This window comes from Drosophila serrata, unplaced genomic scaffold (assembly GCF_035046125.1).
Source record: "Drosophila serrata isolate PLE 108 unplaced genomic scaffold, ASM3504612v1 contig_347, whole genome shotgun sequence".
In the NCBI taxonomy this organism is placed as follows: domain Eukaryota; kingdom Metazoa; phylum Arthropoda; class Insecta; order Diptera; family Drosophilidae; genus Drosophila; species Drosophila serrata.
Window position 1 is genome coordinate 34,365 of NW_028257245.1, and position 144,179 is coordinate 178,543.

Sequence of the window (144,179 nt, forward strand, 5' to 3'; positions counted from 1 at the left end):
TTGTGAAAAATCTAAAAAATAATTGGATTTCTTAAAAAGGTAAATTTAGTATGCAGATTTGTTAGGCGCCAAACAACTAACTCAGGAGCGGTTTCCGAATTGAAATTAATGCAGTTTTGGCGAAGTTATGCGATTTTTAAACTTTGACTGTCCCAAAAAATACTACAAAATTAAAAAGTACAAATTTCGATTTTAAGAATCTTGCAGAGGAAAATATAATTTTTTTCAGTGAAGGAGCCATTTCCGACCCTATAAACTATATATATTCTTGATCAGCATTAGCAGGCGAATCTTTCTGGCCATCTCAGGTAGCAAAACAAGCATTTCCAATTTTTTGAAAAAAATGAAAGGGGTTACATCGTTAAAATTGTGAAAAATCTAAAAAATAATTGGATTTCTTAAAAAGGTAAATTTAGTATGCAGATTTGTTAGGCGCCAAACAACTAACTCAGGAGCGGTTTCCGAATTGAAATTAATGCAGTTTTGGCGAAGTTATGCGATTTTTAAACTTTGACTGTCCCAAAAAATACTACAAAATTAAAAAGTACAAATTTCGATTTTAAGAATCTTGCAGAGGAAAATATAATTTTTTTCAGTGAAGGAGCCATTTCCGACCCTATAAACTATATATATTCTTGATCAGCATTAACAGGCGAATCTTTCTGGCCATCTCAGGTAGCAAAACAAGCATTTCCAATTTTTTGAAAAAAATGAAAGGGGTTACATCGTTAAAATTGTGAAAAATCTAAAAAATAATTGGATTTCTTAAAAAGGTAAATTTAGTATGCAGATTTGTTAGGCGCCAAACAACTAACTCAGGAGCGGTTTCCGAATTGAAATTAATGCAGTTTTGGCGAAGTTATGCGATTTTTAAACTTTGACTGTCCCAAAAAATACTACAAAATTATAAAGTACAAATTTCGATTTTAAGAATCTTGCAGAGGAAAATATAATTTTTTTCAGTGAAGGAGCCATTTCCGACCCTATAAACTATATATATTCTTGATCAGCATTAACAGGCGAATCTTTCTGACCATCTCAGGTAGCAAAACAAGCATTTCCAATTTTTTGAAAAAAAAAATGAAAGGGGTTACATCGTTAAAATTGTGAAAAATCTAAAAAATAATTGGATTTCTTAAAAAGGTAAATTTAGAATGCAGATTTGTTAGGCGCCAAACAACTAACTCAGGAGCGGTTTCCGAATTGAAATTAATGCAGTTTTGGCGAAGTTATGCGATTTTTAATCTTTGACTGTCCCAAAAAATACTACAAAATTATAAAGTACAAATTTCGATTTTAAGAATCTTGCAGAGGAAAATATAATTTTTTTCAGTGAAGGAGCCATTTCCGACCCTATAAACTATATATATTCTTGATCAGCATTAACAGGCGAATCTTTCTGGCCATCTCAGGTAGCAAAACAAGCATTTCCAATTTTTTGAAAAAAATGAAAGGGGTTACATCGTTAAAATTGTGAAAAATCTAAAAAATAATTGGATTTCATAAAAAGGTAAATTTAGTATGCAGATTTGTTAGGCGCCAAACAACTAACTCAGGAGCGGTTTCCGAATTGAAATTAATGCAGTTTTGGCGAAGTTATGCGATTTTTAAACTTTGACTGTCCCAAAAAATACTACAAAATTAAAAAGTACAAATTTCGATTTTAAGAATCTTGCAGAGGAAAATATAATTTTTTTCAGTGAAGGAGCCATTTCCGACCCTATAAACTATATATATTCTTGATCAGCATTAACAGGCGAATCTTTCTGGCCATCTCAGGTAGCAAAACAAGCATTTCCAATTTTTTGAAAAAAATGAAAGGGGTTACATCGTTAAAATTGTGAAAAATCTAAAAAATAATTGGATTTCATAAAAAGGTAAATTTAGTATGCAGATTTGTTAGGCGCCAAACAACTAACTCAGGAGCGGTTTCCGAATTGAAATTAATGCAGTTTTGGCGAAGTTATGCGATTTTTAAACTTTGACTGTCCCAAAAAATACTACAAAATTAAAAAGTACAAATTTCGATTTTAAGAATCTTGCAGAGGAAAATATAATTTTTTTCAGTGAAGGAGCCATTTCCGACCCTATAAACTATATATATTCTTGATCAGCATTAGCAGGCGAATCTTTCTGGCCATCTCAGGTAGCAAAACAAGCATTTCCAATTTTTTGAAAAAAAATGAAAGGGGTTACATCGTTAAAATTGTGAAAAATCTAAAAAATAATTGGATTTCTTAAAAAGGTAAATTTAGAATGCAGATTTGTTAGGCGCCAAACAACTAACTCAGGAGCGGTTTCCGAATTGAAATTAATGCAGTTTTGGCGAAGTTATGCGATTTTTAATCTTTGACTGTCCCAAAAAATACTACAAAATTATAAAGTACAAATTTCGATTTTAAGAATCTTGCAGAGGAAAATATAATTTTTTTCAGTGAAGGAGCCATTTCCGACCCTATAAACTATATATATTCTTGATCAGCATTAACAGGCGAATCTTTCTGGCCATCTCAGGTAGCAAAACAAGCATTTCCAATTTTTTGAAAAAAATGAAAGGGGTTACATCGTTAAAATTGTGAAAAATCTAAAAAATAATTGGATTTCTTAAAAAGGTAAATTTAGTATGCAGATTTGTTAGGCGCCAAACAACTAACTCAGGAGCGGTTTCCGAATTGAAATTAATGCAGTTTTGGCGAAGTTATGCGATTTTTAAACTTTGACTGTCCCAAAAAATACTACAAAATTATAAAGTACAAATTTCGATTTTAAGAATCTTGCAGAGGAAAATATAATTTTTTTCAGTGAAGGAGCCATTTCCGACCCTATAAACTATATATATTCTTGATCAGCATTAGCAGGCGAATCTTTCTGGCCATCTCAGGTAGCAAAACAAGCATTTCCAATTTTTTGAAAAAAAATGAAAGGGGTTACATCGTTAAAATTGTGAAAAATCTAAAAAATAATTGGATTTCTTAAAAAGGTAAATTTAGTATGCAGATTTGTTAGGCGCCAAACAACTAACTCAGGAGCGGTTTCCGAATTGAAATTAATGCAGTTTTGGCGAAGTTATGCGATTTTTAAACTTTGACTGTCCCAAAAAATACTACAAAATTAAAAAGTACAAATTTCGATTTTAAGAATCTTGCAGAGGAAAATATAATTTTTTTCAGTGAAGGAGCCATTTCCGACCCTATAAACTATATATATTCTTGATCAGCATTAGCAGGCGAATCTTTCTGGCCATCTCAGGTAGCAAAACAAGCATTTCCAATTTTTTGAAAAAAATGAAAGGGGTTACATCGTTAAAATTGTGAAAAATCTAAAAAATAATTGGATTTCTTAAAAAGGTAAATTTAGTATGCAGATTTGTTAGGCGCCAAACAACTAACTCAGGAGCGGTTTCCGAATTGAAATTAATGCAGTTTTGGCGAAGTTATGCGATTTTTAAACTTTGACTGTCCCAAAAAATACTACAAAATTAAAAAGTACAAATTTCGATTTTAAGAATCTTGCAGAGGAAAATATAATTTTTTTCAGTGAAGGAGCCATTTCCGACCCTATAAACTATATATATTCTTGATCAGCATTAGCAGGCGAATCTTTCTGGCCATCTCAGGTAGCAAAACAAGCATTTCCAATTTTTTGAAAAAAAAATTTAAGGGGTTACATCGTTAAAATTGTGAAAAATCTAAAAAATAATTGGATTTCTTAAAAAGGTAAATTTAGAATGCAGATTTGTTAGGCGCCAAACAACTAACTCAGGAGCGGTTTCCGAATTGAAATTAATGCAGTTTTGGCGAAGTTATGCGATTTTTAAACTTTGACTGTCCCAAAAAATACTACAAAATTAAAAAGTACAAATTTCGATTTTAAGAATCTTGCAGAGGAAAATATAATTTTTTTCAGTGAAGGAGCCATTTCCGACCCTATAAACTATATATATTCTTGATCAGCATTAGCAGGCGAATCTTTCTGGCCATCTCAGGTAGCAAAACAAGCATTTCCAATTTTTTGAAAAAAAATGAAAGGGGTTATATCGTTAAAATTGTGAAAAATCTAAAAAATAATTGGATTTCATAAAAAGGTAAATTTAGTATGCAGATTTGTTAGGCGCCAAACAACTAACTCAGGAGCGGTTTCCGAATTGAAATTAATGCAGTTTTGGCGAAGTTATGCGATTTTTAAACTTTGACTGTCCCAAAAAATACTACAAAATTAAAAAGTACAAATTTCGATTTTAAGAATCTTGCAGAGGAAAATATAATTTTTTTCAGTGAAGGAGCCATTTCCGACCCTATAAACTATATATATTCTTGATCAGCATTAGCAGGCGAATCTTTCTGGCCATCTCAGGTAGCAAAACAAGCATTTCCAATTTTTTGAAAAAAAAATGTAAGGGGTTACATCGTTAAAATTGTGAAAAATCTAAAAAATAATTGGATTTCTTAAAAAGGTAAATTTAGTATGCAGATTTGTTAGGCGCCAAACAACTAACTCAGGAGCGGTTTCCGAATTGAAATTAATGCAGTTTTGGCGAAGTTATGCGATTTTTAAACTTTGACTGTCCCAAAAAATACTACAAAATTAAAAAGTACAAATTTCGATTTTAAGAATCTTGCAGAGGAAAATATAATTTTTTTCAGTGAAGGAGCCATTTCCGACCCTATAAACTATATATATTCTTGATCAGCATTAGCAGGCGAATCTTTCTGGCCATCTCAGGTAGCAAAACAAGCATTTCCAATTTTTTGAAAAAAATGAAAGGGGTTACATCGTTAAAATTGTGAAAAATCTAAAAAATAATTGGATTTCTTAAAAAGGTAAATTTAGTATGCAGATTTGTTAGGCGCCAAACAACTAACTCAGGAGCGGTTTCCGAATTGAAATTAATGCAGTTTTGGCGAAGTTATGCGATTTTTAAACTTTGACTGTCCCAAAAAATACTACAAAATTAAAAAGTACAAATTTCGATTTTAAGAATCTTGCAGAGGAAAATATAATTTTTTTCAGTGAAGGAGCCATTTCCGACCCTATAAACTATATATATTCTTGATCAGCATTAACAGGCGAATCTTTCTGGCCATCTCAGGTAGCAAAACAAGCATTTCCAATTTTTTGAAAAAAATGAAAGGGGTTACATCGTTAAAATTGTGAAAAATCTAAAAAATAATTGGACTTCATAAAAAGGTAAATTTAGAATGCAGATTTGTTTGGCGACAAACAACTAACTCAGGAGCGGTTTCCGAATTGAAATTAGTGCAGTTTTGGCGAAGTTATGCGATTTTTAAACTTTGACTGTCCCAAAATATACTACAAAATTATAAAGTACAAATTTCGATTTTAAGAATCTTGCAGAGGAAAATATAAAATTTTTCAGTAAAGGTGCCATTTCCGGCCCTATAAACTATATATATTCTTGATCAGCATTAACAGGCGAATCTTTCTGGCCATCTCAGGTAGCAAAACAAGCATTTCCAATTTTTTGAAAAAAAAAATGTAAGGGGTTACATCGTTAAAATTGTGAAAAATCTAAAAAATAATTGGATTTCTTAAAAAGGTAAAAATAAACTACATTTATATATTTTTGATCAGCATTGACTGAAATAATAATACCCAGGAAGGGTATAAAAAAAAAACTTCTTTTACTTTTCACAAATCCCATTTATTGTTAAATACCTTTAGCGGCGATTATTTTAGATATTTAAAATGTCTTGTAAATTCCTTATTGTCCGAATGTTTTCTTTTTTTGTCATGTTTTTTTCTAATAAACTGGGCATCGGCAAAGGGGCGCAGGGATAACTTGGCAAGTTTTTCCTTTAGCTTTGGATTTTCCTCAACTTTGCCCCCTTAGAGACTGCTGCATGTGCGTTGTGTTTACTTTACCGAGAGTCGCGACAAATGTTGTTGTTTTCTGGGTTGAAGGCAAAGGCCTCGGACAACCCTCGAGAATTTATTATTATTATTATTATTTCCCAGCACTTATGGCATTAGGCAGCCAAATTATTCGGAAAGTCAGGTCCGGAGTCTCTCCCCCTTAGGAAATTCAATTTAGAAAAGACAACCTTGACTTTTGGATTTGTTTGTTTCGCTTTCATATTTAATGTTGCCTTCGATATACAAATATTTAAAATATATATTTGCTTAGAATGTAATGCTTAAAATGGATGGAATGATGTAACATGGTTCAGTGTGTTTTTTATGTGTTTTTTATAATGTTTAAATAGTGTTAAGACTACAAAGAGTGAGAGTGAACATGAGTACAAGTAAAAAATATAATATATAATGCATGAACTAAACCAGTTCAAATTCATATATTATAAGCTTCTTCTTCTCTTTTTTTAATGTTTATTTTAGTTTATGTATATAGATCAGTCTGTGTGCATGCACGGCTAACGAAAGTCTCTCTTAAAAAAAAAATATATATCTCATATATAAATAATCGCAATTAAATAGTTATTCGCATTAATAAAAAAAATATATATATATATTAATATATATTATAATAAAGAATCGTGTTGATTTTCCTCAGGCCAGGCAAAAGAGTTTCCGCCAAAAGGAGGGCGTGGGCGGCAGGGTGGTGGGCACAAGTCCCTCCCAAATGGCTGTGTCGAACACATCCTTGACTTTGTCCTGCGAACAAAATAGAGAGAAAATAATACAATTAATAATCACTGGCTAATTAAATCAATAAGGCGAAAAACAAAAAATAAAAAATAGTTATACTGCCGCACTAATTACAAACTTCTGTGCGTCAGATTAAATATTTAGCCTATAATTAACACACCAATGTTTGTGCATTCATTAAAATTATAGAACAAAAAACTAATTCAGTTTCAAATTCCTTTGGCTAATAATATATGCATAATATGGGAAATCTATGCAGAACATTAAGCGTTTCTTTTGCATAATTTATTTACACAATTTAAAGCATACAAAACGTATTTATTTCGTAGAGTGAAAGTGAGCTGAAATTAAGCTCTTGTAATATTTAAATAAATTGAAAGACAATTAAATATATGTACATATATATAAATATAAATATATATAAATATAAATATACAAATATTTCAAATATACAGAAAGTTCTTTCCTTTTAATAAATCTTTTGTTCTTGAACAAATTCTGCTTTTAACTTTAGACTAATTATATGCTTCATATTCCTTTTTTTTTATATTTTTATTACTCATAAATTGCACACCAAACTTTCTTCTTTCTTTTCTCTTTATTTATATTTTTACTACAGTTTCCCTGACATAAATTATAAAAATTCTGTATTCCCCCTCTCTGTTTCTGAGTCGCTTTGGGAGATCAAAAGTCAGCTTATATATTCCCGGAAGTTTCTTTACCAAAAATCAGACATCTCCACTTGCCCAAAGGCATTGCAACTTAATCGGGGTATTATATATACATATATATAAATATATATTCATATAGTTCTTATTTCCACTCTCGCAACAAATTGTCATCATCATCATCATCATCATCTGCCAAGTGCTGTATAATTTGTTGCAATCGCTTCATCTTCTCGTTGTCGCCATCTTTTTCCGGACATGGGACATTTTCCACCTTCGGGGAAATCCACGCAGAGTGCAATGCACGGCGGCATTCATTCATTCGGAAGTGTTGGGGCAAACACAGGGTTTCCCCCATTTCCCAGGGAAAGCTCACAAAAAAAGAGGAGGGAAAAACCACACAATTATGATTATTGTGCGTCTGTCTGTGCGGGCACTGTGACAGGAGGACTCAAAAGGATGACGCCAAAGCAGCCAGGACAAGGAGCAGGAGCAGGGTAAAAAAGCAGGGAGCAGGAACAGGGAAAAGGAGCAGGAAAAAGGAGCAGGGAAAAGGAGCAGGGAAAGAGATAAAGGAGCAAGAGCAGGGAAAAGGGAGCAGGGAAAAGGAGCAGGGAACAGGGAACAGGAGCAGGGAACAGGAGCAGGGAACAGGAGCAGCAGCTCCCTTAGGACTAGTCCCTGGCTCTGACTCTGGACTGCGGAAATTCGCTGGGGTTTTTTTTTTTATTTTATCCAAGCCTGCATCTTGTGACTCTACCAAAAATACCCTTCATAAGGTTTCATTCAGAGGTTTTTAGGTTTCTGCCAAAGTTAACTACAATTTACCTTTAAAACTAGTAAAAGTTTTAAGTTATAAACCATAAATATTCCTTAAAGTTTCCCAAAAACTCATGTACTTAATTATTTATTCCCTAAAACTAAAGGGTATCTTTTGCTTCTCCAGCATCCTTTTTTTTTGTCAAGTGTTTACACACAGTCGCTGTGAAGTCAGAGCAATGACTTTGTCTGCCTTTTGGCTTTAATTAATATGAGGTAAGCCCCTTTCCCCTCTCCCTAGTTAGTTAGATAAACTACACTCACCTGTGTGGCTGACGAAGTCTCAATGTATTTTGCGCCAATTGTTGTTGCCAAATCCCAGGCGTCTGCATATGAAATTGCTTTCTCGCCATTTGTCTGCCGAAGAAAAAGAAAGAAATCAAATTTAGTTGGCCTTCAGGCAAATAAAATAAGAATTTCATAAATATTTCAATCACAATCAGATACAAATAACTAATGTAAGCAGCAGCATTCATAAATCAAATCAAATCAGGAACCAAAACCCACCTGCAGTTTATTAAGAACATTCGAATTGGAGCGAAGATCGGCCTGCGTTCCCACCAAAATCAAAGCGGCCTTGGTTTTGGCAAATTTGGGAGCCCATTTTGCTTTGATGGCTCGAAATGTTTCCGGTTTCACCACCGAAAAGCAAAGCAGAAAGACATCGCTATCGGGATAACAGAGTTCCCTCAAAGGATCCAGTGTGTCCTGGCCGGCGGTATCACAGAGCGTCAAATGCACAGGACTCTCGTTCACATTGACATCGGCTAAAAGGAAGAAAGGATTAAATAATAAGAGAGAAAATTCAAAACTTTGAAAGGAAAACCTTTCAATGGGTTATCAAGAAATTATTGAAATATATTAAAGAATATTTTAACATTTATAATTTAGAATATAAAATAATATAAAGAATAAAAGAATATTAAAATATTCTTGTCAAAGATGTATTGCCTTAAAAGATACATATTTTAAAATACTAAAAAATACTTTTCACCTATTTATTATCTTCATAAATACAGTTTCAACAATAATTAAATACATGATAATTCATTAAAAGTGCCCAAGAAAGTATATTCTTTTAATTTTAAAGGTATAAATTCTCAATTGCAGAAATCTGCCTTAAGCTTGCTTGCTTGAATTATATTAAAAAATATGACTTTTTAACAACATTACTCTGTATTTTTCTTTATAAATACAAAAATTATCTCAAATATTTAAAAAATAAGCCAGTCTTTTAAAAGATTGAAGGCAATTTCATATCATTATTACCACTTATTCGATCTGCGTTTATTTGCCAAATGAATCAATCAATCGGGATTGTGTATGTGTGTGTTTTTGTATGTGGCCTGGTTTAATTTAATTGCAAAATATGTAAATTACTCTTTTACTGAAACCCATCCCTCCCCCTTGCCCTTTAGCAATCCTTTTCTATTGGAATTTAATTTAATTTAATTTAAAATGCTTTACCAATCCTTTTGTCCCCTTCACGCAAAGTGCACATTTTTGGCATAACATTGAACAACACACACTCTCCACACACACACACACACACACACACGTTTTACGACAGGTAGTATCTCTGGTTGACCCACAGATACACAGATACACAGATACATATATACAGATACAATGGGTGGAAAATTGCAAATGCCAGAAATTTTGCCAATTCATTTGAGTTTCAGCCATTTTCCTCCCTTCTCACTCCCTTCCCTTCCTTCTTTTGCGGTTGAAATAAGTAAGCCATAATCTGAAATATGGCCTAGACCACTAACTAAATTAAAGTAAAACGAAATTGGTAAACATTGTTAAGTCAAGATTTAGAGACTACAATGTTCTGTCACAGAGATCTACATAAAATAAATGTGTCAAAAGTAAAGAAGATGATTTATTATATGAAAATATTAGCAAAGAAATAAAGTGTGGTTATATTCTAGTATTTAAAATCAAGTTCAAGCTGGAACTAAATCATAATTTGGGTTAATAAAGCATTAAAAAAATAAATATAAAATAATATTCTAGTCAGTTAATTTAATAAGAATGTGCTTAAGTACTTTAATTATTTTAGTTTTCCCTTTAATTAAACCTTTTACAGCTTAATTTTAAAGGATATTTTCCGCTGAGTTTGGGAGACTTTTGTCTTTGGTTAATGAATATTTACTTTTCCAGTTTTTTGTGCACAATGATAACATCCATTTAATTCTATCTAGCTTCTATATCTACATATGCACACACACCATTTTCCTCTCTACTCAAGACAAGAGGTAGGAAAACTCTCCCTCCCCCAGCAAGCACTAGCAATGGAAAATTCTAGCAAGTGAATTAGTAAAGGGAAATCCCCTCCCCTCTCTTTTTCCACTCTTTAAAAACAAAAAAAGGAAAAACACCCACTTTTCCCATGTGTTTTAAGCAAAGAACATTCATATTTAAACGCAGGTGAAAATGATTTGAATGATGGGTAAAAGAGGAGAAGCAGGACGAGTGCACACTTGGAAAACTTGAGGAAAGTTTGGACAATTTTGCACCTACAATTATAAACTTTATTTTGCAAATTGAGAATGTGACTTGAAATTAGAGAAATGGAAGAGATCCTTAACCTAGAACTGAATTTTAAACTTAAATCTGCAAATTGAAAACAATACTTAAAATTAATGAAAAAGAACTTGGTTTTAAAATTAAATTTGCATATTGAGAACTTAACTTTAAATTAAAGAAAAGAAAAAGATTACCTAGAACCTAAAACTTGGGTTTAAATTTAATTCAAAACATCACTTAAAATTTGTGAAAAGGAAAAGATAACTGACCTAGAATTTGGTTTTAAATTTACTTTGGAAATTGAGAACATGGTTTTTAATTAGAAAAAAAGTTTTCTTCAACTTGATTTTATACATAGGCGAATTGAGAACATGACTAGAAATTATAGAAAAAGAAAAGATAACTAAACCTAGAACTAGTTTTTAAACTTAACTCAAAACATGACTTAAAGTTAGTTAAAAATAATAGATAACTAAACTACAATTTGGTTTAAAACTTTATTTTGCTAATTGAGAAAACGGTTTTAAATTAGAGCAAAAGAAAAGATCAGTTTCTTTGAACTTGAACTTTTAAAATTAAATCGAAACCTGACTTGAAATTGGAAAAAAAAAAGATGAGATCATTGGACCTAGGACCTAGGACTTGGTTTTGAAATTAATTTTTCATATTGAGAACATGACTTGAAATTAGTGAAAAGGAAAAGATTACAAACCCACAATTTGGTTTTAAACTTAATTTTTCAAATTAAAAACATAAAACCAAGTTTTTTTTGAGAAAATAAAAAGATCAGTTTCCTTAATTCGGAACATGATTTGAAATTAAGGAAAAGATCACCTAGAACATAATTTGCAATTAGAGAAAGAGAAGAGATCACATTCCTTTAACTTGGTTTTTCACTTAATTTTACAAATTGAGAAAATGATTTCAAAAAATTAATGAGAGGGAAAAGATTAATTAGTACCTAGAACTTGTTTTTTAACTTAACTCAAAACATGACTTGAAAGATAACTATCCTACAATTTACTTTAAACTTTATTGTGAAAATAGGGATCATGGCTTGAAATATGATAAAATAAATAAAAAGAAAAGATCACGTAGAACCTAGAACTTGTTTTTAAACTTAATTCAAAACATGATTTGAAATTAGAGAAAAAGAAAAGCCCATTTTTCCACAACTTATATGTAAATTATATATTTAATACTTGAAATTTCCTTTAATTTTCCTCACTGTATCCTGGAAGGCCTATCTGATTTTTTTTGAGTCAAAATTGACCTCGCCGACTGGAATACAGCATGGCACACCCTCGAACACCTAGTCCTTCTCCTCCTCTGATGGGTGTGTGTGTGGGGTGTGTGGTGTGTGTGTCCTATCTAAAAGTTAATCATGGCTACCTTTCATTGAATGCAGCAGCAGCAGCAGCAAACAGCCTCCATTTTCCCTTCCACCTGTCCGACTGTGTTTGCCCAGCGTAAATAAAGTTGCCGCTGCACGGGGATTTTCCTTCATTTTCCTACATTTTCTTTTTGTATGAAACAAACCTGCAGGAGGCTGGGAAACTGCAACGCGAAGGTCGACCCATGGGTCCTGCACTGTGTGCAGGGCCTCATGTAAAATAAATTTAATTTTGTGCAGCGCATGAAATTCATGAACACATTTTTCGGGGGCAGAGAACCAAAAAAAAAAACAAGAAACCTGACATTGATGGAGGGAGGAGGAGTCACCTTAATAAAGTTTATTCATTCTAACAAAATTTGTCTTAGGTGAAAGTAAAAGCCAGGCCTTAAATAAATTAGTAAGGCTTTCCCAGTCATATAAGCAAGGTTTCAAGGTGTTTAATTAATATCTTCATTCAATAATTTCCCTTAAAACCTCTCTCTCTCTCTCTCTCTATTGTGGCCTTATCAGTGGCCACTGATTTCCTCTATTTTTCCTTATTTATCCCGCCAAAAAAAAAGGAAAAGTGGTATCAATGCCAACACACACACACACAAAGGCATTCAATGCTTTTAACCGCTTTTAACAAAAGGGAAATTGTTTGCCAGCTCAGCTGAAAATCGCTTTACGCCAAAAAGGAGAACAAAACACAACAGAAAAAAGAACTAAAGAAAGGAATAGAAAACTGAAACTGGAAAACTGTGGGAAAAAGAGGACAAAAGGCAAAGCATCGTTAGCGGTTGCCTCCTTTCTGTCAATCTCAGCTGGGGGGGGGGGAAACTCACGAGGAAAACTCCATTGAAAACACACACAAAGCAAGTGAGCAATTGTGTAATTGTGAGCTCAAAAGTCAGCTGTTGGGGCATTTTCCCCTCCTCACCTATTGACACCTAATTGAGGCTGCCATCTGTCAGCGATATATATAGAGTATATATAGTATATTTATATATATATATATATATATCCTTTTGTCTGTTCAACAACAACAGCAAAGACGGAATCCAGCGATTTCACGCACTTGGAGCAAGTCAATTAGCCAAGCAGATATCCTTTTACATCCTTGGCTCTCACTTAATTAGTTGGATAGACTAAGCAAAAAAAAAAAAAAAACAAAAGAAAACTTATGCTTAAAGGCAAAACTAGGCCAAAGAAAATATATATATATACCAAAAGGATAATAGAGTTCCTATTAGAATATAGAGCCTTTTATATACTCTCTCTTATTCAGTAAATTAATTTCTATGCTAATTTTATAATGTAAATCCTGAAATTTATCTATTACAATCTATATTGTAGGATTAGAAAGTTCGCTTAACTGATGTAGGATGTATTGTAGGATTAGAAAGTTCGCTTAACTGATGTATCCTGCCTTTAAGCAACTTCCTCGGCAGTTAAAGCCGCTCTTCAAGTACACAAAAAACGTTGTTCTCTTTAATAAAATATCTGCATTCCTTACATTTCTCTAAAGAAAAATAAGTAAAACAGAGGAAAAACAAAGTAAGCTGGTTATTAAATTAGCAGAAGAGCAGGTAAAAAGTTTGTATATATTTAAATTGTATATATTAAAAGGTTTCCTACATTTTTGTCTAACTTAAAGTAATTTGGAGAATATTTATATAATAATTTATCACTTTAAAGCTCAAATGTCGCAATTATTACCTAAAAAATTCCCACCTAGTGTAAAATATTAAATTATTCCTCTTTTACCTTAAGGCCAAACTTTATATAACTAAGTTTATCTCTTTTAGTAGCTGAATTTTTAGCCTCCAAAAACTCGAGTGTGCAAATTCATGCAAAATTTTATTTAAAATCAGCCCAAAGGCAGTCAGCCTGGGGTTACGATTTTCGGCAACCAAGGGTTAAGCATAATTCAATCAATTGCACATGAAACCTCATACCAAAAAAGGAAAACAAAGTCAAGTATCCACACACACACACACCCACACAAATTTTGTGTTGAATTACCACAACATTTTCAATTTTCCGTTCATTAAAATTCGTGAATAGCAGAAAAACTCACACTTCTCACACACTTGAAAAAAAAAGGAGTCAATGAGGATGCCAAGGCAATTCTATCCTCGTCTCAAGTAAATCTCCTCTCCCTTTCCCTTTATTCAACACCAATTTCCTTTTCTTTTTTTGCCTACTTCCGGCAACTGTGTTTCCTCGAAAACTCATCCCATCCCTCACGCGGAAAAACTCGGGGTAAAGATTTCACAAATTGGTTTTCAACAAAATGAAAAATTCATATACGTGCCAAGCCTCAGAGTCCCACTCGCTCCGCTTTCCCTCCCCTTAAATCGAAACGAAGGTCGAGGAAAAATGTGGGGAAAATGCGGGAAAAATCTTGGCATTTGAATGGAGGGATTGGAGGGGAAGAGAAGAGACGAGACCTGTTGAAAGAACGACGTCCACTCACCATTATAAATGTCTGAGGCCGTTGGTATGTGCTCGGGATTGAAGCGATTCTCCAGATACGAAAGGATCAAATTCGTCTTGCCCACGGCTCCATCGCCCACAAGGACGCACTTGATCGAGGGTTGAGATGGTGTGCTGCCAGCTATAAGGATAATAAAGTTAATAATATATTTAAAAAAAAATACAAAATAAGCTATGGGAATAATAACTAAATTATCCTCTTGCTTATGCGAATTTTTTCACCCTTTAAAACTCACTCTTTTTGCCACCTTTTTTGGTGTTTGTTGCCACTTCAGCTGCTGTTGAATTTGCTGCAGTTGTTTTCTTTGATTTACGTTTGCGCAATAAGAATTTAGATCCTTTGCCACTGCTGGCTGCACTTGTGTCACTCAGGGATTGTTGCTGTAAATTTAATACAATAAAAATTGATAAGTACATTAAAAAATAATACAAATTTAAAAAATAATGAGTATAAATTAATGTAATATAAATAATGATATAAATAATGAGTATAAATTGGGTTGATTCATTAACTAGATGTAACTAGATAAAAGCTTCATTTGAGCTGCATTTCAATATATCCTTGAATATAATATAAAACCAAACAAGACTTTATAACAGCATTGTATTATTTAATACATTTGTATATATCTTTCTATATACAACAAATTAATAATAAAGTTAAACCCTAAATTCTACATAAATTAAAGTAAAGTTCTGGCTTTTTAATATTGTTAAATAATATATTTAAAGTAACTGTCTCTAACAGTCAATTCTATATTAAATATAATCGAAAAATATAAATTTCCTTAACTTTTTATCACTTAATGGTCAGTAAGGTAACCAAGCTTAATAAAATAAATGAATTATCATTTAATTAATAGAAAAGTAAGCCCGTACATTAAATAATTCTTTACTTTATATAAAATCCCTTTATCATATATCGTTTAAATGCAGTTTTCAAGGCTAAGTACATTTTCTGCATTTAAACTTTCATCAAAATTAGATTATTTTGTTGCCGCATTTAATACCTTTCTATATTTTTTTCTATATACAACAAATTAATATACAATTTATTCTATAAATTATATATAAATTAAAGTTCAAATCAGGCTATTTAATATAATAAAATAATATATATGGAAAATTAAACTCTCACTAACTTTAAATTATATATTTAGAACATTCTCAAAATTTAATTTTCTTTCTCCTTTTCTGCTTAATTATTAGTAAGCAATATAAATAAAATATACGTTAACTTTTTATTATTAATCCCTATAAATGATGTCCTTAAAAAGCACTTTTCAAGATTCAATACATTAGCAACCATTGCTGCAGTTAGATTTCCATCAAAATTTGATTATTTTGCATTTAATACCTTTCTATATGTATATTTTTATATACAACAAATTAATATTTTATTTAAACTATAAATTTTATATAAATTAAAGTACAAATCAGGCTATTTAATATTATAAAATGGTATATATAAAACGTAAATTCTCCTTAATATATAAATATTAAGTATACTTGTAAAATTCCATTTCTTTTCTATTATTTTGCTTATAATTATCTAATGTATGTTACTTACTTTTAATATTAGTAAAGTAACTAATAAACTAAATAAAATAACCCTTAACTTTTTATCAAGTCCCTTTAAATAATGGCCTTAAAATGCACTTTTCGAGTCTCAACTAAATTTGCAACATTTGCTGCATTTAAATTTCCATCAAAATGTAATTATTAATACAATTCTGTATTTAATTCTATATACAACAAATATTCAATTTGAACTATAAATTTTATATAAATTAAAGTACAAAACAGGCTATTTAATATTATAAAATAATATATTGAAATGTTAACTCTCCTTAACTGTCTTTTATACATAAAATATACTTGTAAAATACAATGTACTTTTTCTTTTTACGCTTAATTATTAAAAAAAAAGTAAGCAACCTTAATAAAATAATTCTTTACTTCATGTAAAATCCCCTTAAATAATGTCCTTAAAATGCACTTTTCGAGTCTCAACTAAATTTGCAACATTTGCTGCATTTAGATTTCCATCAAAATTTGATTATTTTGTTGCCGCATTGCGTATACGCCCCATGAGTGTGTCTATGTGTGTGCTCCTTGCTCCTTGCCAAATGTTGCCAAGAAGAGTGGCAATTAAATAATGAAAGACAACAGATTGAGCCAGCTGTGTGTGTGTTAGTGTGTGTTGCATAGGTGTTGTTGTGGCTAAAGAGAGAGAGAGGGGGGGAAAGTGTGAACTAATGCCTAGCGCGACACTTTTGCCTCGCCCGACTAATTTAATATGCACATATAAATTAGTCAAGAAGACAGCAGATGGTCTGCGGGAAAAAGGAAAATGGAAGCGGATGTTCAAGAGACAGACAGATGAGAGAGAGAGAGAGAGAGAGAGAGAGAGAAAGAGAGTAAGAGAAAGAGACAGCGAGAGAGAGTCAGACTGACATATAAAAATCCTTGTAAGTGTTGCAACAACCGGAATTGAAGCCATTTTGTTTAATAAAATTGCGTATACGCCACTTTTCCCTTACTTTTCCTCTTAGTTTTGTTTCTATTTTTGCCTTAATTTTTTATGTTGAATTTTAATGTGATTACTTTAGTAAAATACACTCATTCCCCTATGGTTAAATATTTTGTTTTTTATTTGCAACGCTCAGTTAATAAATATTCTGCTTGTTTGATTTATTTCACTTGTTTTTTTAAACCAATTTAATTTATGAGCAACAGTTTGCAAATATTACTCTGCTGTTTGTTGATTAAATCAAAACGTTTAATGGCCAACGAAATGCTGCACTTGAATAAATCATTAAAAAAATTCAGGAAGATGGATAGAAGCAACTGATACCCAGGGATAAATATAGTATAATTTATATATACTTAAATTTAAATATTTACTAGTTCATTATACCCCACTTTACCATATATTTATACTCCGAAATTTCTCAATTTTTGTATATAAATTCCTTTAATTAATTATATATTCAACTGTAGCCATAAATAAATCACATTTAGAGTGAAAAACCAATGTTTTATTCATTTAAAATGGTTTTAGGATTAAAACCCATATACTATTTTGTATAAAGTTGCACATATTTCCCCCATATCAATCATTACATGTTACAATGGCCAATTACAGGGATACATATCGATCGGAAAAAGGCAGGGAAAAGTCCGGAAAACACAATCCAAGGGGGTGAAGAAACATATTTGCCAGACGCTATCTAAATCAATATCTAAATTGCTCTGCGTTTTGTCGTTGTCAACTTGAGAAGGTCGGTTGGTTGGTTTTCCGTTTCCACACCTTGCACACTTTTCCCTGCTACCCGCAGAGTTTTCCCAACGCTTTTGCCATTTTCCGCTTGTTAGGCGATAATATCGCATATACAAACACACACACGAAAAGAAAAACTTAAAGTTGAGTAAAAATATCCACACAATCGATAAGGCCAAAAGGGTTTGACCTTTTCAAAAATGAAATTGAAAAGAACTAGAGTCCAAAAATAAATAAATACAATCTGAAAAATCAGGCAATAGCTTGTAAACCAAATAAAAGCATTAACAAATTACTCAATGTTCTTGGTCATTCACATACACATTTTCATAGCCAGTTTTCCATTATTTTTATTCTCTCTTTAGGGAAAACTTTTTGGACTTTCGTTATGGACAGTTTGCGTCATAATTTCCTGCCCTGACTTTGATCCAACTTTTGCTTGAGAATTATTCACAGCTCTCAATCAACACACAGAAAACATGGAGATTTTGGTCTCTCTTTTAAATGAAATTAAATTAAAACGTCTGTCTCCATCTCGCTCTCTTTCACTTAACTTCCTCCTTAAGCTGACTAAAAAATAATTCCTATATTTTTTGTATGCTTTTTTTTTTTGTTCTTTGCCATTTTTGGTACATAAAACCGAAAGTCAAAGCCAAGTTTCTCTTCTTGACAGCGCAACTTTGCTGCAGACACACACAAAGAAAAAAGAAAAACGGGAGAAGGAAGAGGAAAATATGGAAAACCCCGAAGAGAAGGTTAATTTTATAAGACGAAACTTTAAACACCCTTTGAGGTTAATATCTTTACGTAAAAACTATACAGAATTTGACTACAATTGTATAAATTATGTTAATAACTTTTAATGCTGATCTTTAAGTTATTTAAAGCTTTGTAAATCTCTCAAAGGAAAATATGGAAAAAACCATGAAGAGAAGAATATTTTAATAATACGAAGCTGGAAATACTCTTTGAAGTTAATATCGATATGAGAGAACTTAGAGAAGAAGGATAGAATTGTATAAATTATATCTATATAATATGTTACATAAGCTTTGTGTATCGATCTTTAAGTTATTTAAATCTTTGTAAAACTCACAAAGGAAAATATGGAAAAATGGAAAATATAGAAGTTTGAAATACCTTTTAAAGTCAATACCCTTATGTGATAACTACATATACAAAATTAGAGTTATCGATAAAATCGATATTATCGATAAAAACCTTAGTTATTTATTTCTTTGCAAGTCTCATAAAAACCACATCCAAATACCCCTTGAAAGGGTATTAACAAAAAAAAAATACAAATAGGAGAAAGGAGAGGAAAATATTGAAAAATCATGAAAAGACTAATTTCATAAAACGATGCTTGAAATACTCTTTAAAGTTAATCTCTTTATGTAAAAATACGACAATTGTATAAATAGTATACATTTAAAGCCAATAACTTTTAAAGCTAATTTGTAAGTTATTGAATTCTTTTTAAATCTCACAAAAACCACATCCTTATACCCCTTGAAAGGGTATTACAAAAAAAGCGAAAACTTTCCCAGATATTTTGTGCGTGTGTTTTAAACTAAATAAGCGGCTGAACCTTAAGAGAACTGGCCGCCATGTCAAATGTTGCCAAACCCCGGGAGCTATTTTCTTTTGGGAAGTCGAAAAAAAGTTACCATTACTTCCTGAAACTCCAACTTACCCCCCAAAAGGACCTTTTGGTCATCCCAAATATGCAACTTTTTAATAATTTCATTGGACCAAGCCCACACTTTGCCAGCGCGACCAACATACTTATGTACTTATAATTTTATTTCGAATTTTCAACATTTTTTTGTGCACTTTGTTTGTTGGTTGAAAAGTTTGTCGCCTTAACCCTTGAACGAAATGTTTTCGCTTTTGTCCCTTGGGGAAGCCCCCAACTTGAGTCAAATAATCGAGGAGAAAATATTGCCTTTCCTTTATATATTTCATACCTAGAGTAAAAGTCTCAAAAACAAAGGAATAACTTTAGAAAAACTGCGTTTTCTTTGAACAGTCAAAATATGAATTAAATAAATCAAAGACAAACGAAGTGACTACCGAGACTTTATTCAAAAAGTTACTTCAACAGAAAGTTACCAAAGCTAAATTATAAGACAAAACTAAAGAAATAAAAATGTGTAAAGCTAACATTTGTTTTTTTAACACAAAAAGGAAAGAATATATAAATTAAACTTTCTCTCTTTACTTTTATGTTTCAAACAATCAATAAATATTATTAAGCAATGACAATCTAACTAACTTTTAACCTTTTCGTGCCATTAAATGTTTTTTGTATTTTTGTATTTTGCTTTGGGAAGCAAAGTAAATCATGCTTAAAGCACAGAACAAGGACAAGGACAAGGACGACATTCAGGCGGTAAACTTGAAAAATGGGTCAAAGTTTCTTGCCCAAAAAAAAAAAAAAGAAAGAAATATATTTTAGGAAAATAAATCAGCTGAAAGTCTTCCTCCATTTCCGACCAAAAAAAAAATATGAATGAATTGTAATTTGCATGTCTTGGCACAACAAAAATATCTATAAATTCTTGTTTGGGCAATTGAATCAAGCTGTTGAAATCCTCAACCAAAAAAATGGATCCCTAAAACCCAAAACCCACATGGGACACAACTTTTCGTCAAAAACCAAATCAAGCGGCCATAATTTTTGTTAAATATAATATATAAATGAATTTATGAATGCTGGAAAGCAACCTGACAGCTGTCACCAAAAAATAACACATTTAAATTGAAATTGATGGAATTATCATTTATGGATTATGTTGGCTCAAAAATTTGAATATATATAGCATAAATTTATATGCGTAACTCTCGGCCTAAATTGTTGTCGCACTCAATTGAATTGAAAATGGAATTATTGAAATATGTTTTGCCGGATTTAAGAGAGAAGCAAAAAATATACAGAAAAGCAGAAGCAAAATAAGTATACGCAGTGTTGACCTTTCATTGAATATTTCAACTGAAAAACTGGACAAAAATATCCATGATAAATGTAACCTAGTCATTGCTTTATATTTTTATAGAATAAAATACTAACTAGAAACTGTATTTACTAGCTTTTAACTAGTGCTAATAAGATTATTTTTGTTAGTTACAACATAATTATTATTTAACTTTAAGTGGCCTTTTGTTTGCCTTGTTTTGGATGTGGCAAGTTGATAGGTAACCTCGTTACATATATATATTTCACATTTTGTTGTTGTTCTACTTGCTGCCTTTGGTGCAACACAAGCAACATCAGCAGCAACTAATAAAATTGCGGTCTGTGTAATGGCATGCCACTTATTGCCTCAAAGGGGAAGGTTTTAATGCTGCTGTTGCTGCTTCTACTACTAAAAGCTCAACCGCAAAAACCGAAACTAAACAGCAGTAAAAGCAGCAACAATGCAATGCATTGGCTAGCGAAAATTGTTCAGCGCCAAAATGGACATGAAATTGGTTTCCATTTCAGGACAAAAACGAAACAAAAATACTCCCAAAAGTGGATGATTATATGATTACGCAAAAATAAATGGATAAAAATTAAGGCAAGGTAAAGTAATCAAAATAGAGAGTAAATTTAATTTTTATAGATGTATAAAATAGAAATTAAAAGACTGTTCAGTATTGAGATATGAAAAATAAGTTCCTTTAATATACTCATATTTTTTCAGAGATAAGAAAACAAATTTAGCAACCTTTCATTTTACACGCATCTATAATATTGCAATTAATTTTTATATTAATTTTGTAGGGTATAAAAACTCAACAACGAATTCCTGTTTGTAATTAAATTCTTTACTGCATCCAAATGACAACATTGAAAGTGAGTAAATCAAGTGGAATATAGATGTTAACGTGGCTCTAAATTAAATTCCTCAACTCTCAACAAATATACTTATGTATTTTTAGCGTTTAACAATCCAATTAAGTGCTTTAGAACACGTGAAAATTATGTTTAAATGAAAAACACACAAAAATGTAATATAAATTACATGCAATCTGTTATGGGGCAATCGTGGCGTATGAGTTATGTAAAATTACAATGAAAACGCTGAGCCAGGTTCATTCTTTTGCATTCTTCTGCACTCTCTCTCCTCTGATTTTTAATCACAGGTAAACTCTTTACATTTATCTTGTTCTTTGTTGCAGGTGGTTGTTGCTGTTGGTGTTGTTGTAGTTGTTGGTGTTGTTATAGTTTTTTATCCCTACGCCCCAGAGTATGCAACGAAAACTGGTTTGCAGGCAAGGTAATTGGCTCTGCGGACTTTTGCAATTAATAAATGCAAAAAATGTTGCCGTAAATATGCAATATGCATCTAGTATATACATGCATAAGGGTAGATGCACTAGGAAAAGCACATTTTGATGTATAAATATTTAGAATCTTGACTAAATGTATAAAGTAATCATAGCTATAGCTAATAATAACCTCGAATATTTTTGGCAACTCTTTTTGTTAACAAGAAAATAATTGAAAATTGTCTTTCTCTCTCTCTCTCACTGTATTGGCTGGTGTTGTTTTCGGGTTATTGTTTGCCGGCCGGCTGGTTGGTTTCCCTTTTTTTCTTCTTATTGTTACCTTTTTGTTTGTTGATTTTGTTGGCTTACTCGAGTCCACAGAACAGACTGTTGCAAAAAGCAGCAAAAAAGCTGTATAAAAAGCGCGACAATGGTAAAACATCGACTGTCGGCGGCTGGCTGACAATTTGAATTGCAATGACAGCGCAGAGACAACAATAACAACAGCAAAAATTGACATCACTTTCTTTGTTGCCATTGTCAACAAATTGGAAAAGCTTTTCTCACTCAACACACCTCCCGTGAAAATTGCGTTGGGGGAAAAATAAAAATCAGAAAAAACAACAACAAGTTTGTTGCTGTCGCCACAGCGAATTGGTCAATTTCAATCAATGGCCAAAATATGCAACTGCCAGACAACTGCAGTCGCAAAGTGCAATGTGCAACTGCAACTGCAACACTAATACAAAACAACAAAAAGCCACAGGAAGGGGGGCAACCGCATTGAAATGTCAATGGCAGACACTTGCAAAGGAAATGGTCTCTAAAAAAATCTATACAAAAATGTACATAGCAGGTATAGTAAAAAAAAAAAATACATTAAATAGCTGAAAAAATAAACTTAAAATAATACAAATGCCAGCGAATATAGACAATATGGTAAATGCATAGACACATTCATAAATATTCAATAATGTTGATATTGAACAACCTTTAAACTGCAGAATTCCTTTACAAAAAAATTATTTATTTATTTAAGTAGCAAGGAACAGGGAAGAGTTTTTTTAATATGGTTATTTGATGTGGAAAAATCAACATATTTATTTAGAAAAATGATAGACAAAGGTAGAGTTCTAATTGAATGCTAATGTAAGCTTTGGGAAGTCTCTTGTTTATGCTTTTAATTTAAATAAAGTTTTTTTTTTTAAATTAAAGAACTCGCATATTTAATAATATTTATATACGTAGCTATCTAGCAAGTAATTACTAAGCACTTCCCTGAGCTTTCTCTCTAGTGTAATGAATGCCATATCGCATTTAATCCGGCAAATATCTGCAGGTCTTAGCCCTCCCAAAAACAACCTGCAACTTGCAGCTCTGCCTGTAGTCTTAACCCATCTGTGCCAGCTACATTGATTTGGCATTTGGGAGCAGAAACGGCAACAACAACAGCAGCAACACCAACACCAACACCAACACCAACACCAACACCACACCAACACCAACAACAACAACAGCAGCAGCAGCACCCGGAGCACCCGGATCAGCGAGGGGCTTAAAGCAGCTTCAAGAGACCCGCTTGACAGTTAGATAAGTTGGCAACTGGCAAATGCAACATGGAACATGCAACACGGCAGATTAACCTGCAGATTCACCCCCCACTCCCCACCCCCCTTGAAGCTGCATCTGGCTTATGGATTTGGATCCGTATCTTTGCGTCTGTCTGCTTTCGTGCTGTGCTCTGTGTCATAATTAAAAATTCAGCAAATTACACATGCAACGACTGCGATGACAGCCGTATATGGTGTGTGTTTGTGTATATAGTGGGGCTATTTCTCCCTCTTAAAAACACACACCCGGGGGCAAGTTAATAGAAGCAGCATAATGTTTGCTTAACAGATATTAAGCCTCAACTTGTATCAAAGGAAATTTGCTAATAGAAACTCCTTAGGCATTGTTTAATTATAATACATTTTGGAATGTAATGATAATATTCATGTAAAATCTTTCCTTAACTGTTGTCTATATAAATATATATATATTTATGTATCTCTTTGGCTGTGCTACTCAAAAGATGACGACCCCAATTTCGCACTTAACCGGCAAACTGGCAACCGAATGCCACAGTCAGCCCACTCGTGTGGCAGAGATGTCTCGCCGCAGAAAGGGGAGAGAGAGAGAGATGTGTATCTGCAACTGCAACTGTATCTGCATTTATGCCAACCCATCAAGTTAATTAAACCCATATACCCAAAACACAGGCTGGCATTAAGACTGCCAGAGTATCGGAAACGGAATCGAAATCGGAGTCGAATCAATCCGGAAACTCGAGTTCCCAGAGACACCTCCAACTTTCCCAAAACGCAGAGTAAAGTCGAACTTTTTTTTAATCAAATAATGCGGGGTTACACAGAAATAAATAACAAATTGATTCAGATTGATATATTATTTATTTACCATTTCAAAACTCCTGCTTTTTCGCTGTGTAATGTTTGTGCCTGTCTCATGGTCGCTGAAACCGGCTAGATTGGTCAGCATTTTGGCCAAAGCTAGCCAGTTGGTCGCCCCAGACTTGGCTAAAAACACTTCAAGCTCTCTTACAAAAAATAAAAACACTCCACCTCCTGAAACTCCTCCACCGATTTTGTGGCTTTAACTCTGTCAGACAGTGCGACGACGCAAGCCAAAACAACTTAACTATACTTAAGTTAACTCAACTAAACTATGTGGCAACAACTATGCTAGTACACAGCAAAAAAAGGAATGTAAATCAACTAGTTAAGTTCTCTCGACCTTGCAAATGATGTGTGTTTTTAGGTCTCAGTTTGATTTATTTTCATTTAAAAAGTGACCTGTATTCAATTCAACAATTGGGGTCATCACAAGCTGGAAATTCAATACACTTAACCCAATATTTATTGTTTATATCAATTTTTGGTGCAGTGCACTTGGGCCACAGTGATTTCAATTACCCAACTTGCAGCTGCGACAGACAACAAATTTTTACTTGAATTTTATTGGCAGCAGTTTTTCTTTTGTTTTTTTTCTTAAAGCTGAAAGGTAAATTGATCTCAAGTGGCATAATTTTCAATGCAATGTTAAGTCAAAACAAAAAGCAAAAACAGCCATAAGTCAAAACAGCAACAAACAAAGAAATACTAAGGAAAAAACCAGGTAAGACAACAGTTGGCCAAGTCATATTATTTATACTCTAACTCTAAATTCTAGATACTAAAACATTTTTCACTCTCATTTTTTGTGTGACTCAGTGGCAAAAGTAATTGATATTGCACATTGAGCTTGCACTGCCAAAACAACATTTTTCGATATGATATATATACAAATATGGTCTGAGTCTGTTCTATGGCCGTGTAATCGAAGATGATTTTTCGCAATCCCAGACTTTGCATTGGATTTCATTTCGGTGGAGCTCTCCAGACAGACAGCGTCGAAAAAGTTACTCAAGTTTGCTTGGCAATTGTTCTCAATTGTTGCTGCTTCAATTGTCGATGTTGCCGATGATGATGTTGCTCATGTTTAGACCGCAACCTTGTCAGCCAGTTCAGATCCATATAAAGTATCTATATATATGTATATATATATATAAATGTGTATATAGCTTGAGGCAGACTCTGTTGTTGCACTCTATTTATTGCCTTGTTTATATGGCATTAAAGATGACCTGAAATTGGCCAACAAATCCGACAAAGAGAAAAGCAATTCTAACTTGCTTTCTCTAAAATACATTTACATACATATATATGTATCTTTTATGCTAATCCTCCTATTTACTTGCATATTCTGGCAATCTGGGAAAAGTATCGTAATTAACACAGAGATGTATCTTAGCTTTCTCCCTACTTTCCCCCCGCTCCACAGACTTTTCTAGTTGCATTTTCTAAGCCCGGAAAAGGATATTAAAGTGAGACTTTTTCTTTGTTAAAAATATCTTTAACCATAGTTCATGTTCAGTAATTACAGAAAAATCCATGGCAATTTACATATTATATTATGCTTATCTTGTAGCATAATATTCCAATTTAATTTATATAATTAGTATCAGCCTGATGGGTGTGGGGAAAAGTGGCGGAAAATGAAAGGAAATGTTGCAACGGAAGAAGCGGAATATCTGTCCGACAATTAACCAACTTAAGTGTAATTACGAAATTTTCCTTTTCCTTTATTTCAGTTTCTACTTTTGTGGTTTCCGTGTGGCCCCGGCCGCTGCTGCAGCACATTTGGCGACTTTTGCGGTTCTCGGAAAAGCGAGGAAAAGTGGCGAAAAAGTGGTGAAAATCTGTGTACAAGTGGGGGGGGGGTCATAAAAACTCGGTGGTGTGAAATGCATCCCCATCAGGGTTAAAGCATTTCATTAGCGTAATTTGTTTTTTAACCGGGCCCAGAGACACATTTCGACCAAGCCAATTTTTATTCATTATGGTAGAGAATATATATTTTCCGGTCACTTCCTCAGGGTTCTTTATAGAGAAAAGTCTTTAAATTACACAATATAATTCATAGTTTAAAGTATATTTCTATATAGATTTCCGTACTTTTCCCATTTTATCCTCTCATTAAGAGAGGAGAGATTTCTTTCCCTTCGAAAGTTCGCCCTCACAGACACTTGCTATTCATGAATTAATTTCATTATTAATTTACGAAATGTGTTTTAATCCCGTCGCCCATTGCATCCAAGGGATGCCTGCCTTCCAATTCGTCCTGACTGCTTGCGGAAGTAAAAGGAAAATGAAGGGAAAAACAAATGTGAAAGTGTTCTTACATTTTATTTGTGCAACATTTTAATTTCTCTGTCTGCCTTTAATGGGCGAAAACTTGCACACAAGACCGGGAGAGAATGTGAAAGTGGTGGAAATTGTGCCAATGATGGGGAAAGAGAGGTGAGTGGAAGAGATCCTAGAGGAAGTCTTGGATATTTTCCTGGTTGCCCGATGAAATGAAAAGCTCAAGTAGATACAGGCGCAGACATTGACGGGCTTTTGCGTTCGTCCATTTGAGTGAGTATGTTCTTACACAGAGAGAAACATATTATATAAAAAACCTGATTTAATTTTGGTGTAAGTGCAATTGGTTTTAATATAAATTATTTGCTTGACTTTAAGTATATTTCTTTCTTTTCCATTTTTATTATTGTTGGTGAATGCATCTCTCTACGCAACATTGTTGAAAATTACAACACACACCAACATCACCATTTAATAAAAATTAATTCACCAATGAACTTCAAAGAAGACTAGTTTGTTGAAAATTAAATAAATAATTAAAAAAAAATATTGTTGAAAATTTCAACAATACATTAATAAGAGAAATAGTTACACCAACAAATTTTAGCGTCAGTGAGTGCATTGAGAGGATTGTTCCTTCTTATGACCGTCCCCTTTTAACACTCCGTCTTAACCCTGCAATGGTCTGCACAGCCAGGTGAGGGAACCATTATCATAATAAACAGAAAATTCCAATGCGAAATGCTGAAGGTAGTTGAAATTCGAAAAAGGTTTCCCCCTAAAACAGCAAAAGCAGTAAATTCTCAAGCCAAATAATAATAAATACAAAAAAAAAGATTAAAACTTTAACAATCGATTGTTAAAGTTGCAAGTGTTTCTCATAGCCTTAACTTAAATGACTACTATAATCTTATAATATATTAAGAATAAAACCAATAACAATTTAATTTTCATTTTGGCAAGGTTTTTTCTCACAGATTTATCTTGGAGGAAAATTTGTTGACGTCTTTAAAAGAATTATTATTTTGCCTTGAATGTTTACAAACTCTAAAGGTGAAAAAGCCTGGGAAATTCGATATCTTTTTCAGTAATTGGTAAAGAAGTTGCAAATAAACAAATTAAGAAAGAAATAAAGCTTTTAATTACTTAGTTTTTGGCATTTATTTTTAGCCAGAAATTTTATTGCTACTTTGTGAAACTCTGAATTTGTTTAAAAAATAAAAAGGTATCCTTCAAATTTGGCTATGTAATAGTAAACCTTTTAATTAATTATCTTGTAGCGTTTATTTGCATTTACTTTTTATAGTTATTTGTATGAGACTTTTTACAACTTTGGAATTGTTTGAAACAATGTAAAATTCATCTTTAAAATTTGGCTATGTTACATTTATTCCTTGCAGTCTTCTTTTTTTAACTGAATTTTATATATATTATTTACCTTATTGTACATATTTATCTAATTACTAATTTGTAATTATTTATTGCCTTTCTGCAGTTTACTATCTAAATTTCTTCTCAACCATTTACGTACTTTAACTAAGACAGGCCATAAACATAATGAGATATATGTTGTTATCTTTAAATATACATCTTAAGCCCCATATATATTAACGTTATCTAAATTAACCATCACAAAAATTTGATTTATCTCGAAAGTGCTTACTAACTAGCTAGTCTGTTCTCTTTTTTTAAATTTGCAAATTTTAATCACTCGAATATGAAATGCATTTTGGTACATTTTGTTACTCACCAAAGGACTTCGGCTTATCACAGTTTGATGCTTTTGCTGCTGCGGTGGCGTTGGTGGCAACGGATTGCATCCATAATCCGTGGCCTGTTGCTCCGGTGCAATCCCGAAAATAAAGGGACCTCCATTACCGCCACATGCCTGAGGTGGCAACGATGGCGGCGGTGAATTACCCGCAGGACGACGCATACAAAAATCATCCTCGAAACGCGAATCTGGATAATATCTGGTGGGTGAGGATGTAGATGTGGTGTGAGAGCTGCTGCAATTGCTGGAACTGCTGCTCGAGATGATGCCTTGACCGGTACCCGTTGTCATCTGTCGATCGAAACAAAAGTCCCGGGACTGAGCTGTCGGCGATGGTGGACTTCCATAGGGATAACCAATGTGAGGACTCTGCAAATGCTGATTATATTGCTGCGACAAGGCATCAAAATCATTGAATCCATGCAATCCCTTGGCACTATCCCGCTTCTGTTGTTGCACATACGGTGAGATGTAGCTCCTGGCCGGTGGCAATGGTGGCAGGGGCAGGGATTGCTGGTGATGGATATTAGCTGCTCCATTGGATTTGTTCTTTTTGCCAACACTCATCACCGTGAGTTGGGGACGTCGATCTCCTAGCAGTGGTCTCTGTGAATTATTGTAGGGATGATTACGCTGCATGCAGGCCGAGCTCAACGACATGTTATCCTCGTAGTCATCGTGATCCTGATCCTGGCCAAGCATTAGATCATGACAGTCGTAAGTGTCCTGCAGATGTTCATAGTACTTTAGGGTTTTCATGTTTGCATTCGGCGGTGGCAAAGGCGGTGGCTGCTGCTGCTGCTGCTGCTGTGAGGCATGTTGCTGCTGTTGCTGCTGAAAGTTTTGGTGTTGTTGCAGGTGTTGCTGCTGCTGTTGCTGCTGCTGTTGCTGCTGCTGGTGACTGCCAACATTGTCCAGGGAATCCCCCATGGAACCAGTGCCATTGCCGGCTGCCATGCCGCCAAACAGCTTGGCCAATTTCACAGTCATCTCACTGCAAGTGTGTGCAAGCTGCTGGCAAAAACTTTTTCAATTAAAATGTTACCCAATGCCAAAGACAATGACAGTTTTGGGGGGAAGAGACAACTTGGCCGCAATTTTCTAACTGCGAAAGAAACAGAAAAGAGAGAGCATTAGGTAAGGTAATATATATAAAAAAATAAATATTTAAACACATTATATATTATATATATTAATAAACATTGCCTTTAAACATCTTGTATTCCCATTTCCTGTTTAACATTTAACCGATATATCTATATTGATATTATTTAACCATCTCTAATATATATATACACTTTGCATACAATATAAATATGGCCAATATGGCATTTTCAGACCCAACTCTTTGCAGCTGTTTGCTGCTGCTGCTGCTGTGTGTTCCTTTGAGCGCAAAACCAGTAACGGAAACTGTAATGGGATATGTCAGCCACAATTGCAGCTACAGTCGCCAGAGCAACATCAACAGGCAAAAACAATAACAGCAGCAACATCGGTTTGATGCAACTGTGGCATTTGCAACGGAAACAAAAAAATAGGAGCTTAGGCGGCAAACTTAAGGAGAAATAAGATCAACCACAGAAAAACAAAATCAGGAACTAACACAGGAAGAACATTGTCCAAAATACATGTAATTTCAATTAAATTAAAAATGTTTGATAAACAAGCACTTAAAACAACAAGGGAAACTACAAATTAATCGAGAATATTTTATAGCAAATTACAACACACATAAAAAACTTTGATTTCGAAAAAAAGCTACACCAACAACTTGTTGAGGGAGAATAAATACCAAGAAATACTTGGTAGTTCATGAAGAAAATAGAAAAACTTGCTGAAAATTACTTTAAAATGCATCTCGAACATTAAATACTATATGTGAATACACTAATATCTTCATAAGTGTTAATAAGTGCCATAACAACACCAAAAAACGTACATAACATCATTAAAAAAATAACTAAGTACACCAACAACATAATTTATAAGAATAAACACCAAAAAACACACAGACATACAAAAACAACATCGACAAACTTGTTTAAACTTCAAACAAAACACACCAAAATTGCAGGAACAACTTTTGAACTATTTCAACAACAACACCAAATCAATATGCAAAGGAACAACGTCACCAATGCCTTCACCAACCTACAACAACCAATTTACATGGAAAAATTTTTGAACCTATGAATCACTTGATAACTTTCCCATAAAAATAACAACCCAAACTTGTACTTTGGTAGTTGCTAAATCGGAAATGACAACATCCAGGAATAACTTTATCTTCAGTTCTCATCAGTGGAAGGAAGAAGTGCAGCATCAACTAGCAAAAGCCAAATGACATTGACGCGCGAATATTTTCCACATATCGAACGGCAATAAAACTGTCAATTCCTTATATAACTTGTGCGCAAATTCCCATTCTACCACCATGCTTTCCCCACCTCACCCCTTCCACTTTGGTCTAAAACAATTGCATAAAGTTGGAAATGAACGTCGAAAACAATAATAATAAAATAAGAGAAGCTGCAGTAGCAGCAGGAACTGCAGCAACAAGAAGAAGGAGCAACAGCAGCAGCAGCTGTCAATTAAATGCTTCCCCCATTGACGTCATAATAAAATGTCATAAAAAGCAAATAAGTGAAAAGAAAATGCGTTGCCCAAGAATATGCACAGTACAAAAGGGAACGTGAGGAGCAAAAACAAAAAATAATGCAGGTTGCACGAATCATCATCCTGAATTATTTTTCCACCTTTTTTTGGTCACAGGTACATATTTCTTTTTTTATACATTTTGTTCCTCATTCTGCAATGAGGTGCATTGATGAATTTTTTGTATATTTTAATGGCTACACAGATGACAAGGCCAAAACGAATAAACTTTAAGGCAGAAAGTAAGACTTTGCCTAAGGTAATCTAGAATGAATATTAAAAAAAAAAACTAATCATAAAGAAACAAAGAAAAGATCCTTTTGAAAAGGCTTCCAAGAAATTTATATTTTAATTTTAAAAGAAAACTTGTATTGCTTATCAGAATGTTTAAAGCATATGACACATTTATAAATTAAATCAACCATTTAGTACTTAAATTGTAAAGAATAAGTATTTAATATTCATTTTCACTTTGTAGTAAAAGGTTTTCAATTACATTTTACAACAAAGTGAAAATGTAAATTAAATATTTATGGATTTAAGAATTAATTAAATTGTGGTTCAAGCTGTTTGTTAAAACTAACTAACAAGTAAATGATTTACGATTTAACCTACTGTTTTATCTTGTCTAAAAATTATCTTATTTGATTATTCTATTCCATAATCAATTAAGTTTTTGATCCCTTTAATTGTTTTTACTTGTCTTGATAAGAAATATTTTTCGCTTCTGTCTCCTGACTCATTTCCCCCACAATTTTCCGGACAAGTTCTCCTGCTTTCAATTTTCCTCTTTTCTCTGTCTCTGCTACTGTTGTTGATTTCATATCATTTTTAATTTTGCTGCCAGCTCTGTCCAGCCAATTTTCTCTGGACAAACGAGCATGTTGTACGTGTTGCTTGTCAAACAAATGCAACAATAGCAGTTATAAAAGGAAAAAAACAAGCCACATAAGAAAGCTAAAACAAAAGACAAAACAACAACAACAACAACAACAACAACAACAACAACAACAAACAAACAAACAACAAATTTAAATCATAAAAACTATTCTTTAAAAATAAAATATTCTTTTAAAGTTTAAAAAGTTTAAGTTTCAAATAAATTAATAAATTAATAATAAAATAGACAGCATATAAAGGTAATAATAAAATCAAGTAAATCCATAAATCGTTTTTAAACAAATAAGAATTTCAAGTAAACATATTTTTTAGATCTAAATAAAAATAATAAAATAAAGTAAACTAAATCTAGATCTAAATAAAAATAATAAAATAAAGTAAACTAGAAAATCGGTTTTAAAACTAATAAGGATTTCTAATAAAGAATTGCCTAGTTCTAAATAAAAATTTACCACTATGTTTGCTGTTCAAAATTTTTGTTTTTGAAATATAAAGAAAACAAGAAAGGAAGCTAAATTCGGCACGCCGAAGTTTATATACCCTTGCAGATAGAACTTCGATGACTTCCTGGATTCCTTCCATACAATATAAAATATATATATTAATGTTAAAAGAAGCAATGAAGTAATACCTGCTCTCATTTCATTCACCTATACATATTATATTTTCAGTTTTACATTCACAGATTTGCATTTTTGCTCCACATCTAAAGATCGTTTGTATGGCACCTATGTGATATAGTCGTCCGATTTTCATATAATTTGCAACAAAATTTAAGACTGATATAAAATGGCTATATTTTAAATTTAATGAAAATCTGCTGAAAACTTAAAACGTTATAATTTTTATTTGTATTCATTTTTTGATCGTTCGTGATATAGTAGTCCGGTTTTTTTTACAACTTTACACAAAATTTAGATTAAAATTAAATGATATTTTATGAAAATCTGGTAAAAATTGAAGAAGTTATAATTGTTAATTTTATTAACTTCTTTTATTTCTTATAAAATGGCTGTGTATCAAATTTGATGAAAATCTGTTGAAAACTGAAAATGTTATACTTTTTAATTGAATTAATTTCTCGATCGTTCCTATGGGAGCTATATGATATAGTCGTCCGATTTTCATCAAATTTTACACAAAATTGAAGAATAATATGAAATGGCTATATCTCAAATTTGATCTGTTGAAAACTAAAAATGTTAAAATTGTTTTTGTAAAAATTTTCCGATCATTCCTATGGCAGCTATATGATATAGTCGTCCGATCCGACCCGTTCCGACATATATACGAGTGAGAGTATATAGAAGGCTAACTACAAAGTTTCATTTAGATAGCTTCAAAACTGAGAGACTAGTTTGCGTAGAAACGGACAGACTGACAGAAGGACAGACGGACAGACGGACAGACAGACATGGCTAGATCGACTCGGCTGTTGACCCTGAGCAAGAATATATATACTTTATATAGTCGGTCCTTCACTGCGTTGCAAACTTCTGACTGAAATTATAATACCCTGCAAGGGTATTAAAATACGTAGGAATCGGAAAGTACTTATGGAAGCAAAAGGTTCAAAACTTTCAAAATTTCTAACCCAATCTCTCCAAAAAAAAAGTGTAGAAAAAATCAAGAGCACTTTTTTTGAGAACAAAACCAAAGGGATAAAAGAAACTAACTAAGAAACCATTGAAACAGAAGCTTAAAATTTATAAAACTTTAATTAATTTAAATAATATGATTATAGAAATGAGTTCTAGTCTAAAGGCTTAACCACAATTTGTCATAAATTTGCTAACTTTGCAAACTTCCATTAACTAAAACTACGATGACTAAGCCAATAACCTTTCCCCTTCAAATAATATGCCAATTTTGTTGTATATATCTTTTTATATATATCCAAAGTACACTCTGGACTTTATCCAGGAAAAAGAGAGAGGGAAGAGAAGAAGCAGAGTGTCATCATGAAGGAGATACAATAGCAAAGAAAGCAAAAACAGAAACACGAACTTGGGTAAAAAAAAGCACTGTCCAGACTGTCGTTGATTGTGTGGCGCAAATGTTAATGAGACAAAAAAGATGTCAACGATAAAGGAGAATCAAGGGGAGAAATCAGCAGCAATGAGGAGGGGAAAGGGGTGAGGTTGTGATGAAGGCCAGTGTAAAAAAAAGGGAGCAAACAAAGGCAGAGTGCAAAAAAAGAGCGACTTTTCAACGGGTTGCCAGACCATTTGCGATGATCTCTTTGGCAAATAAGCCAAGTTTGTCCTCGACCTTCTTTTCTCTTCCCTTTCCTACTCCCCTCTCTTATTATTCATTATCTTCTTCTTCTGTCCGTCTGCTAATAATTGCATTAGTTCGCTTCAGCTAGTGATAACGGTTCCTTGCTCGCGTCAAAGGGGATTCACCAAAGGCGGCGGAAGCGGAAGTGACGCAAGAGGTGACACTTGGAGATGTGCATCAAGTTAGCAGGGCAACTTTGGAAAATCAAATTTTTGACTATACCATAATTTGCCGTTAATTATTCGTTAATTATTCGTGAAAGAAAAAAATTTGCCGTTCAATTTTTTAACTTAATTTTTTAATGTCCTGCTAAGTTGATATCAAGTTAGCAGGGCAACTTCTGAAAACTTTAATATTTCCAAAAACTTTTTTACTCAGAATTTGCCGTTAATTATTCGTTAATTATTCGTGAAAGAATCAAATTTGTCGCTCAATTTTTTATACATTTTTTTTTTAATTTTTTAAAAACTCAAAGTTGCCCTGCTAAGTTGATATCAAGTTAGCAGGACAACTCCTGAAATCCTTCACATTTCCAAAAACTTGTTACGCCAGAATTTGCCGTTAATTATTCGTTAATTATTCGTGAAAGAATCAAATTTGTCGCTAAATTTTTTATATTTTTTTTTATTTTTTAAAAACTCAAAGTTGCCCTGCTAAGTTGATATCAAGTTAGCAGGACAACTCCTGAAATCCTTCACATTTCCAAAAACTTTTTACGCCAGAATTTGCCGTTAATTATTCGTTAATTATTCGTGAAAGAATCAAATTTGTCGCTAAATTTTTTATATTTTTTTTTATTTTTTAAAAACTCAAAGTTGCCCTGCTAAGTTGATATCAAGTTAGCAGGACAACTCCTGAAATCCTTCACATTTCCAAAAACTTTTTACGCCAGAATTTGCCGTTAATTATTCGTTAATTATTCGTGAAAGAATCAAATTTGTCGCTAAATTTTTTATATTTTTTTTTATTTTTTAAAAACTCAAAGTTGCCCTGCTAAGTTGATATCAAGTTAGCAGGACAACTCCTGAAATCCTTCACATTTCCAAAAACTTGTTACGCCAGAATTTGCTGTTAATTATTCGTTAATTATTCGTGAAAGAATCAAATTTGTCGCTAAATTTTTTATATTTTTTTTTTATTTTTTAAAAACTCAAAGTTACCCTTCCATATGAAGTTAGCAGTGCCTCACCATGTACATCTACATGAAAGAAAGATGTATATGTGTAAAAATGTTATAGACGGGCGCCAGCAAGAATTCCAGAAAATTTTCACTGGCGTTCAGCGATCCGTGAAGATTTATAACAATTTTTTTTAGTTGGCGGCTAAACTTTTTAGTAAAATTATTAAGATTAAAAAATCTTGCTGACATAAATGGGAAATATACGTTTAAAAAAAGGATGGAGTAGATAGTAAATTCATTAAATCTTATGTGCAGATATTTATTTTTTTTTTATTGGCGTCGGTGTCAATATTAGAGCGTGCAACGTTGTCGACGTCGGCGTCGGCGTCGACGCCGCCAAAGCCGAATTTAAAAAAAAACTACTGCCGCAAACATGTTGCAGACAGAGTGGCGGTCATACGATATAAGTCGTTGTTGCAGAATTGTGATCCCGAAACTTTATGATTTCTACCGCCTATCTGACGCCAAAATTTCAATGGAATTGTTCTTACAAAGTTTCACGCATGAATGATCGCAACCGACAGTCGTCTGGGAAGACTTCATGTGGCGCCTCTGCCTGCGTATGCCAGACCATACAAAATGTGGGACTACCTGAGGCAAGGACTTGCTGGCGCCATGTATATAGATGGGAATATCTGCATATTAGAATACAGGGATCTATATATGTAAATACTACTAAATAATAGACGTAAAGGCGCCACATGAAGTCTTCCCAGACGACTCTCGGTTGTGATCATTGGTGCGTGAAACTTTGTAAGAAAAATTCCACTGAAATTTTGGTGTCAGATAGGCGGTAGAAATCATAAAGTTTCGGGATCACAATTCTGCAACAACGACTTATATCGTATGACCGCCACTCTGTCTGCAACATGTTTGCGGCAGTAGTTTTTTTTTAAATTCGGCTTTGGCGGCGTCGACGCCGACGCCGACGTCGACAACGTTGCACGCTCTAATATTGACACCGACGCCAATAAAAAAAAAATAAATATCTGCACATAAGATTTAATGAATTTACTATCTACTCCATCCTTTTTTTAAACGTATATTTCCCATTTATGTCAGCAAGATTTTTTAATCTTAATAATTTTACTAAAAAGTTTAGCCGCCAACTAAAAAAAATTGTTATAAATCTTCACGGATCGCTGAACGCCAGTGAAAATTTTCTGGAATTCTTGCTGGCGCCCGTCTATAACATTTTTACACATATACATCTTTCTTTCATGTAGATGTACATGGTGAGGCACTGCTAACTTCATATGGAAGGGTAACTTTGAGTTTTTAAAAAATAAAAAAAATATATAAAAAATTGAGCGACAAATTTGATTCTTTCACGAATAATTAACGAATAATTAACGGCAAATTCTGGCGTAACAAGTTTTTGGAAATGTGAAGGATTTCAGGAGTTGTCCTGCTAACTTGATATCAACTTAGCAGGGCAACTTTGAGTTTTTAAAAAATTAAAAAAAAAATGTATAAAAAATTGAGCGACAAATTTGATTCTTTCACGAATAATTAACGAATAATTAACGGCAAATTCTGAGTAAAAAAGTTTTTGGAAATATTAAAGTTTTCAGAAGTTGCCCTGCTAACTTGATATCAACTTAGCAGGACATTAAAAAATTAAGTTAAAAAATTGAACGGCAAATTTTTTTCTTTCACGAATAATTAACGAATAATTAACGGCAAATTATGGTATAGTCAAAAATTTGATTTTCCAAAGTTGCCCTGCTAACTTGATGCACATCACTTGGAGTACTGTTCGAGTTGAATTTGAATAACTAAAGTTATAACATGACTAAATCTTAAATTATGTACCATTTTAAATCGAAGTCCTAAAAAATCATAAAATCGAAAACATTTTTACTTAAAAAATATATCGATAACAATTTTGAAAGTGTTCTTTAACTTTATAGATAGATTATGAAGTGTAGTAATGTTGATATCGATATATTTATTCATAATTTCTTTAGTAAAAAAGAATTCCTTCTTAATTCTAACTAGTTTTTAATCATTTACTATAAATAATAAATAATTTTCCCAAACAAAATTACAGATTGTCTAAGCATTTCTTTTAGTTTCAGGTTTTTCATCACTTTGTTGCACATAATTCTATAAAATTTTCCCCCTTATGCAGCTCTATGGAAAACAAATAAAGAAAGAAGGGGGAAAAAATTGGCTACTGATGGCTTTTCCACAGCTTCTTGATTTTCTCGGGGTCCTGACCCTGACAGCAATCGGCATACTTTCCCCCCTCTGTTGTCTGATTTTTCCCCCTTGTTTAAAGCTTGCGAGAACTTTCCCTGAACAGTTCAAGTTGCTGTTGGATTTCCTTCGTTGTTTGCTGTGTCTATGTGGCAGAGACGTGACAGGAAATGGCCAAGAATACAAAAAGCTGGGAGGGGAAAAATAAAAAAAAAAAGGGGCGGGAAAGTGAGTGAGTCAAGTGCAGGGAAATTAAACCAACGAACCAATCAGAGACAAAGACAGAAAACCGTAATATAAAGTGTTCAATTTAATTAAAAAAGAGAACAAGAAATCCAAGTTCAATAGCATTATTAACTCCTATAATCAATCTCTTTATGAACATATATTCTCCTTGATGTATATTAAACCTTTTTCTCTCTCTCTCTCTCCATATTTTCAACCTTTCATATTGTCATTAAACCGCTTTCAATTCACTTGGTAATCGGCTGAATCAATCTACCAACATTATACACTCATCATAATGCAACCGATGGTCTTTAATTTGTATTCATTGTTATTATAAGCCCAATGCTGTTCGCCTCTTTTGTGTGTATCTCCTATCAAATGAGTGATGAATGTTTAATAAGGGCAATGCGCAAAAGTTGCATTGCAAAAATACTATTGGACCCTTTAATTTTCGATTTGTAATAATCCAAATATGATTTTCCGAATGTAATAATAATAATAAATTGAAAGGGCGCCAAAACTTGTGAACTCCCCTCCCATAAAGGTAAAAAAAATGCAATGCATAATGAATGATGGTCATTTAGGCAACAATTTTGTGGTAATTGCGGTCGATGGCATATGTATCTGTATCTATATATATCTAAAACTATGCATCTGCTGTGGAGTATCTGTATCTCTTCGGGCAGGTGTAAGGTTTTAACAAATAAAATCAAATCTGTGATGACCGAAACCGGTTTTGCCCATCACCCGGGGATCCTTTGAGATCATTTACCGCTTACCTGCCGAAGCGGCTTCTAACCCCATACAAATTATGAGATACAATTCGTATCCGAGGCCATGTATCTATTAGATACGAAACAATAGGCGAGCAACAGCTGTCTCTCCTCTATATACATTTGTTCCTTATATTTACTTTATTTTTTGTTTTCTGTTGTTAGTTTTCTGCTGGCTGGTTCTGCTTTGCTTTTGTGCCGGCAAATTGATTAGATTCTTCCGAAGCAGCTTCCTCAGCACAATAGATACAAAGATTCAAAGATACAGAGCAACTGGAACAGCAGTTTTTGCTCTGCTTTACATTTCTTCGTATTTGTACTTGTATTTGTTAAATTTTTTTTCTTGTTACTTGGCTTAGTTTCCTGAGCGTGTGAAACGTTTCCGTATTTTTTCAATTTTCTGCAGGTGCTATTGCAACAATTAAATGTCATTGCAGCAGCACAAAAAAATATATCTCACAGATGTATCTTTGCTGAAAAATCAAGTGGATAGAGAGGACAAGGTAGTAACTACAATGAAGCAACACATTTTACCATAACTTGTTTAAAGACAAAGTCTTCAAAATATCCGAGGGCATTTTCTTTTTTAAGTAAGTGTTGAAATGAATTTAATGGACTTAAGTTTTTTGCTTAAAATAACTATGTTTATGAAGAGAAAAAGCTCAATTTAATCTATAAAAACAAATATTGTACGCTGTAAAATATCGAAAATATTCTTAATATAGATATAGATTTTTGTAAAATATTAAAACATATATCCTTAATGTTAAAATATATATATTACTGATATTACTCTTTTTTTCCAATCGTATTGCTCGTATATATACAGGACATTAACGAAAATATTGAAAAATATCGGCTTTATGTTAAAATATTGGTATTACTGCTATTTCTCTCTTTTTTCTAATCTTATAAGGCCAAAAAGAATATCGAATATATCGAAAAATATCACTTTAAGTTTAAATTTCAATATAATCGATATTCCTCACCTTTCTTCTATTTGTCCGATATAACAAAGAGAATATCAGTTTAAGCAAATCTATAGATATATTAAAAGGTTGGGTTGGTTGGTTTGTCGATAAATATAGATACTTTATCAAATATCAATATTTTCCGTCATCCCTAGCTAAGTTTTGGATTAAGAAGTTTAATTTAAACGTTTCTTAATTAATCATTCACTATATAAATCCCCAAATTAGTTTTGCTTTAAACTTTTTAACAAGTTTCTAATATTATTGGTCAAAAAATCGATAGTATTATCTTTCTATCTTACCTCTTTAAAATACAAAAAGTTTCCTATAAATACCAGGTATAATTTGCACACTTAATCTTGTTCTTGTTATTATAAATTTAAGACAAAAGTTAAATTAAGTAAGGTAATAAACTATCGACTATATAAATTAGATTCCATCGATAATTCCGATAGAATTATAGACCTTATCCCTGCTATAAAGGCTACAAGGCAAGAGGCATAATAAAAACAAAAAGAAGGGAAAGAGTGTAGGCAATAATATCGCATCACGCGCATCTACAAAATGATTTCACACACAGCAACAACATTGGGGCATCAACATTAACTTGCTCTTTCATTATCGGCACATCATTATAGCCAAGAGTTTCTTTTGCGATGTCGGCGCTGTGATGTTGTTGTTGCTGTTGCTGTTGCTGCTGCTGCTGCTGATGTTGGTGTTGCTGTTGTTGTTGTTGCTGCTGCTGCTGTTGTTGCTGCTGATGTTGTTGTTGCTGCTGCCGAGATGCTGTTGTTGTCGTCACATTTGTCGAGCGACGTTTATTTATTTTGCCCTTTAACTATTTGGGCAGGCACAGCAACAGCAACAACAACAAACCCAACAACACTAGCAACAACACCAATAACTACACCAACTACGACAACAACTACCAGAGAGATAACAACTACGATGACGACAGCCACCAGCGGTCTTTGGTTTTTTTTTCTCCTTTTTTTCTTATTCTGTTTTTTCTGTTTTCTCGGCTTGGAGATGCACCTTGATTAAATTCCAGGAATTGAAAAAATCTTTTAGTCGCAGACATGGACGGACGCTTGTTGATATTTACCCAATGATCAAAGGGAGCTCAGCCTGAAGGTGGGGGGCTCGGCGGGGCTTGAGGCCCACTCCAGACTGGCTCCATTAATGATGCAGCAAATGGTCTTCCTTTTTTTTATAATATTTGGTGCCCGTCTCAGATTTTTTTGTTCGTTTCGTTTCGGGGTTAACAGCAGCAGTAACTTGCAACAACAGCAACATTGCTGCTGCTTCTGCCTATGTTGTTGGTGTTGCTGTTGTTGGTGTTGCTGTTGTTGGTGTTGCTGTTGTTGGTGTTGCTGTTGTTGGTGTTGCTGTTGTTGGTGTTGCTGTTGTTGGTGTTGCTGCTGCTGTTGTTGCTGTTGTTGGTGTTGCTGTTGCTGCTGCAGCTACTTCAAGTTGGTAAAATGTGAAGGGAATTTTCCTTTATTGTTTAGCCCCCCCCCCCCAAATAAAAAAAAAAGAAGAGCGAACGAGATAGAAAGAAATCAGCAAACAACCAAATAATAGGCCATGCATAGAAGATGCAGCCCAAATGAAAAAATATCTAAAGAATATCAGATACTCTTAACGATTCTCTAATTATAAAACATTTTTATAATTATGTTCAACGGATTTTTAGGACATTACACACTATATCTTTATAACATAACACAAACGTTTAATCCTTTAGATTTGGTCAGAAGATGGACAGTGAAATTATCTATTTGTTCTTTTTAAGAAATATAATAATTATTCTAAAGATTTCTTTTTAGTTAGTTATATATCCCTTATAGTTGATATTTCCTATTTTTCCCTACTTCATTTCCCGTCAAAATGCTTGGCAACTTGGCAACCTTTTCGGTCTAAAAAGACACACACACACAGAGAGAATACTACTATCTTGGCACAGCCAAAAGATACTCGTGTACATGTCTCAGCTTCTTGGGTCGTTTCTTCCCTCAGTCTTTTTTCCACTTTGCGGTTGGGTTTTTTCGATTTTCTATCTGGCATTTCTACACAATGGAGCAGCTGGAAGGAGGATGAGGAGAATGCTCAGCCAGAGTCCGGCCTCCATAGCCATCTCAAGTGTTTCCATCTCGAGTTGCTGCTGCTGCTGCTGCTGCTTCTGCTGCTGCTGCTTTGCTAAGCTTTAAAGATTCCCTTTGTTGTTGCTCGGGTTGTTTGGCATTTAACTGCAGTGCTTGTCAAACCGTGCACCCATAGACAATGCCGCAAAAAAAGTGAGGAGCAACTGGGAGAAGCATGACGAGGAGGAGTTCAAGAAGAGCCAGAAGTTGCTGCTGCTGCTTGCCTTAATGATTTTACATTTTTTACATAAACAAGCCGGTCGGAGTCCCCAAACCACCAGCTGTCTTTTCTTTTATTTTTTTATATTTTTTTTTTCCTTTTTCCCCATTTTTTCCCCCCTTTTTTTGCTGGCGGCAAATGCAACTCACGGAAAGCATTCAAAAGCAATTAAGCGCTTTCTTCGCAGCCACAAAGCGCAAAAGAGATGGCAACACGCAGTGGGACAGAGATAGCAGGTACACACGAGTTGAAAATGTAATATCATCAATCAAAAAAACAAAAAAAAAATATATATATATATTGTGGTGGAAAAGAGCCCAGGAAAAGCCCGGCCCAAGTTCAAAAACTGGAAATTCTCTCTCTGTGGCACGGCACAAAGTTTAATGATCTGAGAAATATTTTTAAAGTGAAACAAAGGTTGCTCTTGAGAGGTTAAAAAAAAAAATTAGAATAAGTTAGATTTAAATTAATAAATATTTAGGTATTAGAACTGAAACTTCATTAATGTTACTTAACACTCTTTCAAGAAATCTAATTTAAATCTAATAACTTAACGAGGTCTGAGAAATGTTTAAAGAGTGGAAGAAAGGTTGCTTTTAGAGTTCCTGAAAATGGTTTTAAGTAATTCGAATTATGCCTTTTTTAATTTATACATATTTAGATATTAAAACATAAGGCTGAGTTCTGTTCCTTAACACACTTTCAAGAACTGTAATTAAAATCTTATAACTATATAATAAGGTCTTACAAATATTTTCAGATTTCAAGAAAGTTTGCTTTTGGAGTTCTTGAAAATAGTATTAAATAATAACAATTAAATTAGCATTTGATTAATGACTATTGAGATATTATAAATGAGGCTTAAGATTTATTATTTAACACTCTTTTAAGATCTCTTATAAAAATCTAAGAACTTTAAGAGTTCTTAAATGAGTGTTAAATAATAACACTGGATTTAAAGGTATTCAAAATTATTTATATTATTAACATTAAGATGGTTATAGCTTAATACTAATAAATAATTTGTTTCATTTTTGGTGAAATATCATTACTATTTTTAAAATATATTTAAAAACACATGATAAAATATATTAAGAAATGTACAAAGAAGATAATGCTTAAATAATAAGTATAGCATAGAGCTTGCATCTAATTAAATGAAAAAATAATGTTTAAAAGAAAGTTAAGCGGGAAATAAGGGTCAAATTTAATCAGAGATTTGTTGAATATTTTCTAAAACTTATCTTCTTTAAATTTTAATTAATATTAAAGAAAAATCAAGAATTTTCTTTGACAGTACATTTGAATGAGGCACGAAGGCCGGCTTCACGAAACAACAGAATTTAGCTTCATTATAACAACAACAACATCAACAACATCAACAACATCAACAACAACACAGCCACAATGCATTTTTTCTTCTTTATTTTTTCTCAGTATTCTTTTTTTTTTTTTTTTTTTTGTTTATCGCATATATTGAAAAATGCTTGAAACTAAAAGCCAAGCGCTGTAATCATATTTAACTTTGCCTCTGCCTGCCGCCTGCCGCTTGCCGCCTGCCTCATCATCGGTGGCTGTGCAGCAGCCTCATCTCTCCTTCACCTGATTTTGGCTGCCGTGCCGCACCGTGCCGTGCCACTCGAAGCCATGCCATGCCGTGTTGTGGCATCCATGTGGCTGTGGAGCCGTAGTTGCCAAACCTCAGAGGCAACCGCAACAAGTAATTGATGCCGCTTGCGCGTTGCAAGAACTTTAATCAATTTTTCAGATATTTTTCTTTAGTTTTGTTGCCTTTATTTTTATGTGTGTGTGTGTGAGTTGTTCGTCCACCTTTCAACGTGTCTGTGTGTATGTTGCAAGTGGCCATAACAACCGAAAACGGCAACCGAAATGGCCAACACAAACGGAGGGGAGACCAAGAAGAAGGTGGGGGGGGGGAATCGGTGTGGACCCAAAATGACTGGGAATTTGGCCAGGTAAGCCAGGTAAGTGCAAAGACCAGCACAAGTGGCAGCCATTCCCCCATCATGACCATATACACATATATACAAATATATATATATATATATATATATCTTGGGGAACAAATTTCAGCAAATTACTGTGAGGTAACCAAAGATACAATATGGACAAGGGTTCGGAAGATCAGATATCTGAACAACACGAAGGTATAAATCTTTGAAAAGAAAGAGCCCTAAATGAACACAAGTTAATAACACTATAAAAAATATCCATAGTTTATCAATATAATAAGGGTAGAGATAAATATATAATATTTAAGATTGTGTTTAGATAATAATAATGTTAGATTTGGGATAATATCACAGCTTTTTCCCTTTGAAAAACCGCTGGCAATAAAATCACAATTTTTATTTCGAGCCACATTTTATCGCCGATAAAAACTCAAACATTGAAACATTGAATATTCATGGTTACTGCCTTTGATTGCCACTGAAATCACGCCCATCCTATATCCGATTTCCCTGATACTTATATAAGACCAGCGACAAGTTGCCGTCATTCACTTAACTTTCACAATTTTTTCGATTTTACACATTCCTCCCCCCTCCTTGGGGTCACAACAGCTCCTCTGGTATATATATGATCCCCTTAAGAAACATCCCCCCACATATGTGCCGCCCCTGTGGTCGCCTGTCTACTCAATCACAGCGTAAAGCACTTCTGAGTCATAAAAACCAAGCCAGACTGCGATTGTGTTGTAGTTGGCAATTTTATGCAGCGCCACTCACTCCCTGGACTCCATGGACTCCATGGACTCTGGACTCCGGACGACTCTGGAGCACCGTGAATGCGGCAAAGTCTGGAATGGATCCCAAAGGTGGAGGGGAGGACGAAAGGTTCACTATAGAGAGCCCAAGCGATAAAAATGACACATGGAGCTCAACTTCGCCACCACTCCAAAGGCAAATGGCAGCGAGAGAGACAGACAGATGGATGCAGAAAGAGAAAGAGAGAGCGAGAGAGTGAGTAAGAGTGAGTGAGTGCCCTGTGGCAAGTGACATTTCGTGGGGGCGCAGACAGGCCGAAAAAAAAAGCGGAGCAACTTGATCGAGTTCCTTTCGAGAGGGGGGTTTTCTATTTTCTTTGAATTCGGACAGAAAACTGCAGAAAAAGGGGGTTTAGTCTCTAGTCGCCCTCAAATCAAGGTAAATAAAAAATTAAGTTATACACATATTAAGTTAGTTTTAGTAGTTATTAATATTTGTTATTATTATTAGTTATTATTATTAGTTATTATTATTTGTTTTTATTACTTGATATTATTATTTGTTATTGTAATTTTTTATTATTATTAGTTTTTGTCAATGTTATTTGTTATTTTTATAAGTTATTATTATAAGTTAATTTTATTAGTTTTTATTATTAATTTTTATTACTTCTTATTGTTATTGTTATACGTTATTATTATTTGTTATTATTATTAGTTATTATTATTTGTTATCAATATTTGTTATTAATATTTGTGATTATTATTTGTTATTATTAGTTTTTATTATTAGGTATTATTATTAAGTTTTATTACTAGTTGTTATTATTATTAATTATTATTATTATTTATTATTATTACTTATTATTATTATTTATTATTATTACTTATTATTATTATTTATTATTATTACTTATTATTATTTATAATTACTATTTGTTATTATTATTTGTTATTATTTATTTATTATTATTATTACTTATTATTATTATTTATTATTATTATTTTTATTCCATATTTGCCCTGAGACATTTTAGCCTTTTCTCTATAAAGCTAAATAAAGTTGTTGCTAAGCTTGCATTTATAATTCTCAAGTACAAATTTGGGGACCCAGAATCTTTCAAATTTTTATAGATAGATTCTTCATTTTTGTATAAATATTAAGAACTTAAACATGTATGCTGTTTTTCAAACATAAAATTAATTTCTTGAAATTTGCGATGAAAGCGATGTTGCAACCTTAAAACAAATGGTTGCAAACTTAAGAGATTTGTTGTAAAGTTAATAAAATTATAGGAAGCCTTATAAAATGGTAGCAAACTTAGTAAAAATTATGCAAACTTAATAAAATTGTTGTGCGCTTAAAATTCCCAAGTAAAAATTTAGTTGACACAATGCAAAAATTACTCACACCTTCTTCTATTAAAATCCTTAACAAAAAAATTTCAGCTAAAATATAGATGTTGTTTTTCCTAACCTTAGGATTTTATTTTAGCTTATACAAATGATGATGTTGTATATTAATTTATTGCTAATAAAAATGATGTATATATTATTAATTAAAAAATTTAAATAACTTTATTATACGATTTTTTATACTAGTAGCATTGGGAGGAACTTTTCAAGTAAAATATAAATGTAAATACAAATACTATATAACCATTACAGACTTATTTATATTTGCTTGAAGACAAGCTTCTTATGACATTTAAATTCCAATTACAACAGACAATGCTTGAGCCCCCCTTTTTTTATTTCTTCTTATTTTAATTTTGTTAAGACAGCACACAATTGATATTGCACAACAGGGAAGTGCTTTTACTGGTCTCGTTTTGGGCCAAGTTTCCAAGTCTCTTGTTTATTCCGATAAAAATAAAAGCCACAAAAGCCACGACAAGTTGACACAATCATGGACAATCGTGGACAATCTTTTTTCGGTAAATAATTATTCCAAAAAAAGCTTTTATAATTTGCAATTGCACTCGCAGCAGCAGCAACAGTAACAATCGAGGAAAACAACCTTGACGTTGTTGTATATGCCCTTTAATGGGGATTTTTTTGTTTTTATTATTTTACCTTAAACGCTTTTGTGAGCTTCACCTTGAGGTATCTTTTTTCGGAGGTGGAGCCAATGGGCGATGGGCGAAACTTGATTTATAATACAGCTGGACGGTCCCCAAAAAAAATAAAAATTGTAATTGCGCCCTTTGATCGTGTCCATGCACAACCTTGGTATAAAATATACAAAAAAAAAATCTATAAAAATCTGTAATATCTGAAAAGTAGTACCAAAGAAAAGATTGCCTTATAAGCCAAGTAAACAGAGGCTAAGAAAAAAACTGAATTGAAAACCATTTAAGCAAACAGCTTCATTAATCATTGAACAAACAAACGATAAATAAACAAAGGTATAACTAAAAATGAATTTAAAAATATTAAAAAAAGGTTTATTGTCCCAATAATAAAGTTTAGCGGAAGTGTAAAAATCTGTAAATATTTAAAAACATAAATTTTCACACAGAATGCCATTAAAAAAAAGTGCTCCCCCCAAGAACCAATTCTGGTGGAAAGTTGTTTTTCCTTCTTCTCTTATGAATTTCATTGCGTGAACTTGGCGACACACAAAAAAACAAACAAAGAAAAACATCAAATGCAAATAAATAAAAAAAAGAGAGAAAAACAAGAAAACAAAAGAAGGAGATTGGGAAAACTGGGAAACAAGAGGAAGCTAACTCCTGGCGTCAGGCCATAAAAAATGGTAAGACAAACAAAGAAAAACAGGCTAACAAACAACATTAACAACAACGGGGAAAAGGGCATGATGGCATTCATATTGCACTTGGGCACAATAAGTTTTCCATTTAGCTAAACCAATAAATACATATAAAAATAAAATAAAAAAGCGGGAAGCTTTGCCTTCTACATTTTTCCAGGTTTATCGAAAGTCAATTGGGCGGAAACCGATAATGAACGAAGGGTGATAAATGGCTACTATATTCGATTACATTTCGCCAATCAATTGGAACCGTTTTATTTATTTTTTTTAATAATTATTATTGTTATTATGACCACACGAGATTTATTTCGTTTCGGATGAGTGATGAGTAAAATCACTACGGAAAGTCATTCGAATGGAAATGAATATATCTTGAATGTAGTTGAATATTAAATGTATTTGTATCTTAAAAAAATTTGTATAATAAATATATACATATGTATATTATATATATATATTCATTTATATTTAATATGCAACTGTTTTTTTATACAAATCAAGTTGTATATTAAATATATTTGTATTATCAAATGTATTTGTATACTAAATAAATTTGTATATTAAATATATTTGTAGATTACATATATTTGTAAATTACGTATATTTGTATTTAATGTAATGTATATTTAATATAAATATATACATAGTTGTATATAAAATATATTTGTATACTAATTATACTTGTGTATTATATATATATTGTTGTATATTTAATATATATTGTATATAAAATATATTTTTATATTAAATCAATCAAAAAGATTGAATATAAAATATATTTGTATATTGAATATATTTCTTAATTATAATCATCAAATATTAAATATGTAAGTCTTTTAAGGGGTCTTTTGTGATTAAAATATTTTTGAATGATTTTTATTAATTAATATCATTTTAGAAAATATTTAACACTTTCACTTGCTTCTGAATTATATTATCATTAACAAATAAATATAAACAGAAACAACATTTAGTTTAAATTCAATACCTTTTTGTTTTGTTTTTTAACTACAAGATTTTTCCTTTTTGGCCAAAAAATGTAACACCTTTTTCCCTAATTGGTTCTCCCTTCCACTTAAGTCACTTTCTTCAAATTGTCCTTTTTGAAATAATTTTTTTTCTGACAAAATTTAAGCCGCTTGGCAAACATTTTACTTAAATTTTGTCGCCACTTAATTTTGATTTATTTGCTTCTGTCATTTGTCGTTTTTCCTTTACCTCCCACTCTAAATTTTCCTGGCTTTCCTTTGCTTTTGTTTTTGATTTATTTTGAGACATTGGATTCTGTTTTTTTTTTTTTATTTGCTATTTCTTTCGGGCCTGATTTGATATTTAAATGTTACAACGAAAACTCTCGTCTGCTTTGAGAGTTTGTCTGACTGTTAACTTGGCTTTCATTTCCGTGTGACCCACATTTTCCGAGACGACAAATTGCCAAGAGAGAGATTTTCCATTTGGGCTTCTGTTTGTCGCCTTCAATTGCCATTCACCCACGGCAATTAAATGCTTTGCTACAAGTTAACCTTTCGCCGTCTGCGACGACAGCCGACAATAATATTAATTATAGTTTTTGATGCTCTCTGAATGGGCTTTCAATTAAAGACGCTTGACAATTAATTAATCAACCGAAGTCCCTGTGTAAGTTTTCATGTGTGTGTAAAAGTGCGCGCCTCGCCACTTGGTTTTCACTCCCTTTCTCTTTTCGGTGAAAATGCGCGGTTTAAGTTGACATTTAATTAAAGGACCAATAATTGAGTGTGTTAACTTTAAGGGGGGGGGTATTTTCCTTCTTTTTTTTGTATTATTTATTAAGTGCTTGCTTTCAATTTAACATTAATAAATATTTGAAGGCTTTAAATCTGCATTAATTATATAATATTAAAGATAAATATAGGTATTTTGTGATTATTTAAATTTTTGGAATATTTTAAACTAGATAACTGATAAATTTATTTTTTGTTCTTCGAATTAATATTTTAAGGCTTTAAATATGCCCTTAATAAATATTATATACAGAAAATGGAGGTGTTATATTATTATTTTAATATGTGGGAACATTTTTGATCAGATAACTGATGCATTTCTTTTATTTTAAATTTATTAATATGTTAAATATTTAAATACGCTATGCATTTTTATTAAGTATGAGAAATAAAGGTATTATTTGATTATTTAAATATCTGGGAAGATCATTCATCTCATTTCAAACATTTTTAGGCTATAAATCTGCATTTAATTCATTTTAAATATTTTTAGGCTTTAAATATGCTATAAACATATTTTATGAAAGAGAAATTGAGGTATTTTTTGATGTTTTAAATATATTGCAATATTTTAAATACGATTTTTTATATAACTCATTAATTTCAAATTTAATAATTATTACAAGGCCCTAAACACGTAATAAATATAAAATAAAAATATAATATAAATATATATTTTGTGAAGAATATTAAAGTATTTTTTGTTGTCTTGGAATAATATTAACTAGAAAACTAATAATGCTCTTCTTCTGTTCTTTTTATAAATATATTTTAAGGCTTTAAATACGTCTTAATAATAATAATAATGTAAACGATAAATTCTTTGAATATTTAAATGGTATATTTCTGGGTATTTTTTCAACTGGATAAAAGATAAATTTCTTTATTTATATTATTAAATATATAATATATAAATATATAATATATAAATAATATTTATATATTATATATTTATATATTATTAAATATGTAATATATAACTATATAATTAAATTTTTTTTTAATTTTTATAAATATTGCAATATTTTAAATGTGCTATAAATATATATATTATATAAGGGAAATGCAGGTACTTATTAGGTACTTAAATGTCTGAAAATATTTTTAACTACATAGCTAATAAACTCATTTTATTAATTTTAAATTTAATACATATTTCAAGGCTTTAAAGTCGGCTTAAACATATTTTATTTAAGCGAATGAAGGTATTCTTTGGTCAATTAAATATCTGAATATATTTTAAACTAGATGTATCTGTTATACATTATTCAGCAATCAATTCTCTTACTTAAATTTTTATTTTGCATATTTCTCATTATTTTCAGATTTATATTCCTCGATTTCTTATAGAAAGTTGGCCTTTTTCAATGGCTTAATGCCAGCGAACTCACGTATAAATATTTGAATATACATATATGTAAATATATATATATATATGTACCTGTAAGGCTTACATAATGCACTTGGTTTCTTTAAATCAAATTTAATTTGCCGACACACGAGTACTGTGCTGGGTTTGTTGGCCGAGCAATTAAATGCATGCAAAGTTAATTGAGAGAGCAGCAGCAACGACTCTGACTCTGGTTGATTGTTGCTGCTGCAGTGTTGCAGTTGCAGTTGCAGTTGTACTTGCAATTTCCATGGCTGATGGAGTAAAGTTTTGGTTTTTCCTTTGGCACGTATGCGAACAAACAAACGCAAATGAACAGGCGTTGCACATGCATAAAGATATATGTATATATTTATATATATATATATATTCATTTATATCTGTGTGTGTGTGCACCTGCATAAACAACAAATAATTTCCTGGGCATAATATATAGTATTTTTTGTGTGTGTTGGAAGGGGTTAACATGTTTGCACTTAATTGGAGTTCATACATAAATTTCTTTCACTGTACTAGGTAATTTTTTCCAAACGTCCGCGTTATTCTGTTTTTTCCCTTAGGAAAAAGAAACTCTTGAAAGAAATCACTGCAAGTTCTAAGACAAATTTCCCATAGGTCGTTGGCTTTGGAAAATGCAAAAAAAAAACAAGAACAATGTGGGAACGCAATTAAAAAATACAACAAAGAAACAAAAAAATAATAATAAAAAGACCCAAGAAATGTGAATTAAAATAATCAGAAAAGCAAACTTCAAGCTAAGCCAAAACGCAAACAAAAAGTCAGGCAAGAAAAAAACAAGTTAAGACTAAAACCAACGTAATTAAACAAATAATAATTAAGGAAAATTACCCAGATTCATGCTACATATTATTGAGATTTTATTAAAGGCAAACAAAGAGTTTGAGATATAAGCAGGGATTTCAGTACAAAAATGATTAAAATTACGAAGTTTACCCTTTGTTATTTTGGTAAATAATTCATCTTAAACAAAACCTGAAAAATAAACCAAAAAAATTACAACATTTTAAGGTAAATATTACCATAAAAATCATATCTCTGTCAGCATTGAAACAAATCTAATCTTATATTTTTCCCCCCGAGGCCTTTATTGAGCAACTCAGCAGCATCTTGCGGCAATATTAATACCATCAATCATCTTGAGAGCTTCACCAAACTAGTTAGCATGGATTAACTTTGGTTTCAGCCATTAACCAAATACAAAACAAAAACCTCTCTTCTTTCTATTTTACCTTTTTTTCTCCTATTAACAATAAACCTTAAGGCCCAACGGAGGCATCTTTGAGACAACGTCTTCTTTTTATTTCTCATTAGTGCGATGGCCTGGCACAAAGTTTCCATCACTTTTCAGACGCTTTTCCACTATTTTCTTGCCTTGGCTTTTTCACACGCTTCGTTGGCGAGCTTATAAAGAAACCATAGGAAAGAAAAATAATAAAAAAGAGCACATAAAATTGAAAGAAATAAAGAAAAGCGACTCGAAAATGCAAATAGAAAAGGTTAAGAAAACAACAAAATAAAATAAAGAAAATAAAAAACCTAAAAAGTGCACGTTTTGGTGTAGGAGGAAGCGAGATGCCGATAGTGTGCAACAGAGAGGCAGACAATAATCATAAAAAGTTGACAACTTGTTGACCCTTTTGTTTGAATATTGCATTTTGGAGGGGGGAAAAACACGTTCGTTTTGGATCATAAAAGTTTTGGAAAACACAAACCATCCATTTGGTAGTTATCAATGGAAATTTAAATATATTTTTCCATTTCTCTTTTTTTTAATTGTGTAACTCTCTCTATTTACATTGGAATTGTATTTTACAAGCTTACATAAATACAAAAGAATTATGGTATATTTATTATTAAATTATTAAGCTTTTATAAAGAATATATAAATCAAAACAACAAATTCCTTAAAGAATCTTGATTCTTCTTTCAGTTTAAAAACTATTTATTAATTTTAAGTTTTTAATTCTTAGTTATATTCCATTTTAATTGGCCTTTTCTTTTGCAGAGTATTTGCGTGTTTTTTTTTATTTCTACTTGTTGGCCAAAAAGGTGGCCTTAAATCTTCGATTCCCGTTGCTGACGTTTGTCGTTTTGCTGCCGCAGTTGTTGGTGTTGTTGTTGTTGTTGGCGTTGTTGTTGATGTTGTTGTAGTTCTTGTTGTTGTTGTTGTTGGTGTAATTTTTCGCATAAATTTACAATAATTTATGCAATGGCTTGCATTGTTATCGTGGTTGTTGTTGCCTGTGGTTGACTCTGAGTTTTACTCTGGACTTCAGAGAGTTCGAATTCGAATTGGAGTTCGAGTCTACCATTTTCCACCGCTTGTTTATCGAATTTTTTATTGTCATTTGTGTTTTTATTGAACAGTTTGTGACATTTTACGATTTTCAAAGTGAAAGGTACATATTTGGTAAATTGCTATGGCCAAAGAAATGCGACTCTCCTCGTCTGGTTTAGTTTCGGCTTAAGTTTTTGGGCACTTGCATTTGCTTTTAGCTCTCATATATATATATATTTTTCCTTTTTGGACTGGTTTTTCCCCCCTCCCTTGCCACTTTGCCAGCCCGTCTGCCCCCCTTTTTTTACCAGCGATGAGTTCAGTTTGGTTGCTTCGCTTTGGTTTGCGGCTTGTTGAAAATGGGGAAAAAATTGCACTTTATATATGGTCCATAAAAGTTAATAAGTAACCGCGCGCAGACGGGCTTAGCAAGTGCCTGTCACGAAAAATCGTCTTTTTCCCCATTAAATCGTATTGCAAGTTTTTAGTTCACTTTATTTGGAATTGTTTGGTAAGGTTTTAAAGAAGCCTAGAAGATCTTAAACAAAATCGAAGACTGCTTTTAATTCCTTTATTGTAGTGGGGTTTATGGAATAAAATACCACAAAAAAGACAAAGAATTTAAGAAAATTTTCGAGTCATATTTCCATACATTTGTTGAAGATATTAATGAACAAAAATATAATTTATAAAATAAGATTTTCTTTTTTGTTTGTTATTAAGCTTGTTTTAGATTATTTTCTTGAGTTTTTTATGGAGATTGTTGTTGAGTTTTTCCTGCAATTTGTAATTTGTAATTAATTAACAACAAACCTAATATCAAACTCAACATCAGTTTAGATTTGTTGTTGAGTTTCATATTGAGTTTTTTTTTAGAGAGTTTGTTGTAGAGATTGTTGCTGATTTTGAAAGTTTGTTGTTGAGTTTCTTGTTGCGTTTGTTGTTGAGTTTGTTTTTCAGTTTTTTTTTTTTTTTTAGATTATAGTTAAGTTTGTTATTGAGCATGATCATCTGCGTAATATATATATATATATTTTTTTTGGTAACTTCATTTTCCTTACTCTAATATAACATTTTTGTAAATATCACACTTTATTGTTTCTATTCTTGTATTTTATTTAATTTTTCATATTATGACCTCCAAGTTAAATAAAAAAAATTGATCTTTGATGTTTCCACAACAAATTCTTTGCAAATTCAGAAAAAAAGATGAAAGTTGTCGGTTCTTTTCACTCTCGCCGTGCCGAAACATTAAAGTCAATTATAGTGAAACCCCCGCCCAAAAGTTCAACGCTAATTTCGGTCACGTGTGGCAAAGAAAAAAAAAGAATTTTTCAACGTAATGTGTGTAAAAAAAAAACTAAAAAGAAAAAACCATTTTAGCAAGCGCGAAAATCAACACAATTAAATAAAAAAAAAGAGGGAAGAGAAGTGAATAAAAGAAAATAAATACCAAGGGAGAGCGCAAAGTTGCATCGAAAGGTAAATAAACTGAAGAAACGATTTGGCTCAAAGCCAAAAGCAGAAATTAACACAAAATATCTACAAAACGAAACAAAAAAACTAAGAAAAGATGACGGAAGGCGACACAAAATGCAATGGAATATTAAATGGAATACTACGACGGCGTTATATAGCCATAAGAGGAATGGCGAGAAAATGCGTAGGAAAAACAAATATTTGTTTTCAATAGACGAAATTGAAATTGATTTACGAGAACTTTAGCAATAAAATGGAGGGAATAAAGTTAAACCATGAAAAATCAGCAGTAAAATGTCTAAATTTAAGGGAAATCTATATATATAATAATGTACAAAAAGTATATTAAATTGAAATTTAAAAATAACTTACCCAGTAAATAGTTTTTTTCCTATTAAACAAATTAAGTAAGCTGGAAAGCTGGAAAAAATAAATACAAGAAATTAGCAAGCAAGTCTTTATAAATGTTTTTCAAGTATTTATAATATATATATACTTTTATAAATGTCCCCAAGAAACTATCTATTTTCCCCTTATCAAATTTGCATATTTAAAGGTTAAACAACAAATGAACTTTGCAAAATGCATGAAGTAAATCAAAACCGGAACCAAAAACCAACACAGAGGAAGGAAGAGGTAAACAACAAATAAATAAATCTAAAAGAATTCAAGGATGTGGATAAAGGGGAGAGGAACGAGGACTAAAAAAACATGATGTTGCAAGTGTTCAATAAGTTTTGGGGACGAGGACGAAGTAGATCCTAGAGTGGATAGGTTGGATTATGGTTGCAAAAACTAACAAACCATAAAAATCCGCACATAAATTACATGGCAAAGGGGGAGTATATGGTATACAGTGAAAGAAACATCAAAATAAAATTTTAAACAATTTTTTAAGAATAATTTGTAATTGAAGGATTGCAAAAATAACGCCAAGAACATAACAATAAAGTATCATGAGTCTTAAGTTACTTAATTACATTTTTTTTATAGGTATTTAATTTCCCACATTGTTTTTTCTAAGTGTATTTACAGCACACGAAGCAGCTGCTCCAACGATGGCCAACATACGCAAATGCAAGCAGCAGCAAATTTATGAGCAGCCATTCGCAGTCCGCTCCGAGGATCCGCCAAACAAAACTGCCACAAGTGGCCAAAAAAGATGGAAGATGGCAGGTTCGGAGTGGAGGAGCCAAAGCAGGAGGAGCAAGGAGACTAGGAGAAGGACGTAAGACCAACATAAGACCCGGGGACCAAGTGCAATGACAAAGGCAAATAAATTACAGCATCATTTGCAGGCAGAAGCGGCCAACAAAGTGGAGTACGAAAAGTGAATGGAAAGGCAGGAGCAAGGAGGAGGAAGAGGCTTAACTACCAAAGATTGGCCAACGACAATAAAAAAGAAGTTCCCCCCCCCCCACCAAAGAAAAAAAAAACCTGAAAAACCCTGGAAAACCAAAGGAATTGGGAGTGCAAAAGAAGCAAAAAAAAAAAAAAACAAACCCAGAGACCCCAATCAATGGAGAAATAATTACAAGCGTTACTTTCTTTAGAGTCTCTGCTGCTATGCTCCTCCCTTTCTACTTTCCACTATGCTTCTCTCCCTTCTCTTTCTTTTGAGCATTAATCAACGGTAATTGCCTACGCCCCAATAAAGGAGGAGGGGGGAGGTGGAAGGAGAAGGAGATTGGAAAGGAAAGGAATCAAGAAAAACTACTGAATCTTTCGAGGATTAACGCTCCACACACACAAAGATGTTAAACTACAAAAAAAAAACAAATCCTCAAGGAGATAGTTTTTTAGCACTTAATAATCATTTAAGAGATCAATAAATAAGACCAATACAATTACATTTCAATGGTATTAAATAACATACTTTGGTGTACAAAAATTAAAGAGAAATTAAATGATTTATTTGGATATATTTAGTTGAACTTGAACTTTTAATTAAATTTCAATTAAATTAATTTCACTTTCTGAAATTATAGCTGCTGATCATTGTGATCTTTGGCTAATTTTATTTTCTTATTTTTCTCCTAGCAACAATGCAAAAAAATATTATTTTTCATATTTTTTTTTTTTTGTTTCTTGTTGTAATTGAGCCCCTTTTTTTGGACTCTTGTTTTTTTTCAACAGCCGCCACTTCAGATTCGTTTTGCCAAATGTAAAGTGTGAGTCATAAATATAGACCAATTAAACTTGGTAACAATAAAAATATACATAAGTATATACAATAAATAACAACTCTATGAAAATATGGTATTAATTTTCGCTATACATATAAAATAAAGTACCGATCATTTGTAAAGTTTGTTGTTGAGTTATTGATAGGCTGTTGTTGAGTTGCTGTTGACTCGTTGTTAAATTGTTGTTGAATGCTTTGTATCTTAGGTTTGTATAGTATTTGTGTATAACATTCCAACTTATTTTTAAATAAAACTGCATATATGTAACTATAATTCCAATCGAATTTCAACAAAAATTAAAATATTACTAGAAACCTGTACGAATGTTGATACCAAATATTAAGTACCCCTAGTTTTATAGTTTCGTTTATCTAAATCTATTTTTATATGGAAATACTGATAAATCATCTCGTCTGGTAATGTTAATCATCTGTTTGTTACATCTATTTATGTTTAATTTTAATAATGTGTAATGTTTAATTTTATCCAATTAAATATGTATTTTTTGTACATATCACAAATTTGTATGATGACCTCAAAGTTAAACCCAAAAATTGGTCTATAAAGTTTCTACAACTAAATAAATCTTTGTAAGAAAAGAGTTAAGGTTATGGGTTATAGTATTATCGATAAAACTTGCACAATTAGATCCTCTAAAACTCGAACTACTTTAATGCAACGCACTGTACTGGGGAGGCTACATTCCCAAAAGTCAGTTTGTTTGGCAAAAGTCTTTGGCTTGGAAAAAGTATTTTCAAGTGTTTATTTTTTTTTGCCGCTTGACTGATGCACTTTTGCTGCAATTGTTGTTGTTTTTGCTGCTGTCGTACATGTTGCTGATATTGTTGCTTATGTTTCGGCTTGTTTAGTTATGTTTTCTCTCCCCCTTCTTTTTTTTGTTGAATTTTTTGAAATATTACGTATACGTACACAACAATTATGGCTTTAATTGGCCTGTTTTTGTTGGCTTTCGTCCGATTGTTGTTGCAGTTTTTATTGCAATTTTTTTGTGCAGTATGTTTTTTTTGCTGTGTGCAGGCCCATTCGTGTGGCGATTATTAACTTGCAGATTGCACATTTTACAGTCAATTTGGTGCGCAAATCGAGTTTGTGTTTGGATTTTTGCTCCCTTACTCCTGCTCCCCTTTTTCCAATTTTTCCATTCACCCCTTTTTGTTTCTTGAATTTCTCTTGCCCCATCTATTTTCTGGCTCTGTTTTTCCCTTTAATAGGAATTTCATTCGTTGCCATAAAAAGTTTAGTTTCTTGAGGGGAAAGAGGGAGAGTTTTTGTTTACAAGAAAGTGGGGAAGTTTTGTACAGATTTGGATTTAAAATCAATTGAAATCGTGACTAAAAGTATGCTATGATACATTACCTATTGGAATTTATATAAGAAAATCTGTAAAACGTTAAATTTTGTTTAGTTTTAGGTAGGTAATATATCAAAGTTGATTATTGGAAGGATACATTTATCATATTAAATGAATTCATGCATGATTAGTCTCTTTAAAAACTCATTTTATATATATTTTAATACATTTAACTTTAATTACAATAAGTATTTTATTTGTAATTTGTTTTTGTAACACTTATCCTTTAAAACTAGGCTTCACTGTGGACCAAGTAAATAAATCTCGCCGACACAAAACAAGGCAACAACAAATCTGCCTTAATAATAATTGATAAACACTCGACAGGTTCATGAACCCCTCAACACACACACAAGAGCACCCAAAACAAAGACAAAAGGCACGAAAATAAGTAAAAGAAGTACGAAGAGGAGGAGGAGGAGGAGCAAATGGAGGGCAGAAGGAGAAGATAGAGCACGAGGAGCCGGCAGAAACTTCATCGTTTAGTCATTTTTGCTGAATTTCTTATAATTATTTTTAGCTTCAGTTTTCTGCCCTTTCTAGTGAGTCACGTTGACGACAGAGGAGATACCCCCGCCCATGGCCAAATGGTCTTTTAATTGTTTAACAACAAATAATACAAAAAAATAATTACAGAAAAACAGATGAAAAAAAAAAACTAATAAACAAAACAAAAAAAAAAGAGAGCATAGACACGAAAAAACAGACGGCCAAGTTCGAGTTGTTGGCTATTAAAGTAATTATGGAAAGTTGATGATTTTTACGCATTTGTCGAGCAAATTGATTTTACTTTATTTTTTATAATTATTTGTTTTCTTTTTTTTAGCGAACTCAGCTGGAAGTTGTTTTTTATGGTGAAGAAAAAGGGCATGAAAAAGATGCATGAAAATCATCGAAGCAGAGGCTTTAAAATTACACCGAGAGAAACGGTAAAAACAAAAGACATTTTCTACATTTCACAACAAAATAAATTATTAAAAATGATTATAATATATTTCAATACATTTTAAATATAAATAAGTATTCAGATAAGATAATTAAGTATTATATTAAAACCAAAATACAAAATTTAAATATAACTTTATTGAATTAAAATTGTTTAGTGTTTTGTAATTTGAAGAATGGATTATATTCTTGTTTCATTAAGATATTTAAAATAGAAAACCTGGCTTAATTTTAAATCTAAAATATAATTTAGTTTCCTTGAATTTTTATACGTTTTTTTTATATCTAAAACCCATCTCAAGGTAGATTTCAAATTGTTATAATTAAGATTAATTAAATTTAACCGATAATGATATGAAAAAAAACTGAGAAAACAATTGGTATTATTATTGTATATAGTTTTCTATTATTATTATTATTATTTTCTTGTTGTGAGCGGTGTGGGAATTTTTTCAAAGTCCCCCCCGTCGCCCCACCAAGTCCCCACCCCTTTACCCGGTAACCCCGGTCATGGGCCATAGCAAATCGGGTTTGAAATGCAATAAAGCGTGATTTTCCAAACTGAAGCGTAACGAGCAACGATCGAGCAGCAACAAAAACAACAAAATAAAAAACAATAATAAAAGCAGTATGCTCTCTACACATACATCTACGTGTGCATTGCAAAATAAACACCTGAAGCGAGACAGGCAGAGCCCACAAAACAACAATAACAAGCACAAGCAAAGGGCTCCGAAATGTAATCTCTCTTTGTACACCCCGAGGTTCGTATAGAGGTTAAGCGGGCAAGTTTCAGTGGGGCTTGGATGGGTTAACGAAAGTGAACTCCCCCACAAAACGCATCTCGAACGAAGCCAAACCGAAAGCTAACCCACAAAATTAAGGTGATTTCGTTTGGTTCAATGCAGCAGGAACTCCTCCATCTAAAATGGGCAGTTAAAAAAAAAAATACTCAAAAAAATACTCAAATCCAAAAAAAAAAGTATAGGGAAAATCCAGCGTCATCGAATTCCAGCGGAAATTGAGTGAAAATCGGGGAAAAATATTTAAATATTTACAATGCTTTGACAAGCAATTATTTATTAATCACTTGTAAAATTCAACGATAGGATTAACGATTACAAGCGTGCCAAGTGATCAAGTAATCAATCACTTAAGCTACCGATCGTTATCGAAAATGCTTTTTTATTATTATTATTATTGAGTTGCTTTATCAATGAACATTTTTTGCAATTGTTGTTGTGGATTACGAGTGGAATCAACAGGACATGAAATAAATTATATAATTGATAACGAAATGTGACACAGCTCGTGCCAAAAATAGAAAAATAATCGATTTATTTTTAAAGATACGACAAATTAAATGCTAAAGATATAATGAAGAAAATATATTTCATATTTCATTAAAGTATTTAAATAAAAAATATTAAATTAATTACATTTAGAACTTTTTGATAAAATACGCGATAGATGTTATCGATAAATCTAGAGTTGTCAGATTATTTGCGATAAATATGATATATTTAATGATATTGGAGGCTTTTTTAAATATATCTTAAATGTATAAACATAAATTTGTAAATATACTTTTTATATATATCTTAAATAAAAACGATAAACAATTAAGTCATAGATCTATAAACAAAAGCAATATATTTAAGTTGACTTCATTTTACTTAATACTATAATCAATCAAACTAAGCTTAGTTAAAAGATATATATCTTGCAGTAACTAAAGTTCAAGTAAGTGAGTAAGGGAATAAGTGAGAAAAAACTTATCAAACGCAAAAACATAAACAAACAAAAAACAAAAGAAAACCCAAAAGAAACATACGAATTGGAGGAAACTTTTCCCTGTGGCAAAGAACTTTTTCGCAAAACAAATACGATATTTCCCGTTGAGGTCCAGGGGCTTGCCGCATTACGAATTCTCTTAGATGACAATAAGCAGATTCAGATACAGATTCAGATGCAGATACAGATACAGTTTCAGATACATTGGCAAGAGTTTTGCCGCCAGCTTATTGTGCGGGAAAACGGGAAAGAGGGGGAAAACTGGCGAAGGTACAAACGCTTATCGGGCTTATCATGCGTAAATGATAAATGGAATTGAACCAAATACACATACACACACACACACACACACTTCTCGGTGCTCTAGTTCACTTTGTGGGTTCAGTTTTCGGTTTCGGTTTGTGGGTTTCGCTTCTCTCTGACATTTTTCTGTATTTTTTGTCTTTTTTTTGTACGCTTATCGCTTCGTTTGCATTGTCAAATCTCCAAACCAGACGACAAACAATTGCAACATTGAAAAATGTTAAATTAAATAAATAACAACGAGAAGGAGGTGGAGGCGGAGGGTTGGGCAATTTCCAAATGGAAGATTTGTGTCAACTTGGGTCACTGCCTGGGCAGTAAATCTCCGCCAGCTTGTGTCTCTTATTTTTTGGCTTCTTTGTCAGCTCAAAATGGCCCAAAAGATAGTAGTTACTCTTTGCTGAAGGTTAACTAGCAGACAGCTTAAAGTTGCCTAAATTTGTTATCATTAAAAGTAGTTAAAATGTTATTGAAATATACAAATAAAATAAACAAATAAACAACATTAAAAGAGACATTTGTGTACAACATTTTCCACAACTTTTCACCTTTTTTATTCGTTTTATATTGGCAACAAATATCCGTTTGGTCGATAGCCCGATATCCGTTTGACATTTAATTTATTATTTTTGGGTCTCATCCCCCCCCTCAAGTGGTGACCTCTCTGGCAAAATGTGTCGTGTTTGTCACCCCCCAGTATCCGGATTCGATTCGAATCTCTTGGCTGTCAGTCTGTCAGCTGTCTTGGATTTCACTTTTGTAGCCATTGCTCTCGATTCTCATAATTTGCATTGACCTACACTTGTCTGCAGATTGACAGTTGGACATTTCCACAAAAAGGGACGATTCGATATCTCTTTCCCTAGTATTTTCCCCGATAATTTTCCCTATACATGTTCATATATACATATATCCAAAGAGCAGCAAAGGAGACGTAGGAGAGTGCTTTTTTTTTATATGAAACCAATGGACATCATGTCACATGTGTGCACATAGCGAAAAACTTGATAAATATACATATGTGGAAATAGCATTAAACTTTAAAGAGAAAGAAAGTTTAATTGGAATAAAATAAGAGAGAGTTTCAAATAATGAAAAGAATATTAGTTTTGCTTTAAAATGTATTGAAATTTTTTCTCTGTGTCCTGACCTCCATGACCTATTCCCCTGGGTTTTCCTCCTCCCTCTCGTTTCTGTAGCATGTTGAGCACTTGCATATTTCCTCATTTTTTTATACCATAGTTGTTGTGGCTGGTTGTCGTGTTATTATATAGCACACAATTTACTGGCTCAACTGTTTCAACTTCAATTACAGTTGAATGTCGGCGAGTTTGGAGTCGCTTCGTGGCATGTCCGCCTTCTGTCCTCTTGTATCCTGTATTTTTCAACCATTTTCATGTTGACAAAAATTTTGTTTGTTCAGCAAGTGGATATTAAAAAATTAATATTAAATACAAGTAACAGAAAAGGAAATATGTTTAATAATGTTCTCTATATGTAATGCCTCATCAAATAATAGTAATAACTAAGTATATATATTCTCCGTACTTTTCAGCTTTGTTTTAATAAATCTTTACCTGGATTTAATAACCTAAAAGTGTATAAACTAACCACTTAGTTACTTAAATATTTAAATACCTAAAAAGCTTGCAACTTAAGCACTCTCCTTCTCCGGCTTACGGCACTTTTTAGCTCCTTTTGAAGCCCACTCCTTGCTGCGCGATGTTGCACGTGGAACAGGTATCAGGTAACAGGTAACCTGTAGCATTTAGTTGTAGCTGCGTTGGCAGAGTGCGCACAAAAAACATGTTCATTTAAGAGATACAAAATGCATCTGATGATTGGCTGAGCATCGTATTTAAATGTTCTTTTTTCGACTCAATTGATAGGGTTAATTGGGAGCAGCCGTGGGATCTTTTTGGGGGCGGATGGGTGACAAGGCCATCTTATGGCATCTCCCCCACCTATATCAGCTTCATTATCAAGACATTTGACTTCCTACTTGCCAGTTCCCTTCCCTGATTAGTGATTTCCTAGCATTATGCAACACATTTACTCCATATATCGCCACATACATACATATATCCCATATTATTTGCAGCCACATATATCATATTATTGTCGCGTCTCCGTTATTGTTTGTTGTTGATTTTTCTGCTTCTGGTTTCTTTGCTTTTCCCCCCGCAAACAATTCATTTTTCCAGTTTGATTGAATTATGTCGCAGAGAGCTGAGCGGGGATTTTAATGCAATTTTCCCACTCCCAGTGGCAGTGGCCAAGTCCAGATCCATTTAATTGGAATTCCAATTTGGTGGCACAGCAACGGCAGCGGCAACAGTAACAAAATTGTTTTTTCATCTCATTATTGCAAGTGGTCGAAAGTAATTCATAACACATACAATATTAAACACACACCCAACACACACCACATAGGAAAAGAAAATCTGTTGGAAAAGCCACTGCATTGGCTGGGTTTGCTTATCCCGCAGCTTTTCACACTCCAAGGGAATAATAATTTATAATTTTTGGTTAATGGAACCGCAAATCATGATCAGGATTTTTGGGAATTTAAGTATACGCTTTATGGTTTATTATTAATATTACTGGACAAAAAAGTAATTGGCCAAAATGCCACTAAACAATTTAATTATTTTAATTGCAACTCTGTTAATGAAATTGTTATAAATATGATCATATTTTTATATATGAAATACTACAACTTTTGTCTTATGTTTCAACCTATCAAGAATGCATCTAAAATAAATCTGTAATCTTTTAAAGCACATTCCAACATTCTTTCTTTTAAGGCTTTTCCTCCTCCACTCGAGTTGAGATTTTTCTTGTTTTCCTCGCCCCCAAAAAAAATCTAGCCCAGTCACATTGCAGGAAAATGTGCGGAAAGCAGAGTCAATTTGCTGACTTACATAAAAAGTGCATATGCAACCATTTCTCCTTGCGATGGTGGGGGCGAGGAGAGACATTTCCCGCCCAGGAAATGCAATTTCCATATGGGCGATGGCAGAAAATGTACAACACTTTGCTTAGGCTAACTCGTCCAAGCTCAACAAGAACGTAACGAAACAGACAACAAAAAAATACCTGCAAATGCTCCCAATCTCGGGTTTAAAAGCCCACTTCCCACGCCCCCACACCACCGAAAAAAAGGCACGTAGTTGGGCTTTCTGGCTGGCAGTTATATCCTGGCATCCTGGCGATGCCTCCAGGGAATTACCTTGGTTATTGTTTCAACATTTTTATCTGCCCGCCCTCGACAACAGACAAAAAAAAAGCATGCAAGGAAGCAGGTGAAATAACAACAACGAGGCGACGACTGGGGCGAGTCCCTAAAAAAATAAGGAGAGGGGTGCATTACATATGCCACGAGTGCGTTTGGGCATAAATCCCAATTTAATCCATCCGGCTTTTAGTTTTCTACATTTTCCATCTCCCCAAACTCCCAAAACTTTTTCTAGCCAACACTGTGTGTGGTCTTGTTTTCCGTCATAATTTATAATTTTCTTAGCCGAGTTTAAGTGTGTAACCAACATATTTTCAATTTCATATTCTATTAAATAGATAAGAGTTTTAAATGGATAAAACTTTTATTTATTGACGGGGAATCTTGTGTTTTTTGTGTATTTAAACTATTTCTATTTATTATGTTGCTTTTAAAAAGTAAATTTATGTATTTACTTTTCTTTGGTAATTTATTAAGTAACAAATTCGTTGTTTAATAATGTTGACAGTGTGCTTACATCATTTTTTTAAGTTTTTTACTTGCTAAACTTTTCTAGAAAATGTAGACAGTTTTAATTTAAAATACATATAATATAAGCAATCTTCATGTGCATCCTAAAAAACACACATGATTTGTTGTTGCAAGCTCCAGATCGCAAAGTTGCAGAATTTATCCTGGATTTTCAATTTTAGTATCAGTTTTTCATTACATTCGAAGGATAGTGGCAGCAAAAAATACCCACTAATTGATAAATTGTTATTAACCAAAAGAAAGAATATGCAAACTTCTTTAGCTGCTGAAATCCCTATTAAATTGGTGCAGTGTTTTTACTTTTTTATATTTATATTGTTAAATTTTTTTTTTTTTTCAGCCTAGTACAATTCCTGCCCCTCTGCCCCCTGCAACTCACTGTCTCTAGCACTCCCCGGTGGCTTGAATTTTGGCTGAAAAACTGTTTTTCGGTAGGGGGCCAACATTTTCATGTTTTCGTGTTTCGTGTTTCGCATTTTGTTTGTTTTTGGTTTTTATTTATTTTTATATTTTGGTGTTGTATTTCTACCTTTAAATGCTTGTTCTGTGTTGTGTCTCGCTTCCACCTACCTGCCGCTAAGCCGCGCTTTCGGAACAATAAAAGATAAGCCAAACGTAATCCCATAGGGATTGCCCCCGATCTCGGTCCCAAAAAAAACCTGGCATTTATTATTCTTGCAGTTCGTTTGTGTAGTTCCTCTGTTATTTCTACACCAACGTTGTTGTTGTAATTGTTATTGTTGTTGAAATAGAAACTTATCAGTGGCCTCTGAGCAATCACAACGCTGCGGAAAAAGAGCTCACAAATGGCATTACATGACAGGGGGGGAAACTTTGATAGGCGCCAGCGATCATGATTGTGAAGCGAGCAGGCGATTGAATCACTCGATGACAAAACAACTTCGATATACAATCAAGGTCAAAGGTTTAGGAACCATAGAGTATTAGTATGTGATACCCATTAAAGAGAACATTGAGCGAGAATATTACTTGGGATTAAAGATATATTACTCCAAACTTTAACTAAACTTTTATATTTGGTAATATTTTTATATATTCCGAAATACCCATTCATTAATGCTGAGCCAGGCGAAAAGAAAATGCAGATACAAAAGACAAGTTCGAAATATTTATGACTCCCTCGAAAGAGATGGTCAAAGAGAATGTCAGCACAGTGAAGTGACTAAGCTTTGACCCCGACTTTGATACCCTTCTCCCACTCGTTTAGTCACTCTTTCTCTATCTCTCTATATCTCCCTCTCTCTCTCTACTACTACTCCTTTACATTCTCTTTCGTTTGAGAGCTTAGTTTAGTAACCCATTCAACTTGTCACCCATTTTCTGTTATCAATTCCACTTTCAGTTTTCATTTACATTTTCCCAGCTCGTGTGAAGGCGATAAGCCTCTGCCACAACGAAAAAAAGTATCTGACGGATGCTTTTATAAAATAGATGTGATAGTTTGTATTTTAAGATATAAAACCTAAGGAAATATATGAAAGTTTAATCTTAGGTAACAACAACAACAATTCTAAGAAAATTATAGTTAAAAACAATATGAATAATTATATAATTCAAAGATTATTACTTTAATTTTGTACAGTGTGCTTGAAAAGCTTTTCAATTAGCTTAGAAAACAAAAAATAAAACTAAAATAAAAACAAAATATCACAAAACAAGGCAACAAACACATTGAAATGCATTTTCGACAGGCAATAAAGTTTAAAGTTAAAAGTTCAGTTGAAGACCAACTGCAGCTTAATTCTACCTCTTCTTTTTTTTAGTTAGCTTCTCTTTTTTGAGTTCTTTTTCTTGGCCAACTAAAGTGAAGCCCCACAAAGTGCACTAAAAAGCAGACAGAACAAATGCTTAACAAATACATACGCATGGACATGCCTATATATGTATTATATAAAAAGAAAAACAGAAAAACCGCCTGTCGAGACACATTTGAGCAATAAAAGCAAATGCGAAAGAAGTGGAAAAAAATATATAAGAGAAAAAATAAACAACAATAACGAGGCCAGCAAATCACAGCGGCCAAAGAAGAAGAAGAAGCGTGAGCCAGGTAATCAGCACCACGAAAATGGCACTGGGGGTGCGGTGTCAAAGGTGGGAAAACCTTAGGAAAAATGACAGGAAAAATCGAAAAAGGAAGTTGGCTTTAAATTTTCCAAAAAATCTAATCTTTAAATAAGGTAAATAAATAAAGAAATAAGGTAAGAATAATGGGTAATAAAAATAGAAAATAGAATAGAATAGAGAAATCTGAAAAATACTTAAAATATGTTTTAAAATTTAAATGAAGAATATAAATATGAAATTGAAAAATATTACTAGAAAGCTAGCAGTAAAAAAACTTTGAACACTTCTTAATCTATCTTGGAATTACATAAATAAATAAAGAACTAAGAGAAGAAAAATGTTTAATCAAAGTAAAAAATAATTAGGATTAAAATTAAGTAAAATTTAATTTTTAAATATATAATATATAGTTAAAAAATCTAAATAGGAATAGAAAAAGGGATTAAAAATGTTAGAACTTTTCTTAATCTGCTCTTTGGTAAATAAGTTAAGTGTAAGAAAAGTTTTACTAAAATAAAAATAATTAGAAGCCTTTAAAAATTAAAAAAAATATATTTAATATTGCTAAATATAACAATTTTGATTAGTTATCAATGTATTTATTTCGGTTAAATAACCTTTTGGTTTATATTTATATATTTAGAAAGAAAAAAACTATATGTATTATAATTTTTTTCCCCGTATTAATTTTTTTTACATTTCTTATTTAAAAATAAAAATAGTTTTAGTAACACATCCCGTTTCAAGAAAATTCTTCTATTTCCCATACAAATCCCTCACTTTCGCCCCACTGTGCCGACAGGAAGCCGAGTTGAAGAAGCAGAAAAGTTGAGCCAAACAAAAGGCAAAGGTAAAGAGCAGCTGCTTCGCTGCTGCTGCTCTCCTCCGTCTCTCGCTCTCAACGATCGCTTTACCTGGTCCTTTTTGTTCAACCCCTCACCCTCTTCAGACACACACACTCACACCCTACCCCCCACCCTCCCTGGCCGTACCTGTGCGCTTGCTGGCCATTGGAGCGTGAGTGGAAGGGAGATGGCAGCAACAATAAACCTGCTGCAACGACCCGAAAAATTTGCATGAGCAGAAGCAGGAAGGGGGAGGAAATAGAGGAAGGAAGGCGAATAGAAAAAGGGATGGAGAGGAAATGCATTATAAAATGCATTCTATAAAAAATATTCCCATCAAAAACAAAAACCCAGAAAGATGCATTGATGCAATAAACAATGCAATAATGTTGTTGTTAAAGAACGATTAATTCCCATACTTGAATAGGTTACCAAATTTTCTCTGTAAAAAGGTGGTAAATTTCAGTGCGGGTGGCGACAGGTAAACGACGTTGAAATAATAATCCGGAAATTTCCACACTACCCGAAACCAAATCCGAAATAAAAAGAAACCAAAAAGCCGAACCAAATTGAAAATAAATGAAATGCAATCCAAAAAATTGCTGCAATCCATAAATAAAGGTGGCTCATATTTTCTGACCCCCCTCTCCCCCTCCCCACCTACCGATTCCGTTGCCAGTGAAAGTTCTCAGCGAACGTGTCGCAACATAATTAAACATGAATAAAAATGGCTTACCTCAGCTTGGCGGCTTAAACGAGATTCCAATTAATTGCTTGTGTTTTCGAACTCGAACTCCATTTGATTCTTGAAACAAATAAACAAAATAAAACCCGAAAGACACTTAGATACAACCAGAAAAAATGTAATAAAAAATATGTACGAAGCGGGTGGCTTAAAAATTTTCCTTTACATAAATGCTATCTCCAGTCGTTTTAATTAATTTCGTCACAAAATTTCTTTACATAAATTGTGTAATTTTGCTGGATTTGCTTAATTTGATAAAATTTAAATAATTAACAACTTTGTCAAATTTTCACATATTTAAATCGTGTTGAATCAATGTTTTGATTTGATTATTTTGTTTAATATTCAATATTTTATTTATATTAGGCAAACTTTCGTACAAATTTTTGCCAAATTATTCAATTTTATTTATTTTATGTGTTTTCTTTCAGTTAGCTCGGGTTTCTCTACTGATATTTGTTAATTGAAGTCGACTGTATTAACAAAGCACCTGCGACGCGCGCGCGCAACTTGCACAAACTTGTCGAACGCTGTTGCTATTACCGTTGTTTTTGTTGCTCTGCCACTGCGGTGTTGCGTCTGCGCTGCGGCGATGTGTGACGACACGCAACTTGCAACGATTTCTTTTCTGTGTGTTTGTTGTTCTTGCTGTGGCCGTGGCCAATGCCGTTTGCAATGCGTGCCACCAACAGAACAAAAAAGGTAACAAGTAACAAAAAAAACAAAACAAAGTGCGCGAAATAAAACCGAAAACCGAAATGAAAACAAAAAACAACCGCGACAGATCGCGCACGTCCGTTTTAGAAATTGCGATCGGTATGACTGTTTATTTTTAAAATATGGTGATATGGCGATCTTTAGTTTGCCTTAATATCGATGTTGCGATCTGGTCACTCTTAATTCCTCAGCTGTTATTTAACATTTGACAACTGACACGTCAAGATAACCGTTTTACACGGTTATAGGTACATACATGGGGTCGAATTCTCGTTTTTGGAGTAGAACTCTTATACATGAGGTAGAATTCTCATGTAAAATGTAGAATTTATAACATCTCTCTGCTCTCCGTGGTACTATCGGGAGGATGTTAATTAACAGAGATCTCTCTTGAGTGCTGTCGGGTGTCAGGTCGTTGAATGATTGTTAAAAATATATTAATATTGCAATATACGATAGTTTCTTATTGATATTCTCACCCCAAATTACGAAGCTGTTATTTAACATTTTACATCTAACATATCTATGAAACAATTTTACACGTTTACAGATAAATGGAGAAGATTCTCACTTTTGGAGCTGAATTCCCTTGTATGAAGTAAAATGCAATAACAGATATTCTCCCCTCCAGAAAAAAGAGCGTAAATATGTTATATATTTTTAACACAAAATGATATATTGCTTATTTTTTACGCCTATCAATGTACCAACGAACGTTAATGAATCGAGGTTGCCACATAGTCTAATAAAAATATCGATTTATCGATGGTGAAATATATTTGCTAGGCGATATGGCAGCACTGCTATCAGCTGTTTTAAAATTTGTATCGCCAAAACATTGATATCTTGTATCAAAAACTAGTTTTAGCATAAAAAAGCAAATATTTCGTGCCGCAATCTATGAGCCTGGTGAGCTGGCAACGCATAGCTTCCCCGAGGGCCCTTTGCCGGCTTCTACCGCCCTTGACCACACATAGAACCAAGCTCAAACCAAGGGCATTTCCCCAGAACCAGCTGACACAGCGCTTTTACGCCGGCAACAAGAAAATGGTCAAGTATCTGAGCCAGAGCGAGGCCATCAATGTGGACCAGGAGCTCTTCACGACCTACAAATTCAGCGTGGACCAGCTAATGGAGCTGGCCGGCCTGAGCTGTGCCCATGCGGTGGCCAAGTGCTTTCCCCCGGAGAGCCATTCGCGGGTCCTCGTCTGTTGTGGTCCGGGGAATAATGGAGGAGACGGCTTGGTCTGTGCCCGCCACCTCTCCTTGATGGGTTATACACCTGTTATCTACTACCCAAAGCCAACGCCGAAGCCCTTGTATGAGGCCTTGAGTCACCAATGCCAAATGATGGAGATCTGTGCGGTTAATGAGTGCCCCAGCGTTGAGGAGGCCACCGGCAAGTACGATCTCATTGTGGATGCTCTGTTTGGTTTTAGCTTCAAGCCACCCGTTCGGGCTGACTTTGTGGCCGTTGTGGAGTTAATGCAGCAGACGAAGCTTCCAATAGCCAGGTGGGAGAGGGAGTCGGAGGAGAGAAGCGAATTACTAAATTAATATTTTCTCTTTTAGCGTGGACATACCCAGCGGCTGGGACGTGGAGAAGGGCCGCGTGGGTGAGTGCGACCTGGAGCCGGCTCTGCTCATTTCTTTAACTGCTCCCAAGCTCTGTGCCCGTCACTTCCGGGGGGAGCATCACTACCTGGGCGGTAGATTTGTGCCGCCAGCTTTGCAGCGGAAATACGAACTGAATCTGCCCGTCTACCCCGGCAACGAACTGTGCGTCAAACTGTGATTCACTGGGAATAAAACCACATACGTTAACTTTTTTTCTCTTTTATTTCACATATATTTATGCATATATATATATTATTACATGTTATATCCCATAAAATATCTATTTGTACAAACGATTGTAGTTCTTGCGCCTGCGATCCTCCTCAAAGTTGTTGTTCCTGGCCCATTCCTTGAGGTTGCCCTTGGAGCGCAGCATGGCCGACTTGGAGTCCACGTCGCGCAGCACAAAAGGCGAGAAGCCGGCAGTGTAGTCCTCATTCAGAGCGTTCGTCTTGGTTTTGGCCACACGCGATGGCATTTGCCGGGGCATTGGCTGATCCTCAAAGAGAATAGGATTCCGTGAATGCTTGCCACCCTGGAAACGCGGCAGGCTCTGGTTCTTGTATTTGTTGGTCAGCGGCCTTCGCGTGTTGATGTGTATCACCTGGCGACCATTCTCGTCCAGGCTGACGGCCACACGCTTCAGTGTCTTGTTGCCGCAATTGGGACAGAAGACCTTGGTCATGATGCTGGTGGTCTTGTAGCAGGCGTAGCAGCGAAGGATATATGTGCGCAGCTGCTTGATAATCCGGCCGTTGAGAGCGGCCAAATGGAGATTGAGCTGCTTGAGGACGTTCTGCAGGGCGTAATCCGTGGTCATGCAGGCCACGGGTGGCACTTCATCGGTCTCCACCTTCCCCTCCAGCGCTTTCTTGGCCTTCTTGATGTTGGAGTGTGTGATCCAGCCATCGTCACCCACATCATCCTCTGCCTGTGGACTTTTTTCCTCTTCCTCGGGCTCTTCGTCTTCTTCCGCCTGCGGCTGTGATACCAGCAACTGCGAGAGCTCCTTCTCTTCCTCGGCGCTGGGTGCGCACTTAAGCTGCTCGAATAGCTTGTCCAGTTCTTCCTGTGATGGCTCATCCTCCTCAGGCTGACTGCTCTGCAGTGGCTGACTGGGCGGGGCTTCCTTGCCCGCCAACTGGGCTTCAATGGCGGCTTTCACGTTGTCCACAGCTGGGGTTTCCTCTTCCTCCTGCTCTGCTTTCTCCTCAACAGCCTCATCTTCCTCCTCGGAAGCCTCCTCCTCTCCCTCCTCGTCCTCTTCCTCATCGGACTCTTCCTCACCCTCGGGCATATACCAGCCCACCAAACGCTTATTGCTCGCATCCACCATCTCGGCGGGTTTCTCCTTGGAGGCGATAGTCTGTGCCATTATGGGCTCAGTGCGCAGATGGGCGGTGCCCACGGTGTCTGCCTCCAGCTCGTAGGTGAGCGAGATGACTTTCAGATCGATGCCCGAGAGACTGGCGTAGTCACCGGTCCGCTTGGCGAACTCCACGCAATGCTTGACGCTCTCTGGACGCGGCTCCCGCACCTGCAGGTCAAAGGGTAGGACGCAAAGGCGTCGGATCTGTCGCCTGTTACGCACCTCGGCCACAACGTCGGGCACTGTGAGCACCTGCTCGGCATATTCCTAAAAGCGCAATAGATTTGTGGGGATTCGTTAGTGGAGTTGCAACTGAAGTTGATCTGAGGCACACTCACGTTCAGGGGCACGGCGTTGATGAAGGCTGTGGTGTCCGCCACCAGGAACTTAATCTTTCTGCTCGGCTCCGCCATTCTGTTGGAAAATTCTCACATGAAAAACAAGGAAAAGCAAAACAAAACTTCGCAAGCAGCACGTGTCGGTGTGATAAGTGTGACCGTGCGAGCACAAATCAAATTGCCTCCTTTTATTCCATTTCTTTATTTTTATTTATTTTATTTATTTTTTATTTATTGCGTCGGTTCGGAAGCTAGGCAAGCAACTTGATATAAGTTTTAAAAATAAATCAATTATACAAATTATAATTCAATTCAAAGTAATATAAATCTAAACAAGTAACCGCTGACTTTCCATTCAGTCACAGGGATTTGTACAGCTTATTTTATTTTCCATTCATTTTAAATCGGTTCTTTAATAAGAGCATTATCTTTGTTTGTTTATTATATATATTAAATTATATTATTATTATTATATAACGCCCTCTGCCAAGAGGTAAGTGGATAAAATATTTAAATATCATATCAAAAATGTTGTAAACTTGAAATATTCAAAAATATCGTATTAAAATTTTTAATATCAATTTTATAGTTAATAAAGGGAAATATTTAAAAAAAAATATTAAAAGCAGAGGTCCGGACAGAGGTTTGGACAAAACCTATAGCGTTCAATATCATATAACAAATATTTTGTCGTTCTGAGGAAGTCCCCTTTATGAAATAAATAAATAAATCAAATATTCATTTAATTGTCCAAGCAGAAGTGTTTGGCCAGACGCCTCAGAATATAATAAAATATAACTAATTATTAAAGACTAATTATTTGCCTATTTAATGTATTTCCTTATTTATATTTCAGCCATTGATATAGTCCATAAGTATTGCGAAAAGTTAACGTACGAAGTTGTATCTCATTTAGATTTACAATATCAACATAATAGTTAATATAAAAAAAATATTTAAAATAAATTGAGAGCAGAAGTCCGAAACGATATTTGGACGAAACCTATAGCGTTCAATTTATATATATTACAAATATTTGGTCGTACACTTGTATAGTGAATCTCATGAAGAAATCCGTTTTATTAAATAAAATAAAACATTCATTTAATTATCCAAGCAGAAGTTTTTGACCAGACGCCTCATAAAATAATAAAATATAACAAATTATTAGCTTATTTTCCTGGTTTAGTTTTCTTTATCGATATTTGAGCCATCGATATAGTCCATGAGTATCGCGTTTGCCGACCATGATGAATGAAATCTTTCATTATGATCAGTGATCAGCAGAACTATCGATAGAAATGTATCACTGATTAGTGATCATGTTGCTCTGCTGAAGTCAACCATTAATTTTTGCAATTATTTTGCCTATATCGATATATCGATAGTGCGTGGCCACAATACTGGCGATTTTTGATATCGCTGGTTTCCCACCTCTGCCAGTAATGTCAAAAGCAAATTTATTTTTTCATCTCGCCCAGATTTTGTGAACTGTGATTTTGTGATAAGTGCACAATTTAGGTGAGTGTTTCGCCGGAAATTTGGGAAATCGTCCGACGATTCACCCTGCAAGGTAGTTGAGAATCCGCCGAGAAACCAACCGCGAAAAATGTGGAACCAATGGCAGGCGGCCACCGCCAGCGGGGTGCCGATGATGGCTGCTGTGCCGCCGCAGCCGTCCCAGCCGCCACCGCTGCCCGATGCACCGCCACCGCCGCCGCCGGCCTCCGATACGAGCGCTGGGGCCGCGGGAGCACCCACCGTTGCCGGCGATGCGACATCAGCGCTTGCTGCCGCCATCGCCGCTCCCCCGGCCACCGTGGCTGCGGCAGCTGCTGTCAACCCTTACAGCAGCGGTTTGGCGGCAGCGGGCGGTGCGGGCAACCCCTACGAGCAATACACAGCAGCCCAATATGCCGCAATGACGCCGGAACAGCAGTATGCGCTGCAGCACCACTGGCACCAGTGGCAGACCTACCAGGCGGAATACGCCAAGTGGCATGCCCAATACGGCGAGCAGGTTAGTGATTTAATCCCCTAATCCCCGCGTGAAATGCCCCATTAACCCAAATTCAATTACCATTCACAGTACAAGCGGGAAATGGCAGCTGCTGCGGCCGCCAGTGCCACCTCGCCAACGGCTCAGGTGGCCCAGGTTGCAGCTCCCGTTGCAGCTCCCGTTGTAGCTCCCGTTGCGGCACCAGTTGTGGTCGCCCCCACGCCTGTGGTGGTTGCTCCGGGTCCGCAGGCATATCCACAGCCCCAGACCTATTACCAAACTGTGCCCGCTACCCCGGCACCGGTCGCTCCTGTTGGTGCGCCGCCGATACCTGGGAAGATCATGGCTCAGCCGCAATTGTATAACCAGCCACCGCCGCCGCCCCCACAAAAGGCCGGTTACAATCAGCAGAATCCCAATCAGATGAATCAGGGCGCATGGTCAGGGCCACCACCAATGGTGCATCCACCGATGTCCCAGCAGCCGCCGCCGCAGCAGCAGCAGCAACCACCCCCCCAGAATTGGGGCAATCAGATGAATTACAGTCAGTCAGGACAGCCGCCAGACCAGCCGATGGGCTTTCCCAATCTTCACCAGCCGCCGCCTTCTCTACAGAGACCACCACCTCAACACCAGTACCAGCAGCAACAGCAGCAACAACAAAACTCGATGGATAAGCAATGGGGCAATAATAGGCCACCATGGGAAACTGGTCCACCGTCGAATAACTCGAATCAAGGGCGCTGGGATGGCCCACCACCGCCGAATGATATGAATAACCGCTGGAGCGGACCTCCGCCTCCAGCTGCTAACAACGATCGGCGCTGGGATGGACCGCCACCGCACTTATCCAGCGGCGGGGATCAGAACCGATGGATGGGGGGCAATCCAAATGAGAATCAGAATCAGAATCACGACCGCCGTTGGGAGGGACCGCCACCGAATATAAATGAACAGCAGCAGGGCCACAATCAGAACAAGAACCTTAATCAGAATTCTAATCAAAATCAGCGTCAGAATCGCTGGCCGAACAGCAACGATCAAGAAGAAATGGAGGAATCACGCAAACTTCAGAATGATTACCAAAACAACAGGAAAAACTGGGGACCCGATGGCGGTATCGGAGGAGGAGGAGGAGGAGGAGATTCAAAGCCTGGAAACCCCAACCAAAATCCATTTTTCAAAAATTCTCAAACCGATTTTGGTTCAGACTCTTTGCCATCAGGCGGCAGTAACAATAATAATAATAACAACAGCGGCAACAATTTTGGGCCGCGTCCAGGGAACTATCCAGGCGGCTATGGAAATAATTACAGCCAGGATCAGAGCGGCTATGGAGCTGGTAATCAGGGAAGAGGCGGTAATCGCGATAGTTTTGGTGGCCGTGGAGGAGGAGGAGTAGGACCTGGTTCAATGGATAATAACTTTGGCAACAACAACAATAGCTTCTCCAACAATCGTCGTCCGAACAACAATAATCGTTGGGAGAACAATAATCGCAACCAGAATCAGAATCAAAATCAGGGTTATCCAGATGAGCGTGGACCAGGAGGTGGTGACGGAGGTCCACCAGGAAATTACCATCAGAATCGTGGTAACTATAACCAGCGTGGAGGTCCAAATCAACAGCAATTCCCGCAAAATCGCAACCAGCAACCACAGCAAAACGATCTGGATGAGGCCAGTTTTGATCGATTGTTTGATCAGTGGGAAAAGCAGTTTGAGGACTGGAAACGCGCCAATGCCAATCACCCGGATCGTGATGAGTATCGACGCTACGAGGAGGAATTCGAAAAGCAGCGTCGTCGCATTGCCGAGCGCAGGGAGCAGATGCGACGTCGTCGACTGCAGCAGGGTGGAGCCACAGGATCGACATCGGGCGGATCCGCTTCGGGTACGCCGCAGCAAGAGAGTACAGGATCAGATCTAGGACTCGGTGCCGAAGAGCAGAAATCAAAGGAGGAACAAGGACCGCCGCCGCCGTCCACTTTTGGCTCCGGACGCACGAGCCGTTTTAGCAATGCAAACAGTGACTTTGAAAGAGTTGGAGGAGGAGGACCACCACCACCTGATTTCCGAGGTAATAAAGGGCCACCGGGTATACCCCTTTTGAAGCCATTTCAGGCAGATTCAAAAGATAAGCCGCCACCAGATTTCCGTGGACCACAAGAACTACCCCCGAAGTCCTTAAACGCAGAGACAGAGTCAAAAGACAAGCCTGCACCGGAAAAGAATCAATCCGCTCCTTCGATTCCAAATCCTCCGACTCTGGCGACTTCAAATGTTACTGCCGCCCCGCCAGTGGCTTCCCAAGTTCCCGCTCCGCCAGTGGCGCCTACACCCGTAACCACCAATCTTGGCAAGCGTCGCCAGGCAGGTGGAACCGCTGATGTTACACCCGCAAAGCAAATCAAAGAGGTTGTACCGATATATACCATTTCCCTGGATGACGATGACGACGACGACGATGTTGTCAATGAAAAACCATCGACATCTGACACACCGATGGGCAGCATTTTCAAGAAGAGTGACGGCATCCCCGGCCTTGATTTGGTGGACGATGGCGGCAGCTCCAAGAACTCAACTTCGTTGTTCAATAATGATGGTGACCAGCCGGCGGCCGGAGCAACCGAATCCGAAGCGAAAGCCAATCAGAGCAATGAGTCCCTTAGCAAGGCCCTCAAAGATCCAGCATTTCTCAATAATCTTACCCAGGCTGTGGCCAATGTGCAGCAGCGCGATCGCCAGGATGTGGAGAACCAACAGCAGCAGCAACAGCAATCAAAGTCAGAGCCTGATGAGGACGGGCGTCCACTGTCCTTTGCCGAGTGGCAGCGCAAGAAGAACAACAACGGAAATGACACTAAAATGCCGGATTCGCGCGGCTCGAATAATAGTCCTAATATCAATGAAAGGAATGACAGACAGGGAGGCCCAAACCCTGGCTTTGGACCAGGTTCGGGCAATACACCAGGCGGAGGACCTGGTCCTGGTCCCCGTTTTGGACCCAGCATGGGACCAGGCAACAACTTTGTTGATTATGATGGCCACGGCGGTCCAGGCGGTCCCAATGGTGGCTTTGGACCTGGTGGTCGCAACTTTGGACCAGGACCGCGTCCTCCCTTCGGCATGGGACCGGGTGGACCGAACTTTGGACCCAATGGCCCTGGCCCTGGCCCCGGCCCCGGGCCGGGACCGCACTTTGGCCCGGGACCCAATTTCCGCCACAACCGACCCAATTTCGGACCCAACTTTGGGCCGAACTTTGGACCCGGAGGTCCCGGAGGTCCACGCAACTTTGGACCACGAGGACCTGTCGGCGCTCCATTCGGACCTAGACGCGATGACTTTGGTGGTCCGCCGTTTGGAGGCGGACCTGGACCCAACTTTGGCCCTGGTCCCAACGGACCCCCTATGAGGGGATTCAATGGAGGAGATGGCGGCAGCAGCAGTGATAATCCGTTTCGGCGACAGAGTGGACCACCGCCACCTAATTTCAACGACGAGGATGGTCCGCCGAGGGGACCGAGGAACTTCCCGAACCGCAACAGTTTCGGTGGGAATCAGGGATCGAACAACAATCGAAAGAACTGGAATGACGGGTATGTGTAATAATTTGTTGGTTCTCTTTATTTTAATCATTAACACTTCTTTTTGTCAAACGTTAAAAATTATAAATTATATAAAAGATAAAATAATCAACAGAAAAAAGGGGAAAAGGGGGGAAGCGTAAAGCGTTTTATCCTGCTCATCAAAATTTAAATATTTACCGAAAGCCATTGCTTCTGTCGTCTGATTGCATAATATTGATTAAAGATTTATATCTTGGATATTTAAAATCCAAATTAACTTTGAACAATTCAACTGCATTTTCCGAACCTCTCTGAGTGTTATTTATCTATATACAAATATATAAATTATATGTAATGCTAATAGTTTTATATATGCACGTACTGGGGATTTATAAATCGACAAAAATATCACGCTTATCATATCAAAATTATAATAAACTTAAATATATCGATAAAATAGCCTAGAACTTTTAGTTATTTTTGTTATTATTCCGATTGAATTGGTCCGATATATAAAGCAGAATATTGAGTTATTGCACAGAAATTAAATCCTTCGATATCAGAAATGTAGAAATTTAAAATTAATTAAAATATTGCATTTAGGGTTAAAATATTGAACAACAAATAATCGAAAAATGTTACTTACTTTTTTCCGATTATATGGTCCGATATATTAAACAGAATATCGATTTATGGCACATATACCGATAACAGATTAGTACATTTAAATATTTTCTTAAATTTATTTTCAACGTTTAATAGTTTAAATAAAGTTTAAAGGTTTAGTAGACACATTTTGCTGTATCAAATAGGGAAAATAGATTTATCTTACATGTATCAAAATGTAATAAATATCGTTTTATATATCGGCCTTGATAAATGGATATTTTCTGTCATTCCTAGTGCGTATCTATTTATTGTGGGAAGATTCTACTTTTTTTTGGGGGAGGGGGATATAAAAACCGAAATGTTGGAATATTATTGTTATAATTTGGATAATATATAATCAATTGAGAGCTAATTAAAATGCAGGCAAAGCATTGATAATGAACCACAATTAGTTTGAATAACTTTGCTTCGTTCGATATTTGAAATTATTTTGTCTGTGTAGTGTTTTTTTTTTTACTAAAACCCAGTAACCCCGTGAAAATTTGAAAAATCTGTGTATATTCCGTTCATTATAATCCCCCCTTTCCCAAAACCCCAAAACACTCTCTCTCTTTGTCCTTATCTCTTTCTCTTTCTATAATTCTCTGTATCTGGTATATATAAAATCATCAAATTTTAATGTAGTTAACTTGAGCAGGCGATGTTTTTTCTAGTAATCGTTAATGCTGGAATTTCGATTCCAACCCCATTTTCTCTTCTTCTCTTCTACTTCTATGCAAAAAATATACTGATAAACAAAAAAACAAAAAACAAAAAAACCTAACGAAAAAATCAACATAAAATCGAAATATATACATATGTTTATATATATATTTCGGACCATATATGTATCTCTGTGTTGTCTGAGCAGAAAGAACAGGGGCGGTAGATTCAACCAGCAGCATCAGCAGTCGCAGCACAAGATTTGAGATCTGATTTCTTCAGTCTGTTGGAGTCTGTGAGATTTGAGATCTGAATGGGAGCTAGATTACGTTGAGAGGAATTTCGCAGAACGTAATCCCTTGCTCCCAAAGATCAGATCATCTGACAGATTGCCCAGATCCAGCTGTGTCAGAATAAGAACTATCATACAATACGTATATTTAAGGATACAACAACACACAACACACACACATTAAACACACACACCACGTCAACCAACGATAACATGAAGTACAGACACCAATTGGCTGCTCGAAATTGAAAGCTAAATAGCATTATTAATTATGTTTAATACAATTTAGATCAGAATGGATGGATCACCCTTTTCCGTTTTTTTCTTTGAGTTTGTTATTGAAAGTCAAACAACATGCAACATCCATTACACAATTTAACACTCTACAGTCTTAGTGGATACTGTACTTCTTTTATATAGAACAAAAGATTTATAAGTCGTATATGTTACATATATATGCCCTTAAATGAATATTAATAAAGGAAGATAAAACAAACTCACTATTATTGGGGGAATTATGTGAAGGAAACCCAAAGAGAACTAATGTATGGTCCGATAAACTCGCTATGTCAGTCTGTTTTGCAAATCCAATATCCAGTTCATTATTCCTACTTATATTTCCGATCGGTAAATATGGCTAATATATATTCTAATATATATATATATTTATATATATATTCTAGTTTTTAAATGAAACAAAGAATGGTACAAGCTTTTAGCTCGTGTTGTATTTATAAATATGTATAATTTAAGAAACACACTTGATTGATTTAAAAATAAATATTTAAACGTTGGAAAAATTGAAGTTCAATATATTATATAATTTTGATTTAATGGCTAACTCTTGAGGCACCATTATAGGTGTACGATTACAGAATAATCTAATAAAATTATGAATTCAATTTAAATAAACTCATGGGGAAAAACAAAGAACTTGTAAGAAGTATGTTTTTGGTCAGTTAAATATAAGTACTGATAAGGTTTATTGATTGGAAACTGTATGATGAAAAAGATCTATAAGTTGTCAGTCAAGAAATCTTATTGGTATTTATCTAACTGACTGATGCAATTTATCGATATGTATTCAGGTCATCCGTCCGATAACAAATCTATTTTCAAATCAACCGAATTTAATTATTCAAACCCATGCAAATATTGAGGTATCGCGTCCGTACAATTTCCGTTGACAAACTCTGAAGTATCCATACTCGCAATATCCATTTTCACAGTATCCAGAGGTTTCAAAAGAGAAGGTATCTCAGATCTTATTAAGTATGTATATATATTCTGTCCGTCTGTTTGGATTACCAAGATCTAAAGCAACTTTTTTGGTTGAGGAAACCATTTATGCACGACCCGATTCCGTGGTTTCGTATGATCAACACCGAAAACAATAGTCAGCACTTTCACATGATCTTTTAATTAATTAATATTAATTTAAGCTGGCTTAAAAAGTGTTTTGAGGATTTATAGTATCTCATACATAATAGTTTCAGTTTAAATATATTCAATATGCAAAATCTAAATATTAAATAAATTTCTATAAATACTCCTTAGAATGGGGTGGGAACTTGCTATTTATAAATAATTCAGTGGGCCTTATACTAAGTCTAGGACCTATTTTATATGTATATTTAAATAAATATGTATATGAGAAAGGTTTGTTTTGGGACTTTAGTTTAATGACCGCCCTGCCTTATTCCCCATCAAAAAAACAAATATTATTTTTGTAGTAAATTTCAATCCAAGTAAAAGTTCAAGTGTTTTTCTTTTGGTTTAAAAAAAATATATATGAAAAAAAAAAAACGTTGAAACCCAAAAATCGAAATACCAAATAATAAATAAACTAAAATAAATAAAACAAAAAATATATAAAAACTAACAAAATCAAAATAATAAAACAAAAACAAAATGTAATGTAATAATTAAAAAACCAACAATCATCGAATAAATTGTATACAAAATGTGCTACAAATCATTAACCACAAACCTAAAACCAACCTCCCAATCATCAAATCCAAAAAAAAAAAAAACAAAAAAATCCACGATGAAATCAAAGGCTGGAGGAGCAACAGAAACCATATCCTGGCGGAAGTGGCGGCCACATTGATCCCGTTTACCGTCCCCTGAAGGTCTTTGATTATTCAAATGCAAGCCAATTGACGTCCGCCAAGGTGATTGACTATGGCCACAAGTCGGCAGATGGCATAGGTTCTGGTTTGGGTCCCGGTGCAGGTTCCAGCTCCGGTCTCGGTCCTGAACCCGGTTTCGGTCCTGCTCCGGGTCCAATACATAACCGTCCAGATCCTACCCTGGGAATGCCCGAATTCCGACCCATGCAGACCTTTGAATATGGCCACGCTCCCAGAATGGGAATAACAGGCATAGGAGGTGATAAGGGAACAGGAATCCAAGGAATGGGAGGAGGAACGATGGGAGTAAAGGACGGAGGAGGACGAGGAGGAGGATTCAATAGCAAGCGTAAAAATAAAAGACAGATGAAGCAGCGAATTAGGGAAGAACGCTTGAAGTTTCAGCAAAATCGTCAGCATGAATCGATTTCTAATGATGAGAATACTAAAAATGAGGTAAGTAATGGTAACCAAAAAAGGAAAAATTAATGTAAAACCGATTACAATAATCCCCAGCAGCAAATACAGGAAAACGAACAGGATCAGGAGAATGACAAACTGCAGCAGCAGCTGGAGCAACAACAGTACTTAGACGATGGCAATGGTCCGCCATGTGGCGATGATGATCTCGAGGATATTTCCGATGGTGAAGAGTAAGTAGCCATTGCAAAGACTCAACCCCATCACAATTAATGTCCTAACCCCTGTATTTCTAGTAATCTAACCGCAGCTGATGGCAACGGCGGAGATGGAGATGAAGAGTCAGTGCCATCGCCGCCGTCTATGATGAACAATAAATGGAATACAATGCGAAACTCACCACCGCCGCCGCAATCACTTTTCCCCTCGGCAGCTACGGCCAATCAAAATATACCCCAGACATCAGCGGCTCCACACCTAGAGATGTGCTGTGGACCAACGAATGAGAATCGCAACACGATCTCTGTGGATGAGGTGCTATTGCCACCTGGCCGTTTAACCCGTCCGAAACGTATTTGCATTATACTTCGAGGTCCACCAGGATGCGGTAAATCGCATGTGGCGCGCCTGATCAAGGACAAGGAGATAGAGATGGGCGGTGCCAATCCGCGTATTCTCAGCATTGATGATTACTTTATCATTGAGAATGATTACACAGAGAAGTGTCCCAAGACGGGCAAGACGGTGATTTACTATCAATATTTATAATTATTTAATTTATTAATTTATAAATTATTTCCTGCCCGTAGATTCCCAAAAAGGAGCTGTTGTACGAGTACGAAGACACCATGGAAGAGACCTACATGCAATATCTAATTAAATCTTACAAAAAGACGCTTAGCGATAATCTATACGATTTCATAATTGTTGACTGTAACAATAACTCACTGAGGACACTCAATGAGTTCTATTGTCACGCCAAGGACTCCAACTTTGTGGTGGGTTTTATTTTGAATATATATAGGAATATAGAATACATACATTTTCTTTTCGCTCTCTTTAGCCCTACATTGTGGATCTACACTGCGACCTGGAAACATGCCTGGGACGAAATTCGCATAAGCGCAGTGAGAGTGAGATTCAAATCGTGCTGGACAACTGGTGTGAAACACCGCTGCACTACATCAAGCTGGATGTGAGCACGTTGCTGGAGAACGTGGTCGAGATGGAAGATGTTGAGAATATGGCAACGGTAACTATGAACTAAGGCGACGACGGCGGCAACGATGCGATGCGATTCAAGGGGATGTGCGGGTTGTGTGGAGCACGAGCCATGGGGCTTTTGGTCTGGCCAGTTGGGTCAAAATTCCCTTTTGCTGGTCAGTCCGATGGCCGTGCTCTTAAACACCGAAAACTCTTGTCATGTCTAATGTTTAAGCAAAACAAAGCAACGAACAAACAAAAACCCAAGAATCTGACCAGAACGCGTCCCAAATTATCTTAATAGATTAAAGAAATTCATACCAAAGGCCTAGACTAAGTTTTTCTCTCAAATCTTAAATTTTCAAGCAAAATATTATATATAAAATATATTTATATATGAACATTATAGTCTTCTTAGTCTCTAAGAATCACTCTCTACGCTCCTACGATTAAGATCTTTCTCGCTCTTAGTAAAGGCAACTAATTTGCACACTGCTGTTGAAGCGAACAATTTTGTTGATTTATGGCGGCTTCATCTCAATTGCAGGACGATAATGCCACCGCGGATGGAGGAACAGGAGCCACAGTCTCCGATGTTGCCACTGTCGAGGAGACAGATGATAGCAACAGTGCCGATGCCGATGCCTCTAACGATGTAAGTAAGCCCCTTAAAATGCAGTCGACTGATTGGATTTACTTTTAAAATTTATAATTTTATAGTACTCTAGTGCAGGGATAATGTTTTTAGATCAGCATATATGTTTTATATAGTAAAAGTACTAGTGGCTAAAGTTAAATACTTGAATTTACCGGGCCTGGAACTAGAACAAGATAGATGTTGTAGAGTGTAATTTTCAAGCATATATATTATTTTTATTTAGTTTAATAGGAACTTTCCAAGTCATAGCTAGTTATATTTAGTTAGATAATCTACACATATTCCAAAAACTATATAAAATATATCCATACATATTAAGAATTAAAGTATAAGAGTGCTTAACCTTAAATCGATTCAATCCAGTCAGTCGTTAGATACTGTATTTTCTTTGTGTGTTCTATGGACTTTAGAAGCTCGAGATATAAAGGCAATTATGAATGGTATTGGAATATACACCTCTAAAAGATTTCCCCTTGAAATTCTCCCATTTATTGCATTTCAATTAAATACCCCGGCTTACAAATCCTTGCGTTTCGTGCGCGGTGCAGTGCGGCTTCCTGAAAAGCAAGTGGGAATGTGACAACACTGAGGACAATCTAGGTAAGTCCGCAACATAGCAAACTCCTGATCTCTAGCTCCCAATCTCTGATTATTATCTATTATCTTTTTTTTTAGCCCGCTTGGATGGCACCAAGCGTCTCATGCAGAACCGAAAGCATGCCAGCATGGCCGATTATCTCCAACTGGAGGATGAATGGCAGCCACCCATAACCACCAGTGACGGCAAGAAGCGGGTAAGTAAGCGTGTAAGGTTTGCTTACACTTTAAAGTATATGTTGGGCATGGAAAAGAAAGAGATGCCCAGTTACCTGGCCCAGGTGTATGTATATCCATCTCAGTTGTTTCCAAGAGACAGAGATCTCGTATAGGAAGGGCAGAAAATATCCATTTATCGGTAATATATCGATATCGAAATTCCATGTGCACAAACATGTTTTACCATTTCGATATATGCTTAATAAATCGGTATTTTCTTTATTTAATCGGACAAAAGTAATCAAAAAAGAAGACAAATATTTTAAAAATATATTTAAAATATTTAGATATACAAAAATTTGGATATATAAAAGTATATGATATCTTTGAAACGATTTTGATCGCGATATATTTATCGAAACAGCCTTTTCCCCTTGATTTACATTTCTTATAAGGATTCCATTTGTTCGAATCTCATGAAATGAGATTTAAAAAGTTTATTTCTTTTAAGTAAAGTTTAGCAATGAAACATATTTATTTAACATTTCAGGTGCGTTGGGCGGACATCGAGGAGAAGCGGTCGCAGGAGAAGATGCGCGCCATTGGTTTCGTGGTGGGCCAGACCGATTGGAATCGTATGATGGACCCAAATGCGGGTAGTCGAGCCCTGAACAAGACCAAGTACATTGAGCGCGTCCAAAAGCGTCGCTAATTATAGCCACGCAAGCTGGCACGCAACCTGAATCAAACTGAGACCATTACCATTACCAATAAACCATTTCCAGTGGGAATCGATCCCCCCACCCTGAACCCATCATAGGCTCAAAGACCCCTTCCTCTCCTTCCCCCACTAGACAGACATTAGGTTTAATCATCCATTATCTAGAACAGCATTTGATCAGTATAATTTCGCAAACATCAATTATTTTGTAGAGCTGCATTTACCGCGCACGATATCATCAATTTGAAAAGGGGAACCCATTCACTAGCTTAATAGAATAAAGGTATATTATATACCAGGAATGAGTTACGATTACATGGAGGGCATGTATTTTTAAATGTAAATTTTATCCATTTAATTATACAAATATATAAATTATACATATATTTTTTTTTGCTATATTTGACGAAATATAAATGTGAGATGAACAGGAAAATAATAATGTTTACTTAAAGTTGCAGCAAGGGTTCATTGAACCCGGTGCTCTCCTCCTTTTTCTAACCAGCTGTAAACAACCATTGACAGCTGTTCGCGATGGACCAAGGAAGGAGAGAAGTATAAGGATGGGGATGGTGTGTGTGTGTGTGTGTGTGTGTGCATCACTCGCATATTTGCCAAGGTGAACTACAGATGACAGCTTCAGGCAGAGTTGCACAACACGGCGTATGAAGTATGTGCATGTAAGTGTGCTTGTGTACGAGGTGGTGCAAGCGTTGGAGGAGTTGAAGCAGCAGCAGAATTGGAGGGCAAGTGGCACCAGCAGTCACCAATATAGTTCGCACCTCTCTCGTACTCTCGTACACCCCAAGCCATTGACAGTCAGTGATGTCAGCAGAATTTAGCTGAAATTTATTGAAATATATTGCTTCGTTTTAATAGTTTCTTTTATTTATATTATATTTAAAACATACATTTTCTGCTTCAGTACTTTACTTTGCGGTTTTTATTTAAAATGGTTTACATTTTAAAATTTTTAATTTTTTGATAGTCTCTTTTATTTTCATTATACTTAAAACATAAATATTCTGCTTCAATACTGTACTTTAAAGTTCTTATTTCAAATGGTTTATTTTTTCAAAGGTTAAAATGTTTAATTTATTAAATAGTCTCTTTTATTTCCATTATACTTAAAACATAAATCAGTTTCAATACTTTACTTTGAAGTTTTTATTTAAAATGGTTAATTTATTTTAATTTTAAAACAGGAATTTACTGTCTTATTATTGTACGTTATTTAAAAGGGTATATTTATATAAGTCTTACAACTATTATTTACTGTTTTAATATGGTAGTGTGAAGTTTTCAAAAAAAAAATATTAATGATATTAATATTTTTATATAATGAAACAAAATTCAATAGTTTAGTTCTTTTTCGAGGCTATTACTTTCACGTTTTCTTAAAGTCTTTTCTGAAAATAGTTTTGAAATATTAAGTACAAAATAATTTCATAAAGTTAGCAAACAAATAGTTCCGTCCGGAAAAGGAAATCCAACCATGATTCAGCTTGTTCCGTTTCCGTTGCTGCTGGTTCTGGCGTTTATCTAGCCAGATCTGTCAACACTGCTTGCTTCCGCTGCGCTGCTTGTCGCTCTGCTTGCTGCGATGCTTTTTGGGGGCTTCCACTGCTTGGGCTGCCTTCAGTCAAGCAACGTAACTCGAACGCAACGGTACACGAACGGACACGTCGCGTGCAAACACACACACTCAGCACACTGGCAGGACAACAACAGAGTGTGTCCCGATAACAGAGCCCAAACAAACATCAAATTGCAGTTCAATTTAATTAAATGAAACACACATTTTTTTCGAGTTTAGCGTTGACTTAAAGTGGCAACAACTCCCTTCTTCCATAACAATAACAACAAATAAACAATAAAGAAGCAGTGCAAAAAGTACCGAAAGTCAGCAGCCGCATTTTGAAGTTACGTCAAAAGGAGTCGAGAAGAAGGGAGAGAGAGAGAGCCGAATAAGCAAACAACAACACCAACAACAACAGCAACAATAGAGCAGAGCACGCGATAAACGAATCACGAGCAACTGTAAATGCGAAAGGAGAAAGCAGACGCAGAAAAGGAAGCAGTGAAGGGAATTTGTTTTTGGCGCGTCGTCGCCGTTAGCTTTTGTTTTTGTTTTTCCGTTTCTGTTGTTTTTGTTTTTGTTCCTGTTTTTCTTTGTTGATTGCTTTGCAGCCGGCGAAGGGTGCCAAAGCGGAGACTGATAAAGCGCGTAGGCGGCGCAGGCGAAGGAGGAGGAGCAGCGTGCAGGGCAGGAGGAACACCCAGGCTTATGTAAAGCGTAATATGGAAGCATGTCGTCCACTTCCAGCTCCGTGCTAACGTTGTCATCGTTTAATCTATTATTTTTCACCCAAGGTAAGCACTTGACACTTTACATAACCCCGATCCCAATTGGGATTAATGAGTGTTGTCCAGCTCGCTGGACATGTGTGTGTGTGTGTGTTTGTGTGTGTAAAAGCGTATGTTGTGTGTGACCCAATTTGACTCCAACGGGAGTCGAGTTGGTCCAGTTGGAGCGAGAATATTTTCCGGCCTTCCTGCGTTGGGTTTCCTCATCAGTCCTCCTTCTCCTTCTCCTCCTCCCCGTACTTTATTCTCATTCTTATCCTTATTTCCGGACATTTTCATTTTCATTTTCGGTTGGGATGTCACCCGGGTGTAATAAATTTTGGGGATTCCCACGGTTTACTGAGGGAAATTTTGATAAGTTGCCCGGGCTTACCGAATGGGCCAAAACTTAAGTGAATTGCGGCAAATCTCCCCAAGGCTTAGTTGAAAATTAGCGTAAATTTAAAGAACTCAGTGCCCAAAGAGGATTAGTTTAGCATAAAAAATCATAAGAGTTTTGAATTCTTTTATAAACGGCTTCTAAAAGTCGGCAACAAAATGTTTGTGTTGTTGAATTTTAACCAAGAAGAGTTATATTTTGAGGTATTATGTGATTTAGGGGGATATATTTTACGAAACCTTTACTTTAAAGTAAGATTTATTGATATTGAAAGATAACAATTAACCTCTGGCTTAAATTTTGTTTAAAATATGAATTATTTCAGAATATGTGTATTAGGGAATTTCAAATAAAATGCTGCTTAAAAGTATGAAACCAAAATATTTCATTTCGTAATTTTGGGCATATTTTAAACTGATTTCCAGGACAATTATGAACACATTTTAAAAAGTCTAATAACACAATGTTAACTAATATGATATAAACAGATTAGAACGCTAATCGGATAATAAAAGCTTCCTCTATTTAAAAAAAAAGGACATTTACAAGTCGTCTTTGTTTACTTACTTCCACAGTCATTGCATTTGCGTTGATTTGCCATGAATCTAACAACAATATGTCCCCCCTCAAAGATAATAAATCTCAGTCAAAGTGCCCTAAGCCTGGGCAGCAACCTCCTCCAGCCCCAGCCCCAGGCCATCACCCTTAAAAAAGGGCCTGATCTACTTGATTTGCATGCAAATTGCGTATAAATCCTTGAATTGTTGATGCAACACGAAAGCCCAAGTCCAAGCCAAAACGAGGAGAGCCCTCATTTGCGGGAAGGTGGGTGCAATAGTAGTTTTAACTTGGCCCAAAACTCATTATTTGGTAATAGCCATCGTCGTCGTTGTCGTCGCTGCAAATGTTTGCTTTTAATTAAAACAAAGAGAAGCGCTAAGAGAAACTGTTTGCCGTTTGCTGTTTGCCAAGAAAAACTCCGGCAGCTGTTCATTTGGGCCAAATTGATTTTTTCCAAGACTTTGAACAGCCGTCGTCGGACCTAATTGGCGGCTGGAGCGAGCATCTTCTTTGCCAAGTGTGGCCACCAATTTGGCAAACTTTTTTCTCAAATTGCGCAAAATTAAAGGGGGGAGAGACGGGTCTTTGGTTAACTGACAGCCAAGGATTTTCGTTTCATTTGGGGGTCCAATCAAATTGAATTTCCATGGAAGTGGTGGTGATTGTGGTTCAACACTGTGGTTTTCAGCACTTTGACACCACCAACGGCGCCCCACCAGATCCACTTCACAGAGAAACACATGCAACAATTTGCATTGTTGTTTCGCAAGGGTGACACTATTTTTAGAGTGCAATTAGAAGGGGTTTTGTCAACTTTTGGGGTAGTTTCGATATCTGGTATGCCCTAACTGTAGAATTTTTAATATACATATAAATATGTATATAATAAAAGTCGGGAAAATATATTTTTTATAGGTTGTTCGGGTATAGAAAGCTAAAGCGAATTTAAACGATCAAAATATTATTTGTATGATATGGGGTTTATTTAAATAATGCTTCAGTATTAGTATTATACAATAAATAAATTTATTTTGCTTTTAAATAAATAATAAATTTTTAAAATATAAGTAAAACCAGTTTTTTAAATGTATACCCATTTTAAAATATGATTGTAGTATCATGTTTCATTAAGAGATCTTTAAAATAATATAAAATAAGTGTTCTAGTAATACAAAATAATTCAAAAAATAATAAATTAAATATACTTAAAGGATTTAAGAACAATACCTTATAATTTTTAGCCCTTACTAGAATAAAAATTGTGTTGAAATTGTTGTTGAATCTGTTTTAAACAGTGTTGTTAAAACTGTTATCCCAAAATGAACCCAAAATATACTTGTCCCTTAGAAAAAGAGGGTATCAAAAGACAAAGTTCCGAAAGTGCGGTTTGTCTGGGGACATATTTTCAATGGCAATGCCAAAAAATAAAAATAAAAGAAAATAAACCAAACACAAAGAAAAGGTTGAGGTCACCCAGTCTCACTCATACTCATATATATTTTTTATGGAGATTTTTTTGTGAATTTGATTTTGCATTGATTTTCCGCGTGGTGGAATTTCTAGTACCCGCCAGGTTGGAGCAGCATTTCTTGGTTCTTGATCGATCCGCGTGACTCGACTCTAATTGCACTCACACACACACACACACACAGCTCAGCGACACACGCGACGTCCGTCACACACAGGCATCGAATAAAAAAAGCAAACCCATAAAAGTAGGCAATGAAAAAATGCATTTTGCAATTATGCCAAGCGAATGGAACTAGAAGTACGGCGACAACTACAACAAGTTCAACAAGTGGGCGTGGCCAGAGACGGGGGTATAGAGAGAGAAAGTCCTGTTCCCTGTCCTATGTCCTCTGCCCTTTTTTTCCCCCTATTCTCCCTTCATCTGCTTTCGAGTTCCTTCTGCTAAGCAAATAAAGTGCGAAATGAGAATCGGCGTGGCATAGACACAGTGGAACGATTTCAATTTATAAAAAGTAGAAGTAGGTCAAAAATATCAGTTAAAAGGAAGTATTACAAATATTATTAGAGAGATAAAAGCATAGAAAATGAAGATTTTGTATATAGTTTTTTTTCATTTTTTTAAGTATCTAAGATTAACTACAGGTTTTATCTTCTATATTTGAGTATATGCAAGATTATATGTTTATATTGTATTATTAATTATTTTTCATATATATATATATATATATATATATATATATATATATATATATATATATTATTTAACTAAATACTAGGTGTGAAAACGGTGAAACTTTATTTATATATTTGAATATTAACTTAGTGCGACAAGGATGACCTTATATTTATTTCATTATTCAAAATAACCTTATATAATAAATCTCCAGTGACTTGAAACCAATTTACAAGTATAAATAATTATATAAAAAATTTCTGTTAAACTTAATACAATTTCTGTTGCATCTCAGTAATATTTACGACCTGGAACACCCTGTAAGCCCCAGAATGTCTCAAAACCGGCTATGCCATGGTCGTGGTCATGCATACTCCATTGCTCCCACTGTGCCCGAGTTGGGCCAGAGGCTGGGCTGGATTAGCTCTTGTCGTGACCTCGTGGCCCGGTGGCATGCAAAATGCAACTAATTATGAATTTTAATTAATTCTGGCTTTTTATTTTGTTTGCTGCTGCCGTTGCTGTTGCTGCTGCGGAGCCTGTGGGCAATAATAATAATAAAGTGACTTGGGGGAATTGCAGCAAAAGTCTTCAGCTACAGTTTCCCCTTCCCCCCGATACACTGTTGTTTCCTGAGACTTTCCACAGAATGCACAAAACGAGCTGGAAATAAAAGTAAAATGGGGGAAAAACAAGAACATTGAATGACTCTTTTGTGTCCGCAAGTCGGTTTCGGTTCAAGTGTCCCGCCTTTCACCGGTTTTCTGTCGTTTGATTGGGCCGGGTTCATGGCATTTTGGCCAAGGGAGATTGCTTTTTTTGTTTTTCTTGCTTTTGACCAGGCCAGAACCAGAGCCAGACATTGGAAAGTGCCACATGGACCTTGTGAAATGTTTCTATTTTTGCCAGCAATTCTTTCAAGGCATTCAAAGTCATGTAAATTCTTTAGAAAACCAGAAACGGCCATAGAATTTCGCTTCAGTTGTTTCCACAGCAAATTCTTTGCATAAATTGCAAATTTCTGTCACTCTGTGCGAAATTTACATTTAAAGGAATAATTAATATGTTGTGCAATGATATTTAAATATTTGTACATGTAACAATTTTCTGGTATTTTCGTGTTATTAATATTTCAAATATTTGAGTTTGATATTTGGCTTTAAATTCCTGTATTAAGTTATTTATAGAGAATATAATATAACGAAAATAATTGCCAAAAATATTCGTTTAAATTGCTTTTAATTGGCAGACATTCGAGGCTTTTGTGTGTGGATTTTGTGGTTGAACTAAATTCGTTTGATTTAATAGGAATGTTTTTAGTATTTTATATATGCAAAGGCCTTGGTTATGTTTTCCTGAATTCAATGTGGGCGTTATCTACTTTTAAAAGGCATTTTCTATATTTCATTTCATTTTTCCCTTTTATTTGCTTTTATTTGGATGGCTCTTCCCAGTGTTTTTTTAGTGCTTTATTTTATTGTTTTGTTGTGCCAACAGAATAATCGCATAGTCTACTTCTGAGGGCAACAGCTGCAACTGACAACCGGGGGGGCACTCTTAACCCCCATCTACTTAACCCCTGTTGTGCCTCGAAGCTTTATGAATTGGAATTTAATGCTCTTATAGATTAAACTGCATTTTGTCCAACTCTCCCCCACTATTTATTATTTGTTTTGCCATTGTTTTTTGCAAGAATCGATGGACAATGTGCGGTTGTTCTAAGCCAAATGCATTATTAAGCTCCATAAAAATGTCAGGGTTATCGCAAAAGATACACTGAGCATCATGAATAAATTTTCATTCATGTCTGCATGTTCACTCTAGTATTTATTAATATTTTAAATTAACGTATCTGAGGGGAAATTAAGGGGGAAAATGTAATTGCTTTGGTATCGACATTCGCCGCGGGAGTCATTAATATTGCAACACAGAATTGCACTCAAAAACCAGCAGGGTTTTGGCCCCGCAGTTTTCCCAGGGTAGCACTCGGGCATATTGCTGGGGCTTTTCATTAATCGAAGTGAACTCGACCGATGAATCGAGACAAATGGACTCGCTTTTGTTTCGATTGATTCGATTTGCTGGCCATTTCATTATTCACAAGACACACGCACCGAACGTGGCCAAGCCACGCCCCCTCTGTGTTATCCTTTGCGTTGTGTTCGTCCTTGTGTGTGTCAGGATATCAGTCCGCAATTAAATTATTTACATGCAGATTGGACAATATATGCCGACATGTGAACAACATTAATGCCATTCGATTATGCCAACCGAATTAGTTTCAGAGTAATGAAATTCCCAAGAAGAGACATAATTTTATATACTGATTGTGTGGGTTTTAGCATTTTGCATGCAATTTATATTGTTTGTTAAGAAGAACAAGCATTGAAATTCAACTTAATTAAAATTGAATGGTATATAATATAAAAATCTTTTTTCATTAAAAAACTAAGAGTTTAAAAGTGTTGTGAAAAACTAAAAATGCAAATTTGGAAATATACATATATAAAATCATATACATTTAATGCAATTTTATTATTTAAAGATGAAAAAAAATTGTCAGCTAATGAAATAATAATAATTGCAGAAAATATAGGTAATTAGTTTAAAGTTAAAAGTAAAATAAAGATATCGATAATTAAGAGTTTGAAAGTTTTATGATAAAATACAAATGCAAACTTGGAATTAGGAATACATAAAAGCTTAGAAATTTAATGACATTTTATTGTTTAAAGAAAAACCAAATTTAAAAAGTTAATGGAATAACAATAATACATCATAGCAGAAAATATAGGTAGTTAGTTTAAAGTTAGAAGTAAAATAAAGATAATAACGATTATATTTTATTCCGATATATCTGAAATAAATCCACATTCCATTTGATATATTGAATCATTTAAATGGGTAAAAAACATAAATAAATGTACATTATATCAAATTTTTATATAATGACGATATTTAAACGTAAATTCGATTTGTTTCGATATTTATAACCTCGATATATCTGAAATTACGACCTTTTCGATATAAAAGTTCGAAAGTGCAATATTTTTCTTGATATATGTATTAGACTTTTCGTTTTAAAATATATTTGCACTAGATACTGAAAGCCTGTCGAGTTTACTGCCAAAATGTGATATTTAAAGTTGTAATATATATATAGATAAAGATGTTTTGGAAATCCAAATTTTATTATATAAAAGTATAAGATGATTTCGCAATCAAATTTCGGTCAATATATATCTAATTCTTCCTTTCGATATATACACATCCATAGTTTATCCCTGCTATCATTTTGAATCACCTGTTAAGTGGTCTGGAAAATCTAATGGGCAAGTAAATTAAATCCGGTTTAAAAAAGAATCATTTCCTGCATTTGATGAATGATTTTAACCCACGCCCAGATGTTGCTTACATTTTGCTGAATTTAAGGAAATACATTTCTAAGGTCTTGGTTTTAGGTGCAGGTTCAGTTACAGATACAGATACAGGTTCTGCGTGAGTTTCATCGTTAACAGACTCTCACAGATACTCAAAGTGTTGGGCTTGAAAAGTTGACCCCTGAACTTGTGCTCCTTGGCTTTGGATTCGATCTCCCTGCTGGGTATCATAAGGACAACTTTATTTCGATGCTTGTTGCTTCAATTGGCGGACAGAGTGGCATAGCCAAGGATATAGCACGTGTAAAGAGGATAAAGGATATGGTCGGGACCACAAATTATGCAAAATGGCCGCAAAAGGAAAAACGAGAAACGTGCTGGGCACTGGGAACTGGAAACTGTGCACAAAAAATGGTTAAGAGAAAGGTGAAGCTACAGTGAGACTCCTTGGCTAGTGCATAAAAACTTAAATTTATGCGAAGAGACTAAACGCAATTTAAATGGAATTCTCTTTTGCATATTTCAGGAAAATTATAAATTTAAAACAAGTGAGGTAATTTTGTTTTGGCAAGTAGCTAATACTCATAATGAATATTTCAAGGGAGTGTGTATAAAATATATATATATTTTGTTATTTTAAATAAACTATTTTGTTACTTATTCTTATTACTTAAGATTAAGATTCTTATGTTTATATGTTCATATTTACCTTGCTATTTATTATTTAAACCAGAGCTCTTAAGCTTAATGAAACTCTAATTAAATACTGAGCTATGCATCTTAATTGGTATTAAGAGCGAAAGGTTGTTACATTTAAGGACTTGCCTCTGTAACAAGCTTGTTTGCTAAGTTTGCCTCAAATTGAGGCGAGTGCTTAAATAATTAAGCACGGAAAAAAGCGCAATTCCATGAAAAGTGGGGGCTGTAGACGTGGGAAAACAAACAAATAGGGAAGAGGGAGAGAGTGTGAGAGGGGAAAATGTTGGGGCAAGGAAAAAAAATGGGGAAAAGTATGAAAAAAAACCCCCTCCGTCAATTGGTAAACATTTTTATTTTATTACATTTCTAGTTGCACTTTCACTTGCTGTTCTCATTTTGCTGTTGCTGTTTTGATGTTTTGCTATTTTGCTGTTTTTCTCACATTTTCCGGGGGGAAATTCCCTTGCTCACGTGCCAATCAGTCAGTTAGTCAGTCAGTCATCATAATAAATAGTTGGTTACCAGGGGTTCCGCATCCGGCTAATAAACAAAAGGTGTCGCCCGCCCGACTGTCTCCGTGCTCTCTCGATTTTATTTTCCCAGATTTCCATGACTGTTTTGTCATTTTGTCTTTGACTTGGCGGATTCGGGGATTCGGGGACTTTGGGACTTTGGGATTCGGTTACGTTTATCGCCGGCTGTTGTTGTGTTGGGCTGTTTATCGGCTTGTTGTGTGGGCGGTGGGCGGTTTGGCTTGGGTGGCTCGTGTTTATGGCAAAATCAATGCAAACCGCGTCTAAAAATAGGCAACTGGCCAAAATGCGTCACGGGCGAAAGCCCCTGGGGGCGACCTAATTAAATCGCTCGACAATTGATGGTTGGCCCATCGACAAGAGAGTAGTGATTGAGCGACGACCGCCGCCTGATTGACTGACCTTGCACTAAAAACGAATTTGAAAAATTAAATTAGAAGACCTTAGATGGGTATATATAGTTCTTTATTTGAAAAAGTTCGAGCAGAGCTAGGTTTTCCATCGTTTTTACTACATGTTTTAAGGTACAAAACGTAGCTTAGACCTATATAAGTCTTGTAGATAGATATATATCAAGTGGTAACTCTAACTAATATTGACAAAAACATTGCATTCACAGTTACAAATTATTGAAAATATCAATTTCATGGTGGAAAACAAAAAAGAAAATGCTTTCTTTAATATCATTCACCTATGCACTTTATATTTAAAGTTTTACATTTGGTGTTTTGCATTTTCCTCTATTTTTAAAGATTGTTCCTATAATATAGTGGTCCGATTTTCATAAAACTTTACAACAAATTTTAGATTAATATATAATGGCTAGATATCAAATTTAATGAAATTCTGTTGAAAACTGTAAAAGTTATAATTTATTTTCTTAAAATTTTCTGATTATTCCTATGGCAGCTATATATATGTATATATATAGTCCACCGATTCGCCATGCTCCGATTTATATACTAGTAAAATTATATAGAAGAATAACTCCATAGTTCCACTCTCTTGCTCTTAAATTTGTTCCAAAAAAAATCTCGCACATGCGGCATATGATTCCCAACTTGTTCTAACATCCCTGGAACGAAGTGACTTCTACCAGCCAAGTCCCAGATATGTGTTGTATTACAAAAGTTGCAAGTCATTGTTTATTTGTGTTTAAAGTTAGGAACTGATCATTAATACTTACTGATTAAGATAGTTACTTACTGGTCATCATTATTTACTGATCATAGTTACTTAATGTTCATAGATATTTACTGATCTGAGTTACTTACTGTTCAGAGTTACTTAATCTTCACTGACACTTACTGATCATAGTTACTTATTGGTCAGCTGCATATGATTCCCAACTGGTTCTAACATCCCCGGAACGAAGTGACTTCTACCAGCCAAGTCCCAGATATGTGTTGTATTACAAAAGTTGCAAGTCATTGTTTACAAGTGTTTAAAGTTAGGATCTGATCAAATATAATTACTGGTTATAGATGATTACTGATCATAGTTACTTACTGGTCATGGATACTTACTGTTCAGACTTACTTACTGATCATAGGTAACATACTTACTGATTATAGTTACTTTGTGCTCATAGCTACTTAATGTTCATTGATACTTACTGATCATAGTTACTTACCTTTGAAAGATTCTTACTGATCTTCTACATTTAACAACCGTTTCTCTAACTAAAACTAATTGTATATTAATAAAAGATAGCTTTGTATCAAATTAGATCAAAATATGTTAAAAACTGTAAAAGTTATTATTATTTTTTCTAAAAATTAAATTAAATTAAGAAAAAATCCAATTTAAAATCTCTTTCGTCCGTTAATAACATACTTAATTAAGTTGATCAGTGAGTTATTTGTATAATTTTTGATGTGTATATGTTTCCTTGTGTAAATTAAGTTGCCTACATGGAATTCGTGATGAAATCAATTAAATGACGTCACCGGCCAAAGGGGTCTTCGAAGGAAGGCGGTCCGTAAGGGGTGTGGTGGTGCAGAGCAACTACAAAATTCATTGCATACTTTTCGGCAAGCAGATTGCGCCTTACATAAGCCTCCACCTCCACCAACAAAAAAATAGGGGTGAGAAAGCCCACTGAGACTGTTGTTTTCCACCGAGTTTCCCGCCAGGCAGCGGCAACTTTATCAACATTATGGATGACTGACTGACTGACTTACTTTTCTGCTCCAACTTGGACAAGGTTAAACCTTAAAATTGTTTGTTTGTTGTTTTTGTTTTCTGCTGTTTCTTGGGATGAGTTTTTGTGTTTTTTTGTGGGAATGTTTTCGCTGCGAAATGATTGCGTTTGCCCTCTACTTGGTATTATTTACAATGACCAACTTTAAGGAAGCAAACTAGTTAAGTTCAGGTATTATAACCTTTAACTTTTGGCCAAGAAACTTTTTTCATAAGAGAACAAATATTGATAGTGTTTTGGATTCGTATATAGATACATGAATAAGTTGTTTTTTTTTTTTTAATAGTGTTATCTTAATAAGAAGAAAAATTACCAAAATTAATAACTATAAAATATTATAAAGCATAGAAAAGAAATATCGAAAGGAAAATTTGGACTTCCTATATAGATAAAAATATTTCAAATGAAGAAAGAAAATTAACTTTGGAAAGCCAAAGTTTATATACCTATGCAGTTTGCCATTAATTCATAGGATCGAAACGAAAGTCAGTCATAAATAAGCTTAAAAGATTCGCAATTTTTGAATTGATATTTATGGATATTTACATATTTTGTATTTAATATATTTTTTTGACAAATCAAAGTTTAAAAATCTCATAACTAAGCCAAAAAATCATAAATTGTATTTCAGAAAGCTGTTCTATGTTAGGTTTTGGTAGGTTAATAAATTTGCATACTCAATTTAAAAATATAAAAAAATTAAAATGTTTTGTCTATTTTTGACAATTTTAACGATGTAACCGTTTATAAAACTTTTAAAATTTTGAAAAACATTAAAATTTATCCGGAGATAGCCAGATCAACTCTTCTATTGATGCTGATCAAGAATATATATGATTTGTAGAGTCGGAAATGACTCCTTCACTTAGTTTCAAACTTCTGACTAAAATTATAATACTGTGAAAGGGTATTAATATCATCGAAGTTGGGTATATCAAAATTTTAAATTCAATTTTAGCTTTTTACATAACAAATATTGATAGATTCTAAAATATACTCAAATAATATTATGTACAACTTGGTATGAATATATTGATTGATATTAATATACATAAAATAAAAATCTATCTTATATATCGTAAAAATGTATGTAATTTCTCGGTTTTTTTATATATTGCTCTACTTTAAAATATCGATTTATATATATGTATCTCGACTTTTGTGTTGAATACTTACAATATCAATATATCAATATTTTCTGATTTTTCTAATCGATCACAAATCGAAGCGAAAGCTTTGGCATATTATTAAACTATTCTCAAATATTTTTAAAATTAATTAGACTGTAAAATTTTATTTTAATAAACTCGATACATAGACACAAAGAAATTGGTAAAAAACTGAGCACCCTGAAACTGCATTGGGCCAAAAGTAAACCCAATTAAAATGGATAAAGCACCAGGATCAATAGCCACAAGGCTTAGCGCTCTTGTCACCTTTTGTTTTGCAACCTTATGTAGCTTTGGAATTCCACCCACACTTCCCCTCTTGTGGATTTTAATAGGTGACTTTTAGCGTTGCCCCTCATTGAGGCCAAAAATAAAATATGACGTTGCCTTTTGGTGTGTTTATTGTTGCCATTGTTGTTTCCTTTGCTGATGGCTGATGGCTGTCGAACAAGCGAGAGGGAAGAGGCAGAAGCGGAAACAGGCATCGTCATAAATATGTAAGCAGTGCAGGATGTGTGTGTGTATGTGCAGTGTGTGTGTATGACCTTCGCGTGTCGCGGCAACATTTTCAACATTTTCCGCATGCAGAAATACAACAACGGCCAAAATTGAAGAATTTTTCCCCAACGTTCTGTTTGATTTTTTCCCAGTTTCTCATGCGTTTTTTTCCCTTTACTTTTTCCTTGCGACAAGCAAAACCATGTTGCATGTTCTCATAGCTCTGACCTCTGACCCGGATGATTTATTAGTCCATGGTTTGGTTTTTCCCTACAAGGGACACAAACTGCAGGAATATTACCAAAGCCTCCAGGATAAAGAAGAACATCTGTAGGATAAATGTGGAAACTTGAGATCGTTTGAGGTTTTTCTTTAGTTTATAGAATCTTACCCCAGCCAAGGACTGCAGATTGAGTTGATATATTCCACAGACATCGAAATGTATAGGATCCTGCATAATTTGCAAGACAAACTCCTCGAGTTGAGTCCTTTCCGCTGCCGATTGTCCGGGACGATCCCTTAGCTGGGCCTGCAAGGATTTCGCCTGGAAAAGAGGATTAATAGAAAATTAAATTATACTTTATAGTTAGAAGAAATTCTCACCTTTCCCACACATCGCTGGCAGGCGGCGCATAATGTCCAGATCTTGATCAGTGTTGGCACTACAATATACACAGGTTGGGCAAAGACAAACCAACTGGCGGTCAACACCTCCAGATATTCCACCATAAAGTACACATTGCAGGCTATAAGGCAGTCTCCCAGACACAGGACATTCAGCAGGAGGAGCGAGAGGCCATAAAGCTGTGACAGTGATCGTGTTACCTTGGCCAAACGAGCGTAGTCACATCGCAGGGATTTATAGTCCACAGTTCGTCTTTTGGTGGCCATCCTTTGAAGCAGCTGCTCCAACTGGAAGTCAAGGCGATCCACTAGGAGAAGCACTTGCAAATAACGAGCACGCACCGCCTGGTTGCTGTACACAACACGGAGACACTCGAGAAGCATTCCCAGACGATCTTTGCACAAGTAAATATTCAGACCTAGGATATAACCATTCAGGAGGGTTTCCAGGACGATCTGCCTGTATATAAAAGGTGTAATCCTAACCGGAGGCAGTTGCTCCAACAGGCGGCGACTTCGCTGACACTCGATTAAGGCCATGCCAACGATTAGTAAATGAACCAATTTGTAACCCACATTGACACCTTGAACGGTATTGGCGAAGAAGTACGATGTGCCCGATGTGTTGCCATCACTGTCTGTAAATGTCTCTCTGAAGTAACTCCGGATTTCATATGACCTTTCGATCATGATGAGCACCAGGAAACTGCTACTCAGAAGCCGACCCAAGCGGGAGCCACTCCAGCCGCAGGTCAGACCCATGAGCTGGAAGTAACCCGTCAGGCAGCGTTCCAACCACAGAGACATCGGACCACAAACTGTGAGCTAATCATGTTCCCCAGTTCTGGAGAGGTCACCTAAGGCCTTTATCTATCAATTAATCAAAGTACTTAAAGGGGGTAAAGCTTATCAGGGATATCTTGGGGTATAGAACTCGGTGCATTTTGGTTTATTATATAACAGTATAACACTTGAAACGGGACAGTTTACTTGCTTTAATAGTTTTCAAATAAATGCACCCTAATATGTTTAATATTTTATATTACTCTTCTATAAACTAACTTATTTTTATATATTTAGTGTTGACTTCTTTTTACAAAAACGGTTATACACAGTTTTATACAAACTGCTAAAGTCATAGACAAGTTGTTGCATACATTTGTTTGCCAAATTTAATTATAAAATTAATTGTTATACAATGTTTTATAAAAACAAGCATAATATTTTTTAAACGAACTTCCATAAATTTAATTATACAATCTTTCATACAATTTCTTATAAACACATTTCATACAATTGGTTTTAAAAGCTGGCAAGAAATTTTTATTAGCAAAAAATGTGTTATACAATATAGGGGTCATACTTTGGTTGTATTACCCTTAAAACAAATGGGTATTAATGCTGCAATTAAACCTATTATCTCAAATAATTTGCTAACATTTATACTATAAATTATACAAAATTTTAAAGAACTTGTTAAAAGAAGTTCTATAGGAATATATATTTTAAAGAAATTGTTATACAAACTATTATATACTATTACTTACATAACAAACTGTTAGGTAGTATATTTTATACATCAATTTTGTTATAAAAATTGTTATACCAACTATTGACTGACAAATTGTTTTATAAATATTTTATAGATATTAGATAGATCTTGTTATACTAACAATCATGTTCTGTTCTTCGTTACAGTGCTCACTGTACTCAGTTCGACGATCAAGTACAACGAATACGCCACAGACAAGGGCAACAATGTGAGCATACCTTGCATAGCCCAGGGCAACATTATGTGGGTGAAAGAGCACGGCAACAACAGCACAATAGTTCAGGTGAGTCCACGGGATATCCTTTTTATTTAAAAATATTACAGTTAAGAATACACGTTACTCGTTGTTCGTTCCCGTTACTCGTTTCTCTTCAAAGACTGGTCGTGTCTTGGTTCTGCGCAATGTAAGCCCCTCGGATGGTGGCATCTACGTGTGCTTCGCCTCGCTGCCCCGGCCATCGTCAACTGCAGCAACTGCAACATCTGCAACAACTGCAATTGCAAGGAGCAGTCCAGCAACATCAGCAACTACCTCACCACAACAAGCACAGGATCGGCCCGAGGAAAATGAGGACAGGGAGTCCTCCAAGGACACGGAGCAGGCGGAGCAGGAGGAAGTGGAATATTTGGCCTATCAGCGAACTAAGCTCACCGTTCGCACGGTTCCAGGTCCGGTGACGCAACTGTACTTTAAAGCCTCCACCATATTGGGTTTTCTCATTTGGCGCTTTAATAAGACCCAGTCCGGTGGCTATCCCGTGCGCAGTTTCACGGCCGAGTTCCGGAATGTCTCCTACAGTACACCGCCGGCGAATGCCAGCTTCGAGCATGCCTGGAGTCGAATGGATCCCATCAATATAGCCCCCAATGTGGTGAGTAGTCTTTAGAGAATATATATCGTCCAGGCTCTCCTAAAAACTAATTTTTAAAATTTTTTCTGACAGCGCCAAATGGAGGTCTATCGCCTGGCACCAAACACCACCTATGAGTTTCGGATATGGGCCAATAATGAGCTGGGCAGTGGGGAAGTGGTCACCACTAATGTCACCACACTGCCGGAAACCAAGGAGGAGGGTAAGTACTTCCGTTTGAGAGTTCTCTTTAAAAACATCTGTTAGTTAGGCTCTGTTTAGGCTAGACTAGGCTAGGTCTTAACCAGGCTAGACTATCGATATGTCGTTCTATCCCTTTTGGGTATCTTTGATTTAACTTGATATTTAAATGTGTAAACTGTAATTCTAAACGGTAGTTTAACAGTCATTTCCAATTGGTGTCGATATCTATACAAAGGCTAAGCGAATGGGGGCTGCACTAGAGTGGTAAATATATTAAAGATGTATCGATATATATCGATTTATATCGACTTGCAACTAGTTGCAGCTCTGATCGTAAGCCCAACTCTAGTTACTTGATTGGTAGCCTTATTGACTAAACACTAATTACGTATACGTATATAGCTTATTGTTTAGTAAATTCGATTTGTAATTTTTGTTAATTTTTGTTGTCCATCTGTATCTCTCTCCCCTCTCTCTCTCTCTCTCACTCTCTCTCTCTAATTCTCAATTTGTCTCTCTCTGTTCCGATGTGAATGTGTGTGTCTGTGTGTATCTCAGATCTCATACGCCTTATAAAACCCGACTTAGACAATTTCGATCCACGCATTTGGATAGTGGCCGTCAGCATAGTGCTCGGGACCCTTGTGATATTAGCGATCGGACTCTGCATTGTGCTCTCCAAGGAGTGCTATCAGTCAGCGCAAATGGGTACAGACTAAGTCGATCAACTCCATAAAAAAAAACTCGATAACTCGATAACTCGAATACCCCCCAGTTTGAAATAACAGCAAACAAAAACCCTGAGAAAAACCTATCCAGCAATTATCAGCAGCAATCTCTCACCTGTTTTTTTTGTGGCGGATGTGTGCTTTCCATTTTGGCTTTTCTTGGTTTCCTAAGTTGACTCGCTTACCATTTACCTGCATTGTTAATTAATTAATTAATTAATGTTATATATGTTATATATATATATTGATGTTGTTGCTGTTGTTATTATGCTATATCCTTGTTGCCGCTGCTACATGTCGTTGTTATTAATATTTAAGTTGAATTTAACCGCATTTTGGTTGTTATGTTCGCCTCCGGATAATTGCGACAATGAAATGTTTGCTTTGTCGTTGGATGTTGTTTATATTTAAGCCATATAAGATACTATAAACCATATACATATTTGTGTGTACATAGCCTTAGTTGGCGACCCCTATGAACTGTAAATACAATCACATAAGCAAAAAACGCATATATAAATGTATGCTATTTGATATAAAAAAGCTTTTAGAGCGGTCAAATATTGATTCAAGAAATGGCCTTAGACCTTAGCTTAACCTACCTGTTTATATATATTTTCAACAAAATTTTAAAGTGAAATAATAGAGAGTTCCCAGCAAAAATAAGAAAAGAAAAATAATATTTAGGCTCGCTTACATAGATTTTATAAGTAGAAAAACGTTCATAAATAAACTGCCTTAGGCAAGTTTTAATTATCATATAAAAACCAAGTATTTCGATTCGCTTGATTACATTTATTGTGAAATTCTGGCTTCCATTTGAATAATTTTAGAGCCTCAGGACATTTTCCAGTGATTTATTCATTTAAATTCAATCAAATCAAAACTCTTAGACTTCAAAAAGTAATCAAAAAACAATGGAAAAAATACAATCTAGACCAAAAAGGCAAAGCTTTAAGCACTTTAACTGTGATAGCCAGCACTAGTAGCCAAGATCAATCAATGAAATCGATATCGATAACGTAATCGATATCGAAATCAAAGTAAACCTAAACCGTCTCTAGAGGTCTTAAACAATTTTAAGCCTAACGTACCAAAACCTATATAAATAAACCATTAAATAAACTAGACATATTGCTAAATATAAATATATATAAATATTGTAAAACGCCTAGACCACAAGGAAACGCTTTATTAATGTTGTAACCGTGTATGTTGTAACTTACTGAATATTTATTGTGTTATTTGCATTTGCAATAATTAAAGCCCCAAAGAGCACGAATATTAAACATGAAAAAAGAAAAATATGAAAGAAAAGTAAACCCAAACCAAAACAAGAGTTATAATGTTTCGTTCGATTTAGCCTTTTTGTTGTCTTCAAAACACACACACATTTGAGCTTGGATTTTCATAGAAAATGCACACAAGACACTGAGACATTAGATACACAAAGATATATATACATAGACAAATACATATATACACTATATACACTTTATACACTTTATAAACACACACTTATATTTAGCGAGACAAAATTTGTTGCTTGCATTACGCATACGCCCCGTGTGACGCTTGGCGGCTTGAAGTGATGCCTTTATTTTTTGAGTGTCACTTGTCTGAAGCGACGCCTGTAAATATTTGTGTTAAACTGTTGCACACACACAAACACACCATAACACACACACACACACTTGAATACAAACAAAACAATAAACAATAAAATTCCCTAGAAAAGCAGAGGTAAAGTACAGAACAATTATTAAAAATATTTCTAATTCGTGTATTTTGTATTCTCTCTCTCGTTTTCTTTCTCTCTCTCTCTCTCTCTATACAACTTCTCTCTCTCTCTATGATCTAAATGGAAATTTTTTGAAAATCTTTTCCAACCAATTCTAAAAAATTCTATTCTTGTGGCCCAAAGAACTGCAAGATGGTTGGGACAGCATTGAGCTTATACCGAATATAATATTAAATCCCGGTTTCAGCGAGTCGGATGGCGGAGCAGGTGGCGATGAGGCAGGCGAGGATGCCGACGACGAGGAGCTGGAAGATGGCGAGGGCGAGGAGGGTGAGGATAATGTGCCCCTGTCCTTTCCACGCACCATTATCTTTGGCACTCAGCATCATCGCCAGCCTCGGTCGCATCTTCATCCCCAGCAACAGCAACAGCAGCAGCTGCAGCAGTTGCAGCAACAACAGCCGCGTCAGCAGCAGCAACATCAGCCGCGTCACCATCATCTGCAACCCTTCCACCTGCAGGTTCAGAGCCATCACCATCATCACCATCGACACCGTCATGATGATGACGACGACGAGGACTATGAGGAGGAGCATGAGCCCACCATGGAGCGGTTCAAGCGCAAGGTATCGGTCTTCTTCACCGGGCCCACTATCAAGCGCATTTGAGAGTACAAACACTGGACACATCTAGGTTGTTGATTGGACAACATGGAGCTTATAGGCCAACACTCTTGTTTTGCCTTCGGTTTCTGGTCCGTTGTTGCGCTTAGAAAAATTGAAATTTGCCCACCTTGTTATAACAAGTTGCGTAACGCCTATAAATTTAACTTCTTTTATGCCAGCGTTACTCATCTTGTTACTATCAAGTTCTGTAATTTCCCAATCCATGTTTTAGTTTCCTAAATTCTCGTAAAAATGTTATCAAACTTTACTCTACCAATTGTTCTTATGACAGCTTTCGATAGTTTTTGGGCCATATTAGCCTCTGCCTAACCCTATGATTTATTGCTCATCTCGTTGCTTCTCCCAGATCACAACTATATATATACATATATATGTAGCATATATACACGTATTATAAATATAAACAAAAACAAATATATTGCTGTGATACAAATTCAATTGAAACGGACATTGTAAGGATTTACCACTCGAGTTATTATCTAACCATCATGAACTTGCTGAAGCTCGTAGACGAAGACGAATGAGAATTCAATTGAATTATTGCCTAGCTAAAAAACAAAAACGCTATCTGAGTTACAGCAATTGGATTACTCAGATCCCAGATATATACATAGACAACAGACAGAGATTAGCGAAAGAGTTTTGCTTAGAGCCACAAATGCAGCAGAAAGAGGTCTGTTACTGAAGAGCCCAACTTAAGAAATTACCCTTTCTCGTCCGTTTATCCGTTTAAATATTATATAACAATAAAATTCAGATCCTTTTTCCATCTCAGTAAATTCTATATATATAATCTTCTGTAACGGACCTCCCATAGCCCAGACCCTCGGCTATAGCGTTCCAACTTGTTTTGTTTTCGGTTCGGTTTAAAGGATTTAACAAACTGTGAAACAATTTTATAATTGAGCAAATATTTTGCACTGTAGAGCGCACCAAACGATCTATATATACATACTATATATATATATATTAAAATATACTTGAAACCAAAAAAAAAAAAAAAAAACGTTTGATAAACATTTTAAATAAACGGCAAAACGCCTTGTGCTTTAGTTCGGCCTCAAAGCTAATTAAATTGATAGTATGATTAAATAACGATTATACATATAAATATATATATAGAGAGAAATATATATAGAGAGATAGTTCAAGTAGCTGGGAAACCATCAAATATTCGAATGGAAAACAAACAAAAACTGCTTCCACTCACTGAAAACTAAGAAAAGCAAAATCGAAACAATGAAATTGTTATAAAAAAAAACTTAACAAAATCAAAACTAATTTTAAACAAGCGATTATTGTGTATATACCGATGCAAAACTATTAAGAATTATACTCGTATGCATGTGAGGGATGTACATAAGATTGGGTATCTTAAGAAAGACTGTAGTTAACTTTTAAGACACTTTTGGCCTGCGCTATACCAAGTTTTCTTCTTTTTTTTGAGCCACATATAGTTATTTCCTTTGCATCGATCTGCTAAAGCTAACAAAAACCACAACATACATATAGAGAATACCAATAATTCTAACAATTCGGAATGTGCACTTAACTAAACGATTAAAACCAAAACCAAAAGATGGTAAAAGTAAAAGACAAACACAAACATTAAATAGAACGAAATTGAACAAATGCTAAAATCTTGCCAAGGCCCTTGATCCTAAACTCTTGGCTGTATATTTCTAGTTGTTATTGCTTCGGGTTGAGGTTTATTGTTATTGTGTTATTGCCTCCCAATCGTCCCTATGAAAATTCTTTTCCAATCTAATGCAATGCAATCGACACATTGAGAAACATAAAACAAAAACATGCAAAACACAGGCAACAATAAAATACATCTAAGTTTACAAAACCAATTCAAAACTATTTGTTTTTATCGGGGATTACCTGTTTTTTAAGAACAAGTAAGTCTCGGTTCTATGGATTTTTAAATATTTAAAAAATTAGTTATTTAGTTATACAAATTTATAATAATTTCTTTTACCATATTTTAATTAAATTTGATACATATATTGAAACATGCTGCGCTCGAATGGGAGTTACCTGGTACCCAAAGCAGGGAACATGAACATGGTTAGTTCTAGTTATCCTTAATATTATAAAAAAAAACTTCTATTAAACAGAACGAAAGGCGGAAAGAAATGTTGATATTGGACATTAAATATTGCTAGGAACATGTTGCCCAACAGCGAAATGAAGACACATGTTTAGCATGTTGATCAACATCTATCTGTGTTGCAGAAGTTTAACCTATACAAAAAGTTTATTGTCTAAGAGCTTCCATAACTCTCATGTTTATTAACCGATTTTGATTAAATTTTCAGAGTATATCCGCGCAGATCTTATTATTCATCTTATTATTAGATCAACAATTTTCAGACAGAAAGTGGTCGTAAAACAAGCTTGATCTGTGTTGTCACCGTATTTAGCTCTAGCCCTTGAAGTCTCTAAGATCTTAGACATACGGGCTTGGCTGATGTTTATCAAGAATATATATACACTATGTACTTGGAGATGTCTGCTTCTGCTTCATATTTATGTATATGGATATCTTAAGAAACCTTATCTCTTTCTACTACTTAAGCTCAGGGATTTCTGAAGAAGGCTCTACAAATATCAATTCAATCCGGTGAAATGTTGTCCTTAAATGCAATTTAAAGGCAAGTATCTATGATTATTCCTTTAGAGGCTTTATTGTATTGTAATTCTCCTGTATATCTTTTACTTCATAAATTTAAATGCAAGTATCTAAGCTATTTTCCTTTTATCTTAAAGTTATTCCCCTACAGATATTGAATCTTACAGATAAGCTTACCCCCTTCCTTTGAGTTTTCAATTCACTCCCTGGAATATCCATCCCATCAGGTAGTCTCCATAAACCCCCATATATACCTGTCCCATAGTACCAAAAATACCTCAAGATATATGTACGTTTGGGCTCTCTATCAAAGAGATCCTTTAGCGTTTATTTGCGAGTTAAATTTTGCGATCTGCTCGTTACAAGTTTTGCTAACAAAAAATGCCAATTCGGTTTGAACTTAGGGACTACGGGTTTTGCTCCACCCGAAGCGTCGTTGTGTTGTGTGTGTGGCTTAGCGGCTGGTTGGGCCATGAGAGAGTGTGTGTGTATGTCCTATTCGTAGTCCTTGTTGTCCTTGTTGTTCCACGCCTGGTGAACGCCGTGATAGCTGCTCTGCTTCTGGGCGGGAGCATTGCGACCGAAGGGGCTCTTGGGGTTCACCTGCAGGATGTAGTCACCCTCCAGATCGTAGGCGGTATCGATGCCCATGTAGGCGCGCTTGCCGAAGCCATCGTTCTGCTTGTACTGCTGCAGGGAGTTGGCGGGGACGGCGGGGAAGCTGCGCTCATTTCCCGGACGCACTGACTCGGCGAAGTAGCGGGTGGCACGCATGGAGGCCTCCACAACATTGCTGGCACCGGGCACACCGGCGGCGGGTCCATTGGGATAGAAATCAACATCACCGGAACGGATGGGAGTACCCATGCCGTAGACAGAGGTGTGGATGGCATCAACAAACTCGGCATCACCACGGGCCAGACCGGTCAGAGTGTTCTGGCTCTTGGCCACAATCTTGGAGGGATCCAGACCAGTGACGCGACGCAGCTTGTGGCCGGTCAGGCGGGTGAACTCCTGGGCAGCGGCACCGGCAACATGGGCACCAACATTCTGGCCAATCAAATGGATGGTCTCGAAGGGCATGTCCAACTCATTAACCATCTGCACGATCCACTTGCCGATCTTGGCGCCGGTCTTCTCAATATCGAGCATGGCATAACGCTTGTAGGTGGTCAGGGTGGAGCCAAGGTCAATCACCTAAAGGATTAGAAGGATTAGAGATGGATTTCGTTGGGGAAACTACCTTTACTTACAATGATGTCACCGCTCTGGGTCTTGCCATTCTTGGCCTCCTCGCTGGAGTCCTCCTCGCTGCTGGTGCGCTGGTTCTTCTTGTCGCTGTTGTCCTCGTAATCCTGTCCGGCCTTGGCCTGCTGGCGCTGCTGCTGGAGATTGTAACGCTGCATGTAAGCCTGGACCAGTTTGCGGGTGGCCTTCTGGACGGTCTCGGTGTTCTGGGGCAGGCCGGTCACAATGATGGTCACCTCATCGTCGCCAAAGCTCTGCTTCTGCTTCAAACGCTGGATCATCTCGTTCAGGGGGGCAACGATCTTCTGGCCATTGGGTTTGGGCACATAAACCTGGATGTTGCTGGGCACAAAGTTGGGCTCCACATTGTGGTGGATCTGCGACAGGTGGTCTGTATGGGTTTTAAATTCAATATCATTTATATTTCTCTTTCCAGAAAGAACTCCTTGAAATACTCACAAACTTGCTGCAGCAGCTCAGCGCCACTCTCCAGGCTCATGTTCTCCAGACGCTCCATGGTCAGATCATCGACGGCCGGGATGTTCTCCAGCTGGGAGGTGGACAGCCATTGGGATGGCTTCAGGGCCTGGTTAACAGAGTTGTCCATATGGGCATTGGGCTTGGCCATGACGGCGACCGCCAGGCAAGCCAGAAGGCTCAGCACTCTCATGGGGTTCATGGTTTGGTTACGATTCCGGTTCCGGGGATGCGACTTCAACACAGAGCGAGTTGAACTGACTTTTCCTCCGTCCATCGGCGGCTTTTATAGCCGATCCAAGCCAATATTTGTCAGTGCCCTTCCATGTCACTTTGTTTCGCTGCTTCAGGTGGTTTTTGAGGAAGGGGGAACCGAGAGTGCTGCGTGGGCACACGAGCTCACCTGACTTACCTGACCCGGCCGATGATGACCCAGCACCTGCCGGTTGGCCGGCTGATAATGTTAGTTTGTTGCAAAACTAATGCAACTTTGTTGCAGGCATTCTATATTTCTTAATTTAATTCGTCATGCAATTAAATTAAATCTTAGATGTATATATTTTTAGGTTCATTGGGAGTCTGTCGTCGTGACGCATAAGTGATTCGGTGAGTTAATTATTTGAACTTAGGGATGTGCTTTGGAGACAACAACTTATAAATAAAACAACCAAAGGTATAAATATTGTATAGATATTTATTATTAAATTATAGAACTTATCTTTAAATTTAACATATATTTTAATTCCAGTTAAATTAAAAATGTAACATACAATAAAAATCTTGTATTTCTCTATCTTAGGGAGCCCTTCTTATCCCTTAAAGAAATGTAAAGTAAAGCCTTAATTTTGAATATTATATCATTATTTTCTAATTATTTTTTGTAAAATATTACATGGCTTCCAATTAATTATTTTATTTCCCATTTATTAAATTAAAAAATAACATTTTCCATCTCAATTTCAGAGTCATTCGAGGTTGTTTTCAGGGCCGTTCATTGATTCCAGATTTTTTTGATAGGAAAAGCGTCGAATGTTTTTAGTTCCCAAGGAAGATAGTGAAAGATTACAACATTGTAGTTTGGGACTTTAGAAGGGACTGTCAAAAGGGTCTATCAAAGGTTATTTTTGCATTAGTTGGCATTAAATAATCTACCTATTTCTTTAATAAACGTTTAATTTTCATATCTTGCTTAGCTAAGACTTTCTTCCTAAAGGCCTATATATTTTTCACAAATTTTATTCCCAAAGGAAATTTGAGCTCAGCTGTTTTTTTTCTCTTCTTTTTATTTATTTAACGATTGCGTTATTTTGGTGACAGAAATATGAGTATGAATAAACTGAGACTGCTTAAAAAGCTAAACAAAAAAATTGATGTGTTCGGTAATAATCAATTTATGAGCTTTAAATAATATAAACAAACAGTTCATGTACCTTTTTTTTATTTCAAGGTTTTTTTTTATGGTTTTCAGTGGTTCATATATTTAATGTTATTTAATTATTAATTATTATTTACAATAATAATTACTTATTGCCTAACCTGTCATCATTAATTATAGTGGCTTCCTTTAAATAAATTAAAAAAATAAGATATTTGACTATTTCGTTAATAATTCTTTAATTATTGAGAAAACATATTTATTTCTTATGCCTTATATATATATATGTATTTATTATATTATTTATGCGCACCTTTAATAATATAAAAAATGTAAGCCGCCTTGGTTTTGAGTGTGGAAAAAAATTAAATTAATTTTTCGATAACAAACAATCTGTAGACTTATTGCCCTATTTTATTTATTCGTTTTGTTTTATTATTTATTTATTATTAATTTATTATTATTTAATTATTTACTTATTTACTTTTGCTTTGTATTATGCTTTCATGCAGAAGCTTTAAACGCTATGAAGGAGTCATTTCATACCCTAAAAACCAATATATTCATGATCACCGTCAAGCTTTTTCAAAATTTTATAACATTTTCAAAAATTCCCCAAAAATTTTAAATTTTATAAATTTTAAATTGACTATCCATCCAGATTTATCAAATTAATAAACATAAACACGGGAAAGTTTGCCGAATTAAAATGAATGCTTTTTTGACTTAGTTATGAGTTTTTAAAACTTTAATTTGTCCAAAAAATTGTCATATAAAAATCTGTATAAATATATATTCCAAGAATTTGAATATTTTAAGCTTAGTTATTGATTTCCGTATGATCTTATAATTCAATTGCAAAATTGGCAATGGTATATAAACTTCGGCTTCGCGAAATTAGTTTTCTTTCTTATATATATTTGTATTGTTGTATTTTATTTATTTATAAATTAGTTTATTTATTTTGTAATGAATTTATATTTTTGTGCAATAGCTTTTATTATAAACATTATATTTACTGTTTCTAACGTATGACATTATTTTACTTTATTTTTTATTGGACAACTGAAGGTTGAGATAATTCCAGATTTCTTAAAATTCAAACACTTTGATTAACATTTTTATGGGATTTTAAATCACTAACAATTGCTCTACGATTCCCTATTAATAAAATCTTAAAAAAATTATAAATATATACATATATTTAAATTGAAAGTTCATCAGCTTGAGCTTATCATGAGTTTATTACGTGATTTATATTTAAACCCCTTCCCTCTGACTGCGATTCCCCCCTTTTTCAATGATGTAAGGGCTAAGAAGTTATTGCCCCATACACCGGATTGCGTTAACAATAATATTATGAAGGCTGAAAAAAAAGAAAAGTCAAAAAAGAACATAAATGACAAAACTTACCAAGAAGTCTTGCAAAATCCCTGACTCTGCGATTAATGGATTAATGCTGATCCGATTGATGGGAGACGGTAGCCGAATCAATCGCTTCCGGCGGCGCGTGCACAATCCGCTGACTCGGTTCCCAGATCTGGGTATATAAGCACTCGGATCTATGGCAATCGACATGCAGTACAACTTGGTACGGTGTCTGAAGTAGTCGAACCAGGAAGCAACCGGAACTCATCATGAATCCCCTGCGCACAATTTGCGTGCTGGCCTGCCTTCTGGCGGCCACCGTGGCCAATCCCCAGGCCGGAAGCCGTCGTCACTCCAACTCGCTGAACAATGTGGACCAGCCCAGTAACTGGGTGAGTCCCCGGGAGATCGAGCAGCTGCCATCGCTGAAGCAGGTCAACCTGAAGAAGCTCCAGGAGATGAGCCTTGAAGAGGGCGCCACTCTGTTGGACCAACTTTGTAAGTAATTGGAATACAAGCTTCCTTAAAAAGGGTCTCCTAAGTTCCTTTTTCTTTGCAATTTCCTTTAGACCATCTGTCCCAGTTCAATCGCGTCTTCAAGCCTGATTACACCCCAGAGCCCAGCCAGGTCAAGGGTTACATTGTCGGCGAGCGCGGCCAGAAGATCGAGTTCAATCTGAACACCCTTGTCCAGACCGTGAAGCGTCAGCAGCGATTCGGTGACGATGAGGTGACCATCTTCATCCAGGGCCTGCCCGAGAACAACTCCCAGGTGCAGAAGGCCACCCGCAAGCTGGTCAAGGCCTATCAGCAGCGTTACAACCTCCAGCCCTATCCCACCACCGATTCGGACAACTCCAGCGAGGAGCAGCGCCAGCGTGGCAGCAGCGAGGAGACCCGCCAGCAGCAGCGTCGTCGCCAGGGTGATGACAAGGAGGACACCAAGACCGGAGACCTGATTGTGATCCAGCTGGGCAATGCCCTCGAGGACTTTGAGCAGTACGCCACCCTGAACATTGAGCGCATCGGCGAGATCATTGGCAACCGCCTGGTTGAGCTGACCAATACCGTGAATGTGCCCCAGGAGATCATCCATCTGATTGGCTCCGGACCCGCTGCCCATGTGGCCGGCGTTGCTGGTCGCCAGTACACCCGCCAGACCGGACACAAGCTGCGCCGCATCACCGCCCTGGACCCCTCCAAGATCTATGGCAAGCCCGAGGAGCAGCTGACCGGCTTGGCCCGCGGCGATGCCGACTTCGTTGATGCCATCCACACCTCCGCCTACGGCATGGGCACCAGCCAGCGCCTGGCCAATGTGGACTTCTTCCCCAATGGACCCTCGACCGGTGTTCCCGGTGCCGACAATGTTGTGGAGGCCTCCATGCGCGCCACCCGCTACTTCGCCGAGTCAGTGCGTCCGGGAAATGAGCGCAACTTCCCCGCCGTGGCCGCCAGCTCCTACCAGGAGTACAAGCAGAACAAGGGCTATGGCAAGCGTGCCTACATGGGCATTGCCACCGACTACGATCTGCAGGGTGACTACATGCTCCAGGTGAACTCGAAGAGCCCCTTCGGCCGCAGCACTCCCGCCCAGACCCAGGCCGGCTATCACGCCGTCCATCAGCCTTGGCGCCAGTCCGCCCAGGGTTCCCGCCGCCAGTAGTAGGTCTTCCTCCTTCTCTCCAAAGGAGCAGGGCTCCTCCAGAGGCTCCAGACGACCCAGATCGCACACCCCTCATGCGAGCGACACCCAACAGCCCATCCTCCCATCATCAAGGTCGAGTGAATGCTTGAGCTAAACATCCCATCCAAAATATCTATAGATTACGCTTACGTTTTTTATGTCCAAATAAAAAACAATTGCATATTTTAAATACTTCTTTTTTTGTGAAGAGTTATAAAGGGGAGTCTTTGGAACAATTTATAAAGGTCTTTAGCTTTTAGCCTTTTTTAACTATAGTAAAAATTTAAATGAATTTTATGGTGATTTTACCATATTTCTATATTTTATTATCATGAAGAAATACTTATCTCGCAATTAAATATACAGAAACAATTTTAGCTCAAAGTTAATAATTATAAAAATATTTATTGCAATTATGTCATATTAAATTGAAGAAATAACAAAAAGGTTGCCATTTTTGAATCAATTAAATCCCCTATATAACTTTGTTAAACGTTGTGGTACTGATAGTACATATAGTATATGTAAAGATCGATGATAAGGGGTTTCAGAGATATATATATATATATATATATATATATACATATATATAGAGAGAAACGGAAAGAAGGAATGATAGAGAGAGAGAGAGAGACATTATCTGATGCTGTTTGCCTGGTCTTTTTCGTGAAGCGAAATGAAAATAAGAGAACTAAATATATATGTACTTATATAAATACATATATATGAAATAAATATGAAAATAAAAACCAACAGGAATGGTATAAAATATTTATATATCAGCTATTTGATATAGTCCGATTTTTTCCGAAATAATACAAAATAACTATACCTTAAATTGGATGAAACAAGAAAGAACGCTTACTTCACGCACGCCAAAATTTATGTGCCCTTCTTTTGTATTGCAGCTATAATGTATAGTAGTCCGATTTTCAAAAAATTTGACATTAAATTGTAGAATAATACAGAATAGATTTTAATAATTTAATAATTTTGTAGTATTTTTTTGGGACAGTCGAAGTTTAAAAATCGCATAACTTTGTAAAAAACGCATTAATTTTAATTCGGAAACCGCTCCTGCATTAGTTGTTTGGCGCTTAACAACTCTGCATACTAATTTTAACTTTCTAAGAAATCCGATAATTTTTTAGATTTTTCACAATTTTAGCGATGTAACCCCTTTCATTTTTTCGAAAAAATTGAAAAGGTTTGTTTGGCTACCAGAGATGGCCAGAAAGATTCGCCTGTTAATGTTGATCAAGAATATATATGATTTATAGGGTCGGAAATGGCTGATTAAAATTATATTTTCCCCTGCAAGATTCTTAAAATCGAAATTTGTACTTTATAATTTTGTAGTATTTTTTTGGGACAGTCAAAGTTTAAAAATCGCATAACTTTGTCAAAAATGCATTAATTCTAATTCGGAAACCGCTCCTGCGTTACTTGTTTGGCGCTTAACAACTCTGCATACTAATTTTAACTTTCTAAGAAATCCAATAATTTTTTAGATTTTTCACAATTTTAGCGATGTAGCCCCTTTCATTTTTTCGAAAAAATTGAAAAGGTTTTTTTGGCTACCAGAGATGGCCAGAAAGATTCGCCTGTTAATGCTGATCAAGAATATATATGATTTATAGGGTCGGAAATGGCTCCTTCACTGATTAATATTATATTTTCCCCTGCAAGATTCTTAAAATCGAAATTTGTACTTTATAATTTTGTAGTATTTTTTGGGAGAGTCAAAGTTTAAAAATCGCATAACTTTGTCAAAAATGCATTAATTTTAATTCGGAAACCGCTCCTGCGTTAGTTGTTTGGCGCTTAACAAATCTGCATACTAATTTTAACTTTCTAAGAAATCCAATAATTTTTTAGATTTTTCACAATTTCAGCGATGTAACCCCTTTCATTTTTTCGAAAAAATTGAAAAGGTTTGTTTGGCTACCAGAGATGGCCAGAAAGATTCGCCTGTTAATGCTGATCAAGAATATATATGATTTATAGGGTCGGAAATGGCTCCTTCACTGATTAAAATTATATTTTCCTCTGAAAGATTCTTAAAATCGAAATTTGTACTTTATAATTTTGTTGTATTTTTTGGGACAGTCAAAGTTTAAAAATCGCATAACTTTGTAAAAAATGCATTAATTTTAATTCGGAAACCGCTCCTGCGTTAGTTGTTTGGCGCTTAACAAATCTGCATACTAATTTTAACTTTCTAAGAAATCCAATAATTTTTTAGATTTTTCACAATTTTAGCGATGTAGCCCCTTTCATTTTTTCGAAAAAATTGAAAAGGTTTTTTTGGCTACCAGAGATGGCCAGAAAGATTCGCCTGTTAATGCTGATCAAGAATATATATGATTTATAGGGTCGGAAATGGCTCCTTCACTGATTAATATTATATTTTCCCCTGCAAGATTCTTAAAATCGAAATTTGTACTTTATAATTTTGTAGTATTTTTTGGGAGAGTCAAAGTTTAAAAATCGCATAACTTTGTCAAAAATGCATTAATTTTAATTCGGAAACCGCTCCTGCGTTAGTTGTTTGGCGCTTAACAAATCTGCATACTAATTTTAACTTTCTAAGAAATCCAATAATTTTTTAGATTTTTCACAATTTCAGCGATGTAACCCCTTTCATTTTTTCGAAAAAATTGAAAAGGTTTGTTTGGCTACCAGAGATGGCCAGAAAGATTCGCCTGTTAATGCTGATCAAGAATATATATGATTTATAGGGTCGGAAATGGCTCCTTCACTGATTAAAATTATATTTTCCTCTGAAAGATTCTTAAAATCGAAATTTGTACTTTATAATTTTGTAGTATTTTTTTGGGACAGTCAAAGTTTAAAAATCGCATAACTTTGTCAAAAATGCATTAATTCTAATTCGGAAACCGCTCCTGCGTTACTTGTTTGGCGCTTAACAACTCTGCATACTAATTTTAACTTTCTAAGAAATCCAATAATTTTTTAGATTTTTCACAATTTTAGCGATGTAGCCCCTTTCATTTTTTCGAAAAAATTGAAAAGGTTTTTTTGGCTACCAGAGATGGCCAGAAAGATTCGCCTGTTAATGCTGATCAAGAATATATATGATTTATAGGGTCGGAAATGGCTCCTTCACTGATTAATATTATATTTTCCCCTGCAAGATTCTTAAAATCGAAATTTGTACTTTATAATTTTGTAGTATTTTTTGGGAGAGTCAAAGTTTAAAAATCGCATAACTTTGTCAAAAATGCATTAATTTTAATTCGGAAACCGCTCCTGCGTTAGTTGTTTGGCGCTTAACAAATCTGCATACTAATTTTAACTTTCTAAGAAATCCAATAATTTTTTAGATTTTTCACAATTTCAGCGATGTAACCCCTTTCATTTTTTCGAAAAAATTGAAAAGGTTTGTTTGGCTACCAGAGATGGCCAGAAAGATTCGCCTGTTAATGCTGATCAAGAATATATATGATTTATAGGGTCGGAAATGGCTCCTTCACTGATTAAAATTATATTTTCATCTGAAAGATTCTTAAAATCGAAATTTGTACTTTATAATTTTGTAGTATTTTTTTGGGACAGTCAAAGTTTAAAAATCGCATAACTTTGTCAAAAATGCATTAATTCTAATTCGGAAACCGCTCCTGCGTTACTTGTTTGGCGCTTAACAACTCTGCATACTAATTTTAACTTTCTAAGAAATCCAATAATTTTTTAGATTTTTCACAATTTTAGCGATGTAGCCCCTTTCATTTTTTCGAAAAAATTGAAAAGGTTTTTTTGGCTACCAGAGATGGCCAGAAAGATTCGCCTGTTAATGCTGATCAAGAATATATATGATTTATAGGGTCGGAAATGGCTCCTTCACTGATTAATATTATATTTTCCCCTGCAAGATTCTTAAAATCGAAATTTGTACTTTATAATTTTGTAGTATTTTTTGGGAGAGTCAAAGTTTAAAAATCGCATAACTTCGCCAAAACTGCATTAATTTCAATTCTGAAACCGGTCCTGCGTTAGTTGTTTGGCGCTTAACAACGCTGCATACTAATTTTAACTTTCTAAGAAATCCAATAATTTTTTAGATTTTTCACAATTTTAGCGATGTAACCCCTTTCATTTTTTCGAAAAAATTGAAAAGGTTTGTTTGGCTACCAGAGATGGCCAGAAAGATTTGCCTGTTAATGCTGATCAAGAATATATATGATTTATAGGGTCGGAAATGGCTCCTTCACTGATTAATATTATATTTTCCTCTGCAAGATTCTTAAAATCGAAATTTGTACTTTATATTTTTGTAGTATTTTTTGGGACAGTCAAAGTTTAAAAATCGCATAACTTTGTCAAAAATGCATTAATTTTAATTCGGAAACCGCTCCTGCGTTAGTTGTTTGGCGCTTAACAACGCTGCATACTAATTTTAACTTTCTAAGAAATCCAATAATTTTTTAGATTTTTCACAATTTTAGCGATGTAACCCCTTTCATTTTTTCGAAAAAATTAAAAAGGTTTGTTTTGCTACCAGAGATGGCCAGAAAGATTCGCCTATTAATGCTGATCAAGAATATATATGATTTATAGGGTCGGAAATGGTTGCTTCACTGATTAAAATTATATTTTCCCCTGCAAGATTCTTAAAATCGAAATTTGTACTTTATAATTTTGTAGTATTTTTTGGGACAGTCAAAGTTTAAAAATCGCATAACTTTGTCAAAAATGCATTAATTTTAATTCGGAAACCGCTCCTGCGTTAGTTGTTTGGCGCTTAACAACGCTGCATACTAATTTTAACTTTCTAAGAAATCCGATAATTTTTTAGATTTTTCACAATTTTAGCGATGTAACCCCTTTCATTTTTTCGAAAAAATTGAAAAGGTTTGTTTGGCTACCAGAGATGGCCAGAAAGATTTGCCTGTTAATGCTGATCAAGAATATATATGATTTATAGGGTCGGAAATGGCTCCTTCACTGATTAATATTATATTTTCCTCTGCAAGATTCTTAAAATCGAAATTTGTACTTTATAATTTTGTAGTATTTTTTGGGACAGTCAAAGTTTAAAAATCGCATAACTTTGTCAAAAATGCATTAATTTTAATTCGGAAACCGCTCCTGCGTTAGTTGTTTGGCGCTTAACAACGCTGCATACTAATTTTAACTTTCTAAGAAATCCAATAATTTTTTAGATTTTTCACAATTTTAGCGATGTAACCCCTTTCATTTTTTCGAAAAAATTGAAAAGGTTTGTTTGGCTACCAGAGATGGCCAGAAAGATTTGCCTGTTAATGCTGATCAAGAATATATATGATTTATAGGGTCGGAAATGGCTCCTTCACTGATTAATATTATATTTTCCTCTGCAAGATTCTTAAAATCGAAATTTGTACTTTATAATTTTGTAGTATTTTTTGGGACAGTCAAAGTTTAAAAATCGCATAACTTTGTCAAAAATGCATTAATTTTAATTCGGAAACCGCTCCTGCGTTAGTTGTTTGGCGCTTAACAACGCTGCATACTAATTTTAACTTTCTAAGAAATCCAATAATTTTTTAGATTTTTCACAATTTTAGCGATGTAACCCCTTTCATTTTTTCGAAAAAATTAAAAAGGTTTGTTTTGCTACCAGAGATGGCCAGAAAGATTCGCCTGTTAATGCTGATCAAGAATATATATGATTTATAGGGTCGGAAATGGTTGCTTCACTGATTAAAATTATATTTTCCCCTGCAAGATTCTTAAAATCGAAATTTGTACTTTATAATTTTGTAGTATTTTTTGGGACAGTCAAAGTTTAAAAATCGCATAACTTTGTAAAAAATGCATTCATTTTAATTCGGAAACCGCTCCTGCGTTAGTTGTTTGGCGCTTAACAACGCTGCATACTAATTTTAACTTTCTAAGAAATCCGATAATTTTTTAGATTTTTCACAATTTTAGCGATGTAACCCCTTTCATTTTTTCGAAAAAATTGAAAAGGTTTGTTTGGCTACCAGAGATGGCCAGAAAGATTTGCCTGTTAATGCTGATCAAGAATATATATGATTTATAGGGTCGGAAATGGCTCCTTCACTGATTAAAATTATATTTTCCTCTGCAAGATTCTTAAAATCGAAAATTGTACTTTATAATTTTGTAGTATTTTTTGGGACAGTCAAAGTTTAAAAATCGCATAGCTTTGTAAAAAAATTCATTAATTTTAATTCGGAAACCGCTCCTGCGTTAGTTGTTTGGCGCTTAACAAATCTGCATACTAATTTTAACTTTCTAAGAAATCCAATAATTTTTTAGATTTTTCACAATTTTAACGATGTAACCCCTTTCATTTTTTCGAAAAAATTAAAAAGGTTTGTTTGGCTACCAGAGATGGCCAGAAAGATTCGCCTGTTAATGCTGATCAAGAATATATATGATTTATAGGGTCGGAAATGGCTCCTTCACTGATTAAAATTATATTTTCCCCTGCAAGATTCTTAAAATCGAAATTTGTACTTTATAATTTTGTAGTATTTTTTGGGACAGTCAAAGTTTAAAAATCGCATAGCTTTGTAAAAAAATTCATTAATTTTAATTCGGAAACCGCTCCTGCGTTAGTTGTTTGGCGCTTAACAAATCTGCATACTAATTTTAACTTTCTAAGAAATCCAATAATTTTTTAGATTTTTCACAATTTTAGCGATGTAACCCCTTTAATTTTTTCGAAAAAATTGAAAAGGTTTGTTTGGCTACCAGAGATGGCCAGAAAGATTCGCCTGTTAATGCTGATCAAGAATATATATGATTTATAGGGTCGGAAATGGTTCCTTCACTGATTAAAATTATATTTTCCTCTGCAAGATTCTTAAAATCGAAATTTGTACTTTATAATTTTGTAGTATTTTTTGGGACAGTCAAAGTTTAAAAATCGCATAACTTTGTAAAAAATGCATTAATTTTAATTCGGAAACCGCTCCTGCGTTAGTTGTTTGGCGCTTAACAAATCTGCATACTAATTTTAACTTTCTAAGAAATCCAATAATTTTTTAGATTTTTGACAATTTTAACGATGTAACCCCTTTCATTTTTTCGAAAAAATTAAAAAGGTTTGTTTGGCTACCAGAGATGGCCAGAAAGATTCGCCTGTTAATGCTGATCAAGAATATATATGATTTATAGGGTCGGAAATGGCTCCTTCACTGATTAAAATTATATTTTCCCCTGCAAGATTCTCAAAATCGAAATTTGTACTTTATAATTTTGTAGTATTTTTTGGGACAGTCAAAGTTTAAAAATCGCATAACTTTGTCAAAAATGCATTAATTTTAATTCGGAAACCGCTCCTGCGTTAGTTGTTTGGCGCTTAACAACGCTGCATACTAATTTTAACTTTCTAAGAAATCCAATAATTTTTTAGATTTTTCACAATTTTAGCGATGTAACCCCTTTCATTTTTTCGAAAAAATTAAAAAGGTTTGTTTTGCTACCAGAGATGGCCAGAAAGATTCGCCTGTTAATGCTGATCAAGAATATATATGATTTATAGGGTCGGAAATGGTTGCTTCACTGATTAAAATTATATTTTCCCCTGCAAGATTCTTAAAATCGAAATTTGTACTTTATAATTTTGTAGTATTTTTTGGGACAGTCAAAGTTTAAAAATCGCATAACTTTGTCAAAAATGCATTAATTTTAATTCGGAAACCGCTCCTGCGTTAGTTGTTTGGCGCTTAACAACGCTGCATACTAATTTTAACTTTCTAAGAAATCCGATAATTTTTTAGATTTTTCACAATTTTAGCGATGTAACCCCTTTCATTTTTTCGAAAAAATTGAAAAGGTTTGTTTGGCTACCAGAGATGGCCAGAAAGATTTGCCTGTTAATGCTGATCAAGAATATATATGATTTATAGGGTCGGAAATGGCTCCTTCACTGATTAAAATTATATTTTCCCCTGCAAGATTCTTAAAATCGAAATTTGTACTTTACAATTTTGTAGTATTTTTTGGGACAGTCAAAGTTTAAAAATCGCATAACTTTGTCAAAAATGCATTAATTTTAATTCGGAAACCGCTCCTGCGTTAGTTGTTTGGCGCTTAACAACGCTGCATACTAATTTTAACTTTCTAAGAAATCCAATAATTTTTTAGATTTTTCACAATTTTAGCGATGTAACCCCTTTCATTTTTTCGAAAAAATTAAAAAGGTTTGTTTGGCTACCAGAGATGGCCAGAAAGATTTGCCTGTTAATGCTGATCAAGAATATATATGATTTATAGGGTCGGAAATGGCTCCTTCACTGATTAAAATTATATTTTCCTCTGCAAGATTCTTAAAATCGAAAATTGTACTTTATAATTTTGTAGTATTTTTTGGGACAGTCAAAGTTTAAAAATCGCATAACTTTGTAAAAAATGCATTCATTTTAATTCGGAAACCGCTCCTGCGTTAGTTGTTTGGCGCTTAACAAATCTGCATACTAATTTTAACTTTCTAAGAAATCCAATAATTTTTTAGATTTTTCACAATTTTAGCGATGTAACCCCTTTAATTTTTTCGAAAAAATTGAAAAGGTTTGTTTGGCTACCAGAGATGGCCAGAAAGATTCGCCTGTTAATGCTGATCAAGAATATATATGATTTATAGGGTCGGAAATGGTTCCTTCACTGATTAAAATTATATTTTCCTCTGCAAGATTCTTAAAATCGAAATTTGTACTTTATAATTTTGTAGTATTTTTTGGGACAGTCAAAGTTTAAAAATCGCATAACTTTGTAAAAAATGCATTAATTTTAATTCGGAAACCGCTCCTGCGTTAGTTGTTTGGCGCTTAACAAATCTGCATACTAATTTTAACTTTCTAAGAAATCCAATAATTTTTTAGATTTTTGACAATTTTAACGATGTAACCCCTTTCATTTTTTCGAAAAAAATTAAAAAGGTTTGTTTGGCTACGAGAGATGGCCAGAAAGATTCGCCTGTTAATGCTGATCAAGAATATATATGATTTATAGGGTCGGAAATGGCTCCTTCACTGATTAAAATTATATTTTCCCCTGCAAGATTCTTAAAATCGAAATTTGTACTTTATAATTTTGTAGTATTTTTTGGGACAGTCAAAGTTTAAAAATCGCATAACTTTGTCAAAAATGCATTAATTTTAATTCGGAAACCGCTCCTGCGTTAGTTGTTTGGCGCTTAACAACGCTGCATACTAATTTTAACTTTCTAAGAAATCCAATAATTTTTTAGATTTTTCACAATTTTAGCGATGTAACCCCTTTCATTTTTTCGAAAAAATTAAAAAGGTTTGTTTTGCTACCAGAGATGGCCAGAAAGATTCGCCTGTTAATGCTGATCAAGAATATATATGATTTATAGGGTCGGAAATGGTTGCTTCACTGATTAAAATTATATTTTCCCCTGCAAGATTCTTAAAATCGAAATTTGTACTTTATAATTTTGTAGTATTTTTTGGGACAGTCAAAGTTTAAAAATCGCATAACTTTGTCAAAAATGCATTAATTTTAATTCGGAAACCGCTCCTGCGTTAGTTGTTTGGCGCTTAACAACGCTGCATACTAATTTTAACTTTCTAAGAAATCCGATAATTTTTTAGATTTTTCACAATTTTAGCGATGTAACCCCTTTCATTTTTTCGAAAAAATTGAAAAGGTTTGTTTGGCTACCAGAGATGGCCAGAAAGATTTGCCTGTTAATGCTGATCAAGAATATATATGATTTATAGGGTCGGAAATGGCTCCTTCACTGATTAAAATTATATTTTCCCCTGCAAGATTCTTAAAATCGAAATTTGTACTTTACAATTTTGTAGTATTTTTTGGGACAGTCAAAGTTTAAAAATCGCATAACTTTGTCAAAAATGCATTAATTTTAATTCGGAAACCGCTCCTGCGTTAGTTGTTTGGCGCTTAACAACGCTGCATACTAATTTTAACTTTCTAAGAAATCCGATAATTTTTTAGATTTTTCACAATTTTAGCGATGTAACCCCTTTCATTTTTTCGAAAAAATTGAAAAGGTTTGTTTGGCTACCAGAGATGGCCAGAAAGATTTGCCTGTTAATGCTGATCAAGAGTATATATGATTTATAGGGTCGGAAATGGCTCCTTCACTGATTAAAATTATATTTTCCCCTGCAAGATTCTTAAAATCGAAATTTGTACTTTACAATTTTGTAGTATTTTTTGGGACAGTCAAAGTTTAAAAATCGCATAACTTTGTCAAAAATGCATTAATTTTAATTCACAATTTTAGCGATGTAACCCCTTTAATTTTTTCGAAAAAATTGAAAAGGTTTGTTTGACTACCAGAGAGGGCCAGAAAGATTTGCCTGTTAATGCTGATCAAGAATATATATGATTTATAGGGTCGGAAATGGCTCCTTCACTGATTAAAATTATATTTTCCCCTGCAAGATTCTTAAAATCGAAATTTGTACTTTATAATTTTGTAGTATTTTTTGGGACAGTCAAAGTTTAAAAATCGCATAACTTTGTCAAAAATGCATTAATTTTAATTCGGAAACCGCTCCTGCGTTAGTTGTTTGGCGCTTAACAACGCTGCATACTAATTTTAACTTTCTAAGAAATCCAATAATTTTTTAGATTTTTCACAATTTTAGCGATGTAATCCCTTTCATTTTTTCGAAAAAATTAAAAAGGTTTGTTTTGCTACCAGAGATGGCCAGAAAGATTCGCCTGTTAATGCTGATCAAGAATATATATGATTTATAGGGTCGGAAATGGTTGCTTCACTGATTAAAATTATATTTTCCCCTGCAAGATTTTTAAAATCGAAATTTGTACTTTATAATTTTGTAGTATTTTTTGGGACAGTCAAAGTTTAAAAATCGCATAACTTTGTCAAAAATGCATTAATTTTAATTCGGAAACCGCTCCTGCGTTAGTTGTTTGGCGCTTAACAACGCTGCATACTAATTTTAACTTTCTAAGAAATCCGATAATTTTTTAGATTTTTCACAATTTTAGCGATGTAACCCCTTTCATTTTTTCGAAAAAATTGAAAAGGTTTGTTTGGCTACCAGAGATGGCCAGAAAGATTTGCCTGTTAATGCTGATCAAGAGTATATATGATTTATAGGGTCGGAAATGGCTCCTTCACTGATTAAAATTATATTTTCCCCTGCAAGATTCTTAAAATCGAAATTTGTACTTTACAATTTTGTAGTATTTTTTGGGACAGTCAAAGTTTAAAAATCGCATAACTTTGTCAAAAATGCATTAATTTTAATTCACAATTTTAGCGATGTAACCCCTTTAATTTTTTCGAAAAAATTGAAAAGGTTTGTTTGACTACCAGAGAGGGCCAGAAAGATTCGCCTGTTAATGCTGATCAAGAATATATATGATTTATAGGGTCGGAAATGGTTCCTTCACTGATTAAAATTATATTTTCCTCTGCAAGATTCTTAAAATCGAAATTTGTACTTTATAATTTTGTAGTATTTTTTGGGACAGTCAAAGTTTAAAAATCGCATAACTTTGTAAAAAATGCATTAATTTTAATTCGGAAACCGCTCCTGCGTTAGTTGTTTGGCGCTTAACAAATCTGCATACTAATTTTAACTTTCTAAGAAATCCAATAATTTTTTAGATTTTTCACAATTTTAGCGATGTAACCCCTTTCATTTTTTCGAAAAAATTAAAAAGGTTTGTTTGGCTACCAGAGATGGCCAGAAAGATTCGCCTGTTAATGCTGATCAAGAGTATATATGATTTATAGGGTCGGAAATGGCTCCTTCACTGATTAAAATTATATTTTCCCCTGCAAGATTCTTAAAATCGAAATTTGTACTTTACAATTTTGTAGTATTTTTTGGGACAGTCAAAGTTTAAAAATCGCATAACTTTGTCAAAAATGCATTAATTTTAATTCGGAAACCGCTCCTGCGTTAGTTGTTTGGCGCTTAACAACGCTGCATACTAATTTTAACTTTCTAAGAAATCCAATAATTTTTTAGATTTTTCACAATTTTAGCGATGTAACCCCTTTCATTTTTTCGAAAAAATTAAAAAGGTTTGTTTTGCTACCAGAGATGGCCAGAAAGATTCGCCTGTTAATGCTGATCAAGAATATATATGATTTATAGGGTCGGAAATGGTTGCTTCACTGATTAAAATTATATTTTCCCCTGCAAGATTCTTAAAATCGAAATTTGTACTTTACAATTTTGTAGTATTTTTTGGGACAGTCAAAATTTAAAAATCGCATAACTTTGTAAAAAATGCATTAATTTTAATTCGGAAACCGCTCCTGCGTTAGTTGTTTGGCGCTTAACAAATCTGCATACTAATTTTAACTTTCTAAGAAATCCAATAATTTTTTAGATTTTTCACAATTTTAGCGATGTAACCCCTTTCATTTTTGTCAAAAAATTGGAAATGCTTGTTTTGCTACCAGAGATGGCCAGAAAGATTCGCCTGTTAATGCTGATCAAGAATATATATGATTTATAGGGTCGGAAATGGCTCCTTCACTGATTAAAATTATATTTTCCTCTGCAGGATTCTTAAAATCGAAAATTGTACTTTATAATTTTGTAGTATTTTTTGGGACAGTCAAAATTTAAAAATCGCATAACTTTGTAAAAAATGCATTAATTTTAATTCGGAAACCGCTCCTGCGTTAGTTGTTTGGCGCTTAACAAATCTGCATACTAATTTTAACTTTCTAAGAAATCCAATAATTTTTTAGATTTTTCACAATTTTAGCGATGTAACCCCTTTCATTTTTTCGAAAAAATTAAAAAGGTTTGTTTGGCTACCAGAGATGGCCAGAAAGATTCGCCTGTTAATGCTGATCAAGAATATATATGATTTATAGGGTCGGAAATGGCTCCTTCACTGATTAAAATTATATTTTCCCCTGCAAGATTCTTAAAATCGAAATTTGTACTTTATAATTTTGTAGTATTTTTTGGGACAGTCAAAGTTTAAAAATCGCATAACTTTGTAAAAAATGCATTAATTTTAATTCGGAAACCGCTCCTGCGTTAGTTGTTTGGCGCTTAACAACGCTGCATACTAATTTTAACTTTCTAAGAAATCCGATAATTTTTTAGATTTTTCACAATTTTAGCGATGTAACCCCTTTCATTTTTTCGAAAAAATTGAAAAGGTTTGTTTGGCTACCAGAGATGGCCAGAAAGATTTGCCTGTTAATGCTGATCAAGAATATATATGATTTATAGGGTCGGAAATGGCTCCTTCACTGATTAAAATTATATTTTCCCCTGCAAGATTCTTAAAATCGAAATTTGTACTTTACAATTTTGTAGTATTTTTTGGGACAGTCAAAGTTTAAAAATCGCATAACTTTGTCAAAAATGCATTAATTTTAATTCGGAAACCGCTCCTGCGTTAGTTGTTTGGCGCTTAACAACGCTGCATACTAATTTTAACTTTCTAAGAAATCCAATAATTTTTTAGATTTTTCACAATTTTAGCGATGTAACCCCTTTCATTTTTTCGAAAAAATTAAAAAGGTTTGTTTGGCTACCAGAGATGGCCAGAAAGATTCGCCTGTTAATGCTGATCAAGAATATATATGATTTATAGGGTCGGAAATGGCTCCTTCACTGATTAAAATTATATTTTCCCCTGCAAGATTCTTAAAATCGAAATTTGTACTTTATAATTTTGTAGTATTTTTTGGGACAGTCAAAGTTTAAAAATCGCATAACTTTGTCAAAAATGCATTAATTTTAATTCGGAAACCGCTCCTGCGTTAGTTGTTTGGCGCTTAACAACGCTGCATACTAATTTTAACTTTCTAAGAAATCCAATAATTTTTTAGATTTTTCACAATTTTAGCGATGTAATCCCTTTCATTTTTTCGAAAAAATTAAAAAGGTTTGTTTTGCTACCAGAGATGGCCAGAAAGATTCGCCTGTTAATGCTGATCAAGAATATATATGATTTATAGGGTCGGAAATGGTTGCTTCACTGATTAAAATTATATTTTCCCCTGCAAGATTCTTAAAATCGAAATTTGTACTTTATAATTTTGTAGTATTTTTTGGGACAGTCAAAGTTTAAAAATCGCATAACTTTGTCAAAAATGCATTAATTTTAATTCGGAAACCGCTCCTGCGTTAGTTGTTTGGCGCTTAACAACGCTGCATACTAATTTTAACTTTCTAAGAAATCCGATAATTTTTTAGATTTTTCACAATTTTAGCGATGTAACCCCTTTCATTTTTTCGAAAAAATTGAAAAGGTTTGTTTGGCTACCAGAGATGGCCAGAAAGATTTGCCTGTTAATGCTGATCAAGAGTATATATGATTTATAGGGTCGGAAATGGCTCCTTCACTGATTAAAATTATATTTTCCCCTGCAAGATTCTTAAAATCGAAATTTGTACTTTACAATTTTGTAGTATTTTTTGGGACAGTCAAAGTTTAAAAATCGCATAACTTTGTCAAAAATGCATTAATTTTAATTCACAATTTTAGCGATGTAACCCCTTTAATTTTTTCGAAAAAATTGAAAAGGTTTGTTTGACTACCAGAGAGGGCCAGAAAGATTCGCCTGTTAATGCTGATCAAGAATATATATGATTTATAGGGTCGGAAATGGTTCCTTCACTGATTAAAATTATATTTTCCTCTGCAAGATTCTTAAAATCGAAATTTGTACTTTATAATTTTGTAGTATTTTTTGGGACAGTCAAAGTTTAAAAATCGCATAACTTTGTAAAAAATGCATTAATTTTAATTCGGAAACCGCTCCTGCGTTAGTTGTTTGGCGCTTAACAAATCTGCATACTAATTTTAACTTTCTAAGAAATCCAATAATTTTTTAGATTTTTCACAATTTTAGCGATGTAACCCCTTTCATTTTTTCGAAAAAATTAAAAAGGTTTGTTTGGCTACCAGAGATGGCCAGAAAGATTCGCCTGTTAATGCTGATCAAGAGTATATATGATTTATAGGGTCGGAAATGGCTCCTTCACTGATTAAAATTATATTTTCCCCTGCAAGATTCTTAAAATCGAAATTTGTACTTTACAATTTTGTAGTATTTTTTGGGACAGTCAAAGTTTAAAAATCGCATAACTTTGTCAAAAATGCATTAATTTTAATTCACAATTTTAGCGATGTAACCCCTTTAATTTTTTCGAAAAAATTGAAAAGGTTTGTTTGACTACCAGAGGGGGCCAGAAAGATTCGCCTGTTAATGCTGATCAAGAATATATATGATTTATAGGGTCGGAAATGGTTCCTTCACTGATTAAAATTATATTTTCCTCTGCAAGATTCTTAAAATCGAAATTTGTACTTTATAATTTTGTAGTATTTTTTGGGACAGTCAAAGTTTAAAAATCGCATAACTTTGTAAAAAATGCATTAATTTTAATTCGGAAACCGCTCCTGCGTTAGTTGTTTGGCGCTTAACAAATCTGCATACTAATTTTAACTTTCTAAGAAATCCAATAATTTTTTAGATTTTTCACAATTTTAGCGATGTAACCCCTTTCATTTTTTCGAAAAAATTAAAAAGGTTTGTTTGGCTACCAGAGATGGCCAGAAAGATTCGCCTGTTAATGCTGATCAAGAGTATATATGATTTATAGGGTCGGAAATGGCTCCTTCACTGATTAAAATTATATTTTCCCCTGCAAGATTCTTAAAATCGAAATTTGTACTTTACAATTTTGTAGTATTTTTTGGGACAGTCAAAGTTTAAAAATCGCATAACTTTGTCAAAAATGCATTAATTTTAATTCGGAAACCGCTCCTGCGTTAGTTGTTTGGCGCTTAACAACGCTGCATACTAATTTTAACTTTCTAAGAAATCCAATAATTTTTTAGATTTTTCACAATTTTAGCGATGTAACCCCTTTCATTTTTTCGAAAAAATTAAAAAGGTTTGTTTTGCTACCAGAGATGGCCAGAAAGATTCGCCTGTTAATGCTGATCAAGAATATATATGATTTATAGGGTCGGAAATGGTTGCTTCACTGATTAAAATTATATTTTCCCCTGCAAGATTCTTAAAATCGAAATTTGTACTTTACAATTTTGTAGTATTTTTTGGGACAGTCAAAATTTAAAAATCGCATAACTTTGTAAAAAATGCATTAATTTTAATTCGGAAACCGCTCCTGCGTTAGTTGTTTGGCGCTTAACAAATCTGCATACTAATTTTAACTTTCTAAGAAATCCAATAATTTTTTAGATTTTTCACAATTTTAGCGATGTAACCCCTTTCATTTTTTCGAAAAAATTAAAAAGGTTTGTTTGGCTACCAGAGATGGCCAGAAAGATTCGCCTGTTAATGCTGATCAAGAATATATATGATTTATAGGGTCGGAAATGGCTCCTTCACTGATTAAAATTATATTTTCCTCTGCAGGATTCTTAAAATCGAAAATTGTACTTTATAATTTTGTAGTATTTTTTGGGACAGTCAAAATTTAAAAATCGCATAACTTTGTAAAAAATGCATTAATTTTAATTCGGAAACCGCTCCTGCGTTAGTTGTTTGGCGCTTAACAAATCTGCATACTAATTTTAACTTTCTAAGAAATCCAATAATTTTTTAGATTTTTCACAATTTTAGCGATGTAACCCCTTTCATTTTTGTCAAAAAATTGGAAATGCTTGTTTTGCTACCAGAGATGGCCAGAAAGATTCGCCTGTTAATGCTGATCAAGAATATATATGATTTATAGGGTCGGAAATGGCTCCTTCACTGATTAAAATTATATTTTCCTCTGCAGGATTCTTAAAATCGAAAATTGTACTTTATAATTTTGTAGTATTTTTTGGGACAGTCAAAATTTAAAAATCGCATAACTTTGTCAAAAATGCATTAATTTTAATTCGGAAACCGCTCCTGCGTTAGTTGTTTGGCGCTTAACAAATCTGCATACTAATTTTAACTTTCTAAGAAATCCAATAATTTTTTAGATTTTTCACAATTTTAGCGATGTAACCCCTTTCATTTTTTCGAAAAAATTAAAAAGGTTTGTTTTGCTACCAGAGATGGCCAGAAAGATTCGCCTGTTAATGCTGATCAAGAATATATATGATTTATAGGGTCGGAAATGGCTCCTTCACTGATTAAAATTATATTTTCCCCTGCAAGATTCTTAAAATCGAAATTTGTACTTTATAATTTTGTAGTATTTTTTGGGACAGTCAAAGTTTAAAAATCGCATAACTTTGTAAAAAATGCATTAATTTTAATTCGGAAACCGCTCCTGCGTTAGTTGTTTGGCGCTTAACAAATCTGCATACTAATTTTAACTTTCTAAGAAATCCAATAATTTTTTAGATTTTTCACAATTTTAGCGATGTAACCCCTTTCATTTTTGTCAAAAAATTGGAAATGCTTGTTTTGCTACCAGAGATGGCCAGAAAGATTCGCCTGTTAATGCTGATCAAGAATATATATGATTTATAGGGTCGGAAATGGCCCCTTCACTGATTAAAATTATATTTTCCTCTGCAAGATTCTTAAAATCGAAAATTGTACTTTATAATTTTGTAGTATTTTTTGGGACAGTCAAAATTTAAAAATCGCATAACTTTGTAAAAAATGCATTAATTTTAATTCGGAAACCGCTCCTGCGTTAGTTGTTTGGCGCTTAACAAATCTGCATACTAATTTTAACTTTCTAAGAAATCCAATAATTTTTTAGATTTTTCACAATTTTAGCGATGTAACCCCTTTCATTTTTTCGAAAAAATTAAAAAGGTTTGTTTGGCTACCAGAGATGGCCAGAAAGATTCGCCTGTTAATGCTGATCAAGAATATATATGATTTATAGGGTCGGAAATGGCTCCTTCACTGATTAAAATTATATTTTCCTCTGCAGGATTCTTAAAATCGAAAATTGTACTTTATAATTTTGTAGTATTTTTTGGGACAGTCAAAATTTAAAAATCGCATAACTTTGTAAAAAATGCATTAATTTTAATTCGGAAACCGCTCCTGCGTTAGTTGTTTGGCGCTTAACAAATCTGCATACTAATTTTAACTTTCTAAGAAATCCAATAATTTTTTAGATTTTTCACAATTTTAGCGATGTAACCCCTTTCATTTTTGTCAAAAAATTGGAAATGCTTGTTTTGCTACCAGAGATGGCCAGAAAGATTCGCCTGTTAATGCTGATCAAGAATATATATGATTTATAGGGTCGGAAATGGCTCCTTCACTGATTAAAATTATATTTTCCTCTGCAGGATTCTTAAAATCGAAAATTGTACTTTATAATTTTGTAGTATTTTTTGGGACAGTCAAAATTTAAAAATCGCATAACTTTGTAAAAAATGCATTAATTTTAATTCGGAAACCGCTCCTGCGTTAGTTGTTTGGCGCTTAACAAATCTGCATACTAATTTTAACTTTCTAAGAAATCCAATAATTTTTTAGATTTTTCACAATTTTAGCGATGTAACCCCTTTCATTTTTTCGAAAAAATTAAAAAGGTTTGTTTGGCTACCAGAGATGGCCAGAAAGATTCGCCTGTTAATGCTGATCAAGAATATATATGATTTATAGGGTCGGAAATGGCTCCTTCACTGATTAAAATTATATTTTCCCCTGCAAGATTCTTAAAATCGAAATTTGTACTTTATAATTTTGTAGTATTTTTTGGGACAGTCAAAGTTTAAAAATCGCATAACTTTGTAAAAAATGCATTAATTTTAATTCGGAAACCGCTCCTGCGTTAGTTGTTTGGCGCTTAACAACGCTGCATACTAATTTTAACTTTCTAAGAAATCCGATAATTTTTTAGATTTTTCACAATTTTAGCGATGTAACCCCTTTCATTTTTTCGAAAAAATTGAAAAGGTTTGTTTGGCTACCAGAGATGGCCAGAAAGATTTGCCTGTTAATGCTGATCAAGAGTATATATGATTTATAGGGTCGGAAATGGCTCCTTCACTGATTAAAATTATATTTTCCCCTGCAAGATTCTTAAAATCGAAATTTGTACTTTACAATTTTGTAGTATTTTTTGGGACAGTCAAAGTTTAAAAATCGCATAACTTTGTAAAAAATGCATTAATTTTAATTCGGAAACCGCTCCTGCGTTAGTTGTTTGGCGCTTAACAAATCTGCATACTAATTTTAACTTTCTAAGAAATCCAATAATTTTTTAGATTTTTCACAATTTTAGCGATGTAACCCCTTTCATTTTTTCGAAAAAATTAAAAAGGTTTGTTTGGCTACCAGAGATGGCCAGAAAGATTCGCCTGTTAATGCTGATCAAGAATATATATGATTTATAGGGTCGGAAATGGCTCCTTCACTGATTAAAATTATATTTTCCCCTGCAAGATTCTTAAAATCGAAATTTGTACTTTATAATTTTGTAGTATTTTTTGGGACAGTCAAAGTTTAAAAATCGCATAACTTTGTCAAAAATGCATTAATTTTAATTCGGAAACCGCTCCTGCGTTAGTTGTTTGGCGCTTAACAACGCTGCATACTAATTTTAACTTTCTAAGAAATCCAATAATTTTTTAGATTTTTCACAATTTTAGCGATGTAACCCCTTTCATTTTTTCGAAAAAATTAAAAAGGTTTGTTTTGCTACCAGAGATGGCCAGAAAGATTCGCCTGTTAATGCTGATCAAGAATATATATGATTTATAGGGTCGGAAATGGTTGCTTCACTGATTAAAATTATATTTTCCCCTGCAAGATTCTTAAAATCGAAATTTGTACTTTATAATTTTGTAGTATTTTTTGGGACAGTCAAAGTTTAAAAATCGCATAACTTTGTCAAAAATGCATTAATTTTAATTCGGAAACCGCTCCTGCGTTAGTTTTTTGGCGCTTAACAACGCTGCATACTAATTTTAACTTTCTAAGAAATCCGATAATTTTTTAGATTTTTCACAATTTTAGCGATGTAACCCCTTTCATTTTTTCGAAAAAATTGAAAAGGTTTGTTTGGCTACCAGAGATGGCCAGAAAGATTTGCCTGTTAATGCTGATCAAGAGTATATATGATTTATAGGGTCGGAAATGGCTCCTTCACTGATTAAAATTATATTTTCCCCTGCAAGATTCTTAAAATCGAAATTTGTACTTTACAATTTTGTAGTATTTTTTGGGACAGTCAAAGTTTAAAAATCGCATAACTTTGTCAAAAATGCATTAATTTTAATTCGGAAACCGCTCCTGCGTTAGTTGTTTGGCGCTTAACAACGCTGCATACTAATTTTAACTTTCTAAGAAATCCAATAATTTTTTAGATTTTTCACAATTTTAGCGATGTAACCCCTTTCATTTTTTCGAAAAAATTAAAAAGGTTTGTTTTGCTACCAGAGATGGCCAGAAAGATTCGCCTGTTAATGCTGATCAAGAATATATATGATTTATAGGGTCGGAAATGGTTGCTTCACTGATTAAAATTATATTTTCCCCTGCAAGATTCTTAAAATCGAAATTTGTACTTTACAATTTTGTAGTATTTTTTGGGACAGTCAAAGTTTAAAAATCGCATAACTTTGTAAAAAATGCATTAATTTTAATTCGGAAACCGCTCCTGCGTTAGTTGTTTGGCGCTTAACAAATCTGCATACTAATTTTAACTTTCTAAGAAATCCAATAATTTTTTAGATTTTTCACAATTTTAGCGATGTAACCCCTTTCATTTTTGTCAAAAAATTGGAAATGCTTGTTTTGCTACCAGAGATGGCCAGAAAGATTCGCCTGTTAATGCTGATCAAGAATATATATGATTTATAGGGTCGGAAATGGCTCCTTCACTGATTAAAATTATATTTTCCTCTGCAGGATTCTTAAAATCGAAAATTGTACTTTATAATTTTGTAGTATTTTTTGGGACAGTCAAAATTTAAAAATCGCATAACTTTGTAAAAAATGCATTAATTTTAATTCGGAAACCGCTCCTGCGTTAGTTGTTTGGCGCTTAACAAATCTGCATACTAATTTTAACTTTCTAAGAAATCCAATAATTTTTTAGATTTTTCACAATTTTAGCGATGTAACCCCTTTCATTTTTTCGAAAAAATTAAAAAGGTTTGTTTGGCTACCAGAGATGGCCAGAAAGATTCGCCTGTTAATGCTGATCAAGAATATATATGATTTATAGGGTCGGAAATGGCTCCTTCACTGATTAAAATTATATTTTCCCCTGCAAGATTCTTAAAATCGAAATTTGTACTTTATAATTTTGTAGTATTTTTTGGGACAGTCAAAGTTTAAAAATCGCATAACTTTGTCAAAAATGCATTAATTTTAATTCGGAAACCGCTCCTGCGTTAGTTGTTTGGCGCTTAACAACGCTGCATACTAATTTTAACTTTCTAAGAAATCCGATAATTTTTTAGATTTTTCACAATTTTAGCGATGTAACCCCTTTCATTTTTTCGAAAAAATTGAAAAGGTTTGTTTGGCTACCAGAGATGGCCAGAAAGATTTGCCTGTTAATGCTGATCAAGAATATATATGATTTATAGGGTCGGAAATGGCTCCTTCACTGATTAAAATTATATTTTCCCCTGCAAGATTCTTAAAATCGAAATTTGTACTTTATAATTTTGTAGTATTTTTTGGGACAGTCAAAGTTTAAAAATCGCATAACTTTGTAAAAAATGCATTAATTTTAATTCGGAAACCGCTCCTGCGTTAGTTGTTTGGAGCTTAACAAATCTGCATACTAATTTTAACTTTCTAAGAAATCCAATAATTTTTTAGATTTTTCACAATTTTAGCGATGTAACCCCTTTCATTTTTGTCAAAAAATTGGAAATGCTTGTTTTGCTACCAGAGATGGCCAGAAAGATTCGCCTGTTAATGCTGATCAAGAATATATATGATTTATAGGGTCGGAAATGGTTCCTTCACTGATTAAAATTATATTTTCCTCTGCAAGATTCTTAAAATCGAAATTTGTACTTTATAATTTTGTAGTATTTTTTGGGACAGTCAAAGTTTAAAAATCGCATAACTTTGTAAAAAATGCATTAATTTTAATTCGGAAACCGCTCCTGCGTTAGTTGTTTGGCGCTTAACAAATCTGCATACTAATTTTAACTTTCTAAGAAATCCAATAATTTTTTAGATTTTTCACAATTTTAGCGATGTAACCCCTTTCATTTTTTCGAAAAAATTAAAAAGGTTTGTTTGGCTACCAGAGATGGCCAGAAAGATTCGCCTGTTAATGCTGATCAAGAGTATATATGATTTATAGGGTCGGAAATGGCTCCTTCACTGATTAAAATTATATTTTCCCCTGCAAGATTCTTAAAATCGAAATTTGTACTTTACAATTTTGTAGTATTTTTTGGGACAGTCAAAGTTTAAAAATCGCATAACTTTGTCAAAAATGCATTAATTTTAATTCGGAAACCGCTCCTGCGTTAGTTGTTTGGCGCTTAACAACGCTGCATACTAATTTTAACTTTCTAAGAAATCCAATAATTTTTTAGATTTTTCACAATTTTAGCGATGTAACCCCTTTCATTTTTGTCAAAAAATTGGAAATGCTTGTTTTGCTACCAGAGAGCCAGAAAGATTCGCCTGTTAATGCTGATCAAGAATATATATGATTTATAGGGTGGGAAATGGCTCCTTCACTGATTAAAATTATATTTTCCTCTGCAAGATTCTTAAAATCGAAAATTGTACTTTATAATTTTGTAGTATTTTTAGGGACAGTCAAAGTTTAAAAATCGCATAACTTTGTAAAAAATGCATTAATTTTAATTCGGAAACCGCTCCTGCGTTAGTTGTTTGGCGCTTAACAAATCTGCATACTAATTTTAACTTTCTAAGAAATCCAATAATTTTTTAGATTTTTCACAATTTTAGCGATGTAACCCCTTTCATTTTTGTCAAAAAATTGGAAATGCTTGTTTTGCTACCAGAGAGCCAGAAAGATTCGCCTGTTAATGCTGATCAAGAATATATATGATTTATAGGGTCGGAAATGGCTCCTTCACTGATTAAAATTATATTTTCCTCTGCAAGATTCTTAAAATGGAAAATTGTACTTTATAATTTTGTAGTATTTTTTGGGACAGTCAAAGTTTAAAAATCGCATAACTTTGTAAAAAATGCATTAATTTTAATTCGGAAACCGCTCCTGCGTTAGTTGTTTGGCGCTTAACAAATCTGCATACTAATTTTAACTTTCTAAGAAATCCAATCATTTTTTAGATTTTTCACAATTTTAGCGATGTAACCCCTTTAATTTTTGTCAAAAAATTTGAAATGCTTGTTTTGCTACCAGAGATGGCCAGAAAGATTCGCCTGTTAATGCTGATCAAGAATATATGTGATTTATAGGGTGGGAAATGGCTCCTTCACTGATTAAAATTATATTTTCCTCTGCAAGATTCTTAAAATCGAAATTTGTACTTTACAATTTTGTAGTATTTTTTGGGACAGTCAAAGTTTAAAAATCGCATAACTTTGTAAAAAATGCATTAATTTTAATTCGGAAACCGCTCCTGCGTTAGTTGTCTGGCGCTTAACAAATCTGCATACTAATTTTAACTTTCTAAGAAATCCAATAATTTTTTAGATTTTTCACAATTTTAGCGATGTAACCCCTTTCATTTTTTCGAAAAAATTAAAAAGGTTTGTTTGGCTACCAGAGATGGCCAGAAAGATTCGCCTGTTAATGCTGATCAAGAATATATATGATTTATAGGGTCGGAAATGGTTCCTTCACTGATTAAAATTATATTTTCCTCTGAAAGATTCTTAAAATCGAAATTTGTACTTTATAATTTTGTAGTATTTTTTGGGACAGTCAAAGTTTAAAAATCGCATAACTTTGTAAAAAATGCATTAATTTTAATTCGGAAACCGCTCCTGCGTTAGTTGTTTGGCGCTTAACAAATCTGCATACTAATTTTAACTTTCTAAGAAATCCAATAATTTTTTAGATTTTTCACAATTTTAGCGATGTAACCCCTTTCATTTTTGTCAAAAAATTGGAAATGCTTGTTTTGCTACCAGAGAGCCAGAAAGATTCGCCTGTTAATGCTGATCAAGAATATATATGATTTATAGGGTCGGAAATGGCTCCTTCACTGATTAAAATTATATTTTCCTCTGCAAGATTCTTAAAATCGAAAATTGTACTTTATAATTTTGTAGTATTTTTTGGGACAGTCAAAGTTTAAAAATCGCATAACTTTGTAAAAAATGCATTCATTTTAATTCGGAAACCGCTCCTGCGTTAGTTGTTTGGCGCTTAACAACGCTGCATACTAATTTTAACTTTCTAAGAAATCCAATAATTTTTTAGATTTTTCACAATTTTAGCGATGTAACCCCTTTCATTTTTGTCAAAAAATTGGAAATGCTTGTTTTGCTACCAGAGAGCCAGAAAGATTCGCCTGTTAATGCTGATCAAGAATATATATGATTTATAGGGTCGGAAATGGCCCCTTCACTGATTAAAATTATATTTTCCTCTGCAAGATTCTTAAAATCGAAAATTGTACTTTATAATTTTGTAGTATTTTTTGGGACAGTCAAAGTTTAAAAATCGCATAACTTTGTAAAAAATGCATTAATTTTAATTCGGAAACCGCTCCTGCGTTAGTTGTTTGGCGCTTAACAAATCTGCATACTAATTTTAACTTTCTAAGAAATCCAATAATTTTTTAGATTTTTCACAATTTTAGCGATGTAACCCCTTTCATTTTTGTCAAAAAATTGGAAATGCTTGTTTTGCTACCAGAGAGCCAGAAAGATTCGCCTGTTAATGCTGATCAAGAATATATATGATTTATAGGGTCGGAAATGGCTCCTTCACTGATTAAAATTATATTTTCCTCTGCAAGATTCTTAAAATCGAAAATTGTACTTTATAATTTTGTAGTATTTTTTGGGACAGTCAAAGTTTAAAAATCGCATAACTTTGTAAAAAATGCATTAATTTTAATTCGGAAACCGCTCCTGCGTTAGTTGTTTGGCGCTTAACAAATCTGCATACTAATTTTAACTTTCTAAGAAATCCAATAATTTTTTAGATTTTTCACAATTTTAGCGATGTAACCCCTTTAATTTTTGTCAAAAAATTGGAAATGCTTGTTTTGCTACCAGAGATGGCCAGAAAGATTCGCCTGTTAATGCTGATCAAGAATATATGTGATTTATAGGGTGGGAAATGGCTCCTTCACTGATTAAAATTATATTTTCCTCTGCAAGATTCTTAAAATCGAAATTTGTACTTTACAATTTTGTAGTATTTTTTGGGACAGTCAAAGTTTAAAAATCGCATAACTTTGTAAAAAATGCATTAATTTTAATTCGGAAACCGCTCCTGCGTTAGTTGTCTGGCGCTTAACAAATCTGCGTACTAATTTTAACTTTCTAAGAAATCCAATAATTTTTTAGATTTTTCACAATTTTAGCGATGTAACCCCTTTCATTTTTTCGAAAAAATTAAAAAGGTTTGTTTGGCTACCAGAGATGGCCAGAAAGATTCGCCTGTTAATGCTGATCAAGAATATATATGATTTATAGGGTCGGAAATGGTTCCTTCACTGATTAAAATTATATTTTCCTCTGCAAGATTCTTAAAATCGAAATTTGTACTTTATAATTTTGTAGTATTTTTTGGGACAGTCAAAGTTTAAAAATCGCATAACTTTGTAAAAAATGCATTAATTTTAATTCGGAAACCGCTCCTGCGTTAGTTGTTTGGCGCTTAACAAATCTGCATACTAATTTTAACTTTCTAAGAAATCCAATAATTTTTTAGATTTTTCACAATTTTAGCGATGTAACCCCTTTCATTTTTGTCAAAAAATTGGAAATGCTTGTTTTGCTACCAGAGAGCCAGAAAGATTCGCCTGTTAATGCTGATCAAGAATATATATGATTTATAGGGTCGGAAATGGCTCCTTCACTGATTAAAATTATATTTTCCTCTGCAAGATTCTTAAAATCGAAAATTGTACTTTATAATTTTGTAGTATTTTTTGGGACAGTCAAAGTTTAAAAATCGCATAACTTTGTAAAAAATGCATTAATTTTAATTCGGAAACCGCTCCTGCGTTAGTTGTTTGGCGCTTAACAAATCTGCATACTAATTTTAACTTTCTAAGAAATCCAATAATTTTTTAGATTTTTCACAATTTTAGCGATGTAACCCCTTTCATTTTTTCGAAAAAATTGAAAAGGTTTGTTTTTCTACCAGAGATGGCCAGAAAGATTCGCCTGTTAATGCTGATCAGGAATTTATATGATTTATAGGGTCGGAAATGGCTCCTTCACTGATTAATATTATATTTTCCTCTGAAAGATTCTTAAAATAGAAATTTGTACTTTATAATTTTGTTGTATTTTTTGGGACAGTCAAAGTTTAAAAATCGCATAACTTTGTAAAAAATGCATTAATTTTAATTCGGAAACCGCTCCTGCGTTAGTTGTTTGGCGCTTAACAAATCTGCATACTAATTTTAACTTTCTAAGAAATCCAATAATTTTTTAGATTTTTCACAATTTTAGCGATGTAACCCCTTTCATTTTTGTCAAAAAATTGGAAATGCTTGTTTTGCTACCAGAGATGGCCAGAAAGATTCGCCTGTTAATGCTGATCAAGAATATATATGATTTATAGGGTGGGAAATGGCTCCTTCACTGATTAATATTATATTTTCCTCTGCAAGATTCTTAAAATCGAAAATTGTACTTTATAATTTTGTAGTATTTTTTGGGACAGTCAAAGTTTAAAAATCGCATAACTTTGTAAAAAATGCATTAATTTTAATTCGGAAACCGCTCCTGCGTTAGTTGTTTGGAGCTTAACAAATCTGCATACTAATTTTAACTTTCTAAGAAATCCAATAATTTTTTAGATTTTTCACAATTTTAGCGATGTAACCCCTTTAATTTTTGTCAAAAAATTGGAAATGCTTGTTTTGCTACCAGAGATGGCCAGAAAGATTCGCCTGTTAATGCTGATCAAGAATATATATGATTTATAGGGTCGGAAATGGCTCCTTCACTGATTAAAATTATATTTTCCTCTGCAAGATTCTTAAAATCGAAATTTGTACTTTATAATTTTGTTGTGTTTTTTGGGACAGTCAAAGTTTAAAAATCGCATAACTTTGTAAAAAATGCATTAATTTTAATTCGGAAACCGCTCCTGCGTTAGTTGTTTGGCGCTTAACAAATCTGCATACTAATTTTAACTTTCTAAGAAATCCAATAATTTTTTAGATTTTTCACAATTTTAGCGATGTAACCCCTTTCATTTTTTCGAAAAAATTGAAAAGGTTTGTTTTGCTACCAGAGATGGCCAGAAAGATTCGCCTGTTAATGCTGATCAAGAATATATATGATTTATACGGTCGGAAATGGTTGCTTCACTGATTAAAATTATATTTTCCCCTGCAAGATTCTTAAAATCGAAATTTGTACTTTACAATTTTGTAGTATTTTTTTGGGACAGTCAAAGTTTAAAAATCGCATAACTTTGTAAAAAATGCATTAATTTTAATTCGGAAACCGCTCCTGCGTTAGTTGTTTGGCGCTTAACAAATCTGCATACTAATTTTAACTTTCTAAGAAATCCAATAATTTTTTAGATTTTTCACAATTTTAGCGATGTAACCCCTTTTATTTTTTTCGAAAAAATTGGAAATGCTTGTTTTGCTACCAGAGATGGCCAGAAAGATTCGCCTGTTAATGCTGATCAAGAATATATATGATTTATAGGGTCGGAAATGGCTCCTTCACTGATTAATATTATATTTTCCTCTGAAAGATTCTTAAAATCGAAATTTGTACTTTATAATTTTGTAGTATTTTTTGGGACAGTCAAAGTTTAAAAATCGCATAACTTTGTAAAAAATGCATTAATTTTAATTCGCAAACCGCTCCTGCGTTAGTTGTTTGGCGCTTAACAAATCTGCATACTAATTTTAACTTTCTAAGAAATCCAATAATTTTTTAGATTTTTCACAATTTTAGCGATGTAACCCCTTTAATTTTTGTCAAAAAATTGGAAATGCTTGTTTTGCTACCAGAGAGCCAGAAAGATTCGCCTGTTAATGCTGATCAGGAATTTATATGATTTATAGGGTCGGAAATGGCTCCTTCACTGATTAAAATTATATTTTCCTCTGAAAGATTCTTAAAATCGAAATTTGTACTTTATAATTTTGTTGTGTTTTTTGGGACAGTCAAAGTTTAAAAATCGCATAACTTTGTAAAAAATGCATTAATTTTAATTCGGAAACCGCTCCTGCGTTAGTTGTTTGGCGCTTAACAAATCTGCATACTAATTTTAACTTTCTAAGAAATCCAATAATTTTTTAGATTTTTCACAATTTTAGCGATGTAACCCCTTTCATTTTTGTCAAAAAATTGGAAATGCTTGTTTTGCTACCAGAGAGCCAGAAAGATTCGCCTGTTAATGCTGATCAAGAATATATATGATTTATAGGGTCGGAAATGGCCCCTTCACTGATTAAAATTATATTTTCCTCTGCAAGATTCCCAAAATCGAAAATTGTACTTTATAATTTTGTAGTATTTTTTGGGACAGTCAAAGTTTAAAAATCGCATAACTTTGAAAAAATGCATTAATTTTAATTCGGAAACCGCTCCTGCGTTAGTTGTTTGGCGCTTAACAAATCTGCATACTAATTTTAACTTTCTAAGAAATCCAATAATTTTTTAGATTTTTCACAATTTTAGCGATGTAACCCCTTTCATTTTTTCGAAAAAATTGAAAAGGTTTGTTTTGCTACCAGAGATGGCCAGAAAGATTTGCCTGTTAATGCTGATCAAGAATATATATGATTTATAGGGTCGGAAATGGTTGCTTCACTGATTAAAATTATATTTTCCCCTGCAAGATTCTTAAAATCGAAATTTGTACTTTACAATTTTGTAGTATTTTTTGGGACAGTCAAAGCTTAAAAATCGCATAACTTTGTAAAAAATGCATTAATTTTAATTCGGAAACCGCTCCTGCGTTAGTTGTCTGGCGCTTAACAAATCTGCATACTAATTTTAACTTTCTAAGAAATCCAATAATTTTTTAGATTTTTCACAATTTTAGCGATGTAACCCCTTTCATTTTTTCGAAAAAATTAAAAAGGTTTGTTTTTCTACCAGAGATGGCCAGAAAGATTCGCCTGTTAATGCTGATCAGGAATTTATATGATTTATAGGGTCGGAAATGGCTCCTTCACTGATTAATATTATATTTTCCTCTGAAAGATTCTTAAAATCGAAAATTGTACTTTATAATTTTGTAGTATTTTTTGGGACAGTCAAAGTTTAAAAATCGCATAACTTTGTAAAAAATGCATTAATTTTAATTCGGAAACCGCTCCTGCGTTAGTTGTTTGGCGCTTAACAAATCTGCATACTAA

General features: G+C 34.3%; 8 protein-coding genes across 19 annotated transcripts; 4 read left to right on the top strand and 4 right to left on the bottom strand.

The window, feature by feature from the left end:
• Positions 1 to 6,068: 6,068 nt before the first annotated feature.
• On the bottom strand, positions 6,069 to 69,444 carry RhoU (ras homolog family member U). Of its 4 annotated transcripts, XM_086838181.1 has the most exons (9): positions 69,149 to 69,444; positions 68,597 to 68,665; positions 54,934 to 54,981; positions 28,550 to 29,678; positions 14,754 to 14,898; positions 14,498 to 14,638; positions 8,619 to 8,878; positions 8,376 to 8,468; positions 6,069 to 6,630 (listed from the first exon to the last, which is right to left on the bottom strand). In XM_086838181.1, the coding sequence occupies exons 4-9, from the start codon at positions 29,561 to 29,563 to the stop codon at positions 6,526 to 6,528; spliced, it is 1,758 nt and encodes a 585-aa protein (XP_086694307.1). In that variant the 5' UTR covers positions 29,564 to 29,678; positions 54,934 to 54,981; positions 68,597 to 68,665; positions 69,149 to 69,444; the 3' UTR covers positions 6,069 to 6,525. The 4 variants fall into 4 exon arrangements, with proteins under 4 accessions (XP_086694307.1, XP_086694309.1, XP_086694308.1 ...); XM_086838183.1 differs by lacking the exon at positions 54,934 to 54,981 and having other exon boundaries at positions 69,149 to 69,443; XM_086838182.1 differs by lacking the exon at positions 69,149 to 69,444 and having other exon boundaries at positions 68,597 to 68,979.
• Positions 69,445 to 70,059: 615 nt separating this feature from the next.
• Positions 70,060 to 71,146, top strand: Naxe (NAD(P)HX epimerase). Its single transcript, XM_020950243.2, has 2 exons — positions 70,060 to 70,836; positions 70,895 to 71,146. Exons 1-2 carry the CDS (start codon positions 70,223 to 70,225, stop codon positions 71,115 to 71,117), a joined length of 837 nt encoding a protein of 278 aa, XP_020805902.2. The 5' UTR covers positions 70,060 to 70,222; the 3' UTR covers positions 71,118 to 71,146.
• On the bottom strand, positions 71,143 to 72,830 carry LOC110182216 (RNA-binding protein NOB1). The gene is made up of 2 exons (XM_020950242.2): positions 72,647 to 72,830; positions 71,143 to 72,575 (listed from the first exon to the last, which is right to left on the bottom strand). Exons 1-2 carry the CDS (start codon positions 72,719 to 72,721, stop codon positions 71,220 to 71,222), a joined length of 1,431 nt encoding a protein of 476 aa, XP_020805901.2. The 5' UTR covers positions 72,722 to 72,830; the 3' UTR covers positions 71,143 to 71,219.
• Positions 72,831 to 74,057: 1,227 nt separating this feature from the next.
• On the top strand, positions 74,058 to 86,146 carry ZAP3 (protein). Of its 4 annotated transcripts, none has more exons than XM_020950241.2 (11): positions 74,061 to 74,666; positions 74,736 to 78,247; positions 81,880 to 82,408; positions 82,469 to 82,605; positions 82,669 to 83,116; positions 83,182 to 83,370; positions 83,436 to 83,624; positions 84,123 to 84,230; positions 84,782 to 84,833; positions 84,909 to 85,027; positions 85,540 to 86,146. In XM_020950241.2, exons 1-11 carry the CDS (start codon positions 74,256 to 74,258, stop codon positions 85,699 to 85,701), a joined length of 5,856 nt encoding a protein of 1,951 aa, XP_020805900.2. In that variant the 5' UTR covers positions 74,061 to 74,255; the 3' UTR covers positions 85,702 to 86,146. The 4 variants fall into 4 exon arrangements, 3 of the variants coding, with proteins under 3 accessions (XP_086694311.1, XP_020805900.2, XP_086694310.1); XM_086838184.1 differs by having other exon boundaries at positions 82,472 to 82,605; XR_015272858.1 differs by lacking the exons at positions 81,880 to 82,408; positions 82,469 to 82,605; positions 82,669 to 83,116; positions 83,182 to 83,370; positions 83,436 to 83,624.
• Positions 86,147 to 87,321: 1,175 nt separating this feature from the next.
• Positions 87,322 to 107,884, top strand: LOC110182220 (uncharacterized). 6 transcript variants are annotated; one of them, XM_020950247.2, is made up of 7 exons: positions 87,322 to 87,378; positions 87,527 to 88,083; positions 101,965 to 102,101; positions 102,196 to 102,690; positions 102,763 to 102,892; positions 103,432 to 103,581; positions 105,526 to 107,884. In XM_020950247.2, exons 2-7 carry the CDS (start codon positions 88,020 to 88,022, stop codon positions 106,008 to 106,010), a joined length of 1,461 nt encoding a protein of 486 aa, XP_020805906.2. In that variant the 5' UTR covers positions 87,322 to 87,378; positions 87,527 to 88,019; the 3' UTR covers positions 106,011 to 107,884. The 6 variants fall into 6 exon arrangements, with proteins under 6 accessions (XP_020805906.2, XP_086694313.1, XP_020805905.2 ...); XM_086838186.1 differs by having other exon boundaries at positions 87,351 to 87,442; XM_086838187.1 differs by lacking the exon at positions 103,432 to 103,581.
• Positions 99,890 to 101,073, bottom strand: Gr9a (Gustatory receptor 9a). Its single transcript, XM_020950245.2, has 3 exons — positions 100,246 to 101,073; positions 100,034 to 100,186; positions 99,890 to 99,970 (listed from the first exon to the last, which is right to left on the bottom strand). The coding sequence occupies exons 1-3, from the start codon at positions 101,071 to 101,073 to the stop codon at positions 99,890 to 99,892; spliced, it is 1,062 nt and encodes a 353-aa protein (XP_020805904.2).
• A 1,072-nt stretch (positions 107,885 to 108,956) lies between the features above and the next one.
• Yp1 (Yolk protein 1) lies at positions 108,957 to 110,650 on the bottom strand. The gene is made up of 3 exons (XM_020950249.2): positions 110,374 to 110,650; positions 109,920 to 110,305; positions 108,957 to 109,863 (listed from the first exon to the last, which is right to left on the bottom strand). Exons 1-3 carry the CDS (start codon positions 110,591 to 110,593, stop codon positions 109,162 to 109,164), a joined length of 1,308 nt encoding a protein of 435 aa, XP_020805908.2. The 5' UTR covers positions 110,594 to 110,650; the 3' UTR covers positions 108,957 to 109,161.
• A 2,699-nt stretch (positions 110,651 to 113,349) lies between these two features.
• Positions 113,350 to 115,011, top strand: Yp2 (Yolk protein 2). Its single transcript, XM_020950250.2, has 2 exons — positions 113,350 to 113,632; positions 113,704 to 115,011. Exons 1-2 carry the CDS (start codon positions 113,404 to 113,406, stop codon positions 114,798 to 114,800), a joined length of 1,326 nt encoding a protein of 441 aa, XP_020805909.1. The 5' UTR covers positions 113,350 to 113,403; the 3' UTR covers positions 114,801 to 115,011.
• The last annotated feature ends 29,168 nt before the right edge of the window (positions 115,012 to 144,179 follow it).

What these genes read in the sequence shown, in the direction of transcription:
- ZAP3 (XM_020950241.2), top strand. Translation starts at nt 74,256, where the DNA reads ATGTGGAACCAATGGCAGGCGGCCACCGCCAGCGGGGTGCCGATGATG. An exon ending in ATGCCCAATACGGCGAGCAG is followed by an intron (nt 74,667 to 74,735) that starts GTTAGTGATTTA and finishes TACCATTCACAG; the next exon opens with TACAAGCGGGAAATGGCAGC. An exon ending in CCAGTGACGGCAAGAAGCGG is followed by an intron (nt 85,028 to 85,539) that starts GTAAGTAAGCGT and finishes TTAACATTTCAG; the next exon opens with GTGCGTTGGGCGGACATCGA.
- LOC110182220 (XM_020950247.2), top strand. Translation starts at nt 88,020, where the DNA reads ATGTCGTCCACTTCCAGCTCCGTGCTAACGTTGTCATCGTTTAATCTA. An exon ending in ACAACAGCACAATAGTTCAG is followed by an intron (nt 102,102 to 102,195) that starts GTGAGTCCACGG and finishes TTCTCTTCAAAG; the next exon opens with ACTGGTCGTGTCTTGGTTCT. An exon ending in TCAATATAGCCCCCAATGTG is followed by an intron (nt 102,691 to 102,762) that starts GTGAGTAGTCTT and finishes TTTTTCTGACAG; the next exon opens with CGCCAAATGGAGGTCTATCG.
- Yp2 (XM_020950250.2), top strand. Translation starts at nt 113,404, where the DNA reads ATGAATCCCCTGCGCACAATTTGCGTGCTGGCCTGCCTTCTGGCGGCC. An exon ending in CACTCTGTTGGACCAACTTT is followed by an intron (nt 113,633 to 113,703) that starts GTAAGTAATTGG and finishes AATTTCCTTTAG; the next exon opens with ACCATCTGTCCCAGTTCAAT.
- Yp1 (XM_020950249.2), bottom strand. Translation starts at nt 110,593, where the DNA reads ATGAACCCCATGAGAGTGCTGAGCCTTCTGGCTTGCCTGGCGGTCGCC. An exon ending in TGAGCTGCTGCAGCAAGTTT is followed by an intron (nt 110,306 to 110,373) that starts GTGAGTATTTCA and finishes AAACCCATACAG; the next exon opens with ACCACCTGTCGCAGATCCAC. An exon ending in CCCAGAGCGGTGACATCATT is followed by an intron (nt 109,864 to 109,919) that starts GTAAGTAAAGGT and finishes CTAATCCTTTAG; the next exon opens with GTGATTGACCTTGGCTCCAC.
- LOC110182216 (XM_020950242.2), bottom strand. Translation starts at nt 72,721, where the DNA reads ATGGCGGAGCCGAGCAGAAAGATTAAGTTCCTGGTGGCGGACACCACA. An exon ending in TCAACGCCGTGCCCCTGAAC is followed by an intron (nt 72,576 to 72,646) that starts GTGAGTGTGCCT and finishes TTGCGCTTTTAG; the next exon opens with GAATATGCCGAGCAGGTGCT.
- Gr9a (XM_020950245.2), bottom strand. Translation starts at nt 101,073, where the DNA reads ATGTCTCTGTGGTTGGAACGCTGCCTGACGGGTTACTTCCAGCTCATG. An exon ending in GCCAGCGATGTGTGGGAAAG is followed by an intron (nt 100,187 to 100,245) that starts GTGAGAATTTCT and finishes CCTCTTTTCCAG; the next exon opens with GCGAAATCCTTGCAGGCCCA. An exon ending in ATCTGCAGTCCTTGGCTGGG is followed by an intron (nt 99,971 to 100,033) that starts GTAAGATTCTAT and finishes TTTATCCTACAG; the next exon opens with ATGTTCTTCTTTATCCTGGA.
- RhoU (XM_086838181.1), bottom strand. Translation starts at nt 29,563, where the DNA reads ATGACTGTGAAATTGGCCAAGCTGTTTGGCGGCATGGCAGCCGGCAAT. An exon ending in GGCCTCAGACATTTATAATG is followed by an intron (nt 8,879 to 14,497) that starts GTGAGTGGACGT and finishes TCTTCCTTTTAG; the next exon opens with CCGATGTCAATGTGAACGAG. An exon ending in AGACTTCGTCAGCCACACAG is followed by an intron (nt 6,631 to 8,375) that starts GTGAGTGTAGTT and finishes TTTTGTTCGCAG; the next exon opens with GACAAAGTCAAGGATGTGTT.
- Naxe (XM_020950243.2), top strand. Translation starts at nt 70,223, where the DNA reads ATGAGCCTGGTGAGCTGGCAACGCATAGCTTCCCCGAGGGCCCTTTGC. An exon ending in ACGAAGCTTCCAATAGCCAG is followed by an intron (nt 70,837 to 70,894) that starts GTGGGAGAGGGA and finishes TTTCTCTTTTAG; the next exon opens with CGTGGACATACCCAGCGGCT.